Here is a 142,771-nt window from a genome sequence, read left to right as displayed (position 1 = left end):
GAGGCTAACTGTCCTGATGCTGTCATCTCCCCAGCCTGGTGATAGGCAGGTGAACAGAACAGCCTCTGTCCAGCCTCAGGAGTCCATCTTCAACATGGCGGCAGCTTGGTCTCAGTGCAGGTCTGCAGAAGCCTCTGGTGCACCGAGCGCTTCCTGTCCCAGCCTGCGGCCCCCAACCGCTGGCAGCGCGGTTTCCGGCAGGGCTGCGGCCGGGGCCTGCACTATCAGCTCGGCACCAGACACCCGGTCAGGATACTTGTGGTGAAACTGTGAGGGCGACTGGGCCTTCGGGGTTTTCTCCATGTCAGCCTCCAAGACAAATGGAGGCAGCTCAGAACCCGCAGACCTTCCCTGGCCTGTGCTGTGTGCTCTGAGCCAAGACAGGGTTGTCCAGGGCTGGGCCCACCTGCCATGTGGCCTTGGGACATAGGGCTGAGGCGGTGGACTGGTTCCAGAGCCATCTGCCATGCCTGGATTCAAAGTGAGGCTGTGCATCGCCCAAGGGTCCAAACCTGGTGAGATGTGAGGCCAGGTCTCCTCCACTCCTCTCTGACTCCCAAGAGAGAAACCGAGGCTTTTCTTGCTACTGGGGAAACTAAGGTGCAGGCTAGCAAGGGGCTGTAATGGCCTGATGTTCTGGGTACCAGAGCAGCAAGAATGGAGACAAGGAGACAGCAGAAAACAGGATGCATTTGCTGTGCCAGCCCAGGGATATTAGAGCGCCACCGCTAGGCCACCAGCAAAACAATGCCCTTTGCCTTCGGCTTCCTGAAGCAGGACTACGTAAATCCCAGGCATGGTAATATTGAAACCAGGACATATAAGGGAACCCCTTCGAGCAGGTGGTTTTGGGAAAGGCCGAACAGAACCAGGCCTTTAAACCAGGAGAGGCGCACGCATGCGCGGCGGCGTTCGAAGCCAGACACCAACTGCGCTTGCGCATCGCAGAATTGACACCTCCCTTTTGAGGCGGTGCCAGTGTGCTTGCTCAGCCTTTCCCTCTCTGAGCCACCAGGGGACGTCTGGAGCTCACGCAAAAATAGACCTGGCGTGGCTGCTGCTTTGTAATGCTCCAGCATACTGACAAAAGACAGAAGCCTGGGCTTCTGTGGGGCCTGGCGCTGATCTGGGCACCTGCACAACAGGCAATTCACGAAGTGAGAGCACCATCACCTTGAGAACACCAGCTCGAGCCTCAGCCCCTCGGAAGACCAGCAACCTAGAGACTTGGCTCCAGAGCGCATAGCTGTGTAGGGGCAGTTCCTTAAGCCACTGTCAACCAATTAAGCTCCATCTTAAACAAACTCTTGGGTGAGGCCAGAGAAGCAAGATTGGATTTCACTATCCTTAGGTCTCCTGATCGTCCCCCTTAAACTCACCACGCACCCCTCCCCTCACTTTTTGTTGTCCGTGAAAATGGACCTCATTATGTAGTCCAGGCTTACCTTGAAGGCCTTATGCACCACCCCCCACCTCCCAAGCGCTTAGTCCTGCGACAGCCACCATACCCAGTCCTCAAAGTTTCACAGTAGATCTCTGTACCCAACTCAACAGCTGATGGCTGGCCTGGCCCACTCCTAAATCCCAGGTATTGCTGGTCTGCTGTCTTGACCTCTGTGCAATGTTTGCAGTGTTCCATGATAGCTCTTGCCTGTCTTGTAGTTTTTCATTTGCTTTCCCAACACTAGTCCTGGTATCTTCTCTCCCTGTAAAGTATTTGTCTACCCTAGTGGCAACTAATTCTTGGGAATCTACTGCTGTTAAGATCCTCTGTCTTGATTTTGTTTCAATGATTTCTGCTCAGTACCACATGATGGACATATTTTTTTCTAACAAGCATACTTTTTTGTATATTCATCCTTGAATAAAGTGAGCTCACTGTTGGCTTGCAGATATTAAAAAGTATTTTGATTCAATAAATGCTTTCTTTAAAAAAAAAAAAAATGGTCTCACCACATTGCTCTAACTGATCTCAAATTTCTTTGCTCAAGTGACCCTCCTGCCTCAGCCTTCTAAGTAGCAGGCAATATAGACATATCCTGCCACATAGGTATCTTCTAATTCTACATCATGAGCGCACCTACCCACCACAATCTCCATCCCATTTCCCTAAACTAACTTGGTGCTGAACAAACCATGTGACATCCCAAACCACATCTCCCCTTGTCAGGTTCTGGGCTGTCCGTAGACATCCTATTTGGAGCTCTTAGGCACCTTGCCATATCTGAAACAAGTTCATCCACTCATTTGTCAAAACTGGCCTATAGTCTCTGTGCTCAATGGGTGGTAGCAACACATCAGCCAGCACCACCAACTTAAGATGTACATAAGCCAGCCAGCCAGTAACCATCTACTACTGTGTGTGCACACCTGTTAACATGAAGGCGAGCTTCTCAACAAACTCCCCATCTGTCTGCTGGCCCAGAGGTCACATCACAACAGTAGCCTATGATGTGCAGGAGGTCCACGACAGGCTGACTCAGCCGGGTGATGAACATACAAAGGTCCGCCTTTGTATGTTATTTGACAGAGCAGGAACTACTGTGAAGATGGGGATGTTCCCCAGGCAGGTGCCTCCTAGCATGTTCTCAACCACCCAACGCCAACCCCCTCATCTATGTATCATCTTTGACCTGGATTACAATATGATCCTGGCTTTCTCATACCAAACTCTGGCTGTTCTCAACCAAAACAACACTGGCCCAGTTTTCAGTGCTCAGTCTGCCCTAACATAAAGTAAGCCAAAGCCTTACAGACCTATGAAGCTCTCTTGTTCTGGACTTGACCGCTGCAGCCCTGTCATACCATGTACTACCCACTCAATTACAGGCCATCTGTGGGACCCCCAACACCAGGGCCCTTCACACACAACACCCACTGCCTGGAACACTGGCCATCCTGTCACCTGCACTGTTCTTAAGGCTCAGCTCTGGACTACCCTCCCTTCCCACAAACACACATCCAGACTAAGCCCAGTGTTCTCATGACTTCTTCAGTGTGGTCAATTTGAGATTATGAATTTGAGAAATATCTGCCTGTCATTCTCCCATGAACCATCTCTCTGCTCTGATCATCAGTTTCCAACGCTCAGCATGTGTGGCAAATTTAAGGAATACAAACGCCTACTCCACCACTGTTGTGTGACCTCTGTGCCTCCCTGGGCCTCCTGAGACTTCTATCAGTGTTCTGACACTTGCCCTGAACACACTACAAGAAAACCCATGGTGATAAAACTATTGTCCCTGAACTTCAGAATTACATGAGAGATTTCAGCACAGCAAAAGCCAATGTTCACAGTCCCTCCTTTATTTTCATTTGGTCATACACACTTTTAAAAAACCATGCATACGCCCACAAAAGAACCAAACATTAGGAATCAGAAAATCATAAAACAGGACTTACAGACAGAAAAAAATTCCCAGGTATCAAAACAAAACACCACCAATCAACTACTGAAAATGCCTTTGCTCAAAACACAACCAAGTTTGTCTTTTAAACAGGATTTTTGTTTAGGTTTTTATTTTTTTAAAAAAGGGAACCATTCAAAAAGAAGGGACAAGCATCTTACACTGCCTATAGATGGGCCTCAGCCTTTGTTCTTGAGGCCTTAGGCCAATCACAACCTCCTCCTCTACCTATCCACTGGCATCTGAAGCGTAGGGAACCCCGGCCTGCTCTGGAGACAAGCGCTACAGAGCGTCCAAAATGTGATCGATCTTGGTGACCAGCTCCTGGCGTTTTCCTGAGCTGAGCTTCTCATTCTCAATATATGTATCCTTCTTGAGCTTGCCAGCCACCAGCCTCTCTGCCTCCACCGCCGACTTCAGGACCAGCTCCTTGACCTGTGCGTCCAGCTTCTGCATTTCGCTCACCTGGCGGAGAAAAGAACAGGACAAGGTTGGGAGCTGTCCTTTCATTTCACTCAACAAGCCCCACTGCCTCCCAGGCCTACAGATCCAGGGTGACACAAGAAGAGTCAAAATTCAGCAAAAAGTACTGCCTATGGCAGAGGGCTGGCAAGCAGGCAAACAACCCTGGCTCCAAACAGTAGCTTCATCATTTACACATCATGTTCTTTTCAAATGACAAGCAAGCTGCTTTCCACCCTGACAACTGAGGCTGAAAACCATAAAACCATGGAACTCCATCATTGTGCCTGGAACACAGCAGGCTCCATGAGTGTCTCTTCTCTCTACTGGGGCCACACATCCGTTAGGACAAAGACCAATATGCATTGTGGAGGGTGATGACCAGATTACTTCTACTGTCCAAAGTGCGTCAGGGTTCAGAAAGTAGTAAAGGATAAAGTGTTCTTTCCACCCTCAAGGAGCTGACACATAAAACCCTCTAAGCACATGAAGACTTGCTCCATGGTGGGTGACAGAAAGGAACTAAAGGGCAAGTATGAGATTCAAGGTGGGGGAGGAAGAGATAACAGGGAGCCTAAGAACTCTGAGGAAAACCTTCCTTTACTGGTAACTAGCTCGAACAGCACATGACTTCAGGACTCTAAACACTGACATGATCCACCTCTCAGGTGCTGACAGAGACTACTGACTGCCCATTATCCATAAGGAAAAGGAATCAGAGAAATTAGGTAATCTGCCTACATTGAGAGCACTGAGAGGCTAGATTTAGCCTGGGATTTATGGCTGGGTGCCTTTTTTTTCCCCTCTCTTTTTAAGACAAGGTCTTACCTTTGGCCAGGACTCACCTTGATCTCATTATGTGGCCTGGGTGGATGTCATCTGAAAATACACACTCCTACACATATATACACACTTCCAGAGTGCTGGGGTTACAGGCATGGCCACCTAGAGCGGAAGACTGGCATCTGGGAGGAGAAGCACTGCCCTCACTCACTGCCAGCCACACGGACACAGAGCTGCAGAGGCTGCAGAACTTCCCCAAGCTGGCCTGCAGACACCACAAAGCTTTCTGTCCCACCAGGAGCACTGGCAGCACTTGATGAACCTGAGCTTCTGCACATGTGAGGATGGGAGAGCCACTGAAGCTTGCCTAGCTCAAGGAGTGGGAGGATGCTGCTTTCACCCAGAAACAGTCCCTGATGTGCGGCGTGGAGGCCATAGACAAGTGAGTCACAACAATAACACTTACCCTGTCACACAGGTCAGAGCCCTCCGTCTTCAGCCTGGACTGCAGCACAGCAATCTCACTGGTCACAGCCTTGTGCTCTGTCTCTAGGCTCTTCTTGCCACTATTGAGGGTAGAGATATCCCGGGATTGCTTGTATCTATTGACAGTCTCATCGAAGTGACGGTAGAGGCCTAACCTCTTGTTGACCAGGGTTAAGACCTGCTCTGTGATACAGGCCACTTTCATCCTGGCTTCTGCAGCTGGATCCTGGAAGGTAGAGAGAGACACCATGTCTGTCAACAAGCTCACTCTGACCTACCTGCCATAGGATGCCTACTGCCACCAGCCAACAGAGGCCACCTCAGAAAGCCAAGAGTCAACCCCTTCTGACACTTAATGAGGACTAGGCTCAACAACAAGGACTGGAGAAGACATCGAGGTGAAGAAGCATCACTCTCAGTTCCCCAGGCACATGGAAGTGACCAGGACAATAATGGTAGACTGAGGTATGAAACTGGCACAAGAGTTCAGCCCCAGTCCTGGAAGACTTCAGAGAGACCATCATGTGTCACTCCTTCAAAGGTTCTCAAGGACTTCAGGAACTATCATGGACTGACTCTTCCTGCCATTAACATCCCTTAGAGGCCCCACCCCTACAGATCCTCGCACTATTCGTTCTCTGGCAAGGCCTGTGCAACAACTCAGAGGCTGGCTTAGGTCTGGTGGACACAATAAATCCTTATAACGTTAGATGAATAGGACGCTTCTGGTGCCCACAACAGGGCTTCAGGCTCCCTTAACAAACAGTACTATTGCTAATACTGAGAAAGAATGGAGCTGAAGGAAAGGAAAGGAAAGAGACAAAGATGACCTGACGACACTTCTGTGCCCCCAGCCCCAGGAAAGGTGGCCCTCAGCCAGCCAGCAGTACTCCAAAGAAGCAAAGAAGGTGGTGGGCTACCCCATGTCAGTGGGATCTGAACTCTGATATTATCTTCCCACAAGGAGCTACCACAGGGGAAGGGGCGGAAGGTATTGCTGACATGACCAAGAGGGCACTCCACCCCATGTTCAGAAGAGAACAAGGAGCAAAACAGCAGACTAACCACCACCCATCACTCCACGCTTTTCTGACCTTACCTAGTGTCCAGGTTGCTTCTACAACCAAAACAATGCAGGAAGCAGGGGCCTAACATGATCACATTCTCAGAGGTACAAGGTCCTGTGTAGCTTACGGTAGAGTTGTGTGTGTGACACATCATGAGGGCACTAGGACACCTGACACAGAGGAAGAGAGCAGAGTACCTTGGTGATGGAAAAGTCCAGACGGACGTAGATGATGACGGTGAAGAAGAGAATGTAGAAGGCAGCCACGACCAGCAGAGGCTCCTGCAGCATGAGTACCTTGTTGAACGTGTAGTGCACCTGTGAGCCGGAGAAAGGTGTCAGAAAAGACCAGCTCAAGTCTACAACCCAAAGCCACTGCCAACAACCCCAACAGCACACAGCAGAGCCACTCACCACGATGTCCTGAATGTGCTGCTCGACTAGATTCTTCTTGTAAGCGACAATCACTGGGCGGCCGAACGTGTCTAGGTAGGTGTAGTGCAGTTCATCTGGGGCACGGCTGATGTCGTAGGGACTGTCTACCTGGATATTCCTGAACACACACACAACAGTCACAGCCAAGCAGGGGCACGGCTGATGTCATAGGGACTGTCTACCTGGATATTCCTGAACACACACACAACAGTCACAGCCAAGCAGGGGCACGGCTGATGTCATAGGGACTGTCTACCTGGATATTCCTGAACACACACACAACAGTCAGAGCCGAGCTGGGGCACGGCTGACGTCGTAGGGACTGTCTACCTGGATGTTCCTGGAACACACACAACAGTCAGAGCCGAGCTGGGGCACGGCTGATGTCGTAGGGACTGTCTACCTGGATATTCCTAGAACACGCACACAACAGTCACAGCCTCGACAACCCACACCGACAGATGAGGGTACGGGCTGCAGAATTCTAAGACTAAGGGCCTGCAAGAGGCTAAACTCCCATGCCTACTGCAGGCATCTGGCAGTCCTTCCCCCTGCTGCTGACTCACTCTCAGCCCAGGACCGACAGCTCCCTCCAATGCTCACGAGCATAGTGTGCAGCTTCCCAGTACAGTCCACCGGAGGATCCTCCCAGAACCCCAAGAGTGCCTTGGGAGTTATTCAAAATGCTCTTTCCTCATACAAATCACAATCTCTCCCAGGACTAGGGCACGTATATTACTTTCTGGTCAGGCCTAAAGTCCCCATGACAATAGTAACACAGTAGTTTAGGTTGAAGGAACAATCCCTCCCCGTGAACAAAGCACATGTCATCCTGCTAATCAGAGAAGACATATGAACCGACAGGGACAGACACTAGATAGAGTGACACGAAAGCATAAGCAGCTCGCACTAAGGACAGGAGCCCTGTGGGTTCCTCCAGATGCCCACGCTCCTTCCTCATCAGGGGTTCTCCTCTGAGCACACACACCAGCAGTCTGGGCCCTGAACCAAAGCCTCACGAAAAGTCTAGCAGGCACTCTACCACTGACTACATGCACAGCTCCAGTCTGCCTTCATACCTTCGTTCCCAAAACCTAGCTCTTTAAGTTAAACTCTCATTTTATCAGACTCCTCTTACCCAAACTGCTCAAACTGACCAAAAATGATTCCTCCTGTTTGTTACAAAGACTCTGAGATAGGAAAGAATGGAGCCACAGCTGAACCATTCACTGTTAACACAGCACAGAGTATACCTTTAAAAAAAAAAAAAAAAAAAAGACAAGCACTTGCTACCTGTAGCAAAGACAGTGCTGGAACTACGTAGCCCAGGCTGGGTTCCAACTTGAGACCCTCTGGGCTCATCTCCACGTCCGTCCCTGGCATTAGACTCAAGCCATTACTCTGCATTACTGTACACCTCTGGCTTCTGCTCCAGGCAGACACTGTGTTTGGAAAGTTTCCTAAATAAATCTTGTGCCCTCTAGCTTTTCTTTCCTAGCTTTAGTCAGAAGGTTCCATAGAAAGGTTTCTCAGTCAAAGCTATTTAATGAGCACTTACACTATACCTCTAGAACACAGGCCCCTTGTGAGGCATCGGGATGATACTGTCAGAGAAATGGCGTACAGAGGAAAGAAACAGTGACTTACTTGGCTCCCTCAGGCAAGATGATCTTCACTGTCAGAGAATCTATCACTTGCTCATCAAACACGTGGTCCACAAACCTCATCTTCAGTGCATACTGGTCACCTGAGAATCATCAACAACGCAATGATGTGAGCAGAGAACAAGATAGCAGATAGAACATTGTAAGATATGAACTTTCTCCTCTTACACGAGGGGAGAGATGTTATCAACAGTTGGTGGACAAAAGCCAGTGGAGTGAGAGCTCCACAGAAGGCAGAACAGCTAGGCAACGACAAAACCCAAGGACCATTAAAACACAGCACCCTGCATTCTCTTCAGCTCAGTTCAGTGGTGCTCATTTGCAAAACATCACCCATCACAGCTGGGTTTGCAGGCGGCATACATTACCTCACAGGAGGGGGGTGATGGGACCCTCACTTGAGCAACCACACCTCTAAGACATTTGTATAAAATTATGCCCTAAGTATAGAGCAGCCTCAGAGCCTCCCAGGGAGGGACTAGAATAGGTTTTTGAGAAAAAATTAGGGGAGAGGGGTTCTCTATTTATAGCTATGGGAAGCCATCATCCATGCTGACTTTCCAGCATAGCTACTTTAGGGTCACCCACACTCCTGCCAGTAGCCCCTCACCTAGATTCTCTAAGCCCAGTAAACACTGGTTCCCCAAGGTAGAATCTAACGTTGCTTTGTCATTGGGACTTTATAGGGGAGGGGGCAGTAGACACGGCCTGGTCCTCTCCATCCCAGAGAAAACATTCTCACAACACATCAACAGCCACAAGACCTGCAGGCGAGCAGTGTCTGTGGTGGACAGAGCGGGGAGAAGGTACACAGCAACTGAGGGACCAAAGAGAGAAGAACTACAACAGCTAAGTCGCTCCAGAGAGCCAGCCAAGCAGGTGACCAGACAAATCCCAAAGATATGTCCCTGGCTCAGCAGGAGAGAGACAGGCCTGCAGAGACCCCCCACGTCCTAGCTGTCTAGCCCCTAAAAAGCTCACAAGGCTACCAGAGTAGCCCGTCAGAAAAGGAATACAAACTGTAAAATGTAGAATAGCCAAGTGAGCAGTTTCTTCCACACCGTCCCCAGACAGTCCTGGGAACTGACCCACACGTGCTGGGGAAGCGCTCTGCCACTGAGCTCCAGCCTCAGAGGCCAAGAAAGCTCAGAAGGCAAGCCGGACATCACTGGATGCCACGCTAGAGTAACAAAGAACTCAACCATGCAAAGGATGTCCTACTAAACCTACTTCAAGTTCACCCCAGAAACCAACATTAGAAAAGGTAAAGATGCAGGTTGTACAGACAGCTCAGCAGGTTAAGGGCACTTGCCACCAAACCTGATGACCTGAGTTCAATCTCACCATATGAAAGGAAATAATGACTTCCATAAATTCATCTGTGGCCTTCAAATAAATGCTGTGGCAAAGGTGTACACACACACACACACACACACACACACACACACACACACAACATATAAATAATGCAATATTTATTTATTTTTGTTTTTGTTTCTCTGCATAACAGCCCTTACTATCCTGGAACTCTCTGTAGACCAGGCTGGCCTCAAACTCACAGAAATCTGCCTGCCTCTGCCTCTTGAGGTGCTAGGATTAAAAGTATATGCCCCCATGTCCAGCAAATAACGTATTGGAAAGTGAGTGAGAGAGAGAGAGAGAGAGAGAGAGAGAGAGAGAGAGAGAGAGAGAGAGACAGAAGACAATATGCCTATAATTCCAGCACTGAGTAAGAAGCTGAGGCAGGAGGATCTTAAGCTCTAGATCCACTTAGGCTACACAATAAAAAAGACACCATCTCAAAAATTAACGAACTACGAGAGAAAATTAATGACTGGCTACAGAACTCTGTAACCCTACAATCCTGTCATATCCTGTGCTCTTCAGAACCAAGGTTTTCCCTGTGGAATTAGATATGAAATATAAAAGCAAATGCACTGTAGATGCTTAATGTTTTACAGAGATAAAATATACATTAAGTTCCACAACAGAAAGGGATAGACTATGACAAGCTCAGAGCAACTAACACCCCTAGTTCTCACATTACAGACTTAAATACCATTTTTACTAGAGCAAACCAAGTTTTCTTGGAAACATAGCTGACATAAGACCTGGAGCAGAAACTACACAAGCTAGTCTTTTTATAAGACAGCGAAGATGCTAAAAGAGATTAGGGCCATGTCAAAAATTCAGGAGTTTAATTTGAAGAGGTACTTAAGCACTAAAGGGAGATGAATATACATACACATCAACTAGAATACTAGCAAAGGAATAAATGAATCCTGCATACTGTTTAAATTTCTAATTACAGAATGACTTAGAAACTGAAGCTGGGGGCTGGAGAGATGGCTCAGCAGTTACGAGCACTGACTGCTCTTCCAGAGGTCCTAAGTTCAATTCCCAGCAACCACATGGTGGCTCACAACCATCTGTAATGGGATCTGATGCCCTCTTCTGGTATGTCTGAAGAGAGCAACAGTGTATTCACATAAATAAAATAAATTAGAAAAGAAAAAGAAAGAAAGAAAAATCTGGAGCTGGAATGACTCAGTGGTACAACTCTTGCCCAGGACTCAATCCCAGCACAAAGAGAGAAAAAAAAGAAAGGAAGGAAGGGACACAGAATACAGACAATCAGTCATGAATCCCACACTGACTCTCACTTTCTCTATGGCAGTGCATGAACCAAGAAAAGTAAATCCTTATAAATCCTATTCAGCTAACAAAAGGGAACAGTAGAATTAAAGCAAAGGGTTATCCAAGCATCACAAAGAAAGAGAGCACACTAGATGCTTCCTAAGGAATGGGCACCTGGGCCCTCAGTCAGGCCACACCTCGCTCAGAGCAAGGGGCAGCTGTCAATTTTCACAAACAGGACAGACAGAGGGTACTCTGTGTACTGACTTAGCAGTCAGAACTCTAGACGGCAGGCTGCAGAGCAAAAGCCTCAAAGAGAAATGGTAAGGAAACGGGGAAGAAATCTATAAACCAAGATACTAAGAAAAAAACAGTATTTCTAAAAGGGCAAAAGCTAACAAGTAGTATCTCAAACTATATAAGCAGTAATTTAAACAGACACACACGCAGAGAGAGAGAGAGAGAGAGAGAGAGAGAGAGAGAGAGAGAGAGAGAGAGAGAGAAGCTTTTACTCTCAGTACTCAGGAGACAGAAGACAGTGGGAGGTAGATTTCTGTGAGTTCGAGTATAGCTTGGTCCTCACAGCCAGCTCAAGGACAGCCAAAGTTACAAAGAACCTGGCCTAGAAAAATAAAAAAAAAAAAAAAAAAAAAAAAAAAAAAAAGAAAATATGACAGAATGTTTATAATCATGGGCTCTGCTTTTAGAGACAGGGTCTCACTAGCACTGGCTGGCCCAGAAGCACTATGTAGACCAGGCTGGCCTGTAACAGATTAGCCTGCTTCCATCTTCCTCTGCCTCCCAAGTACTAGGATTAAAGGTGTGTGACACCAAGCCTGGCATTAAAACTTTTCTTTATTCCTCTTATTTCTGGGCTTTTTAAGATGGATGGATGGATGGATGGATGGATAGATATCTCTAAGAGCTAGGTGTGCCTCAGTGGCATTTACTTGGATATGTGGGGCCCCCTGAGTTCAGTCTAACACCACACAAAAAGTAAAGATGGTCAAAGAGCAGTGAACTGGCCAGTTAGATGGCTCAGCAGGTAAAGGTGCTAGCTACCAGTGCTGGCAAGCTGAGTTCCACACCTAAAAACCAAATAGGAGAGAACCAACTCCATTAAAGTGTTCTCTGACATCCACAGATGTGCTATGGCATGTACACACCCACAAATAAATAAATGTAAAATAATTGAGAGAAAAAAAAAGTTCAAAAACTACCTTAAAAATGTAAACAGCTGTGCTCAACAGCAGACAGTATAAATCTGAACTGACAGCATGTGTGGGCACTGCACTCACAACTGCAATTTACCCCAACTCACAAAGGCACTGACACCTCACCCTTCTAAGAGTAATAAGAGAATACACTCCTTGCATACAAGCATTGGCGAAGTTAAAGGAAAAGTCAGCCCTTTGTAATCCTATTCTTAATGTGTGCAACACTCACCCAGATTATAGAGGTATTCATAGCTTGGGAGGTTGTAACCAACGATGTAGTGTGTCTTCCACCCTCCAAAGAGAGGAAATCGAGGCCGGATTTCCATTTCCACAGAGTCATCCAAAATAAGGAGGTGGCTGGTGGAAACATTACCAATCTCATCTCGGTAATACACATCCTGGGCAGCAGCAGGAAGGATGGTCTGCAGGAGAGAGGAAATGCCTTCTAAAAACTCTAGGAACCTCTGCAGAAATACAGCCTGCACCAGACTTTGGACTGTAAACTTTCAAGATCCTTAACTTTCCCCAAGGTTTCAGAAGGTCTAGATAGATGGCACATCTATTTCTCTGGTTGGTTTTTTGTTGTTGTTGTTGTTGTTTTGGGTTTTGGGTTTTTGTTTTGTTTTGTTTTGTTTTTTTGGTTTTCCAAGACAGGGCTTCTCTGTGTAGTCCTGGCTGTCCTGGAACTCACTCTGTAGACCAGGCCGGCCTCAAACTCAGAAATCCACCTGCCTCTGCCTCCCAGGTGCCGGGATTAAAGGCGTGCGCCACCACCACCCGGCTTGCACATCTATTTCTCAATCAAGGATGCTAAGTAGATAAATCTTCTCAACAGCAAACGAGATATTTACAAATCCCCTCGTTAATAGTGAAGTTATAAAAAGAAACTATATCAAATTACTAGTGGGTGAGTAACAAAGTCCTTCATCTAATATGCTTACACATCCAATGTGCTGACAACCACTTGTTCATAGTGAGCATTTCAGAAATATGTAAATAAACAAAAGTATTTATAACATTTCACTCATAAGACAGAGGCTCATTCAATCTATTAATCTTCTTAATCGTACCTACGCTTCTCAGTTATGTCTTTCCAGATGAAAGGTTCTTTCACTCTCTTAGCCTCAAATTAAAATCTGTATTACATACACACCACACCCAAGCACACAACAGGAAGTTAATAAATGTAAGTTTTAAAGTCTTTTAATAAACCTCAAGTCTGCTTCATTATTTAAAAAAAAAAAAAAGCCTGCAACATGGTAGTATACCCCTGCACTTGAGAGGTAGCACCAAGGGGCTCACGGCCACCCTCTGATACATGCTACGTTAGCGGCCAGCCTGGTTACACAGCACCCCACCTTAAAACACAAACAGCAGGGATGGAAAGATGGCTGAGCAATTACAAGCACTTGCTACTCAATCATGAGGACCAGAGTTCGGACCCCAGCACCCTCATCAGACAGTTCCCAAATGCCTTGAACTGCAGCTTCAAGGGATCCAACAGTTTTCCAGCCTCTTCCGGTAGGTCACACACACTCACACAAGACACATACACAGAATTAATCTTTAAAACAACAAGGAAATGTTTAGGTGATGATTTTAGAATTTAGAATATGAATATTTTTTTTCTTTATTGAAATCTTCTAAAAAACAAACAAACAAACAAAAAAAAAAACAGTCTAGGTCAGAGGGTTCTTAACCTATGAATCATAACCCATTTGCGGGGTTAAACACCCCTTTCACGGTGGTTACCTAAGATCATCTGAAAACACAGATTTTATAATTTTTAAAAGCAGTAAAATTAATTTTATGGTTGGGGTCACCACTACACAAGGACCTGTATTACAAGGTCGCACACAATCTTAGGAAAGCTGAGAAGCACTGCAATGAGAGCAGGCCACAGTGGCACATGTCTGTAATCCCAACACTTAGGAGTTCAAGACCAGTCTAAGTTATACAGGGAGTTCCAGACTAACCTTGCTGCAGAGAGAAAAAAGAAAAGCACTATTTATATAAATACAGGAACTTTTTTCCTTAAAGACCCTTCTGAGTAACAGTGATATTCAACATCACCATTAATCCCTCAAAACTAAAAAGCAAAAGAAAGGACACACTGATAAAGTCACAGTTCCCACAATGAACAAGCTGGCCACTCATACCTTAAAAGAACGAATGGAGGAAATCCCACTGTCAGACTGCCTCTGGTAATCATAGCGGGAGAAGGGCCCCTTCAGCACCGCACCCGTGTGCTTCAAATCCACGTTCTCCTCCACAGCTATGTTGCCCCAGTGAGAAACCTCGATGACCCGGGTCATACTGGTGATGGTCAGGAAAGGGCTATTGTTCTCATAATGTACTTTGAAAGTATCCTAGATGGGAAGGAAACAAACAGTTCATAGCTGTGGTAACAGAGAAACCCACACTAGTTTAAAAGAAATTAACTAGAGCAAGCCTATGAACCATCACAGAACAGTCACCAAGCATCAACACATGGAGTGGTTTTTTAGACTTATTTCTATGTATGTATGCGTCTGTATGTGCACCATGTGTGTGTGGACACCCTGGATCTTGCATTACAGAAGGCTGTGAGTAACCAGATATGGGTTCTGGGAAATAAACTCAGGTCCTCTGGAGGAGTAGTAGCACATCCTCCTAACACCTTTTTTCCTTGTTCGCTCTCAAAGTCACCTCCCTGACACTGACTGGCTAATGTTAGCAGCATAGGCCTGCAGCAGCCACTCCCACCTTTTTTTGTTGTCATTTTTGCCTGTAATTCCAAAACACAACAGGCCTGAGGCACAGGGAACACCATGAGTTCAGGGCCAGCCTAGGAAGTAGAGACTCTGTTTCAAAGAGAAAGGAAGGAAGGAGGGAGGGGAGGGAGGGCAGGAGGGGAGGGAGGGCAGGAGGGGAGGGAGGGCAGGCGGGCGGGCGGGCAGACAAATACCTGGCTGGTGTGTGTGACACACACTTTATTTGTATGGGCATTAGTGTTTTGCCGGCATGAATGGCTGTGTGAGGGTGCCAGATCCTCTGAAACTTATGAGTTACAGACAGTTGTGAGCTGGGTGCTGGGAACTGAACCCAGACCCTCTGGAAGAGCAGCCAGTGCTCTTAACTACTGAACCATCTCTCCAGCCCAGGTAGCACACACTTTTCATCCCAACACTTGGAGGCAGAAGCAGATGGATCTCTGTAGGGCAGCCTATTTACAGAAGGAATTCCAGGATACCCAGAGAAAACCTGTCTCAAAAAAAAAAAACCAACAACAAAAACAAAAAGCAAAAAACAAAAAAACAAAACCTAAAAAATAAAATAGGCAGAGGTTCAGCAGTCTCCATAGCCTTGGCTCTAGATGATAAACATAAGAAACAATACAAAGTCTTCAGTGTGTGATAATCCTGCCTCCAAGTATCAGTATAATTTAAGTATATCGTCTCCCAGTAACATTCAACACAATCCACATCTATATTTTCAGAATTCCTCAAGTGCTCTGCCAATCTTCCCATGGGCTAGTTTTGTTTTGATTTAATCTCTAGTAGAAATAGCAAGATGGCTCAGCAAGTACGGGCACTTGCTGCTGCATTTAATCTCTGATAGTGGAAGAGAGCTGACTCTCAAGAGCTGCCCTCTGGTCTCCAGGCATGTGCTACGGTACTCACACCAACATACATCACACATAAACACACACATACACATTAAATAAATAAAAGTTTAAAAATCTCTCCGGGGTTGGGAATATATATACACACACACACATATACATACATATACACACACATATATACATATATGTATTTATATATATGTTAATGGCCCAACATCCAATGGGGTGTAGGTTGCTGTCTCTCTGGTCACTGAGTAATCCAATGCCCTTTTATGAATGTGCCCATAACTACAGAAAGATGAGAGTATAAAATTAAGAGTTAAGAAAATATCCTTCTTTCCGAATCCCATGAAATGGGTAAACAGGTATTTTGTTGCTTATAGCCGCTTCTTTTAAGACTCAATTCAGAATCCTATTTAACACCATGCAGAACCAGTACTGTCAGCATGGTAGCTTCAGACTGCTGGAGTCACAGGTGCAGCTCACTGAGAGAACCCAACCATAGCATGCCCAAGTCCCTGGGTTCAACCCCAGATGCACAAACATGTGAGCAAACTCAAACACACATGCCCACACACAGTTACACACAAACTTATTTCTATTTTTTCAATGTTCTTGGCTTTTCTTATATTTTTGGAACATGGAACATGTAGCCTGGCTGACCTCAAACAATCCTGTCATATCTGCCTGGAGTATTGGTTTTTATAAGCAACTGTCATCATTCCCAATCTAAAATGTTTATGTTTGAGCTAGGAATGGGAACACACAGCTGTAATTCCACTTGTCTAGGGACAGGGGAAGGACTGGCATATTTTCAAGGCATAGTAACAAGGGGGCGGGGAATGTTCATGCTTTGATTTTTTTTTTTTTTTTTAACTTGAGAAAATTTATTTCTAGGACTAAAGAGAGAGTAACAGCTAGAGAGCCCCCTACTGGTTGGCAGTTCACAATCACCTGGTTCCAGGAATCAGACACCTTCACACACACACACACACACACACACACACACACATCTCTTTCTCTCTCTCTCTCTCTCTCTCTCTTTTTCTCTATTTTGTTTTGATCTTTCGAGACAGGGTTTCTCTGTGTAGCCCTGGCTTGGCTGTCCTGGAACTTACTCTGTAGACCAGGCTGGCCTCGAACTCAGAGATCTACCTGCCTCTGTGTCCCAAATACTGGCTACCACCACCTGGCTAAGAGAAAAAGAATCTTAAAAATATATATATACTATTTCTAAGCCCAGCATATTAGTGTATACCTATAATACCAGAACTTGGAAGGTAAAGGCAGGATCAGAATTTTGAGTCATCCTCAACTACATAGGTAGTTTCCTAGACTACATGAGACCCCGTCTGTCCCCTCCCAGAATCTATTACTGAGAATATATGCAAAGAAATGTTCATTATGGTGTTAAATAGGGAACAAAAAACCCAAAATCCTAGCCATTCATCTATGACAAGATGATAAATAATACAAAGCAAAATGGCTACAAGAAAACGGTTTACAATGTAGTTATTAAGAAAAAGAATGATGCAATATCCTTACTAATATCCTCTCCAGCCGAGCACAGTACTATACATCTACAATCCCAGTGCTCCAGAGGCTGGTGCAAGAGCCTGTGCTACAAAAAGCCAAGAACAGCGTGAATTCCATGGAGCCAGTGCTTAGCTCAGTGGTAGCGTATTGCCTAGCATAAGTGAAGTCCTGGGTGTAATCCCCAACTCGGTAAGAAAGTGAGAGTGAGCTGCAGCAAGACTGCCACAAATTTGAGGAAGCAAGTCTACATAGCAAGCACCAAGCCAGGAAGAACTGCACAAGACCCTGTTTCCAAAAACCTTACCAAAATAATTTTAAAAGAAAAAAATCTTAAAGAAAAAAAGGGAGGAGCAAAGACCACCACAGGAGGAGGTTGGCAAGCCGGTTAAGAGCTAGCACGACCAAACCAGAACAGTGTCCTCGAGATGTGATGGGAGAGCCGCACTCCTGAACTCCTAGCAGCTGTGGCTGCCTGCATCAGAACTGCACAAGGTCACAGCAGGCAGCCTCTAGCATGAGAGGGAGTTTATGAGCTCCCAATCCTAACCAAAGACCTATGGCTCTTGGTAGACTGACCATACTCCAGTCAATGGCCCCACCCCCAAGTGTATGAACAGCAAACCGGAATCAACAGATTATAAAACAAAAACAAAAGGCCTGAAGCTAGGGGACAGGGAGGTGGGGACAGGGAGGTGGGGACAGGGAGGTAGGAACAGGGAGGTGGGGACAGGGAGGTGGGGACAGGGAGGTAGGGGACAGGGAGGTAGGGGACAGGGAGGTGGGGACAGGGAGGTGGGGACAGGGAGGTGGGGACAGGGAGGTAGGGGACAGGGAGGTGGGGACAGGGAGGTGGGGACAGGGAGGTGGGGACAGGGAGGTGGGGACAGGGAGGTGGGGACAGGGAGGTGGGGACAGGGAGGTGGGGACAGGGAGGTAGGGGACAGGGAGGTGGGGACAGGGAGGTGGGAACAGGGAGGTGGGGACAGGGAGGTGGGGACAGGGAGGTAGGAACAGGGAGGTGGGGACAGGGAGGTGGGGACAGGGAGGTAGGGGACAGGGAGGTGGGGACAGGGAGGTAGGGACAGGGAGGTGGGGACAGGGAGGTGGGGACAGGGAGGTGGGGACAGGGAGGTGGGGACAGGGAGGTGGGGATGGCTCTGGGAAGAGTTAAGGAGAGGAACAGAAGGTGAATATGATCACAATATATTGTATGAAATTCTTAAATAACATTATTTATTTTCCTTAACTAAAAAAAAAAGAGAGCAAAAAGGGAGAGCAGAGGAACAAGGGAAAAGCAGCTAAGGAAGAGATCAAATGTAATGAAACACTGGGAGAGGGGAGATGGCTCAGCAGGTAAGGCGCTGGTCATTACACCAAACAACCTGAGTTCAGTCACCAAAACCACAAGGTGGAAGGAGAGAAGTGACACTAGCACATTGTCCTCTGATCCCCAGGTAGACATAACAAAGCAATCATCATCAAAACTGAAAACAGGAGGGAGGGAGGAGCACTGGCAGCTGGACTCTGGAAGCAGCTGACAAGCAAGCGGCTCTTCAAGAGTCAGTTCTCCACTTGGACATTTTTGAGATTTTCCACAGTAATTTTTTACTTTATGTGTATACCTGCATTTATGCCTATGTGGTCCCCAAGGAAGCCAAAAGATGGCATCATATCCTACAAAATTAGAGTTAGCTGTGAGCTGCCACGTGGGCCTGGAAGCCAGCCAAGTCCTCTCAAAGAGCAGCAGCCAGTGCTCGGAACTGCCGAGCTGTCTGTTGTTTTCTTTTTTGACACAGGGTCTCACTGTGTATTCCTGGCTAACTTGGTACTCTATGTAGACCAGGCTGGCCTCAAACTTGAGAGAATTCCCCTGCCTCTGTCTCCAGAGCACTGGGAATGAAGGCATATACTACCTTGCCTCACAACAAAATCTTAATCATGAACTGCTTTCTCTTCCAGCCCCAATCCCGAGGTTCTTGCCTTAGCCTCTGGTGCACAGACACCCCAGTGTCTCTCTTGTCCATCACTACCCTATCCAGAATACCTCCCTGCCTTCTCCCATGATGCTTACTTGCCAGCCTCTAAACTCAGTTCTCAAAAAGTTAATAGGACTAAGAGTCACTTTAAGATAGGTTCAGAACAGTTTCAGAATGCTACTTAGCACATCCCATCCAAGCATGGCAGTGACATGGTCTCCGACACCTACCTGACTGTAGGCAGGGATGTCTTTAAAAGGCCCATAATCCAGGATGTCTTCAGATCGTGAGGGGTTCCCCAGCTTGGTATAGCTTTCCACATTTCGGGAGGCAAGTTTCACTCGCATGGTCTGGGTCTTTGTTGGATAGGGAGAGTAGAAATAATGGTTGCCCTCAAACACCACAAACTGTTTCTCTGACTGAGTTATCTGAGTCGGGTATGGATGAAGTACATGGGTGTAGACAGTTTCCACCACGACTGAGAGCTTGGACCCAGGATCAAGAGCAACTGGGAGTCTGACCATGAAAAATCTCCCACTGAAGGAAGAAAGAGAGAGAATTAAAATTAAAAACACTGGCTAGGCATGGTGGCACACACCTTTAACCTTAGTACTCAAAACGCAGAGGCAAGCAGATCTCTGTGAGTTCTAGGCCAGCATGGTCTATACTGCAAGCTCTAGACCAGCCAAGGCTACACAGACCGTCTCAAAAAAACAACAACAACAAAAAAAAAAATAATTAAAGATACTGAAAACAGAGATAGTTAAAGTCACAGTAAACTCTATACTCAAGATAAAAGCTATCACCTTTAATATATTAATGTAAGCCTTTAAAGACAGATGTCCAAATGTTTACCTTAGGTTTGTTTTAATAGCAAGAATGTAGAAAATACCAGACAGTCAAGTGACAGACTTCTAATCCCAGCCCTTGAAAGATGAAGGCTTCAAGAGCTAGAATTCAAGGTCCTCCTTAGTGACAGAGGGAGGAGAAGGTCAGCCAGAGGTACATTATGATTGTCTCAAGAAACTGAGAGACCAGAAAGATGGTTTGGCAATGTGAGTACTGGCTGCCAGATTTGATTCCCAGCACCCAGAAAGCAGCACACAACTACAATTCCAGTTCCAAGGGGATATGATGCCCTCTTCTGGTCTGCAAGGGCACTGCATGCAAGAGGTGCACCACCATCTATTCGTCCAAAGCACCCCCCCCCCACCCCCCCCCCACCCCCCCCCCCCCGCACACACAAAATCAACTAATTAATTTTTAAAAAGAGATCCTGTCTCAAAAAACAAAAGTTTAAAAAAAAATAATGCTTAGGGCAGGGAGATGTATCAGTGGGTAAAAGTCCTGCTGTCAAGTCAGACTACCTGAGTTCAATCCCCAAGACTCACATGGTAGGCGAGAACCACTTCTACAAGCTGTCCCCTAACCTCCACACACCAGCTGTAGCATGCATACAAGTGAACAAATAGACATAGCCTGTAGACTAATGAATCTGAATTTTCTAAACCATGGAATGTATTTTTGTTAGACCTAGTAAATCATTAGTAAAACTTTGAAGGCTTTTACAAATGTTCCAGGAACTTTATTCTCAGAGATTAGAACACGGACGATTTCACACAGAACTCACAGCACGGCACTCGTACTGCTATGTAATATTCACAACTGAAACAACATTTCAAGCTCTCCATCTTCTCCTAGGACAATGCTATCCCCTTGGCTTCAAGTATCAGCTCTGCTTCTCTTCTTAGTGCTGGTCCAAGTAAGCAGCGCTCACCTTTCCCCGTCACCTCTGCTGACGACCCAGTCAATTCGACATATGGGGACTGATCCCAACAAGATTCCCTCCTCCAGTGTAGCCAACTCTGAGCTAGATAGACAACTAGGGAATATTCTGATATCTCAATCCACCCTATCCCAAATATCTGGTTAACTCACCTTAGAAACACCTTGGTTAGCTTACCTTTTCCCTTTAATTTTGGTTTCTCGTACTTCTAGGTTGTTATCTTCCTCATCTTCTCCCTTTATCTATAACAGGGGGGAAAATAATAGTTTATTCTTTTTTATGTTTGCAGTTCTAAATTTTAAGCCAACTATTAGCCAATTATGGCTTGAATGGGAATGCCCCACAAAGGTTTATGCTTAAACACTTGGTCCCCAAATGATGGAACTACTTGAGAGGGACTTGGAAGTTTGACTTCATGTGTGTCTACGACATGGGTGAGTTTTGAGCTTTCAAAAAAACTCCAGCCATTCCCAGTGTGCTCTATGCCTCCTGCCTGTGGATCAAGATGTGTTCTAGCTACTGGCCACCTGCTACCTGCTATAATGGACTCTGTCTGAAACAGTAAGGGCCAAGTAAACCTCTCCATAAGTTGCTTTGGTCTTGATGTTTTATCACAGCAGTAAAGAAACTATTATACCAACTATCTTACAATATTTCCATTAATGTAACTTTTCAAAATTTCTTTCTTTTTTGTTACTGTGGAATGTGTGCATATGTACGTTTTGTTACTGTGGGATGTGTGCGTATGTATGTTTGCCATAGCACGTGTGTGAAGGTAAGAGGACAACTGTCAGAAGCCGTTCTCTTCCACCTTGTTTTTGAGACAGGATCTCTCCCACTGTTTCTGCCATAATGGCTACTCCAAGCTTACTGGTCTGCAAGTTTCCAGGTGATTCTTTTGTCTCTGTTTTCCATCTGAAGGTACCAGTGTATTACAGATGTGGACCACTGCATCAGGCAAACTCCAATCATCAATAGTCTTGTACTGTAAGTGCTTCTACTCCCTGTAGTGCTGGGGATGGATCCCAGTGCTTATCCAAGCCAATTAAACCTCTGAATTTTAATTTTAATACCTTTATCAGTGAACCACATCCCAATCCCAACATTTTTTTTTTCTCTGAAACACCATCAAAGAGTTACTGGTACACAGAATAAGTTTTATAAACATCTTATAAACCCTTTCCTGAACAATCAAATACACATAAAGACCTTATCTCTACATTCACTTCCTAAATGGCCCAAAGACTTCTTTCTGAATATTTTCTTTTTTATATTTGAATATCTGTATGCACAAAACATAAGGAAACAGCAGAAGTCCTATAAGTAACCAAAATTGTTGTTCCCCGAGTGGGCGCAGTGGCAAAGGCCTCAGGGGAAAGGGCCCTGATGGCCACTATGGCAGACTCCTGTACGCTTACCCTCCACTGCCGACAGCCGTGTAACCAGGTTAACTTCAAGAGACTGCTGAGGCTTCCTGAGGGGCTATCTGGAATGACAGACTGTGGGTAGTCTGTAGAAAGCATACGCATTCCACTGACGCTTGGCTAGCCTAACCTAATGCCCACCAAAATGAAACAAAACAAAAAACTACTTTCTAGGACTGAAGCAATAATTATTCCCAACAGAGAACATAATACTACAAAGAATAATTTTCTGTGTTCTTCTCAGACCTGCACTCAAAGCCTGGTGCAGCTTAGCATGTGCTTTACCACTGCACCACACACCAACCCAAGAAATCGTTTTCTTTTGAGACAGGGTCCCAAGTAGCACAAGCTAACCTCAAACTCCCTTTAAGATGACCGTAAACTATTGACCCTCCTGCTAACTCCTGGAATTATTCTTTTTCTTTAAAAATATACTATTTGTTTACTTTTTATAATAAATATATTATTTATTTACAAGAAGAGTGCATCAGATCCCATTACAGATGGTTGTGAGCCACCATGTGGTTGCTGGGACCTCTGGAAGAGTAGTCAGTACTCTTAACCGCTGAGCCATCTCTCCAGCCCAAATACTGGAATTATATAGGCAATTATTACTATATCCCAACTCCAAGAGTAATTTTTAAAATATTATCTTTCTATTTCAGTATCTTAGTATTTAGTTACATACTCATCCTCAATGATATTAGACTGAAAAATGCTTTAAACTGCCATTACTTTGACTAGACTCTTACTACAGGACAACATTCTAGTACCCTCTTGCTCATTCAGAACTCTTTACTGTAGTCTCAGTACATGGAACAGAGAACCAAGATGATCAGCATTCTGGAGGCTGAGACAGGAGGATTCCAGGTTCCAAAACAGTCTAAGGGCTACATAGCAATACCCTGTCTCAAAACAGTGAAAGAAGAAAAGATGGTTTAAACTATATAATCCTACTGTCCTACTGGCTCCTTAAAAGGTTCCTGTATCCATCCACCCACGTCTCCAAGGCAATGTGTGCTCTTTCTTATATGCGTCATCCAGTAGCTTCTCACCCAGGTTAGGAGTATAAACTGGTCTTCCTCCAAAATTAACACAACTGTGAATAAGTCAGTAACATGACTGCAGAGCTGAAACACAAGTCTTAATTTCATGTCAAGGCCAGAAAGCAAGGTAGCAATAATGCAGGAACACCCAAGGGTACGGAACAAATCAGACCTTCATTTGGGGGCTTAATAAGCTCCAAAGCCAGATACTTCCACAGCCATGTAAGAATACCTATGCCTCAAAGGTTGCTAGAGGGTGAAGAATGTTCTTAAAATACCTGCCACAGCCTTTTCTTTTCCTGATCTTTTCTTTTTAATGTACATAGATGTTTTGTTTGCACGTATGTCTGTGCACCTTGAAACTGGAGTTACAGATGGCTGTGGAATTGAACTTGGAGGCTCTGAGCCATGTGGAGGGACCCAACTTGTATTCATTTTCAACAAGGACAGCAGGCTGGCAAGCACCTGCTGTGATCTGATTATACTGTGACTTCATAAGTCATGACTGGTTTTCACAAAACAGGACTGAACATCCAAAACATTCAGAGGTGGAACTGCAAATTAAATGAAGTCATGAATGTCTTTCCAGAAATATTTGAGGAAAGCTGTGCTTCAGCATGAACAAGGCTTCAATGTTAAAGGGAAAAGGAGTCACTTCATAGCTCCACACAGTGTGCTTAGAAATGTGATACTGTAATGACTAGCCTCCTCCTAGTAAATTGGGAAATCACTTAATGAATATAGTTAATGTGAACAGCAATAAAAAGTAACCGGTGTGGACATTCCCTCTCTTCCCAAAGCCCACGATTTCTTTCCTTGAAAGGTGTAAAAGTGTGTACATTGAAAAGCACAGAAGGCTAAACGCTGAGGTGCTCCAATGAGAGGCGGAGGGGAGGAAGAAACCCGGGCTTCACCTTTCTTCTGTACAGCATAGGGGGTTGACTCTTCAAACTACCTTCAAGAAGTCTGAACATTAAGAAAGCGTTAAGCAGCAGCTTTCAGAGGGGTGGTACATTAACCGGGTGTGAGGAATGACAAACTCTGATACCAGAAACCTGCAGTGTTTCTGAACGCTGCTGTCTAGAGAGAACAGACTACACCAGTCAACTGCATTCAGGAAATAAATTTGTCTTAACTCACTGATAGTCCTCCACCAGACGAGCATGTCCAGGGGACAAAAAAGAAGCTAGGTACCCGAAGTACCTCACTCGGTCACAGCCAAGACCCTTCTGAGGTATGGAAGGAGGTCGCCAGGAGACCAAGGGGTCGCCTCGGGCTCCAGAGCAGCCACGTGGGCGGCGCCCCACGCTCGGGAGCTTGTGCTGACGTGTACGAGAGGACACGCGGACAACAGGGACGGCGGACCCCGACTTCTCCGCTGTCCTCTCCACACCTGCCTTTCAGACAACCAAACGTCTAGTGGATCCCTAACGCCCTCAACTTCCCCGCCCCGCCCTGGCCTCCCCAGGAATCCCCGATCGCCTCAGGCATCCCGCGTGAGGCCTCACTGGCTCTCCCGCCGCTCACCTGCACACCTAGGTGCGCAAGCCGCGACTCCAATTCAGGCTCCAGGGCCAGAAGGAAAGAGCTGGCTCGTGATGTGGAGCCGCCGCCCGGGTGCGCCAGGACCACCTCAGCCGTCACCTTGGCTAGGTGGCTGCTCAGGTCCACCGTGCGCTTCACCTCCTCGATGACCAGCGGCGGAGCCTCGGAGGAGGCGCTGCCGGGCGTCGGAGCCAAGGCCCCGAGACATAGCAGCAGCAGCAAGCCGACCGGTGCCTCCATGACCGCGAGCTGAGCGCCACCGACACGCGCCCCGCCCCCCCGCCACGGCGCAACCGCTGATTGGCCAACAGCACCACAAGATGGCTGGGCCCGTTCAGAAAGGACCCCGTCTCCAGGGCAACTGGGCGACCGTGGGGCGCCTGATTGAAAATCTTAAAGCGCCTGCGTGCGTCTTGAGGAGCTTGTTAGCCGTGTTCACCCTTGATTTCCTTATCTACTGTCTGTTTCCTTCATATGCAAAAAAAAAAAAAAAAAAAAACCCGCCGGCCTCTCAGCTCAGAAACAGTATACTACCTTAAGAAAATAAGTTTGCCTTCTCTATATTGACACTAAGACTAAGTGGGCAAAAGTTTTTTAAAAAACGGGAAATTTCCAGAGACTCAAGTTTCTCCCCTAATATTTAGTTCAATCTTTAATGTGAGTGATGGCAGAAACCTTAAGCAACTAACCAAGGTTGATGATATTAACATCAGGTACCTGTTGACACTTATTACAATTGTAAGTGTCCAAGGCCAAGTCAGTCACTGTCAGGACTAGCTGTCTGGTGAGGGCTGCTCCTTACTGCCAATATGGCATTTTGACATTGCATTGTCTAAGGAAGGAATTGACATATGACAGAAGGGCAGGAAAGGGTCTCTCTGCGGCAAGCCCTCTTACAAAGGCATCTTGCAGATGGATTCCTCTAGTGCCACCATCTCCCAAAGTCGCACTGAAGAATTAATGACTTAAAACATTGAACCTCAAGCTAGTGGAGAAACTCTAAAACCTGACAAGAAAGCCAGGATAGCAATGAGAGCAACCACTAGCATTATTGGGCCCTGAAACCATTTAAAATAATAATAATAATAATAATAATAATAATAATAATAATAATAATAATAATAATAATAAATCTACTGATAAAACTTTGCTCTTCTAAAGTTTCCTTTTCCACCTTATAAAATCTCCATGCCCCCTGCATGATGGCAGTGTACAGTCTCAACTCCCAAAAAGAGACTGCTGCCCCTTCATTTGCTCTGACTTAAGGACAGTTAAGGCCTTGGGAAAGATCTGTCTCCTCTTTCATTTCCATGTTGCCTATATCGATTCTGATCATATGAACACATCCCAATATTGTTGCTTGGAGGATGTAATTTAAAGGTAAATTTTTGGAGGAGATGGAAATATTCAAACATTGACGCCAGCTAATGAGAAGAGAGAATGGAGGGAAGGACATGCTCCTTCCTACAGAGCATAAGTCAGGAAATTAGCACCTGCAGGCCAACACTCCGTCTCTGTCTATAAAGTTTTATTGGAACATAGCCACATTCATTTGCCTGTAGCTTATGGTTGCTTTTGCACTGCAACAGGAACAGTAGTGTAGTTGCAAAACAGACTGTATGGCCCACAAAACAAACTCCTGTTTGTACACTGGTACATACATTATGTATAGAGAGAAGGCTCAGTGGTTAGGAGAACTTGTTGCTCTCCCACAGGACCTGAGTTGTTCCAGTTCCAGTCTCACAACAGACAGCTCACAACAGCTTGTCACTCAAGGACCAGGACAAGATGTCCTCTTCTGACCTCCACAAGCATCCACACACAGATGTTCTTTCTGTTCCTCTGTCTCTGTCTTTGTCTGTCTCTCTGTCTCTCTGTCTGTCTCTCTCTGACTCTGTCTCTCTCACACACATACATAAACACAAATTTAAAAATAAATCTTTTTTTTAATGCTACCTGGTTGTAGTGGTACATGCCTGTAATCCTCCAGTACTCAGGAGGCTAAGGAAAGAATGGAACACATCAAACAGAAGACTTACACCCAAAACAATAGAAAACTATAAAATAATAAGAAAGAAATAGACTATACAGTAGAAAAATAACCAGAAGAATCTGAATAGGCATGCCTAAAAGAGTATGCGAGACATAGCTCAGTGAGATAACATTTGTCTCATATATATACAAGGCCGAAGTTCCATCCCAACATGGATGTAAATAAATAAATAAGGCCAGTGCAGCTTATATGATAAAGTTTGTGTGACTCACAGGTTTCACAGGTTTCATGATTGGCTATCCTTTCACTTTGACTTTGTGGCAATCCATTATACTGCAGCAAAACTGATACTTTTTTGTACCTTCCCCCCACCATGAGCAAGCCTGAGAGACCTTGTTTACCACAACAAGGTCAAGTGACAGGATCTAGGTGGAGTTACCCACCTTGGCTGCCTAAAACACAGAAGCAGAACTGCCCCTGGGCTTGCCTTGAGACATCTCCGGCCGTGACCTGGAACGGACTATGGATTATCCCACCCATCTGAAACCAGGAGGGGTTGTGGGTTGGGTCTTCCCCTTTAAATTGAGAGCTGAACATTAAAGCTTGGAGCCTTGATCAGAGAACTTTGTCTTGGCCTCATCTCTTCTTGCCCTCCTTCCCCTTTCATTCCCAGCCCCCCTTTTCAGGTGAACCCAGTTGACTTGTGGCTACGGGCGGCTATACTTTTTATTATAGTCAGGAAAGAAGAGAAAAGAGAAGGGGCTGGGGCTCCAGCATTGCCTTTGAGGGTATCTTCTCCATGCCCTTAAGAATGCCCCCCTCTGCCGGGCGGTGGTGGCGCACGCCTTTAATCCCAGCACTTGGGAGGCAGAGGCAGGCGGATTTCTGAGTTCGAGGCCAGCCTGGTCTACAGAGTGAGTGCCAGGACAGCCAGGGTTACACAGAGAAATCCTGTCTTGAAAAACCAAGAAAAAAAAAAAATGCCCCCTCTCACATTTCCACTGCCTACCAATAGTGCCAAGATGGAGGTTGTGTGCTGGCTATTTTTTTGTCAATTTGACACAAACTAAAGTTACCTGGGAAAACGGAGCCTCAGTTGATGAATTGTTCCCATCAGACTGGTCTGTTGGCATGTATGTTGGGTAGTTCCCCATTACTAGGCATGATTTCCCTCCTGTTGGTTGAGCCAGTTGAGCAGTTGTTGGTTACTGCCAAGATAGAGGTACCATGATTGCACCACTAGGAATATTTTGACATGCTTTGTTTGGGGGATGGAGGGCGGCAGAGACAGTCCTGTGTAAATGAAGTCATGATGAATGCGTGCAGCCAACATGGGCATGGATATGTTAAGGACCCCATAGCCTCAGATCCAGACAGATGGCAAAGCCTCCCTCAGGCGACCGAGCGCTAGAGTTACCATTGTGTGCAGAAAATGTTCATGATAGCCTTCTCCCCCTGGACACATATAGCCTGAAGACTGCTCCCCTACAGAGACTGTCTCCACCAAGTTCAGCTAAACCTATCCCCTTGATCCAGCTGTGGACCATAAACCCTGCTTCTGATTCCTTGGTTCTCTGTATATAATACCCCCACCTCCTAATTCAGCTGTATGAAATAACCCCGCCTCTCTGTTCAACTCTATATAATAAATGGGCTGAGCTTCCAAGATGCTGTAGTTTCTTCATCAAAAATGCCCGTCTGCCCAACCCCAGCTTTCCTGTGCCCATGTGTCCAGCCACCCATATTTTCTTCATTCCTTCACTGCCCCAGTCAAGCCCATCCCTGAGGTCATATTGGCTGTGACACATGATGGTCATTGTTATGGTTCCTAGACATCACAGCTGGTAGGGTTATTGATTGGTTCCTCCATTGGAAGCTTGCATAGCAACTTATAGTACTATGAAAGCTAGTCCCCAGGGAATATTTTCATATTAATAACTGACAATGGAAAGCCCAGCTCACTATGAGCAGGGCCACCCCTGAGAAGATGGTCCTGGGCTATATAAGAAAGCAGGGTGAGCAAGCTATGGAGAGCAAGCCAATGGACAGCACTCCTCCATGGGCTCTGCCTCAGTTCCTGCCTCCAGGTTCCTGCCTTGAGCTCCTGTTCTAACTTCCTTCAGTGATGGACTGTGATGTGGACATAGAAGCCAAATAAATATTTTCCAACAGAAAGCAAATTGTAGCACTTTTATGTATTTACTCATGTTTTATTTTGTGTTACATGTCACTGTATAGCCCAGACTAATCTTGAACTCAGTAATTCTCCCACCTCAGAGTGCATGTACCAACTTGTCTGTCTTTGGGAGTATTCTGAGTTTCCTTATTCCAACCTCTTTATCTCTAGAACCCTGGCTGCAAAATAAGACAAAAGCAACCATGCTGGAAAGTCACCTGGAATCCTTTAGAGGGGAGAGAGTGGAGTGTCAGCTCTTCTAAAGCTCAATCTCTGTCACTGTTTAACCCACCAATGGTTCCATGGGAAGTCCCACTGAGAAGGCTTGTCTCCAGCTTTACCCCAGAAACATTTGTGGGAAACTATGGTAGAGGTTTTTAAGCATCACAGCGACCTGGGGTGATAATAATTGTTGGGGCAAATAATAAGCTGATGAAAGCATCTTCAAGGGGAGACCTGGGCACAATTACAGGAAGTACACAAAGGGCTGTAAGATCTGATCTTTGGCTGACCTTTTGGTTCTGTGCACACTGGAAGGGAAGGATGAGATATAGCTGTAAACTGAAGAGTCTACCTGCACCTTGTTCAGCAGTGGCTTGGTGACAATTGAGTTTATTACACACAGCAAGAGATCAGCCAGTCTCAGTATAAGGTCTCCACATGAGCTGTAAACATCTGGGAGAAAGAAAAAAAAACATCTGGGAGCAGGAAGCAGCAGTCTACACTTCTGTACACTCTGTCAATACTTGCATACAAAACAGAGTGGGCTTTGTCAGCTCCCATCTGTGTGAAGCATCAGTCTTTGTTAACAGTGGACATTGACTCAGGCCTTCATTCACTCCTTACACACCCATTCAGGGTTTCCTCCACTCACCACACAACTGATCAGTAAAGGTAAGTAGGTTTTCATGTGTGCACAGAACAAAGTTTGGAGATTTAACAATTCTCATTGTTTAAAGAAGTCTCTCTCCAGTAACTGTTGGCCATTCAGCTAGCTGTTCAAACTGTTCAAAAATAAATAAATAAAAATGGGGTCTGGGTGTGGTGGTGCACATGTTTAATTTTTAGCACTTTGTGGATAGAGGCAGGTAGATCTTTCTGGGTTCAACAACAGGCTGGTCTACAGAGTGAATTGGAGGACAGCCAGGGCTATGTAGAGATATGCTGTCTCAAAAAAAAAAAAAAAAAAAGAAGCAGCAGGAGAAGGTGGTGAAAGAGGAGGAGGAGGAAAAGGAAGAGGTGTACTCTCCCCCCCATGAGCAGGACTGAGAGACCTTGGTTGCCACAGCAAGGTCAAGTGACAGGATCTAGGTGGAGTTACCCACCTTGGCTCCCCCAACACAGCAGAACTGCCCCTGGGCTTGCCCTGAGACATCTCCGGCCATGACCTGGAACTGACTATGGATTATCCCACCCATCTGAAACCAGGAGGGGTTGTGGGTTGGGTCTTCCCCTTTAAATTGAGAGCTGAACATTAAAGCTTTGGGCCTTGATCAGAGAACTTTGTCTTGGCCTCATCTCTTCTCGCCCTCCTTCCCCTTTCATTCCCAGCCCCCCTTTCAGGTGAATCCAGTTGACTTGTGGCCGCGGGCAGCTACAAAGAGGAGGAGGAAGAAGAAGGAGAGGAGAAAGAGGAAGAGGAAAAGAAAAAACGGTTAACCTTACAGAGAAAGTGGGCAGATAAAAATACAGACAGATGGTTCGGTGGGTAAGAGCCGTGGCTGCACTTGCAGAAGTCCCAGCACCCTCGTAGTGGCTCACAAACATTAGCGATTCCAGCTCAGTTCACTCTTTGAACTTCTGTAAGTATCAGGCATGCCATTAGACATACACACAGGCAAAACATCTCTACACATGCTATATATATTTACATATTTTTAAGTGTAATTTCTTCAGCTGTGGTGGCAAATGTCTGTGAACAAAAGCACTTAATGGGATATAGGCAGTACAGGCCAGAAGAGCAAGTGCTGAAATCCAGCCTGAGCACATGACAATCTGTCTTGCAAACAGAAAAGGTATCGCTTCAGTATGTTGTACCAGGTCAAGTGGATAACCATAGGACAAATCTTTTTTGTTTGCTGCTGCTTCCTCCTCCTCTTCCTCTTCTTCCTCCTCTTTGTTTGTTTATTTGTTTGTTTGTTTGTTGAGACAAGGTTTCTTTGTGTAGCCCTACACTGACTGTCCTAGAACTCACTCTGTAAACCAGGCTGACCTCAAGCTCACAGAGATCTAACTACCTCTGCCTCCTGAATGCTGAGATTAAAGGCATGCGTCAACACTGCTTGACTCTTTTATTATTCTTTCTTTTTTTCTTTGGTTTTTCGAGACAGGGTTTCTCTGTATAGCCCTGGCTGTCCTGGAACTCACTCTGAAGACCAGGCTGGCCTCAAACTCAGAAATCCACCTGCCTCTGCCTCCCAAGTGCTGGGATTAAAGGCATGCACCACCACTGCCTGGCTTCTTTTATTATTCTTATTTTTCTTTTTTAAACTATGTTTTTTTTTCTCTTTTTTTTTTTGAGGGGGGACATATATCTATTAATTTGAACTTAGAAGCTTTATTCTACAGCTTGAGAGACAATACCTTTGCTTCTCCACAAACTTTTAAATTGTTATTAAGCTGGAGAGGTGACTCAGTGGTTAAGAGAACTGGCTGCTCTTTCAGAGGGCCAGGGGTTCAATTCCCAGCACCCACATGACAGCTCACAACTGTCTGTAACTCCAGTTTTAGGGGATCTGACAGCAGGGACCCTCACACCAATGCACATAAACTAAACCATTAAATTGCTATCACCCCAAGATTCATGGCAACCTTTATTATGATCTTAATGTTTGTTTTTGGTTGTTTTTTCTCTCTCTCTCTGTGTGTGTGTGTGTCTCTCTCTCTCTCTCTGTGTATACATATTTGTTTGCATGAATGCAGGCAAGCACATGTGTATGGATCAGAGTACAATATCAGTCATTGGTCCTCACCTTCCTCCTGGTCTGATCAGGGTCTTTGTTGGTTTCTGCTGCATATGCCAGACTAGCTGGGCCTCAGGTTTCTAGGAATTCTTTTGTCTCTCCCTCTATTTCCCTGTAGGAGTGTTGTGACTACAAAGTCTTGTCTAGCTTTTATGTGGGCTCTGGACATGCAAACTCAGGTCCTCATGTTTATGTGGCAAGTGTTTTCACCCACTGACTCATCTTTTGTTTGTGTATTCTAGACAGCATCCCACTGTTGAAACATGAGAGAGAGAACAGGCAAAGGAATCTGAAAGAGTCCAAAGCAGAGAGAGAAAGTACACTAAAGATGGTCAGAAGACTGACCTGGTTGTGAGAATAGTAAGAGTGTTGTGTGTTGGAAGAGACAAAAAGGGGAGATAGTGAAAATGCATATGGGAGGGAGAGAGAGAGAGAAAGAGGAGGAGGAAGAAGAGAAAGAGGAAGAGGAGGAAGAAGAAGAGGAGGAAGAGGAGGAAGAGAAAGAGAAGGAGGAAGAAGAGGAGGAGGAAGAGGAGAAGGAGAAGGAGAAGAAGAAGAAGAAGAAGAAGAAGAAGAAGAAGAAGAAGAAGAAGAAGAAGAAAAGAAGAAGAAGAAGAAGAAGAAGAAGAAGAAGAAGAAGAAGAAGAAGAAAAGAAGAAGAAGAAGAAGAAGAAGAAGAAGAAGAAGAAGAAGAAGAAGAAGAAGAAGAAGAAGAAGAAGAAGAGCATAGTTGAAACAGCAGGATTATAAGGAGAGTGAGTAGCTTGAAGAGAGGAAATCCTGAGAGTTGGGAACGTTTAGTGTAGGGAGGAGGTGAGAAGGGCAAAGGTGCCAACATAGCCTCTGAAATGTGTGACAGGTACTGGTGACAAGGAGGGAGGCTGGAGGCCAGCATGTGCTCTGCTATGCTAATAGGAACCACAGACAATCGTTTTTTCTCTTCTGCTTTTCAGAATTTAGGGAAATGGAATTTCCTTTGGACCTGGCAGCCTTGTGCTTTTTTTGTTTTGTTTTGTTTTGTTTTGTTTTGTTTTGTTTTTGTCAAGACAGGGTCTCACTATGTACCTCTGGCTGTCCTGGAACTTATTATGTAGACCAGGCTGGCCTCAAACTCACAGCCATCCCCTGCATCTGTCCCCTAAATGGTAAAATTAAAGGGGTACATCACTACACCCAGTATTGTGTGGATTTCAAAAGATAATATAATCTGAAACAGTTTAAGTTTTCTTCCCTTAAACTCACAGACACAATGGCAGGACTTATGGAGATAATTATTTTGGAATTTTTCATCAACCTTTTTTTCTGTTAAACTTCTTCACTAAACATTTTTATTGTCCTGGTGACATCTTAATTTCGTGGTGCACACGGCATTCTTATACTTCTGCACCTTCCTTGGCAACTCAAATACATTGTCCAAAACGTTTCCTCTAGGCTGAACTTCAGTCTTCTCCAGTCTCAAACACCTAACATCGAAATGTTCAGACTTTCTTTTTCCGATCTCTCAGGATTTCTTCATTTTTCTCCTTCCTCCTGTACTACATTAAGCTAGGGGATCTTATCTCTTATTTTGGTCCCCTAGACGGAAATAAAAACATTCTGAATCATAACTGGATATAACTGTTTCCCTCTTGTAATCCTAGCACATAAGGGACTTAAACAGGAGAATAACTATGAGTTGAAGGCCACACTGGGCTCCAGTGAGGTCCATGGCCCATAAGCAATCTCTAGAGATCCTATTTCAAAACAAAAAACCAATAACAAACACTTCTTCTGACCTTTGTGGGCCCCAGGCACACCATATGGTATATATATATATATATATATATATATATATATATATATATATATATATATGTACACATGCAGGCAAAACAGTCATACATACACATAAAATTTAAATGTCTTATAAAAAAAAAAAAAAAAACTATCTGGCACTGTAACGAACAGATCATTAACTCTCACAATGATGAATGCAAAGGCCTCCAATTCTACCTCTACCAGGGCTTAGCTAAGTGCGTGAGGAGGAAGTGATTCAGTTTCTTCCCCGGAAAACTTAAGCAACGTTCTCAGCTCCTGGCCTCCATCTCCAGCTCATCCGGCTTCGCCCCGCCAGGCCCCGCCCCCAGGCTGTCCGCTGAGTAAATTCAGAGTAGTTAAGGGAACTCCAGGCTCTCTCCTCCTTGTTGGCGTCAATGGTCCAGGCTGACCCGGAAGCAGAATTCCCAACAAGTCAAAGACCACGTATCCGACAAAGCACCGCCGCCGCTAGGTGGTGTGGAAACCGCCGTGATGTCCTGCGACTTCTCTTAAACCAGCCTGCGCCTCCGGAAATGAAGGCTTGCAGTACTGGTTCTCGCCGCTTCCTGCCTGTTGTGCTAGTGTGAAGAGGCATCCTTGCTTAGAAGCAAGCGCTGAGATCTCACATTCAGGGCTACGACTGCGGAGTTCCTGTAGTTGTGGGAGGCAACCCATAGGAGAAGCTGGCGAAGCCGCGGGTGCCCCAAGGCTGAGGGAGTGAAGCCTGGTCTCCTAGCCATTCTGCTTGGGTGGCAGGAGACCGAAGGTGCTACTCCATGTGGTGTTATGGCAATGTTTCCTTGCCAGTGTTCCTGAGGGGTTTCCAAGAGTCACACAAAACATGACTTCAGACAGTCTCTCTTTTCCAGTTTTCAGCAACAATTTGAAACCTGGCATAGTGAAACCCTCTCCGCGGAAATCTCTAATCCCTAACAGTGCAGAACAGTGATTTGTGGAGCTGAGGCAGTTTAGAAAGCCAGGGAAAATTAAGGGGCCATGGGAGAGAAAGGGACCCTAGGAGAGAAAATTGTGATAAAACAGAATTCTCTGCGAACGTTGCCTTCACAGACTATTTTTATTAAATAGGAATATTTCAAAGAATGTAACAATAGCTGGGTTTGTAGCACACCCACAGTCCCATTGCCATTGGATGCTGAAGCAGGAGGACTCCCGTGAGTTTGAGACTAGCCTGAGCTTCAGAGGGTGGTCTTGCCTCAATCCAAAAGGAAGAACTCAAGGTCTTAGACTATTTAGCCTTAAAGTATGATTCAGACTTTTTAATTTATTTATTTTGAAAGATTACATGTAGCACAGGCTAGCCCCAATTCTATATAGCTAATGATGCTCTTGACTTTCCTATCCCCTACCTCTTCCTCCTGAGTGCTGGGAATAAGGTGCCCTGCCACACCTAGCTTTATTTGGTTTTACTTTTTGAGGCAGAGTCTCATACTAGCCCAGGCTGGCTCCAACTGACTGGTGTCTGTCTCATGCCTCAGCCACCCCAGTGCTAGGATCCACTGAAGACCCCCATACTCAGGAGACCCTTCCTCAAGTCTTAGGAAATCACGACCACCCAAAGATCACAAGAAACCATACCTGGATGCAATCAGCAGAGGCTTTATTAGGGAAATTGGCCGGCGGTCAAACCACAAGCTCTCTCTCTGAAGAGCAAGGTTTGGCCCAGAGTGATGGATTAAGGGGTCTCATGTTCTTACATAAGATCTATCAACGGGATCTGGCGTGGGCCTTTGGGTGTCCCTTACCTTCTGTCACATGAAGGTCTCAGTCACATCTGGTCCGAATTAACCCGCTCTGGATCATGGCCTGATCAATGGATGGGGTCCCCATGTCTCCATGTCTGAGGGAACATTCTTTCAGTGTCCTCTCTTGTTCTTCACTCCTGAAGACCAGAACCTACAAGGGTCTTGTGGAAAAAAGGCTTTTATCGGGGGAAAGAGTATTCCTCCACTAGATTTATCTAGTGACTATATTGGGCACTAGATCTAGGTGTCTGAGGGATCCTGGCCTATCTATTGCTTTAATTACTAACTTACTTTTTACTATAAATTTGTATCTGTACCAAAATGGAGGCCTATTCTTTTGGTTCTCTGACACAGGACAGTCTGTAACTTCTTGTAGCAGGCAACCTGTCTGACCTGTCTGACCTGTCTGCAGGCAGGTTTATTGGTTCAGTGTTTCTAAGCGCTACTTATTTACTTTTCCCTTTTTTTCAAAATCTCAGCACTATTCACTCACTACTTTAAAAAAAAAATAACACCTAGAGATACACCTTTGATAAACTTAGGATACTTTTAAGTATCCTAAGCTGTAACTTGTAGCTTTCCGAAGATCTTAAAAGATTACTAGCCTTATTTGCTAGTCAAAACGTGGTTTCACATCATTGTTAACCACTATAGTAAAGATGTGCTTGACACTTCAACACTTCAACCTGTGCTTTTGTTATGTCAGCCTATTAGCCAGTCCAACCCACCTCAGAAAACACGCTATGATCACACTTAAAAAAAAAAAAAGACAAGGGAACAAAATTCTTCAGAACACTCTGAATAGCGTGCCTTCAAAAGTCACCCCAAACATGTACATGCCCAATATTAAGACACTTAAATGCAGCTGTGTGTTGAAAAACCTATACCTAGCCGGGCAGTGGTGGCACACACCTTTAATCCCAGCACTTGGGAGGCAGAGGCAGATGGATTTCTTTGTTCGAGGTCAGCCTGGTCTACAGAGTGAGTTCCAGAACAGCCAGAGTGATACTGAGAAACCCTGTCTCAAAAGAAGAAAAAAAAAGAGAGAGAGAGAAACCCATACCTACACTTGGATAGTTAATGTACTCCTAAGCATCTTTCTCTTTAAATGTCTAAGTTTAAATGTATGTTAAAAACCTCTTCTTCTTCTTCTTTTTTTTTTTTTCAGGATATGGTCTCACTATGTATCATCGGTTGGCCCGGAACTCACCCTGTAGACCAGGTTGGCCTCAAGCACATAGATCCTCTGCCTACTACCACCATGCCCAATCTAAAACATTTTCATGATAAACTCCAACCCTGCTTTGTACCAAATCATCCTGAACTTCTCTCTGCAGCAGGTCAAGAATCCCAGCTTTTTGGAGGCTAGCAATGTGGATTTCTGTAATGTAAAGTTCTGTCAGATGTCCAAGCAGAATTCCTCCACTGCATAAACCAGGAGAGTGCACATTTGTGATCCCAGCTCTCACGAGGGTCAGGAGTTCAGGTCATTATCAGCCGAATTGCAAATTCAAGCCAATCTGGGCTACATGAGACTCTGACTCAAAAACAAAATTTTATCATTAGGGTCTGGAGATGTAGTTCAGATGGTGGAGTACTTGCCTAACATCTATGAAAACCTAAGTTTTATCCCCAGTAACACATAAACCAGACAGAGTGGCATAAACTTGTAATCCCAACACTTGAGACTAGAGGCAAGTAGCAAGTTTGAGATCAACCTGGAGAATGTGAGACAATTTACAAAAAAAAAAAAAAAAGAAAGAAAGAAAGAAAGAAAGAAAAGAAAGGAAAGAAAGAAAGAAAGAAAGAAAGAAAGAAAGAAAGAAAGGAAAGAAAGAAAGAAAGAAAAAAAAGTCCTGGCCAGGAATTGGGCCTCAAAACTTTTAACCCAGTACTCTGGAGCCAGAAGGCAGGTTGTTTAGCTCCGTAAGGCCAGGTTGGTCAACATAGTAAGTTTCAGACCAGCCTAGATTACACAGTGAGATCCCGACTCCAAAAACAAAGATAAAAGCAAAACTAACAAACAAATCCTGACTCCAGATGAGTCTCTGGAAAGGATTTAAGTCTCTGTTTTTAATAGGGTGGAGCTGGATCTCCCTCTCTTCTCTGCTATTGACAGAACCAACTCCAAACTGTATGACATCAAATCACAGAAGAAAGTAGAGAGAGAGGCTATTGTTTTTAGACAAAAACATGCACTCAGGTGAAGACAGACGAACTTGTGTAGCACTGATTGTCTCATCCAGAAATAACCAACTGGCAACTGTCCAACAACAGGAGAGTTGAAGGGATGGTAGGAAATAGTTTTCATCTAAGATCAAATCTTCTGAGGTTTATAAATTATGATTTTTAAGCTTCTGTTTAAACACACACACACACACACACACTCCTGAATGCACACACCCATGAGTGGAGGTGAATGGACTGCTTGTCGGAGTTGTTCTCCCACCTAGTGTGTGGAGATCTAACTCAAGTCCTCAGACACAATGAACCATGTCAATAAGTTACAATTTAGGGGACACAAGTTATGAGACAGTGCATGGGGAAATACCGTAAATCCTCACCTGGAACTGATGGAGGTTCCAGTTCTTAACCTGGGTCCTTTTGCCTCCCTCCGACCTGTCCTTTAGTGAGTTGCTGTTTACCTTAAATTTCAGGATCACAGATCTGACAGATAAACATCCTGTGAGGCGAGTGGACATTGCCCCCTGAGGCAGCAGTTTCCTTCACAGCAAAGGAAACTTCCCTCAGCACCAGGCTGGTTGTAGACACACATTCGGCTCCCTCCCCCAGCAACAGCAACCTCACTGACTGTGCTATGCAAAGTCCTTCAACTCTGGCCTTTGTTCTTCCTCAGTAGCCCAAGAAACAGGCACACTGAAGGTCAGGGTCCGTTTCCTGTTTCACCCCTTTGCCTGCCTGTTTTTCAGACTGAGTAGCAACTGAGTAGTCCGTTAGGATCCCCCGAGTCTATCTTTTCTTCTGGGGTTCTAGACATAGACCCAACACATCTGAAAAGATTAATAAGATACAGTTTGCAAGGATAAAACTTTCAATGTTAGTAAGTAGTACTTGCTACCAGGAATACAAATCCAAGTGGTACCCTGAGCCCTCTTGGAAGTTACATGTGGTTATTTGGGGAGATGGAGAGAGAACAGGGGATGAAGCTTATCTACTTGTCATCTACATCCATGACTTTCTGCTGTACACACCACAGTGGCTATTCAGTTGATATGTCCTTTGGGATTAGTATTACAGAAAGCGGTAGCATTAAGTTTAAGTCCAAGCCCAGGGCAGACTTAAAATCATTTGTAAAGTTGTTTTCAGTGCTTAAAAAAATTAAGTAGTGCTGGATGGTGGTGCTCACCTCTAGTCCCAGCACTTGGGAGACTGGGGTGGGTGGATCTCTATGAGTTCCAGGCCAGCTTGGTGTATAGAACGAGTTCCCTATCTTGAAAACCCAATAGACAAACAAACAAACAAACAAACAAATAAATAGCAACCAGAGTGAGAGCTCGTGCTTCTTTTCTTAGCACTTGTAGGCTGAGGCAGGAGAATTATGAGCTTGAGGTCAGCCTGGGCTGCAGTGAAATTCCTGTCTGAAAAAAAAAAAAAAAAGAAAAGAAAAGAAAAGAAACATAATAAAGTAGCGGACTGAGAACTGGCGTTCATCTTGTACATCACATTTACTGTGAAAGAGGAATCAGTCCCATGTCCTGAAGGACCCAACCCTCTGACCACATTGCCTATGGGCGGAGCCCTTGACAAGCCTTTTAAACCAGGCTGTCTGTCATGCAAAGGCTGCCAGTCTTCAACTCCTAATTCTCTTACCTCCGCCCACCCAAATGCTGGGATTTCTGGCTCACACCAACTCTGAAAAGAGTGCTTACCTGGTGCACTCTCCAGTCAGGTGATTCCACACACCACTTGAGGATCTCGGAAGTGTTAATATGACAATATGCTGATTCCTCATCCACAGACATGTGATGGGTCATGCTGCTCAAGCTGCCACAGAGCCTCAGCTGTCAGGCCTCCCCACCATGACCCTGAGTCAAATTAAACCCCTCCTTCCACAAAAAAACAAAAAATGTTAGCCAACCACTTACCTTCACCAAATGCTTGGTAAATACCAGCTATGTACTGTCCAAGAGCTAAACTTCACTTTGTAGCTCATGACAGTGCAGCTGAGCCTTTGAGTTTCCTGGGGGCTTTAGAAACTTGTTAGCTCTATAGGCATCTTAGAGGCCACATGTGACACTGGAAGAATACAGTGTTATCCTGTGTATCCTTTAATAAGCTATTCAACCTTTTTGGCCTTCAGCCCCATCCTAAGGTAAAAATTGCAAACTTCTTTTAAGGAAAACTGTGAAAATTATTAGAAGTGATTTATGCAAAGCCAGGCATGAGGATTCACATCTGTAATCCCAGCCCTAAGGTCATTGAGTCAGGAAGAGTTCAAGTTTGAAGCCAGCCAGGGTTACATCATGAGATACTGCCTCAACCAAAACAGCAAAACACAAACCAAAAGCCCCCTGGGCAGTCACCACAGCACTGCCTACGTTCACAGTCCGTGAGCTCCCGCGTTTCTGTGGCTCACCTTCATCCTTTTCTTTTTCTTTCCTTTCTCTCTTTCTTTTTTCCTCTTTTCTTTTCTTTTCTTTTCTTTCTTTCTTTCTTTCTTTCTTTCTTTCTTTCTTTCTTTCTTTCTTTCTAGTCAGGGTTTCTCTGTGGAGACTTGGCTGTCCTGAAACTCACTCTGTAGACCAGGCTGGCCTCAAACAACTCTGAACTCTTGATCTTCCTGTTCCTGTAGTGCTGGGAATGCAGTCATGCACCACCTCATCTGGCGCTCATCTTCACACTTCAGTATGAATCAGTCTTGGATACATTTTAAAATATATTTAATTATCGAAAAATACACACATAACACAAAACTCAGCATCTTGCCCTTCTTAGGTGTGTAGACCAATAAAGTACTCTCAGAGTATTTCCTAAGCCACCACTAGGACTCTCTTCATCTTGCATAACTGAACTGAAAGTCTGCCACGAAGCAGCAGTTCCTCATTTTGCTTCAACCCCAAGCTCTGGCAATCAACATGTACTTTTGTCTCTCTACTATTCTGTATAGCTCATTTTAGTGGAACCATACAATATTTGTGTAAGGGGAGGTATATCTGGTTTGTTTAATTCATCCCAGGGTTTTCTACAGTTAAGTATGTGTTCAGGACATATCAGAACTTCATTACTCTTTATTGATGAAGAATCAATTGTATGCATATAGCACATTTCTCCATTTATCTGTAAATGAACTTCGGGGTTACTTCCACTACTCAGCTATTACCATAAAGTTGCTATAGATATGGATTGCATATATACTTAATATGAGCAAAATACCTGAAAGGACCAGAGACAGTAGATTACATTTTATATTTGACCATGTAATTCTGCTATTATAAAAAGCTGCTATCTTCCTGGTAGTGGTAGTATATGCCTTTGATTCCAGTACTTGGGAGGCAGGGGCAGGCAGATCTCTATGAGTTCAAGTCTAGCCTGAACTAGTGAATTCCAAGACAGCTACACAGAGAAACACTGTTTTAAAAAAACAAAACAAACAAACAAAAAAAGATGATACACTAAACTGGACAAGGAGTCATACTGTCATACCAGTGATTGCAGCTATGCAGGAAGCTGAGGCAGGAGAATGCTGTTAAAAGTCATCTTAGACAACATAGTGGGAATCTCTCAAGATCAAGTTAATAAATAAGTATGGAGGGGAGCTTGGCATGTAATACAATTCAGTGGTAGAGCATTGCCTAGCATGAGACCCTTGGTTTAATCTCTAGTGCCACTACCAAACCCCAAAAAAGGCAGGAAGCAGGAAAGAGCTGGGAATTGTGGACCAGACCAAGATTTTAGTGCTTAGGAGAATACGGAGTTCAAGGGCAGTTTGAGCTACATGGTGAGCTAGAGGCAAGGCTGACCTGTCAAGGAAGGAAGGAAGGAAGGAAGGAAGGAAGGAAGGAAGGAAGGAAAAGGAAGAAGGAAGGAAGGGAAATAAAATAGCAATAAGCAGATCTCTGTGAATCGAAGACTAGCCTGATCTATATAGCAAGTGGCCAGCCAGAGCTATATAGTGGGACCCCGTCAAAAAAAAAAAAAAAAAAAAAAAAAAAAAGAAAAAAGAAAAAAGAAAAAAAAAACTCAAACAAAAAGATTTAAAACACACATGATGACATGCCCCTGCTTTCAGCACTCAAGAAGCAAAAGCAGGCAGATCTCTGTGAGTTCCAGGCCAGCTTAGTTTATATATTGAGTTTAAGGACAACCAGGGCTGCATAGCAAGATTCTGTTTTAAAAAGGAGGAGAGGGGAAGGGAGGGAGGAGGAAAAGGAGGTGGAAAGAAAAGAAAAAAATAAGAAAAAAAAAAGAAACACAGAGGGGGAGAGAGAGCACATTAGACAGGCATAGGGACAACATTTGGGCAACGAAGGAGGAGCTAATATTCAAGATCTTTCTTTCTCAGTCACATATTAAGTTTGAGGTCAGACTGAGCTGCATGAAGTTCTGTCTTAAAAATACTCACAAAATTAAAGCACAACCAAAGCCATGTAAAATAGAACACAACTTCCCAAAGCATGAGCTCTTGCCAAGTACACACAAGGCTCTGGGTTCATGTCCAGCATCACAGACTCACACCATAGTTCCTCAGTCAGGCACACATTTCTTCTTTCTCACTAACTGAGAAGTCACCATGGAGCTGCCTGGAACCAATGTCCCTTTTATGCTCAGTCTTCCTTATCCTGTGGTTCTCACCTTCAAACTGTCCCCTCAAGACCAAAGATGACTATGACACTTCCCCATCACTGCCCAGTTTCAGACAGGATGAAGGGGGACATGAAGCCACCAACTGTACTTTCTAGTTTAGTCAGGCTTCCTTTCTGAACATGTCAGGGAAGCCTAGCCTACAGCTTGTACTTCCACCTCCTTGCCTACAACCCTGTCACCTGGTCACTTGCTTCCAACAGGGAACACTGACAGATGTAGTTTTATCAGTAGTAGTAGTCGTAGTAGTATTGTGTGTGTGTGTGTGTGTGTGTGTGTGTGTGTGTGTATGTGTATGTGTGTTGCTGGTGTGTATGCCTGTGCACAGCATCTGTGCTGTTGCCCATAGAGGAATAAAGAAGCCATCAGAACTGGAGTTACAGATAGTAGTGTGTGCTGAGAATTGTGGTCCAGTCCTCTTGAAAAGCAATCAGTGCTATTAAGCAATCTGTATCTCTGCAGCCCCAAGATGTAGTTCTTTTGTTAAGACATGACTTCATGTAGCCCAGGCTGTCTCTGCCTCTGGAATGGTGGCATTACAGGTGTGTGCCACCTTCCTCAGTTTTAATGACCTCTTATAATTTTAGGCCTCCTCAAGGCCTTGAAAATTCCAGTGTACAGATTGGGTGTGGTGGCACAGACCTGTAGTTTCAACATTCTGGAAGCTGAGGCAGAGGATTTCCTAGGCTACATAGTGAACGCTGGTCTGCTTTAGATTATATAGAGTGAGACCCCACGTCAAAACAAATAAATAACTAGGTGAATAAGTAAATAAATAGAATTGCAGCATTTGTTGGGAATCTCTATGGAAAGTCAAAGCTGCAGCCATGGTCCACACGTTTCAGGAAACAGATTAAGCCTAAGAACTAACCCCCCTTACATTTTAAATTTTTTAAAATATATTTTATTTTAGGTGAGAGAGAGAGACAGAGACAGAGAGAGAGAGAGGAGAGAGAGAGAGAGACAGACAGACAGACAGACAGAGACAGAGAGAGAGAGAGAGAGAGAGAGAGAGAGAGAGAGAGAGAGAGATCTGAGTGATCAAGAGGACAGGCTGCTCTTGCAGAAGACCCAGGTTTGCTTGTGAGCACCCACATGTTGGCTCACAACTGACTGTAACTCCAGTCCCTGGGGATCCAATGGCCTCTTCTAGCCTCCACTGGCACCATGCACATGTGGTACACAGACATATGTGCAGACAAAACACCTATACATATAAAAAATAAGTAGATAAATAATTCTGTCAAATAAATTCTGGTTGCCCTTATATTCCATTCTAGACAATGGAAAGAGAAGAGAGAGAAGAAGAGTGTGCACACATTCCTTTCTTAGTACTGGGATCAAATCCAGACATATGTTCATGTCAGGTAAGTGCTCAGCCACCGAGCCACACCCAACACATTTTTTCCCTCAAATACTTGTACAAACGGTATAGAACACCAGCCATCTTCAAATGGTGGTGGAGATGGAGTCACAGCAGTCTGTCTTAGTCCATTGGTAGGTAGAGGCCTTTACTGTATGACCATCACAGGGGCCTGAACATCTTTAGGAGTCTGAGTTGGAGTTAAAGCAAGAACAGGAACTGAAGCCTGGACTTAGGCCAGGGCTCCAGCTTCCGTTTTGGTTTGGGCTTTGTTCTTTGGTTGGCAAAGCCACAAATCAGCTTCCTATGCTTGGTGAGAGCCAGGAAAGCAAGTTGGTAGAGCATGCAGTTAAGACTCTGGAATCCTGGGCTTAGCCTCCTTAAGGCTTCAGAGCGGCCTCAAAGGCTTTAGCTGTGCAGTTGCTGCCTTCCCGGAGTTTGAGGTGTTGTGTCTTCCACAGGCTTCTGTGCTTCTTGGTAAAGGACATTTCCTCAGGAACTTGAAGTCAATGTCCTTTAGAGAATCCTATTGTTCTTACCTGGGTCTCCTGATGCCACTTCTGTGCTATTTCAGGGGTGGGCTTATGGGGCTTGATCTCATTAAAGATCCTGAGGTCAAGAAAGTGTTTGAGAGATAGACAATAGAGAGTGACAAATTTATGTTCTGTTGTTGTTGTTGTTGTTACTCATTCACGTTACATCTTACTCACTGCCCTGGTCAAATCAATGTTCTTAAAAAGTATACCTTTCACTCCTTTTCAAGATTGTGACCTATAAGTCGCTTGATAAGCCAGAACCCACATTTCAGATAAAAACTGAAGTTTTGAGGGCCAGAAAGAGGGTTCGGTTGGTGAAGCATCTGCCATGAAAGCAGAAGGACCTGTTCTAGTTTGTTCTCCTGTTGCTGTAGTAAACACTATGACCAAAACCAACTTATGGAAATGGTTTGTTTCACATTACATTTCTAGATCACAATCCATCATCCGGGAGGGAAGTCAGGGCAGGAACTCAAGGTGGGAACCCGGAGCAGAAACCACAGAGGAAGGTGGTTTATGGCTCCCACTCAGCTAGTTTTCTCATGCAGCTCAGGCTGCCTGCCTAAGGGAGGTGCTTCCCACAGTAGGCTGGGCCTCCCCATCAACCATCAACTATGATGATCTCTCACAGGGCCATGCTTCACTTGAAGGTCCCTGTCCACAGGTGATTACAGGTTGGAACTTTTGGTGTCAAGTTGGTACTAAAAGCTAACCAGGACAGGACCAGAGTTTGGATTTCTAGCATGCATGGTAAAAGCAAGACATGGCAGTTAACAGCTATAACCTTAACTCATAGAGGAGATGGGAGGGAAAAGCGTTAACAGGCCCCAGACCATAGCACAACTGAATCCATGATGGAAATACCATTTGGGTCATAAAATTCAGCACATAGACCTGCCAAAATGAAAATAAATACCTAATCCATCAAAGTTCATAGTTCTGGGAAAGTCCCTAAATGTGCTGACTTTGCTTTTTGACTTCTGTAGTTTTGCTTCTGGCTACCTGTTCTTGCTAACTGAAGTATGTCAATTCAAGATATGCTTTTTTTGTGTGATTAAAGGCTCACCTTGAAGAAGGCTCAGGGTTACACTGGGATCCTGAACACTCAGTGTTGTCACCAGCTGGCTAATAAAGACTTTCTATTCACTCAAACCCATGTTTGAGTGGTATCTTTTGGTGGCAACCTCACAACACAGAGACAGGCAGCTCCCTGGAGCTTGACAACCTGAGTCCAATCCCCAGAGTCCACACAGTGGAAAAAAAATGGACTCCATAAGTTGTCCTTTGACCTCCATGCCATATGCCATGGCATGTGCATGCCTCCTCCTACACACATAAATAGATGTTAGAGAAGATGCCCAAAGTTGTATTCTGTCCTCTATATGAACAGGGACACACATGTATGTTTATCAGCATATATATGTGCACACACATCCACCACACATACACATGCGTGACCACGTGTGTGTGTGCATGTGCACACACACACACACACATTGACAGCTTTGGTGCTAATGTGTGTTTACCATGTGTGAGATCCAATGTTTGATATACAACGCTACCAGGATTAATTGAGGGGCTCACTTTAATGTAAATGACCAAGACGTTTCCTTCTATCTTTACACATTTCCCCATCTCTGTATAAAATGAATAATTTATCCAGAATAGAGAGTTGACTTATAATTCTGGAGACTGGGAAGTCCAGGAGCTTGGTGCATATATGGTAAGTGCCTTTATGCTGTGTGATCCAGTGGCAGAAAACAGAAGGACAAGAGAGGTCCCAGCCTACTTTGGTAGCCAGCAAATTCACTCTCAGTAACTAACTTACTCTGTGGCACTCATCAGTCGGTTTGTAGGGCAGAGGCCTTGTGACCCTAACCTCTGTAGACCCATATAAGACCTTGTTGCTTCAGGATTAAGTCTCCAACCCCTGAGCTCTAGGATCGCATTCAAACTCTAGCATTTTCCTAGAGTGTATGTTCTCCTGAGGTGGTGCAGTGAGCTAACAGTGATAATTAGAAGTTGTAGATCTTAAGAAGAGCAAAGTAGCATGATTGTGGGTGATGGAGGTGATCTCATTGGGATGGTCAGATTATTGGGAGCCTGAAGAGATGCTCCTGGCTTGAGGGACACCGAGTACTCGTTCCCTGACGTGGAATGTGCTTGGCATGTTTGAGGAACAGCATGTTATGGCCAGGTGCCTGGAACTGGGTGAAATCAGAGAAGGGGTGTAAGGTAGACCAAGTTGAGTCCCGTGGGATGGGGCAAGGGATTGAAGCATTTAAGAACTGTGACATTTAAGAGCTGAGAAGTCTATACAGACTTCGGAGCAGAATGATGATTCTCAAATACTGTTCTAATTCAATAGGTTATAACATCCATCAGAGCCCTAAACAGAAAGAACTAAAACCGTCAGACTTGAAAAAGAAAACTTGCAAAACCCAGGCAAGCATTTGTTGTTGCCCATTTGTTATTTTAGAGCATACTATAGAGAGTACTATTAGAGAGCTATGTGCAGGAGAGCATGGAGTGCAGTGTGGAGAGGGGCTCAGAGCTTCCTCAGCATCTCCTAGCAGGTGTGCAACCCCCCAGGAGCTCCTGCACATTCCGCCGCTGGGAGCTGCCTAACCCCAATTTTTGGGCTTTTTGAAGCAGCTGATGATCATCACCATCTTCATCTTCTGCAAGAATTATTAGATCATAAGATGCTCATATCAATCAGCCATGCTGGTGCACACTTTCAATCCCAGCTCTCTAGAAGGAGAGGCAGGCGGAGCTCTGTGAATTCGAGGCCAGACTGGTCTACAGATCGAGTTCCAGGACAGCTGAGGCTATACAGAGAAACTCCGTTTTTAAATTAAAAAAAAAAAAAAATGCTCATATAACCCAGGAAGTTTCAAAGGATTGAAGAGCCCTGGCGTCAGTTACGGCTAAAATCAAACATGAGGACAAAACATCCTACAAGCCCTCCTATTGCTCAGGAAATGAAAGAGGTTCCCAGAATCCTAAGCCAGGTTTGGAAGCAGGAAGCAATTGTGTATAATTCTTTAATTTTTTCAATTAACTTTATTTTATATGTATGAGTGTTTTGCTGCATGCATGTCTGTGTGCCACTTGGCATTGCGATGCACTCAGAGGCCAGCTTGGAACTGGAGCTACATATGGTTCTAAGCCACCAGCTGGATGCTGGGAACAGAATCCAGGTCCTCTAGAAGAGCAGCCATGTTCACTCATTGAGCCATCTTTTGAGCCCGCAATATGTATATTTCTTATATTGCAAGCTGCTGTTGAACAGCACAGTTTAAAACGACACTTCAACAACACAGAACTCTATTATGAAGCACTACACAAAATATGTCAAATAGAAAATTTTTGGTTTTTATACTATATATCTTGATTTGGGTTTTGTTGTTGTTGTTGTTGTTCCAGTTTCCTGATTTGTTTTAAGATGTCTCCTGACTCCCAAGCATCCCCAGTTCTCCTGGCCCTCTTGCTTGCATCTCACGAGTGCTGAGATCACAGGGCAAGGCGACCCACCACCACCACTACCAGGCTCAGGTTGTTTCCTTATAAATTAACAAACAAACTAAACCAAACCAAGAATGAGTGTGCTTGTTTTGTGTAACTGTGATAAGTGCCCAGGAAAAGCCAACTTAAAGGAGGAAAGACTGACGTGGTCAAGGCTTCAGTCTGTACTGGCTTTACTCACCAGCGTGGGCTGTGCTGAGGTGAACATAACGACAGGGAACATGTGGTGATGTGCAGGAAGTGGTCATGTGGCCAGGAAGCAGAAGAAGGGGAAAGAGCCAGGGACCAGATAGTCCTCAACAACACACTGGAAGTATTTTCGTCAATCAGGCCTCACCTTTGAAATGCCCATCCAGTGTGAGCCCATCCGTGGGCTAATCCATGATGAAACTAGCACTGTCAGGATCCATCCTTTCCAAAGTACCTCCATCTGCGAACCAAGCTCTAGTGTGTGAGCCTCGGGTAGGGAATACTTCATACACAACTTACGACAGTGAGCAAAAGATTTAAATAAGGATTTCTACCCTGGAGAGCCAGTAAATACATGAAATAATATTCAATATTGCTAGAATGAGAGAAACAAAAGCCAAACTGCAATAGGACCATATCACACTCATTAGAATAAGTATTACTAAAGCAAACAAAAATGACAGCTAAAAAGAAATTCAAAGTAAGTGTCTGGAGGGTGATAGGAGGAGAAGGTACTGTAGCTGGTTTGGAAAACAGGAACCTAAGTAGAATCATCATAAACATAAGTATGTATGTATGTATGTATGTATGTATGTATGTATGTACATGTGCATATATACATATATGTAATATCTGTTATATGCCTTAAATATGTGCAACTTTTGCAGGGGAGAATCTTTTGTTTTGTTTTGTTTTGTTTTGAGACAAGGTCTCTCTATGTAGTTGTATGGCAATCCTGGAACTTGATAAATCGACCAGGCTTGCCCTGAATTCACAGAGACCATCCTGCCTCTTCCTCCCAAGAGCTGGGCTTAAAGGTGGGCACTACCTACCACATCTGGCTGATGTGTAACTTTTCTTTATCAATTATATCTCACTAAATCTGGGATGTATCATCACATAGTATTGCCATCCCAAGTCTGTGTCATTCTCAAAGAATTAAAACTTACTTGAAGAAACAACTGGCCGAAGTGCAGAGACCATCAGTGAGGTGCCCAAACACAAACAGAGCATCTACAGGACTATCTTGACTGAAAGACTGGAAAGATCTTCAGAGCCAGAGGGCATGAAGGTCCAGAGAGAATCAGTGTCTTCTAGACCTGACTGAACTGCTGCACACATGAAGGCACCGCACCTGTGGTTGTTCCCCCCCCCCCAACAAAAGATGAAGACAATTAACATTCCAGCATGGAGGCAGAGGGGCTTGTGAACTCCTGTTCCTAACTGAGGAGCTATTGAAGGTTGGTGGCTTTTCAGGGAAGGAGAGACAGTTTTCTTCAAGAGTGTGACCCCAACCCTGTCTCGAAAAACCAAAAAAAAAAAAAAAAAAAAGAGTGTGACCCCTTGTAGGTAACCACAATTCAGGGGATAACCCCAAGCATATAGGTATGTGGACAGCACGAGTTGAACTCAGTGGATTATTTAAAGGGGAAGGGGCTGGAGAGATGGTCCCATGATTGAGAGTTCTTGTTGTTCTTGCAGAGGACCCAGTTTGGATTCCCAGCACCCACTTTGATTTATAACCATCTGTGACTTTAGTTCTAGGACCCTGATTCCCTCTCCTGATCTCCACGGCAGCTTCTTCAGAGGTGTGCCAGAAATGTACCTGGTGCGCATACAGATATGTTGGCAAAACACTCATACACTTAAAATATATACATCTAAAAAAGTAAATCAATAAATTAAAAAATTAAAGATCATTTTAACAAGAAAAGTCAAACTAAATTGAGAAGAACAATGTGCTTGAGAGCTGGGGCTTCAACTCAGTGATGAACATTTACTCAGCACGTACCAGGCTCTGAGACTAACCCAGCACACACATTGTTTTCAAAGTACAACTATGATTTGAAAAGATACTTGTAAAGGCATATTCAGTCAGCATTATTCATAGTAGCCAAAAGATAAAAGCCAAACGTCCACCAGTGGATGAAGAGCTAAACAAAGCATCATATTTATCTACCATGAGAAAGTGGAGAGTGGAAGATAATTCCACTTATAATTCCAGCACATAGGAGGCTAGGTGGTGCAGGATGGTCACCACAAGTTGGAGGCTAGCCTGGTCTACCTTAGTGAATTCAAGTCTAGCAAAGACCGTAAGAAATTCTGTTTCATTTTCCAGCCCGAGAGAGAGAGAGAGAGAGAGAGAGAGAGAGAGAGAGAGAGACAGAGACAGAGACAGAGACAGAGACAGAGACAGAGACAGAGACAGAGACAGAGAGACAGAGTTTTTTGAAGGAAGGAAGTTTTGGGGTACTCAGTTTGTAGAGTGACTACCTACATGCCCAGGGCCTGAGTTCAGCCCCAGCACTGCATACTCTGCTTGGTGCCATACACTTCTAATCTCAGTACTGGAGAGATACAGGCAGGAAGATCAGGAGTTCAAGGTCACTCTTGATTACATAATGAGTTCAAGACCAGCATGGACTACATGAAACCATATCCAAAAACAAACAAACAAAGCAGGCATGAGGGCACATGTGTTTAATCTCAGAACTCAAGAAGCAGAGGCAGGAGAATCTTTCTGAGTTCCAGGCCAGCCAGAGCTACATAAGAACTCATGCTATGGTGTGAAGACAAACACAGCATGGCTCCATTTTTAAGAGGTCAAACTAGTGAAGAGTTGATTTCTTTTCTTTCCTTTCCTTTGGGTTTTCAAGACAGGGTTTTTCTATGTAACCCTGACTGTGCTGGGACTTGCTCCTGTAGACCAGGCAAACCTAGAAATCTGTCTGCCTTTGCCTCCTGAGTGTTGGGATCAAAGGCATGTGCCACCTCTCACCCCACCACCACCCCTTCCAACTCCTATCTGAATAGTTGGTTTCTTAAAGAATGAGGTAAAACTGAAGTAATGGGGGCTAGGGAGGTTTGAGCGACATGAGAATGGAGTTACTGTTCAAGGGCATAGTGTCTGTAAGGTATTAGGTATTGTACTCACTGTTTTTCATCTCTGTGATGTATTAGTTTCTTCTCCTTTGCTGTGCATATTCTAACAATGACCTTAATCAAGTTTATGGAATAAAGAATTTATTTTGGGGCTGGAGAGATGGTTCGCTGGTTAAGAGCACTGACTGCTGTTTCAGAGGTCCTGAGTTCAATTCCCAGCAACCACATGGTGGCTCACAACCGGCTGTAATGGGATCTGATGCCCTTTTCTGGTGTGTCTGAAGAGAGCGACAGTATACTCATAAACATAAAAAATATTTTTTTTAAAAAAATTTATTTTGGTTTACAGATCCAGAGAGAGACTCATGATGGGGAGTGGTAGAGACTTATGCCAGCAGATGTCCAGAGCAGGAAGCTGAAAGATTACATCCCGTCCACAGGAAGGAAGCAGGGCGGACGAACTGGAAGTGGGCGGAGACTATAAATTCTCAAAGCCTACCCCAGTTATACACTGTATTTGGCAAGGCTCCATCTCCTAAAGGTTCCACAACCCCCCCTAAATAACACTACCAATCAGCACCAAGTGGTCAGATACATGAGCCTGCGACTGGTGAAGTAAAGAGAGATTTAGTGAGTTCATGTTTTGAAGCTTCTGGGTACAAGATCAGATGGCTCCATCGGTTTGGCTTCTGACAAGAAATGAATCATGGTGGAAGTGTCCGGTAGGCACAAGCAAAGACAGAGGAGAGAGAAACAGAGATCCAGGGCTTCATAATCTCCTTCCTAGGCATGATTCCAGTGACCCATGCATCACCCACATCTTAGAACCTCTGTCAGAACCATGCTCTGGTGAACTCCCTTTCATTAGCTTTCAACTCTTGGTCCCCAGCCCCCAGAAGACACTTGGAAGTGAGGTCTAGCATTAGGGTTTGCCTTGGAGGAGACAGAGGGGTAGGAAAGAGGTGAGAATAACAGAGAGAGACTTTGGGTCTAAGACTTTTCCTACATCTTTCGGTTCACACTAATCAGCACACCTAATTCTCATGCTTTGGGTTATCATGTTCTGAAACACCCCTCTCTCCCTCCTCCATCAATGAAAGGGAAAGAAGTATCTGGGATAGCCATGCTTACAAAACTGGGGGGCTCACACTATCTGAAGCTGACTGGCATAACACGAAAAGACTCAAATTACAAGGACAAACTCTCACTGGAAAATGGTGAGGGAAAAGTACAGGTGAATTAAATTCACACACAGAGAACAGGAAACCAATGTAAATTTGATGTGTCCAGAAACAGCAGAAAGTGCACATTGTTCAGAGTTGTAAAAGTAACTATCTGGGCAACCAGCAACAAAAACAAAACAGCCCCAAGAGTGGCTGCCGGCCTCAGTGAGGTGGGGTGGTGCATGGCTAATTCTCCAATGCTTGGAAAGTACCAGGAGTTCAAGACCATCCTTTGCTACATAGCAAGTTTGAGACCAGCCTGGACAACTCGAGTTCCTGTCTCAAAAAAAAAAAACAAAAAAAAACAAAAAAAAAAAAACAAAACAAAACAACAACAGAGTGACAGCTGCATATAGCAATTCCAGGACAGAAAGGGGTGGGACAGACATCTGTACTAAAACAATTTAGTGCTATTCTGGGTTTATTTTGTTTGGTTTTGTTCACCATTTGCATGTACTTTGGTTTTAAAAAGTAAATTAATGCACTGGAGAGCTGGCTCAGCAGCTAAAAGTGTGTACTGCTCTCCCAGAGGACCTGGAATACCCACACACAGATACACACATATACACATGCTTACAAAATAAAATCTTTTTAAAGAGTGATTGATCTTGTTGTGACGCTGCACACCAGTGAGATGTGCTGAAGAGGCTGAGGCAGGAGGATCAAGGCCAGCCTGCATATACCTTTGGGCTGTCAAGACAGCTCAGTTAGGCAAGCCCAATAACTGAGCTGGGTTCCCAGGACCCAACGATGAGAGGAGGGACCGGACTCCTACGAGCGAGTTGTTCTCTGACCCCCACGTGCACTAGCTGTCATTCACACCCTCCCCTCCCCCACTACATGAATTTATGGTTGTTTTTTATCTTAAATAAGTAAATAAAACTTGTAGAAACAAAAGTACTTGCCTAGCATGCCCAAAGCTCTGAGTTGCAGCCTTGACAACACAAATTAAAATAGACTAGATTTAAAACTTTTAAAGTTATTTTAAAAATCAAATTGCAAGGCTGGGAGTGGTGGTATACGCTGTACATCCTGACAAATCAGAGCAGCCCTCTTCCTTGATATGCTGGGATTAGAGTTAAGCAGTTGGAGAATTGTTCAGGTTAACAGGAGGCCTTTTTTATACATATCCTTTCAGATTTGTGTGTGTGTGTGTGTGTGTGTGTGTGTGTGTGTGTGTGTGTGTGTGTACATGTAGGCGCACATGTGTGTATGAGAAGGTCGTAGGAAAATCTCAGTTTAATTTTTCAGGCCCCAGCCTGTCTTTGAAATAGTCAGGTAGGCTCCAGTAAACTGTCTGCCCAATGAGTCTGCTTCTGACTCCTCAGGGGAGAAGATCATGGCAGATGTGAAAAAGCTTTGCTTTTAAAAATTTTTTTAAAGTAAGGGTCTCATTTTGTGTAGTGATGGTAGTTTGGGGGATTGTTGACACAGTCTCTCTATGTACTCTGGGATGTCCTGGAACTTGCTATGTAGGCCAGGTTTGCCTCAACTCAAAAAGATTCTGCTGCCTCTGCTTCCCAGATGCTGGGATTAAAGGTATGTGTCACCATGCCTGGCGAAAGTCTCACTTTATAACCCAGACTGGCCTCAGACTTGTGCTTCAGTCTGGGATTACAAGCATGAGCCACCACACACAGCCTGGCTTGAATACTACTTCTGTACCCCTCACCCTCATCCTTCATGCATGTATGCATGCGTGTTCCCATGTAAGCACACGCCTGTGGAGGACAGAGGTTAATGTCCAGAGTACTCCTAAGTCTCTCCCAGAATCCAGAGCCCTCTGATTTGGTTAATCTAATTAGCTGAAGGGTTTTTGTTTTGCAGCGACAGATAACTGATACAAAGATTTGGACCATTGTCCTCCTGGAACAATGGTTGGAAAGTCTGGGTTCTATCCTCCCAGAGGTGGCTAGCATGCAGAATCCCCTCAAGTCTCCATCCCCTACCCATACACTGCCTTGCTCTTCTTCTCAGCTCTTAGAAAACAGAGGACCAGACCAAATTATGCCCTGCCTCCTTATAGGCTGCCTGAGGAAACAAGACACCTGTGATTCTGGCTGTGTCATGTCTCAGGCCTTAAAAGCATGTCTCTTAGGACCCCTTTTGGCAATGGTGGAGGAGAACCCATAAGCCAGAACACCACAGCAGTCAATGGTTTGTATGGAGTCCCTCCCTCACCTTTCCTAGCTGCTCACTGGGTGTGTTGAGGGAGGGAACTGCAGTGGTCCAACTCTGTCACTTGCTAGTGAACTCCCAGAACCTGTTTTTCTCCATTCTTAACAGATTTTCTGAATTCCCCCTAACATGTGAGGTCCACTTTACTCTGCCTTCAATTATGGCTTCCAATTGCCAATACCAGGAAAATGGGAAAAGTCCCCCATCCAGATCTGAGCCACCATAGTTTGCTCTCTGCCTAGATTCCTTTGTCTGGTTTCCTGTTCTCTGACGGTGTAGCTGAGCAATGAACCCATCAACAGTTTCCAGGATGAGTTACGACACCCTGTCTCCATACCTCACATATGCTTGTCTCTCTGCTGACAATAACCTTCCTCTTTCTTTACTGGCTGAATAGGTTTTGCCTTCTTGAGTCACCTGACAGTTGCCACCTCTGGGAAGTCCTCGAGTGTCCCATCTCTCCAATGACATTAAGTGCTTCTCCAGGGTCACTCCAGCTTCTCTGCTTTCTTCAGATAGCATTTATTCTGTTGGACTAATGGCAGAGACAAAAGTTGTCTACCAACTGTTATTCCCTTGCACAGCATATGCCTGTTGCTGGAAAACAGCTGTCCAAACTGGAACCCCAGGTCACAGCTTCCCTGGCTCGTGGGAGTGGTCATACAAGTTGCTCCTGCCACAGGTATGTGAGCAGAGTGGTGTGTCACTAAGTGGGTGTGCCTCTTGACACACTTGTCCCGTGATCAGCTGTATTTAGACAATGACAAGCCCCTTTGGAATGGTACTGTGGAATGGTACCTTGGATCTGTTGATGGAAGGAAGACATCTGCTTTTGTTTTGTTTGAAATGGAATTTCTGTGGAGATGTATTTGTCTCACATCCAAGTGCTAAGCAGCCTTAAGTCCTTAGCTTCCAAGATTAGGTAAGTTTGGGTGCATCAAGGGTGGTATGGCCATAGGCCAGATATATTGCATAGCATCCAGGGTTTTCTTTCTTAGAACATACCTTAATGTGCTATGTACTTGCTGGACTGCCTCTTTGCTAAACTGCTCTTAAAGAAAAATGGGAACTTTTTTTTTTTAACTAAAGGGAAGGGGACACGGGAGCATTGAGCATGTATACAATGCTGTGGATGTCTCAGAGAGCCAGGGAGTTCCTGCTCCAAACATGGATGCTCTACCACTGAATGAAACCAGACAAGGACACGTGTTTTAGAGGGGAAGAATCACTGGCCATGTGAACCCTTCAGTGTAGAGTTCTTTCCAAATGCTGTTGGGGGAAAGGCAGCATGAGGTAAGGATGGACTAGGTAGCTGCTTCATTTCTGCTTCCTTGTTTGACTGATTCTACCACACTCACCATGGTCTAACATATGACACATTTCCCTTGCTCACCTGACTCCAGTTTGATTTTTATTTTGCACTCCTGGAAATTGAACTCGGCCCCAAGCGTGTTAGGCAGAGCTTTATATGTGCAAGGTCATTCCATGTTGGAAGCAGAAAGCCACAGCCTCACCAAACACTGACTATGCTGATGCCTTGAACTTGGACTTCCCAACCTCCCAAGCCTCAAGAAATAAACTACTGTTCTTAGACATTTCCCTGTGTAAGGTGTTTCATTTGTGGGTGTAGTTTTGTTTGTTGCTGTTTTAAAGACAGGGTCTTCTTCGGGACAGGCTACCTTTGAATTCTCTACATGGCTGAGGATGAAGATAGCTTTGAACTTTAGATACTCCTGCCTCCTCCACCTCCTGAATCCTGGAATTACAGGTCACCACACTTGGCTATAGTGATCATTTAAAATATCAAAACCAGAGCTGGAGGAGAGATAGCTTTGTGATTAAGAACACTTGTTGCTCTTCCAGAAGATCTCAGTTCAATTTCCAGCACCCACATGACAGCTTACACCAGTAATTGTAACTCCAGTTCTAGGATTTCTGATACTCTCATACAGACATACGTGCGGGCAAAACACCAATGAACATAAAAATTATATAAAGATATACAATAGCAAAATCAAGGACTGGAGACTAGCTCAGTTTATGTGGTGCTGAGGACCAAACCCTGGACCTCATTTCCTCGACCCTGGACCTCATTTCCTCGACGTGTCTCCCAACTTAACAGCCTCCTTTATTTGTTTGTTGTTTAATATTTAACCCATGTGTCCAGTTAGTGCAGGCTCCTATATGCATGGGGGCCATCTACTGCACCATGGTCAGATTAGTAGCTTTTAAGTGATTGGATGAGCTAACCTTCATTTCCTTAGCACCTAGCAAACAATTGTCTTAAGCTACTGCCCACAGTTTCCCTTGCCTGGCAACTGCTAAGCTTCAGTCACCCATGTTATCGAATGGAGTGTGTTCATCATATTCTTCACACACAATCTCCCACAGTGAGGTGAGGCTTATTATCCACCACTTTGTACAAGCTAAATGATCGCACAGAAGCTCAAGAGAGCTCAGAGTTGCTGTAAAAACAGAGTTGGCATGGAAGTTGGAGGAGGGGTGTGGTAACCAAAGATAGAAGAGGAGGGGGCAACTGGGCAAGTGCACACAGCCTGCCAGAGACCAATAAGAACTTTCTAGGGAAGAATCTTGGGCAAAAATGGCTATAATATACAACAATTCTCTCTCTCCTCTGATTATTGTGAACCTATTTATTTATTTATTTGAGACAGGTTTTTGCTGTTCTGGCTGTCCTGGAACTTACTCTTATAAACCAGGTTGGCCTAAAATTCACAGATCTGCTGGTCTCTGCCTGTATTTAAAACCATCTGTAACCTCAGGTTTTTCCACCTGTTCACTTTGTTCTCAGAAATAACAACTCAGACTTTTTATATATGAATAAATGCTGAGGCCAATTGCTTGACTCTGTTCTCCAGCTAACTCATATCTTAATTACCCATTTATTTTATTCTAAGACATGCCACATGGCTGGTTACCTGGTCCTCAGTTTCAGTTTCATACAACTGTCTTCTGTGTCTGCTGGGAATCTCCCATGCCTGATTATTTCCCAGAATCCTCTTTCTGTACTAGAACTTCCTCCTCCCTATTTTCTACCCAAGCTAATAGACCAACAGCATTTTATTTACAGGGCATGTTTCCATACAGTACAAGAGATTCTCTCTACATCTGCCTTCTGAGTGCTGGGCTTATAGGTATGTTTCAGCATTCTTGGCTGATGGTGTTCTGTTGTGTTTCATTTTTGTAGGATATCACTATGCAGGCTGGCTCAGAGTTCAAGGCTAGCCTGGTTTACGAAGGGAACTCCAGGATATCAAGGACTACATAGAGAGACCCTGTCTCTCTGCCAAAATAAATAAATAAACAAACAAACAAATAAATACATACATACATACATACATACATACATACATAAAAAACCATAATCAGGGGCTAGGGTATAGCTCTGTTGATAGCTTGCCTGCATGCAATGACAGCACTGATAAAACAGATGTGACACATCCAAGTAGAGGAAAGCAGGAGGAGCCCCAGTTCACACAACATCAGACATTAAGTTGGGTCATGAGGCAGTGTCAAGAGCTTTCCATGGCCGTGAGGATCTTTCAAGGTAAGGAGAGGAGAGGGTGGTGCCCAGGACAGGCTCTGCTGTTCAAGTGACCTATGCAGGCAGCTCTTGCGCTCTCTCTCTCTCTCTCTCTCTCTCTCTCTCTCTCTCTCTCTTTCTCTCTCTCTCCCTCCCTCCCTCTCCCCTCTCTCTTACACACACACACACACACACACACACACACACACACACACACACACGCCTCTTCAGGGCCTCTTTTCACATAGGGTATAAAGGTCATGACTCAGAAGCCACTGTAGTATCTGGCTCTACCTCTCTCTCCCAATTTCTTCCCCTCACTCACCTGCTCTGCTTTAACCACACTGGTGGCTGTTGTTCTCTGAACACGATGCTTCTTCTGTACAAAACTTTTACTCTGTTGTTATGGTTACATGCAGTGCTTTCTGTTCATGTCGGCTGCGTGTGTCAACTTGTCCTGCTCAAATGCTGCCACCTCAGCCATGACTTTCGGGACACCCATGCCTGGTATCATCCATTTTCCATCACTATTCCTTAGCATTTTACTTGTTTATTGAGGTAGGCTGTCTATATGTAGCCCAGACTGGCTCCCATCTCTTGGTGATCCTCTGGTTTCAGTTTCCTGATTGCTAGGATTATAGGCTAGGCTTACCATTTCTTCCTGCATGACACCATTTTATAATCTGTATTGTACTAACTACTGAGTGGATTTAACTGTTTATTTTCCTTACTCTCATGTATGGGTGGGTGGGTGGTGCATGTTTGTGCACATATAGGGAGGACCAAGTTTAATGTCAGTGCCTTCTTCAGTTACTTTTCACAAACCCAATACCTGTGGATGGTAGTGGCACATACCTTTAATCCCAGTACTCAGGACTACACAGAGAAACCCTGTCTCTCAAAAACCAAAAACAAATAGGTGGGGTTTGTTTGTTTGTTTGTTTTGAGACAGGGTCTCTCTAAGTCGCCCTGGCTGTCCTTGAACTCACTTTGTTGACTAGACTGGCCTCACACTCACAGAGATCTACCAGCCTCTGCCTGTTGAGTGCTAGGATTAAAGTGCCTCCCAAGCAATAGAATTAAAGGTGTGAGCCACCACGCCACACCTAGCCCCTTTCTACCTAGTTTTTACCCCTCCCCCTTTTACATATATGAGTGTTTTACCCCTCCCCCCTTTCTTACGTATATGGTGTTTTGTCTGAGTGTGTGTGAGGGCAACATGTGCATGCAGTGCTCATGGAAGTTAGAAGAGGGTATTGGCTCCTCTGTCAGAGGAGATGAAAAACAGACACAGTTCCTGTTGGGCCTCAAGGTCGCTTCCCACTGTCCTCCTTGGGTCAAGTGTATCACTGCTCTTAGCCACATCCAGCTTTGCTTCTGGACTGCTGGTCTAACTGCCATGTGGAGGTTGATGCTATTTCCAACATGACATAGAGAGACAGGGTCTGAATCAACTTCCTGCATCCCTATAACCGTGGAAAGTCTGACCTTACCACCAGATTCATAAGGGTTCTACTTTCCGGTCAAATTTTAATAAATAACCCAGATAACTACTTTTACTAGTTGCTGAAATTTGTGCTTAGCAAGTATTTTTTTCCCCAACAAGAACCAAGAACTGTCACATATATATTTTTGCGCCCTGCTTTGTCACTTAATATTTCTTGAAGACTTCAGTTTGCATATGAATATACAGACTTTCTTTGTTCGTTATCTTAGTTTAAAAATATTTAGTTGAATGGCCAAGTAATAGTTAACTAATGATTGAAACTGAGCAAACTTCTCTCTATGTATCTCAGATGTATTTAAACACTGTCTGTTATATCAAATGGTGAGGATCTTGGCAGAAAGGTCTTGTTTTTCTCTATTCCTTAGGACCTACAAAAGTTCCCTATTCCCTAAACCTACGTGCTAGGGCATGTACTAGTGTTGTGGGGTATTCACCAGAGAGGACTGTTCAGACATAGGTTTAAGCTAATAGAAGGCGACTGGCTATTGTACTGGGTGTTCAATAATTCCCCAGTATAATCTGAGCCTTTCTCCGGGTGAGCTTTTAAGCACAAAAACAAAACAAAACATGTTCTATGTTGACATACTTCAGTTAAGAACTGTTAGCCATAAGTGGAACTACAGAAACTAAAAAGTAAGGCTAGTACATTTTGAGACTTTCCCAGAACTATGTGGACTTCGATGGATTAGGCCTTTGTTTTAGTTTTAGTGGGTGTGATTTTCTTTCATGCCTGTAAAATCAGCCTCGCCTCTCTTCAGATCAGCAACTTCTTAGCTCTTTTTCCATTTTCCTGGATCATCTACCCTGCACAGGTATTCAGTAGCTTCTAGTTCATCTCTGGGTTTCCATCTCTGAGGACACTGTAACTGATCATTTCCATCCACATTAGAGATGGTACCCAGTGGACTCAGAAGACCCTGGACTACACCCTGCCTGACACATGGCTGATTGACTAGCATGTTCCACTCTCCCTCCTTAAGCGCTCTTTATGGGAATGGAGGTGGGGAAACCACTGCATTATCAGTACTTGGACCAATATGGTGCGCTCCAGCTTCTGCACGACCTTTAAAGATGGCAGCCCCCATATAGAAACCGCCATATTTACCCCACCAGACGCCAGGCTAGGACCTGACGCGACCGGAACGTGACGCAAGGTGGAGGCGGGGCTCCTCCCTCCAACCCTGGCGTCGGGCGTCTCGTGACAGACACTTCCGCTCGGGGCGGCGGCGGTGGCGGAAGTGGGAGCAAGGCCGGAGCTTTGACCATAAAGCCCAAGGCGGCGGCGTTGGCGACGGTGTTTGGGGCTGGGCAGCTCCGAGGAGCCTGCTGGAGCCGGAGTCGGACCTCTCTGTCGCGGCCTGCGTTGTGTCTCCTCCTCCGTTGACCCTGCGGTGAGCAGCGGGCCCGGGCCGCCCTTCCCCCGCCGCGGCTTGGGCCTCCGGGCCTGGCGTCCTCGGCGAGCGCTCAGCTGGGCCGGGCCGGGCGGGGCGGCGCCCGGCGGGCGGAGGTCGGAGGGCGCAGGGCGATCCGCGGGCGGCGGATACGGGGGATCTTCGGGCTGGGTGCGTCCCCGCCGCCAACCTGCCGGGTGGGAAGAGGTACCGGCCGGCCCCGGAGGCAGCGCTGCCAGGCGCGTCACATGCCCCGGCCCACCGCCGGCACTGGGAGACAGGAGCTTTCATGGTCCTGCAGGGTAAATCCTATTTCCGAAGTTCCAGGAGGAAGGACCTCCCGAGCGTCTTTCCTATGGCCTGGTGTCCTCCTGGCTCATAATTGTGCGGACGTAGAGAGTAACGTTGTGAAGATTTGAGAGGTTTCTGGTTTGCTGGGCTGCGTGGCAAGACCGCACAGATTGCCCTGTTCTCCCAACAGCCCTCCGAAGCACCGAGGCAGTGCCCACTTAAAGAGAAAGAGAAGAACAGAGAGGTTAAGTCACTCGACCAAGGTCACAGCGCCGATAAGTTTAAGAGTGAGAAATTGAAGCATAGGCAGTCAGACTACTAAGCACTCTACTGGCCTCTGGCCTCTTCTACTCGAGATGTTCCCAAAGCTTGCCACCTGTTATCTGTCCATCAGCACCCTCCTCCACCTCCTGTCTAGTGATGTCATTTGAGAACCTCTTGGTCCTACCTTAAAACCATACTGTATTTGCAGTTGTGACTTACAAGGCATATTACAGTAGTGTAGTGTCATTGAACCAGAAGATCTTGAATTCTGGCAAGGTATGTATTGGATTTGAATAGGTTTCTGATCCAGCTGTTTTCTTTGAGTCAGGTCTGGCATGCCTACCGTGTGTGTACCTTTCTACAAGAATTTCTGCAACAACCTAGCTTGTTGACGCTTCACTGTTGAAAATATCCTGTTTTTGGCTTCCCAAAGAATAAACTCTTGTCTCTTTCTTGTGACTTCAGCAGCTGATACCCACATGATTGGGTTAGTAAAATCTGTTGGTATGTTTCTCTTCAATCTTGGAAATATTGGTTCAGAATTGAGTGTAAGAGCTGGAAAGTGATTTGTAACTACTTCTGAAGCTGGCCAAACTAAAGTTTGGTGTCCTTGGTTGTCTGTAGTTTACCTCGTTACCCGGCCTGGTATACTTACAGGCTGTAAACCTATGTAATGTATGTGTTTACTAGTGACTGGCACCTTCATTTAGGAAATGTTTTTCTTCCATATGTGTGTCAGGCATTACTCGGTCCTGACTCAGGGACACAGGCATGGATGGGTCTTGTCCTCAAGGAATTGTAAAATGGTGAGTCTCAGAGCCAGGAACTGTTTGGGAATGACTCGGCTTTAGAAAGAATCTGGGGCTTCTGCAAAAAGTAGTTTTTATTTTATATTTTTTTATTCCTTCAGGCCAATCAGATATCCAAATGTGCATTGTTCTGGCTAACAGTTTGAAATATTTGCCAACTTTTTGTGTGTGATATATGCACATGTCCATCTGTGTAGGCCTGAGATGGGTATTGGGTATCTTACTTAATTGCTCAACTGTTCTATTTTTATTTTTTTGAAGACAGGGTCTCTTCCCTGACCCTGGAGTTTATCCACTCCTACCAGGCTAGCCAGTGAGTGAGCTCCTAGACACACACACACACACACACACACACACACACACACACAGAGAGAGAGAGAGAGAGAGAGAGAGAGAGAGAGAGAGGTGTTACAGATGCCTCTACACCTCCCCTTTTTTTTCTTGATTTAAATGTGGGTCCTGAACTCAGGTCCTCAACGATTGTCTGTCCAACAACTCAGCCAACCTCAGCACCCATCTTTGTCAGAGTCAGGAACAACAGTATTTGTATGGTTTGCTACTGAAAGAGAGGCTTGTGTTCCGGTGCATGACTGATCACTTCTTTTGAAGAGTAACCATCAACACTAAACTTGATTCTCTTTTTGTTTTAAATGATATTTTTGTCCTCCCTCTAGGGGAAATAGATGCCACTTAGAACAGTGCACTGGAATGTGTGAGCAAAGGCTGGATTTTCCTTTGTAGCTGACAAGAAAGCTAATGTAGCCCCTGCTAGACTTAGTGATGCATGCTGGAGAAGACCTGTGTCTTCCGTTTTCCATGGCTCTCTGGTTCCCTCCTTTCCAGGACCCAGATTTTACACTGAAGGTGGACACACTTGAGTAAAAGGAGGGTGGAACTGACAGGCACTCTAAAAATAACTTTATTAGTGTAATCTTCCAGGTGATTGCTGGCAACCACATGGTGACTTTTCTGGTTGTCTTTTTTTGGTGTCAGTTGTGTCTCATATTCAGAGGTCCTAACCCTGTAAGAGCAGTCCTTGTAAGAAGGGAGTTGTGAATCAGTTTCTGGCTGCTCCACCAAGTGAAGCAAGAAAGTTTGGGCATTGGATGTGCTGTTACTCTGTCTTTAAAGAGATCTGCACTAATAATCCTTTTACCATACATTTGTCAGTAACTTTCCTACGTGGTGTGAACTCAGACTCTTAAGATTTAGTTGTCACCTTCTGTGTATATCCTTCCTCGGGTCTGGCATCAATCTTTTGATTTTTTTCAATGATAAATCATCTAAGTTCCATCCAAGTTGGCAAGTGTGGCTGAGATAGATGAGTTTCCCTGGGGAACTAACTAGGAGGTGGCCTCTTAGTCCGGGCTGACCAGCAGCTTCTCTTTAGAAGGGTTCTGAAACTCCCTCAAGTTTTGGGTCCTTTCTGCACCTCTTGGGTTGCTCTTCTCATTGTTACCAAGACCCTTACCTGTGCTGGGCTGTGCTCTGCTCTGTGGTCTGGGTGCTACACTGTCTGCAGTTGCTGCAGACATTTTGCAGAGTGTTTTCTTGCTTGTTATTTATATTCACATTGTTCACCTTTTAGAGAACATTAAAGACTGGAGATCGTTTGCATCTTTGTTTTAAAGTTTAAATAAAAAAACTGAAGCCTGACTTTAAGTAGTGGTTGTGAGCAGTGATTGTGACCCAAAGGTGACCGTGATGTGACAGGTTAGATCAGAACCATCTTGAGGACTCTCCCTGACCAGTTTCTGTTTTAGTAATGCAGACTGATTCCAACACCAAATTTAGAACAGTTACTTGCAAAATGTCCCCTTAAGGAAAGAAGAAAGCTTGGGAGGTGACTCCAGTGGCTGTGTTCATGCACTGTCGCCTGTTCATCTGCTTAAGATGCAGGAGTTGGTGCACAGGGCAGGAGTTTAGCTAGAGGTCTGCTTTGGTGATGGCATCACTGCTTTGGAGATGTGGTTGATTCTGTTATCCGTTTCCTGGTCTTCTAGTGTTGCCTGTGTTGGCACAGAGCAGATATTAGGGATCGAGCAGTCTGAGGACCTGAGCACCCTGTAGGGATCGCACAGCCTGGCCTGCTTTTCCTGCTGCTGCTGCCAGGCAGAGGGAAGGAGGGTCTTCCTGCTTTCCAGCGTTAGGTGACAGTAGCCTCTTCGGGGAGGAACCGTATGACAGCTACTGTGCACGAACAGTATGCACTCTATATATGTGTGATAATGTCATAAATATATGCCAATAAATTTAAAAGTGAACACATTTATTCTACTCTCATATCAGTGTAATTTTTAAAGTTATTTCAATTTAGTTTTGAATTGACCACACAATAACAAAACTACTATGAACTTATCTTTAAATACTTCAGTCTGCACTTTATGAAAAATAGTGGGCCTTCACACACAAATACATGCACGCGCATGCATGTTGAAGTAGGGTCTTTGTAGTTCAGGCTGCCAAAAATTCTCTGTGCACTTACAGACTTTGGGTCCTTGAGGAAGCTCTAGGTCATCTTTGCAGTCCCTAGTAGAACTGTTTTTAGGGTGTGGTGGCATACACCTTTTGACACCTTGCCTTAAAAAAAAAAAAAAGCAGTCTGGATATGTTGGCACACACCTTTAGTTTTAGTCTTAGCAGTTGGATCTCTGTGAGTGAGGCCAGCCTGGTCTACATAGTTCCAGGACAGCCAGAGCGAGAGCGAGAGCGGGAGGCGGAGGGGGAGGGGGAGGGGGAGAGAGGAAGAGAGAGAGAGGAGAGAGGAGAGAGAGAAGAGAGAGAGACTGAATCAAAAAACCAAAAACCAAAAAAGCACAAAGAAAAAACAAATGCTTTGGCCTGTTGGCCTGTGTAAGTCAGTCAGTGACTGCAGGAAGAGCATTACAACTATCTTGTATAAACCCCCTACCCAGCATTTCCTATAAGTGCCTTTTAGTATTTGTGTGCTACTTCCAGGTTCCAAGGAATGTAATTTTCTGCCCACTTGTTGTTACTTGTGTTACTTGTTCAGATATTCCTGACTAGTTGGGTGCCCCAGCTGGAGTAGAGTGTCATCCTGCCTTTTCTTTCGGTTTTCCTGGAGGTCTCAGGTGTTTATTCCTTATGCAAATATGTCTTTCTTCCATTGACTTATTTAAAGTCATGTCTTTTTTGCTGATTATTGAACTAATCAGAACCTTAAAAGAGGTAGAGAGGAAGTAGAAAGAAGTGATTCCACACCAACTAATTTTTTCTTCAAGCATATACCTTAATTTTATTTGTTTCTTTTTTTCTTTCTTTCTTCCTTTCTTTCTTTCTTTCTTCCTTCCTTCCTTCCTTCCTTCCTTCCTTTTTTTTTTTTTTTTTTTTTTGGTTTGTTTCTTGAGATAGGGTATCTCTGTGTAGCCCTGGCTGTCCTGGAACTCACTCTGTAGACCAGGCTGGCCTCAAACTCAGAAATCCGCCTACCTCTGCCTCCCAAGTGCTGGGATTAAAGGCGTGCGCCACCACGTATGCTCCACTTCTTAAATAGGCGCATATCTATATGGAAATAAATATACAAATAGATGAACAGTTTAAAGAATTTTCACAAACTTAAAGACTCCTTGTGCCTCTTTTAATCTATTGTCTCCTTACTGCTGTTAACTTGAGTGTAGTTCTTTTTCATCTTTGTAAAACTATTTATTGAACATCTTCTCCAGCCCTGGTCCCATCCCACTCCCACGTTCAGGACGTGAAGCCAGCTGCAACTGACTTCTAACACAGTGACTCATTTTCCTTGGTTTGGATTCCTTTATGTAAATGCAATTATCTACTGTGTAGTCATTCCTCAGTATCTGGTTTCCATGACTTTTCTGAAACCTGTTTCATGTGCGGGTTTTAATTCCATTTTCATTGCACCATAATATTTCGTTGGTGCTGTGGTGTACATCTGAAGTCTTGTTACTCTGGAAGCTTATACAGGACCATCTCTTGAGCCTAGGAGCTCAAGATCATCCTGGGTGACATACGAAGGAAGACCTCTGTTTCAAAATATAAATGAATGAATGAAAAAGTGGAAAGGTAAGGTTTTAGTCTCTGTGTCTGCTTGTGTTCCGTGAACCCAGTAGTTTAAGCAGCAGTGGTGTGTTCCTTACAGTTCTAGGGGTTATGCACCTGAGCTGCAGATGACACAGGGGGCTTTTGAAACCTCTTCTTTGCCCTTCACATCATCATCCTCATTTGTGTGTGTCCTGACTGCCTCTTTTTAGTCATGCTCACTAAGGGCCAACCCTAATGACCTCACCTAACCTGTAACCCCTTTAAAGATCAGTAAGTCCCATTCTGAATTGGGGCCCAGGTTGGAATGCATGAATGACCAAGGGTGGAGGGTTGGGGTGGCTCATAATTTAACTATCTCTTTCACTTTAATGGACAGGGCTACTGCTCACAGAAGCTGACCTTTTGTGGTCTCCTTTTCCCCTACCTGCAGGGAGACCTGGAGTGGGCAAGACATAGTTCCTAGAACAGTGTGCCCTAGTTTGAGACTACTAACAGTGATGCTTAACTGGGTTAGAGGAGGAGGCTGAAGAGTGCTTGATCAGCATGTGCGTGGACCTGGACTTGATCCCTTAGTGCCTCAGAAAGGAAAACAAGTAATGTAGTGATGACTGTTCTGAGCGTTCTGAGAAAACCAGAATGACTCAGTATGGTTCATGGCCATCCCTGTGGTGTCTTTGCTTTTATGATCTTTGATCTTGACCCATCTCTCATGGGCTTGACCCAAAGAGTCAGCTGAGGAGTCAACAGCTCACCATAGCAGAGGGTGCTTGAATTCAGAATCTGTTGATCTGACATTGCATCCTTAAAGTGCTGGAGTTCCTCATGCACATGTTAGAAGCTGGCTTCTTGCTGCTCTTATTGGTGTTCAGGTTGGTATTTGCTGGCATCAGACTACCATTTTGGCTGACAAAGATCATTTTGGCTGAATGATCTTGAACTTTGAAAAGCAGATCTTAGTTTGAAGTATTATATGGCTTTGCTTCTTCCCACACATACATCTCAGCCTCATTTAAAGCTTTAAAATTCTGCACCTGTAATTCTCCAGTGTAACTTAGCTTTTAGTAGCATGTGAGTAGTTTCCAGACCAGTAGTTACTTTGCTAGATTTCTATTATCCCATGGGGAATGAAAAGTTAAGAGTCTCGATGATTCAGGAATAATTGTAGAATCCAGGAAGGTGAAGACTCTAAAAATAGCTTAAAGAAAATGTTAAAGTTCCATGACTAAAGTGGGAGAGGGGACCTTAGTGGATTTTGGGATAAGATTGTCATGGAAATGTGACTTAGTGGGAAGGCAGGCATTGCAGCTAAGAGGTGCCACTATTAATACTGTACGGGGTAGACATTTCTCTGTTAAACCTTATGACTGCTGAGGAGGCTGGATATACCCCAATTCTGGAAGAGGAATGACTTTGTTATGCTAATTCATTGTTACAGTTGGCCCAGGCCTCACAGGAGCTGTGCAGTCACTCTACTGCTAAGCTATGAGCTGTGCTTCTACTCCGGAATCGCCTTTAACAGTAGTTAAGAACGGGAGGAGTAGGGCTAGAAGAACAGACCCTTTAACAGTAGCAGAGAGTGGGAGGAGTAGGGCTAGAAGAAGCCACTTAATTTCATTTTCTTCTTCAACAAGCTGGCTGTGTAGGTTTCTCTGAGAAGCTTATGGCCAGGCTATAACTGATTGAAGTGTCTATGATATCTGGAGTTGGAATCAAAACTTGTGGAGCTGTCGAAATATTTCTTACGTAACTGCCTGTGTGGCTAGCTATCGCCTGCCTGCCTGCCTGCCTGCCTGCCTGCCTGCCTGCCTGCCTGCCTGCCTAAACAAAAAAGCAAATAAAAAGGCACCATCACCCTTGCCTCTTAATCCAGCTCCTCCCTTCCCTGCGCAAACCCCACCCCTACCACCAAAAAACAAAAATGTTTTCCAAGGAACTTGCTTTTTGAAAGTTGCTTTTTTTTTTCTCCCTCTGGGAACATGTTACCTGGAACAGTCTGTACATAGCATCACTTCACATATTCAAATGAAACTTCTTGATGTGTCACTTTCTTCCAGGTAAGGAAGCAAGGAGACCCTCAGTATTGTGAAGTACTACATAAAGGGCTGGGACTAGCACCTCGTGTCTTAAGTTGACAGAGTTCTGTGACCCTAATGTGAGAATAGCATCTTCTGTGAGGATGTGGCATCTTTAATTTCATCCTTTGTGTTTTCAGCATTATTTAAGAGTCGGATATACTTGCAGTTCTGTATCTATGATGTGAAAATAATCAGGTAATGATCTTTGAAGCATTAGCAGACATAGCAGGTGAGGCAGTTGTTTATAACTACCTCTGAATGGACACAGTAGCACAAGGTTCTTGGCTTGCTGCTGGACTTTCTGTTTTATTTGGTTTTGAGAGAAGTCTTTTTTGCCTTTAGCTCAAGCTAGCCTTGAGAAAATTTGTTCTTTAGGTAGAACCCAGAGGTTTGTGCATACTCAGCAAATGTTCCACAGTGAGCTAATCTGTGGGCCTGCATCCTTCCTACTCATGCAGGAGCATTCTGGATGTGCAAAGGAAAAAACAAACTAACTTGCTCAGTAGACCAGGCTGGTCTTGAATTCAGAGATCTGCCTGCCTCAGCCTCCCAAGTGCTGGAATTAAAGGAGTGTTGCCCCTCCTCTGCTTGTAGCCCTTCTTTGGCCCATGTGTAATGTTTTGTTTTGGCCAGGATCTTTCTCCAGCTGTCTGTTGTTTAGTGTCTTGTCTGGTCCTCATTCTCAAGATACTGCCTTATTACATGAATTCCTGTCTCTGCCTCACCCCCACACATACACCCCTTCCTGGACTCCTCCCTCTCTGCTCCAGTCTTTCCCTCTGTCTCTGGGGCTGTTTCCTTCTGCTTTGTGTTGTGTTTTGGTAAGCTAGGCAGTTCTGTGTCCTTTCTAGAACTCCATTGAAGTTGCTTCAAATACTTGTCATTTGTTCTAGTCCTTTAATCAGTGTGACAGTAGACTCAGTCATCTAGAGTCTGCTGGTTAGAGAGGAAGCTTTTCCTAGGGTGTCCACAAGAGAGTGAAGAAGCTAAGTACTTGCCCTGTTAGTGTATCTGGTACAGATCCTGGGTTCTGTCCACTAGTTACCGCTGTAGAATGGTAGATCTGGTTTTGACTCCTGAGGGCCCTGGGTTTGTTGGGGCAGAGTAATGGAGTAATGGATTACCGTTGAAGAAGCAAGTGTTAGATTTATTTTAAACTATGCTCATGGCTCCTGAGCATTTCCTACTATGCCTTCTCCAGCTTTTACCTGTAGTATTTGAGAACAGTCTCGGGAGGTGTCTCAGTCTGTAAAGTGCTTGCTGTGCAAACTGGAGGACCTGAGCTTGGATCAGTACCTACAGAAAAGCTGGGTATGGTGGCACACTCTGTGACTCCAGCATAGGCAGGGAGGTAAAGATAGATCTCAGGGACTTGTTGGTCCGCAAGTGTCCTGAAATGGTGAGCTGCAGGTCCAGCGAGAGACTACGTTTCCAAATCCAAGTTGGAGAGCAGTAGGTGAAGATACCTAATGTCAGCTTCTGGCTTACACACCTCCTCACACACCCCCACATGGGAGCATGCACTTGCACCAATCAGTAACAAGAACAAAAAGTTCACAGCTACAATTACTTCATAATCTACATTGCAGATGAATTACTGTTTGTTAATTGTTGTCTTTGAACTGGATTTCTTTTATCATTCCTGTGGAGAGTTGTTAATGGTGGATTTTCTGTTTTATTAGTTGAAAAAAAATTTATTTTACATGTTTGGATATTTTGCCTGTATGACAGGCAGCACTCCTGTGCCTGATTACTCGAGGGGTCCTGAACAAGGTATCTGATTCACTGGAATTGGAGTTACGGATGACTGTAAGCCACCATGTGGGTGCTGGGATTCAAACTTAGGTCCTTTGGAAGAGCAATCTTTGCCCTTAATTGCTGAGCCACCTCTTATTTTGACAGATCAAGAGACAGTTAGTTTTCACAGAGTAGACCATTGGGCCAGTTTTTCTTTTCAGAACTTTTAGCTGTCTAAATTGAGGGAAGTGATTGCCTTCTAAACAAGAGTTCATGGGTCAGTCAGTTCTTCTCTTTTTTCATTACTATGGCTGAGCTGATAGTCTGTCCATGTCATATGAAGTCTGTCTCTCTGCACCTACTCCTGCCGAATGGACATCTTTGTGGCTTGCAGACCTGTGAACTCATGAAGTTGTCTGAAGTTATAGAGGACCTACTATCTGCTTGTTGTCTCTGAAGGATGGAGCCTTCTGGTCAAGGTTTTTAAAAGCCAAGTAGGGTTTTAAAGCAGGCCTAGTTCATATGGTTATTGTGTATAGTTAGAATGAGTGTGTATGTGATGGGCAGATGGCATGTAGAGTTAATTAGTAACTTCACCTGTTCAAACAGTGCTGGTTAGAAACTGAGCAGTGTGTTAGTTGGCTTTTCTATTTCTCATTGCTGCTGCAGAGAACACTGAGTTCTGTCCTCAGGATTCAGGGGAAGTGAAAGTGTAGTCAGCACGCAGGCAGCCTCAGGATGCACGATGCTGAGCTGCTGAGCGTGGTGCTGTGCTCAGAAAGGCCTGTGGGGGAGCAGGTTTTCTGCACTAAATAACTTAAGTACATAAATTAAACATTAATAAGGAAGGGCCATCAGCAAAAGAGGATAGTATGAAGGAAGATATTGCATGCTATACTCAAAGTTAAGATTTCAGTGGCTTTAGTATATTGTTAGTGGCCTTTTGTATAATTTTGTTGTTTGGGGCTGCTGAACCCAGGGCTCTGTGCAAGGCAATCAACCATCTACCGTTGAGACACAACTCCAGCTCCACTTCCATGAACAGACAATAGGTTTTTTGTTATTCTTTTGTGACACGGGGTTTCTGTGTAGTCCTGGATGTCCTAGAACTCACTCTGTAGACCAGGCTGTCCCCAAACTCACATAGATCCTCCTCTGCCTCCCAAGGCTTGTGCCACAATGCCTGAACAATGGTTATTTTTATAGATCTAGTTGTACAAAAAGAATTCTCTCATCCCCACAGAATACAAGGGATTTATTCAGAAATAAAAGTTTAAGATAGATACAGTACAGGGTATCAGTGAATACAGGCAGGATTGCCTAAATGTCTTGGTTTGTTTGAGGCGTGTGTGTGTGTGTGTGTGTGTGTGTGTGTGTTTGACACCATGTTTCTCTGTAACAGAACCCTGGCTGTCCTTGGCTCACTTTGTAGACTAGACTGGCCTTGAACTCTGATACTGGACTTCCTCTGCCTCCTGAATGTTAAAGTCACAGTTCTATACATCAATCATCTCAAAAGGAAGTTAATTAAATAATTTTATTTGTAAAGGTATAGAAAATAATTAACCAGGTTTAGATGAAACAAAAATCACAAAATATTGATGAAAAATACTGAAGTGCCAGAGAGATGGCTAAATGACCAAAAGTGGCAGCTGCACAAGTGTCTCAGTCACTTAGTCACTGTTCTACTGTGAAGAGACATCATGACCATGACAACTCTTACAAGAGAAAGCATTTAATTGGGGCTGGCTTACGGTTTCAGAGGCTTAGTCCATTATCGTCGTAGCAGAGAGCATGGTACCCATGGTACTGGGGAGGTAGCTGAGGGCTACATGCTGATCTACAGGCTAACAGAGACACTGGCATAGGCCCTTGGCTTTTGAAACTGCAAAATCCACCCCCCAGTGACACACTTCATCACCTGGGCCACACCTCCTAAGCCTTTTCATCCTATCAAGGACTTCTACTTCTTGGTGACTGTATGAGCCTATGGGGGCCATTTTCTTTAAACCACCACAAGTGGGATGACCCAAGTCAATCCTTAGCACCTACATAGAAAGCCAGATGCAGGCGGGGCAGTGGTGGCGCACACCTTTAATCCCAGCACTTGGGAGGCAGAAGCAGGCAGATTTCCGAGTTCAAGGCCAGCCTTGTCTACAGAGTGAGTTTCAGGACGGCCAAGGCTAAACAGAGAACCCCTGTATCAAACAAAACAAAACAAGCCAAAAAAAAAAAAAAAAAAAAAAACCAACCAAACAAAACAAGAAAGCCAGATGCAGCAGTGTGCATCTTAATCCCATCACTTCTAGGGTGAGAAGAGAAGCAGAAAATGCCATGAAGCTTGTGGGCTAGCTAGTTTGAGTGCTGCAGTGTGGTCACACACACACACACACACACACACTCTACATTTTAAAGATTTCTTTAATGTATGTAAGTGTTTGCTACATGTGTGTATGTGTAGCACGTGTGTGCCTGGTGCTTGAGAAGGTCTGAAGAGGGCTTTGGATCACCAGAAAATGGTCATGAGCTAGCATGTGGGTGCTGGGAATCAGATCTCTGCCTTCCCTCTGCAAGAGCAGCAAAAGCTGTTAGCCTCTGAGCCATAGCTCCAGACTTTGAAGAGGGCTTGATCAACTGCCTGAGAAGAATCAAATTAAAGGGAAAAGTGTTTGTTTTGGTTTGCAGTTTGAAAAAGGACAGCCTATTATAGTGGGGAAACATAGCAGCAGGAGTATAAAGTGGTGATCACTTGTATCCCTGACATCAGGAAACAGAAAGATGCATACTGGTGGTCAGCTTCTCTTCTGTTTTTCAGACCCTGACTCCAGCCTGAGTTTGCTCTCATTTAAGGTGAGTCTTCCCTGTTCAGTTAAAAGGCAGCAAATGCTAGCCAAAGTACTAGCCTGCCCTAGTGATAAGTGCCTTTCATTTCAGCAGATCAGGCAGACTTCTGTGAATTTGAGGCCAGCCTGATCTACATAGAGAGTTCCATGACAGCTAGGGCTATGTGTCTGTCTCAAAATCCATCATCACCTGTCCTTGCACACCTGTGTCCACTTTAACGAAGCATTCCTTTACCTGTTTGCCCCAGCAAACACCATCCAACTGACTTTCCAAAGAACCCTTACGTTTCCATTTAAATATCCCTGATTTTTTTGTTTTTGTTTTTCAAGACAGGGTTTTTCTGTATAGTCCTTGGCTATCCTGGAACTCATTCTGTAGTCCAGGATAGCCTCAAACTCATAGGGATCTGCCTACCTCTGCCTCCTGAGTGCTGGAATTAAAGGTATGTGCTCCCACAGCCTGACAGAACATTCCCAGTTTGAATTATCTGCCTTTTCTGGGTATTGCGGCACACACCTGTAACTTCAGCTAATTTAGCTAGCAAAGGCAGGAGAATCAAGATTTTAAGGCCAGCCTGGTATTATAACATAGTATTGTTTCAAAAAGTAAACAAAATTATAACCTACTCAAAATTTATGTTCTACTTCATGGATTTCTGAATGTCCAAGTTGTCTTGACTTCTCAGAACTAGGTTGTGATAAAGTCACAGTTGATGATTTCATATTTTACATCAGAGCAAGCCAGGCATCACAGAAAATCACACCTGAAATTCCAGCTCTCTGGAGGCTGGGGCAGGCAGATGACAAGTTCCAGACCAAGCCTTACTTCTCTTAAACATAGTGCAGCTTCCCCAAAGAAAGCTGCTCAGTCACAGCAGCCTGGTACTGGCACAAGGTTTCGGTTTGTAGTCTTTTCCTCCTAGGTTTAGTATCCATTTGATAATAGTAACAACGTAACAGCAAACACATACCTGTCATTTTTTTTTTAATTAATTTTTATTGTGATACAGTGTATGTGGTGTAAAATTGTCTGTTTTTTTTTTGGGGGGGGGGGCTCTGTCTCCTAAGTGCTAGGATTAAAGGCATGCGCTACCCCCCCCCCCGGGCTTTTTTTTTTTTTTTTTCCCCGAGACAGGGTTTCTCTGTGTAGTCCTGGCTATCCTGGAACTCACTCTGTAGACCAGGCTGGCCTCGAACTCAGAAATCCGCCTGCCTCTGCCTCTCAAGTGCTGGGATTAAAGGCGTGTGCCACTACCGCTCGGCAAATTGGCCATTTTTAATCTTCTTGATTATTTTATGTTGTTGAAGGCACATTTTTGGTTTGTGTATATGTGTATGGGGTGTGTGTGTATGTGTGTGTGCGCTGTTCTGGGCCAGAGATTATGTTGACTACCTTCTGTTATTGTTCACTATACATATTGAGAGGTTGGGTCTCAAGAGTTTGTGCTGGTTCAGCTAGTCTAGGTTGCCAGCTTGCTCCAGGGTCTCTTGCGTCTGTTTCCTGCCTGCTGGAATTACTGGCAGGCCATCATGTATAGCTGGTGTTTACATGAGTGCTAGCACCAGGAGGAATGTGGCAAGTGGATGGATATCTTGGGGTTACTAACAGAGAAGTAGACAAAATAGCATAGAGTTGATATCTTCCCAGTTCTAATGCCTTAAGGCTTATTATAAAGGTTATATGTCTTTAACTTGGGAACTAAATGCTCAAGATTGGGTAGAAACCCCCAAATTATATTTACCCCAACATTTTTGCATCCCACATTGGGTGCCAGTTGTAAATGGAATTAATTGTTCTATCTAGCCTGTAAAAAAGACACAATCTAGGTATTTTATTTCCAAGCCATGAGCCTAGATGGAAAAGATTTAGAGTTAGTCTGACTTATGTCCCTGACAGTAGTGTCCCTTGTTACCTGCTGATTTTCCTGGCCACATGCTCATGGTCCATCTCTTCTTATGGTGGGCTCTTTACCTCCATGTTCTTTCTTCTCTCTTTCCTACAACCCCCTCACTCCATCCTCAATCCCACCTTTCTCCCTCTATTGTCCAATTACACCACACAAAAAAGAGAAGATCTTAAGTGCCACAGCACCCCATCTTACTTGAAACCACAAATGGGTCCTTGATTAGGTTTCAAGTCTGTCTAGGTATAACAGTGTGTGTCGACTTGATTAGACCTTGGATGCCCACGTCCTTACCTCAGAATTGTTTTGGCTTTGTCTCTGAGGGTGCTTACGAGGGAAGCATTTGAGTGGGTCACTTGAGGAAGTCAGATAGAGGCTTGTGTTGACCAGAAGGCAGAGGGTAAAAATATTCTCTGTGTATATCTTTTCAAGTACACATTCCGACTGTATGTTCCTGTGGCCTGTTATCCTCCACAATTCTTGGACTGCCGCTATCATCAGCTAGTAGAGTGCTTGTCTAGAATGAAGAGTGGCCCTACCCCAGTGTTGCTGGTGACAACATTCTGATGTCCAGTGGCTTTCTCCTAGTTCTTTGTTTCTTGTGAAGTAGGGTCCTGTGATAGAGCAATAAATGCTCTTAACTGCTGAGTCATCTCTCCAGCTCCCTCAGCTTTTGATTTTAGTCTTTTTTTTAACCTCACAACCCACCTCTTATGACCTACTCCCTCCAGTATTATTTATTTATTTTATGTATGTGAGTACACTCTTGCTTCCTTCAGACACACCAGAAGAGGGCATCAGATACAATTACAGATGGTTGTGAGCCTCCATGTGCTTGCTGGGAATTGAACTCAGGGCTTCTGGAAGATCAGTCAGTGAGTGCCATCTCTCCAGCCCTGAGATAATACTAGTTTTAAACTGAATTCATGTCACAGGTACACAGAAGGGCTCCTTCATTAACCTTCATGACCTTTTTCAATAGACGACGATCAGAAGAGTGAACAGTGGGGAAGAAGAATAAAGAAGCCAGCCAATAAAAGTAGGTTAAGAGAGCTGTGCACGTGTCTCAAGTTGGCCAGCCGCGCAGCACCGAAGGACTTTTCATCCCTATCTGCCTCTTTGGCCTTTGCAGCCTTCTTTCTGCTCCTGTGAGTGAGGAGCCAGTGCTAATTGATTGTTTTAAAAAACCTGAATTTAAGAAAGCTCATTTCTCATAGTTTTCTTCATGGAAAAATATCCAAGTACAAATGGTGTTTTTTTTGTTTTTTTTTTTAATTGTTGTGTGCAGGGTGGGATTGGATTGGTTTTGTTTGTATAGACCTTTCTGTCCTGATAGTGGGAAGCTTCCTCTCCTTCCAGGCATGCGGCACTATGCCATGCTTCTGCTGTTGCTGCTGCCCTGGTTTTTGTACAGCTAACACAAGTGATTTTTAAAGTTGTTTATTTATTTGAGTTATGTGTGTGAATGTTTTTCCTCAATGTTGGGACTTTGGGGGTCCTGCTTCAGGTTTAATAATAAAGAAGTGGAAATACCTGTATAGTAGAAGCCATGGGCCTGTTTGCTGTGCAGTTTCTCAGCTAACCCATGTAATTTAACTTGACTTCTCCACCACCATCTCTCTCCACATGGCTGTCTCTGCTCTGCCTCCCTGCTCTGTTCCTGTTCTCTTCCTTTCTTTCTGCCCCAGCGTTGCCCAGCACTTTATTGCTCAAACGCCACACTTTCTCCTACAAAAAAGCTATTAGCATGGTGGGAGAGATTCCTCCCCAGGGCAGTTTGCCTTTCTTTTGGGAGGTGAGGAATTACTGGCACAGCAATTAACAATTGAGAGTACAGGGACAAACCTTCATAGCCAGTTGACACAATGTGTGTGGGGTGACTTATCCCAACAGACATTCCTCAGTGTATGGGTATATACACTGTGTGGAGGCCTAGTTCTACAAAGGCAGAGCAAGACATCCTAACTCCTGGAATTGGAATTACAGATTCCATGTGTGTGATGGGAGTCAAACCCAGGTCCTCTGCAAGAACAAGAGTGTTAAACTACTCTCCAGCCTCCAAGTTAAAAAAAAAAAAAATGTTTTTGAGAGGCAGCAACTTACTAAGAAAAGAAAGGAAAGCTCTGATGCTGTTTTCTCTCTCTCTCTCTCTCTATCTCTCTCTCTCTCTCTCTCTCTTTCTTTCTCTCTTTCTCTCTCCCTCTCTCTCTCTTTTTCTTTCTTTCTTTTTGTTTTGTTTTTCGAGACAGGGTTTCTCTGTGTAGTCCTGGCTGTCCTGGAACTCACTCTGTAGACCAGGCTGGCCTTGAACTCAGAAATCCGCCTGCCTCTGCCTCCCAAGTGCTGGGATTAAAGGCGTGCGCCACCATTGCCCATGTTGCTGTTTTCTTAATTCAGAGAGAAATGCCTTCAGTTAGTGGCACTCACCTGTAATCCTCAGCACTGGGAGATAGAAGCAGGACAGGTGAGTTGTTGGAAATTCAAGGCCAGCTTGGCTATTTAGGTGTGTCTGTAGACACATGGTGGTCCCTTAGAGCCTGTAGAGTGCTACCCTGGGATTTAGGAAGTAGCTGCTGTGCTTGCCAGTCAGGAAGCACTACTTTAAAGGTGACATACCATAGATGTATGTTTGTTTATAGTTCCATGGGAGTTCACAAATAAAACAACATACATCTTGTATATATAGATTTAGAAATTCCATGTTAGGCCATGAAGGCTGAATTTCTTAGCCTCTTCTTACACAGAATAACACATTTCAGAGCTTTGGTTTGAGCCTGGGACACTCAGATCGTAAGTCCTTGATGAGTTTGTTCTAACAGAGGCCTTCGGACATCCTCGTGAACTTAAGGTATACACTTAAGGGTTACACTTTAGGTATAACTTGCTAATGTGCTTTAGGGGTTGGAGATGTGTGTGTTCATTTAGGTACTGGGGTCAGACTCAGAGCCTCACAGATAGTAGCCACATTCCCACTTTGATATTTAAAACTGACATCCTTGGAAATTTTTTCTACTTTGAACCTCTGCTGAAGGTGTTGGCCGTATCATGTGACCTTCAGGCCTTTGACAAATGGTCATACTTGCTGTGTAGTATTTTCTTGTTTGTTTATTTTGGTTTTTCAAGACAGGATCTCTGTTATAGCCTTGCTGTCCTTAAACTTCTGTAGACAAGGCTGGACTTGAACTCAGATCCTCCTACCTCCACCTCTCAAGTGCTGGCTTAAAGTGATTAAAGGTGTGCACCACCACCGCCCATCTTATTATTTTTATTTTACGTGCCTGCAGTGCATGTGTATCATATGTATGACTGGTGCCTGTGGAGACTTTGCATCATTTAATACATTCATACTTTTTTTTTTGAGCTTTTTTGTTTTTTATTTTGAGATAGGCTCACTCATCTATCCTGGATTGTCCTCAGATTTGCTCTGTAGCTGAGGCTGGCTTTGAACTCTTAATCCTTCTCCACCTGCCTAGAGGATGTGTGCTACCACACTCAGTCCTGATTTGGGAACAAGTGTGAATAAAATTACCATTTACCTGGCTGCTTTTACTTTCCTTTGGGATTCTGTTGAAGTGAACAGGAATCTGTTTGGTATAAGAGATGTAACTACATGAAACACCTTAGTTTTAAATTCATGGTGTACATGTTTTTGTATATAATACATTATGGAATAACCACATCAGGTGATTTAATGTACTCCTGTTTTCTGTGGCGAGAACACTTTAATATGTACTCTGTAGTTTTCCAGTATACAGTATATTGTTATCAACTAGTCACTGTAGTGTATAACCATTCCTTTTCCTCCATGCCTGGCCACTGGTGACTGCCACCTGCCATCCAGGCTTCTTTGGGTTTGAGATCAAGCTGAATGGATCTTCCTGTATCTGGCTTTTTATTTTATGTAACATAGTATTCTCTGATTTAGCTGTGTTTCTTCAGAGTACAGAATTTCTTTTAAGGACTAATAGTATTCTGTTGCAAATGTAAACCACATCTGTATTTTTTTCACCTGTTGAGGAATACTTGGTTTAATTTCCATATCTTGCTTAGTCCCACAAGGCTAGTAGATTCCAACAGATGTGCTGGCAAGTAAGTGCAAGCAGGCGAAGAAGGGCAATAGGCCTTCTTCCAATGCCCTTATAGAGGTCTCCAGCAGAAGGTGTGGCCCAGATTAAAGGTGTGTACCACCTCATCTGGATCTGGGACTTGTTTTGTCTCAGGCTGGCCTTGAACTCAGAGATCTCCTTGCTTTAGTCTCCTAGGATTCTTCTATAAGGACATTGGAAGAAGGCCAGTTGCTCTTCTTCGCATGCTTGCATTTACTTGCCAGCACATCTGTTGGAATCTACTAGCCTTGTGGGACTGAGCAACTACTAAATCATTGGACTTCCCATTCATAGCTGGCCATTGTTGGGGAGTTGGATTACAGACTAAGTCATCATAACAAAGTCCCTTACTATATAGAGACTATCCACAGGTTCTGTGACTCTAGAGCCCCGACTAATAAGAGTTGAACTTAGGGAAAAAAAAAAAAAGAGTTGAACTTAGGTCAGCAACGCTGAGCCATCTCACAGGCCCCTCTTCTGGTGTGTGTTTATTTTAGTTTTTGAGGCAGTCTTATGTCAAACTCACTGTGTAGCTGAGAATGACCTCAAACTCCTGCTCCTCCCAGGTGCTAGGATTATAGGTCTCTCTGCCATGGCTGCGCTATACCCCATTTAATCCATTTATCCCTCGGTGGTATCTTGGTGGACATGGTTTCATGTCCCATCTTAGTGCCATAATGAACATGGGTATTCAGGTGCCCTTTTGGTGTACGGCTGTAGTGGTATCTTCTTTTGAGAAAGGTTTGTTAGGTCACTTTTTTTTAAGAAATGAATTTTATGTATGAGTACACTGTAGCTGTCTTCAGACACACCAGAAGAGGGCATCAGATCCCAGATGGTTGTGAGCCACCATGTGGTTGCTGGGAATTGAACTCAGGACCTCTGGAAGAGTAGTCAGAGCTCTTAACTGCTGAGCCATCTCTACCCCCTCTTCTGCTCACTTTTACAAAAATAAAATTTTATTATTTCCGTGTGTGCATGCATGTACACATGTGTAGGTAAGTGCAGGTGCTTACAGGGGCAGAAGGTGTCAGGTCCTCTGGATTGTAATTAGATGTGGTTGTGAACTACCTGATGGGAGTACTGGGAATTGAACACCAGTCCTCTGGATGAGCAGTGTGTGCTCTTAAACTGATGATCTGTCTCTTCACCTATCCTTTGATTGGGTTGTTTTCATCCTATGAGCTGCTCTTACTGAGGCCTAATGTCATGATAGTTAGATAGATAGATAGAAGTCTCTAGAAGGCAGCTCTTTCCATCAGTTTCTTATATATTGCATTGTATATTTGAGGAATGCTAGTGTTTCCAATTTAGCATAAGGTGGTAAAATCCCAGCACAAACAAGCTTCCCTTTGGGTGAAATTTAAGTCCCAAATAACCACATTTCTTTATTTTATTTTGAGACAAGATCTTACAATACTACTGTTGTGGGAAATAATGAAAAAGTGGCACCATCCTGTGCTATACCCAGCTACTCTCTTCCCACAGGCTCTCCGCCTCTATGCTAGCCCCATGCAGCGACTGATCGATTGCCGGGTCTTCCCAACTCAGGTTCACTTGCCTCAGAGTCACTGGTTCCTTCTCAGCCATCTACCCCAGTGGTTAGTTACCACAAATCCCTTTAACCCAGTAAATCAAAACTCTAGAAGCTTATAAATAATCAGTCCGATTTATCTATCAATAAATTTTCAATTCACAAGATGCCCATACAATAATTTCAGAGCCAATTGATAATGATACAAGCTGCCCACCTAGATTAGACAAGTTATCCAAATTATTCTATCCTTTATGATATTCATAGCTACCTGTGGCTATTTAAAGCCACGGGTAATCTGGATCGTATTCCTCTTGTTCCATCTTCTCTGTCTCCAAAACTCTTAGCTTGCCTCCCCTTTCCCTGTCCAATCACAGGCTTCTTGTATTAATATTTAAGTTGATTGGACAGGGAAAATTCTGCTATATGCTACAGCCTATGCAGCCTTGACCTTACCATGTATCCAGGCTGGCCTCAAACTCAGGATCCTCTTGTTGCACCTTCTGTGTTTTATCTGCCAGCTTTCTAGCTGAATCCTCCACTTCTTGAGCTCTTCCTGTCTAGCTTGCTCACAATCAGGGCCCCGCCTAAATCTCTTTTGCCCCTGGATATTGTTTCCTCCCAGCGTCACCCCCATGCTAGTGCTATCATCTCTTGCCTGCACAGCTGCAGCATTCACTGCTGCATTGGGCTTTAGGACCTTTCGTTTCAGGACTTTGTCATGGCTTCCAGGACCCATATGATGAGGCTCATAGGCTGCCTGATTCTGAGGACTGCACATGCTGTTCTCTGCCTGAAACTGATTGCTATCTTTTTCTACTTTAGGCCCAGGCTCGCCTGGTTCTTCTACAGGAATTGTTCCCCAGTTCTTGAAGCTGTCATAACTGCCTTCAACATAGTATATTTCTATGTATGAAAGTGTTTTGCCTGTGTGGATATGTCTACCATGTGGAAGCTCTACTGTGTGATTCCTGAATCATGCCACCGACGGAACTGTTCAGTCCAGGACAATTGATCAGTGCCAGAATAATCTTCCTACATTCACTAACAAATATCAAAGCAAAAATTAATTAGCAACAGGCTACATGCAGAGACCATACCAAACACAAGAAGTAAAATTCTGTAGGGTGGGAAGGAGACACAAACAAAACAGTGTAGAGAAACGTCAACATGAAACATGTTCATTTGTATGCTGACTGTGTTCATGTGTAGAATGCTAAAATCAAACGCTTCCAACATCCACAGGACAGACAACAGGACTGAAAATAGAAGACATGGGGCTGCAGAGATGGCTCAGAGTTTGAGTTCTTGATGCTTTTTCCTCTAGAGGACCCAGGTTTGATTCCCAGCATCCATACAGTGGCTCAGAAGTGTCTTACGATTTCAGTTGCAGGAGATCCAACATCCTTTTTGACCTCTGCAGGCATCTGACACAATTTGGTCACAGATTTATGTAAGAAAACACTCATATATATATCAAATATATATAGAAATATAGGAAAAGAGCAAGACGTTTGAGCAACTCTGTGTTGCCCTAGGTGGTTTTGACTTTATCATTTCCTCCTAGACTCACTCAAGGTTTCATTTTGTTTTGTTTTTAACAGTTTCTAGTTGCATTTTCCTCTTGAATTTCTTTAGAGGTGGTAGTTCTAAATTAAACTACAAATACATAAAATTCCTGAAACATACAAATTAGGCATGGTCGTTAAGCTGTGGTCTTAATACAGTTTAGCATCTCAAAAACAAGTGGAAAAAAAACTCATGCAGGTGGAAACAATGGCTTTATTAAGAAGATGGTGATTTGGTAGCTGTTCCACTAGGAATGGCAGCATGGCTGGCTTTCAGGTGGACTCTTGGAGTTTTGGACTGTTCCACCTCCCCTCTCAAGCTAGCAAATGCCACAGATCATATGTGGCACCTCAGTTGCCCAGGTAGTGCAGGAAGAGCCCTGGAGGATTGGAGATTCCCCAAGGTTGGGCTTTTTAGACATCTCAGAATTGTCAGATATCTGGGAAGGCAGTTTGACCTGAAGGAAAACTACAGACAGGCCTCGGCACCCTGGGAACATGGAACCTGGACTTGGAGTTCGTGGCTAAATTCCCAAGAACACTTTTGCTGCACAGTCAGAGAGAGGTACATAAATTCAGTGTGACTGGTTCCTGAATTCTGCCTTCAAAGGTCTCCTCACAAAAGGACTTCATTATTTTTACAGCAGCGACCTGGCCAAAGCCACCCACTCATCCCCTTTCTTTTTCCTCACCTGGCTGGTAGAATTTTCATTCTTGCCCTCTCAGAATTAGCTGTCACTCTGTCTCTCAGTTTTTCTGGGCACTCCAGAAAGTATAGCTGAGCCACTACTTCTGTCTTCTCTCTCCACTGTGTTAGAGGACACCAGCATTTGTCCTGTCTGACCTGGGGGGTTCCAGCCTTTCCAATTGGTCTTTCTTGTTTTAATCAGTGAAGTTTTGCTGCCATCTCCAGTTCTGTTCAACTTCAGTCCCTTAGCTTCATGTTGTTTAAGGTAAATAATAGTGTATTTCTGAGCTCTCTGCTTTAGAAACTTTATTTCATTTATATTGTCTGGAGTGCATTTTGGGGCTGGTGTTTGTGTGACTTGAGGTGCTTGTGGAGGTCATGGGACAGTCTGGGCAGGTTGGTTCACTCCTGTGGGTCTCAGGCACTGATTTCAGATTGCCAGATTCGACAGCAAGAACATTTACCCACTGAGCCATCTTGCTAGTCAGAGTCTGCTATTCTGTTCCTTTCATCTCCTGTGTGCAGTTTTTCTGTGTGTAAGTTTATTTTACATAAGTAGTTGAACAACAAATTTAAGAAAGTAGACAGAATTGAAAGTGGTCTCACTGTCCTGAAGGAAGGTGTGCTTGGTGTGGAAGGGTCACCGATTCAGGACTCTGAGACTTTGGGGTCATGAAATAGTACCTGTTCTCTAGACATGATGCTTTTGGTCTCCTTAACTCCACAGCTAGGTCTTTTAAGATTCACAAAAACAACTGGAAAATGGAAGTGTATGGCCTTCTTTCAGCTTCTGGGTAGACTTCTTTCACTATAGTTCTTTCAAAATTGCATCTTTCTAAATGTAGATCTGCAGCTCTCTTGAGGGCAGCAGGCATATTTCTGAGGGAGAACATTTGTTGACAGTGGGGACCATTACTGGTGGTAAATATTTAGAGTAGCAATGGGCATGCCTTCTCCACACTGATTGACTTCTTAGGCTCTTTCTTAATTTCCTCCTGGGCAATGATCAGTGCCACTGTCCTTCCTTGCCCAACCCTTCTGCAAGCATGAGGAGGGAGCCTGACTGAATGTTCTTTTATTTTTAAAAAAACATTTGTGTGTTTTATGTCTATGAATTCTCTGTCTTCATGTACATTTGCATGCCAGAAGGAGACATTGGATCTCATTATAGACAGTTGTAAGCCACTGTGTGGGTGCTGGAACTGAACTCAGGACCTCTGGAAGAGCAGCCCATGCTCCTAACTGTTAATCCACCTATCCAGCCCCAATTAACTGGGTTTTCTTAACCCTTGAGTTATTATTCAAAGTAGGTATTCTCCATTCCCACCCTAAAAGGACCAGTTGGCGTTCGTCCCGAAGTTGTCCTACACATCATGCTTTCCAGACTATGTGATAGAAATTCTTTTTTTCAATATGATGTATGTATTATATACATGAGTGTGCTGTCTGCAAGTATGCCTACATGCCAGAAGAGGACATCATATTACAGATGGTTGTGAGCCACCGTGTGGTTGCTGGAAATTGAACTCAGGACTTCTGGAAGAGCAGTCAGTGCTGTGAACTGCTGAGCCATCTCTCCAGTCTCCAAACTCCATTTTTTGTTGTTGTTGTTGTTTTTAAAGGAAAGAGTTGCACATACATCAGACACACACAGAAAGACCCTCTGTGAAGCAGAGGTGGGACTCGGAAAGCCAAAGAATTCCAGAAATAAGTTCTTAACCTGAAAACAAAAGCATTTGGTCTAAGGGCTCACACACAGGTGGTTTGTTGAGCTCAGGGGCTTGCTGAGAGTATCTCCCTCTTGCATTTGATTTCTCCCCCCATGGGCTATTAGTCTTTCATCTTAAGCTCCTCAGAATTAAAAGTCCAAAGTTATATTTTCTCTTTCCCCTGTTTGTTCACAAACTGATCTTAGAAACAGTCTAATTTTTATCAAAACCATAGCAAGTTTTCACTTAGACATCTTTTTACATAGTGTATGCTAGGTGTTTTGCTGGGAGCCAATAAAGGCTGGTGTCACCTGTGGCTCCTGAGCTGCATTGGTAAAAGCAAAATATACCCTGATGTAGGATGTTGAAGCCTACCGTGGGCCCCTTGAGGGCACAGTAACTTGTACTGTACGTGTCCTTTATGGAGGAGCCTGAGCAGCCGGAAGGGAACTTTCCCTTGAGAGAATAAATATTCTCTGCTAAGAGGGACTCTTGTCGGAATGCCCACTGTTGATGCCTGCTGCCCTGCCTCCTGCTTGTTCATGTAAAAGCTGTGCGTCTGAAAGATCTCTCCGTCCCCAAATCCTCCTTCAGCTCCTGCTGCCTCTCGAGGAAGGGTGTCCCACAGACAGAATTCAGAGACACATACTTCTTTCTCTTCCCCCTCTCCTTTTCTCTTTCATTTCCTCTCTCCCTCTCCTTTTGGTGCTGAGGATCCGACCTAGGGCCTTGCATGGGCTAGACGTGCCCTCTGATCACAGAGCTGACCACAGAGCGGTCCTTAGCCCCATTCACAACCTTCTCCTTTCCACATGTATCATAATAACCAAAGTATATGCTCAAAACACCATCTGCTGTTGTGTGAATTCAATGACTTTGGGGCAACAACCCTGTGTAGTTTCCAGAGTTGGAAGCTGGAGAAAGTGACTCAAAGGTGTCTCACTTCACTGCAGCAGAGTAGGCATGTTAGGTGCTCTGTGGGCGCTGCCAGTGGGCGGAGACACACTGGGAAGGAAACATATTTGATCAGTATGCAAGAGCAAAGCCCGAGTATGGTACTTCCTTTCTGATACTCAAAAAGGCTACGAAGAAATCAAGCTGTGGCCAAGCCATATGGTGCATGCATTTAATCCTAGCAGTCAGCAGGCAGAGGCAGTAGGAGGTCTCTGAGTTCTAGATATATATATATCTAGATGTATGTATGTGTATGTGTGTGTGTGTGTGTATATATATATATATATATATATATATATATATATATATATAAAATGAGACCTTGTCTAACCCCTCCCCCCATAGAAAGGAAAAGAAATTTTTACCAAACATATCCACTGATATGGTGTAATCCATCTCAAATAGTGATACCAGCCAGGCAGTGGTGGTGCATACCTTTAATCTTAGGATTAAAGTACTTGGGAGGCAGAGGCAGGCAGATCTCTTAAGGTTGAGGACAGCCAGGGCGACATGGAGAAACCCTGTCTTGAAAAACAAAACAACAAAAGAAGTGATACTAGACCTTTGCTGAGTCCACACAGTCTCTGGAGAGATGAGGGGAAATAAGGCTCCATATGTAATGTATGGTTTAGAAAACTCTAGGATTGACGCGTGGCTGAAGGAAACAGTTTCTGAGGGTTCAGCTTCCTCACACAACCCATACCTGCCCTGGCAGGTGTTTTTCTTACCACTGTCACTGAGCTTAGTGTTTCTTCAGCTCACCTGTGCTTTCTTGTTCCTACAGCTTCAAGGATGACCTCTAGGAAGAAAGTGTTGCTGAAGGTCATCATCCTGGGGGACTCTGGGTAAGTGTCTCTCATGAGCTAGGCTTGGCGCTTCATCTTCACTGATCTCAAGACAGCTCCACATTCTACTCTGGGCCTGCCCTCTATCCTTTACTATTGGGATTTAATAGAAATTTGAATATTCCTTTGATGTGTATTTTTGCTCCTTTTTTTTTTTTTTAATTTTAGTATGTGTGTGTGTGAGTGTGTGTATGTGTGAATGCCTTGTGTCGTTGTGTTTCCATGAAATATAACCCAGGGCAGGTTAGGCATGGAGTCTACTACTGCTTTATCACTATGTCTTTCAACATGTTTGGGCTTAAATTTCTTTTGAGGGGAGAGGGGGCTCCAGTAAATGTTAGTCATTTCTTTCCTTTCCTTAACAGCCATGGATTTTCTGTCTGTTTTGGCCAACTTGAATTGCTTAAACAAGTATTTTCTTGTTTCTGAAATTGTATTCCAGTGGGGTAGAGTATAGGAGCAGTGTCTCCTGCTCAGTTCTGTCAGAAATGACACACTGTCCTTAGATGTGTGTTGCCCAGACTTGTCTGGAAAGGAGTCTCAAGGCCTTTGAGGATTACAGATGTCACTGCTACTTCTCTGTAAACTCCAGTTGTGCTGCAGTACTGGAGACAGAACCCATGGCTTCACATCTTAGGCCAGAGCAGCCATTGAGCTACACCCTTGAGAAGCATTGCCGCCTTAGGCTGTGTATTTCCAAGTCATCTGAATATGAATTGGATTCTTTGTGGAAAGCCTTGGACAAGCTTTATCTCTCTCTTTAGGTTGCATTACCTTTACCCTATCCTTACCTTACTGAACACTTACTTGGTGAATTTTCTTGATGAAAAAATTCCTTGGGAGGAACATTGTTTGAAGTTTTATAAATTGCATTGAATTTTTTATTATGCCTGCATATGCATGAGGCTGTGAAGGTCAGAAGACAGTGCACAAGAACTGTCTTTCCTTCTGCTGTGGAGCCCTGAGGGTTGAATCTAGGTTATTGGGCTTTTAGCCGTCATACAGGCCCTGTTTTGTGTTTCGTTTGGGCTTATTTTAAGACAAAAAATAATGTGGCACAATGCCCTTGAACTCACTGTGCAGTCCAGTCCAGCCTCAGTCTCTCAAGTGCTGGGTTCCAGGCATGTGCTGCTGCCCCTGTCTTGGAACATTCTTTTCTGGCTGTGTACTGAAGAAAGCCTGCTGAGGTGAGTGGTTTCCTCCTGGTGTTACATGATGACACTTAGTGATGCATAAATGCCTGAGATTATAGTGCTGATGGGAGTGACAGAGTGATCTTTTCAAAGTTCCTTTTAGGAGTTGTATGAAAGAGTTGTACTAGTGTCTACCACCTGAGCTGCCTATACTGAAGCTTATAAATGGGGTCCTGTGTGTATGATGGATGTCTTCACTGTGCGCTTTCTCAGTTTGTGCTTTTGTTTTGTACTGCTGTGTTGGAATTGAGGGAACTTTGCCACAGAGCTAATCTCCCCTTCCCCCTGTATTTTTTTTAAATTACATGTATTTATTTTGTGTGCGCATATGTGTGTGTGTGTGTGTGTGTGTGTCTATGTGTGTATTTATTTTGTGTTTGTTTATGTCTGTGGACTCTTGCAAATGCTTGGTGCATGTGTGGATGTCAGTATAATTTGCAGGAATCCTTACCACCCCCACCCCCATCCCCATTGCTCACCTCAGTGGATCCTGGGGATTGAACTCCTATCACTAGGCTTGGCAGTGCCTTTACCCACTATCTTAGTTACTTTTCTGCTGCTGTGATAAGACACAATGTCGAAGGCAACATACAGAAGAGCTTATTATCGGCTTACATACAGTTTGGGGGGGGGGGAGGGTCTGACCAGCATGGCAGCATGGCACTGGAAAAGTTTCTAAGAGCTTATGTCTTGATTCACAACCACTAGGCAGAGAGAAAGTAGAGAGAATAGAGCATGGAAGCAAGTACACAAACACTGTAAATGGAGAAGAATCTTTTGAAACCTTAAAGCCCACCCCCAGTGACACCCTCTCAGCAAGAGCTTATGAGCCTGGGGGGGAGGGGGTTTCTTACTCAGACTGCCACACCTGCCAAGCTATCTCCTGCCTGCCCCTTCCTCTGCACTATTCCAGGAAAGTACACACCTAGTAAGTGGTGCTAGGGTGATTGTTGGTGCTACCCTGAGAGGGAGAAGTCTCTCAGTCATGACAGGCACATTCCTTTAATCAAATGCTTTGTTTTGTTTTTAAACTGTTGCAGTACTGGGAATTAAATCCAGGCCTTGTGTGTGCCAGGCAAACACTATACCAACTAAACTCTCTTCCTAGCCCAGATAGATTGCTTTGAAAACTGTAAACACAAATTGCTGTCAGTCCCTTATTTGACTTAGACATGTGAGTTTTGTCCGATTGCAGTGTTGGGAAGACGTCTCTCATGAACCAGTATGTGAACAAGAAGTTCAGTAACCAGTACAAAGCCACGATAGGGGCCGACTTTCTCACCAAGGAGGTGATGGTGGATGACAGACTTGTTACCATGCAGGTAAGCCACTGCTCAGCCAGGAGCCAGACTGCTTGCTTACTGAATAAAGTGTGCATGTTTGCCCGTGTGCACGTGTCCTAGGGATTGAACACAGGTCATGCAGCTTATATGTCAAGCGCTTTACCTGCTGAACTCTCTGTAGGCCCAGCTTATTGTATCTAAACTGTGTCACATCTCTCTGCTTTTCAAACTTAGCATTATATTTGTGGATATGGATAATTGGCTACAGTTAGGGCTGTTGGGTAAAATTGAAGGCAACCAGTAAACCATGGTTGGGAGCGTGGTGGAGATGGAGCCTCATACAGACTGAGTGCGCATGCTCCGCTTCCGCCACTAAGCTACACCCCCATCCTCACGTTGACATTTACATTACAAGACAACTAGGAATTTTTGTAAAATTTAGTTTAACTAGATTTATTCTCCTCCTCCCCCCCTTTTCTAAACTTAGCAACTTACAAGTCCCTTCTGTGTTCTAAAATGTCTTCATTAGTCTGTCTTTCTTTGGGAGGCATTGGTGTCGGTATCCACGACCTGTATCCATGACTTCCTCATAAAGATGCACTGGGATGCTGGGGTTAAAGTCATGAGGTGTCCTGTTGCTTATCTTACTGGTTCTGTCCAGTGCTTCAGCTCAGAAATCTTTCTGCAGATAGTAAGGTAGTAGTTAATTATTTAATTGTTGGCCATCCTAAATTGATGGCTCAGTGATTAAAAGCACTGGCTGCTCTTTACAGAGGACCAGGTTAGTTCTCAGCACTCTTGTCTATAACTTCACTTCTAAGGGATCTGATGCCCTCTTCTGTTCTCTAGGCAATTTGGTGCACAAGTTCAGGCAAACACATAGAGTTCTGTTAAGCTGATCTAGTGTTTCCATGTGTCTGTTCACCTCGTGCCCCATGTGTATTAGTATACACTGTTGTTGAGGCATTTTATATAGTGTATACACAGGCTTGTGCACAAACACTTCTTGAAAAAGAATCCCAATATTGTTTGCCTTGTCTTCTGGTCCATGATCTCACTGAGGTAGTTGGTACAGCAACAACAAACTAAAGAGACAGGAGCATTTCTTTGAGTTTTACATTAAAACTGAGGTCAGTCACCACATATTTTAAATTGTTTATGGTGTGTGTGTGTGCGTGTGTGTGCGTACACACACACACACACCATCTTAACCAGCTTCCACCTTGTTTTGAGACAGGGTCTCTGTTCTTGTTTTTCTACTACATATATAAAGCATAGCTAAAACAACAAAAACAAATGTGGGGCTGGAGACATGGCTCCATGGATGAAGAAAGCCCTCACTATGCAAAATGTGAGGATCCATGCGCAAATCCCCAGATCCCATGTAAAACTAGATACACAAGGGGATCATCTATTCGGCCAGCACTGCAGTAGGGAGATAGATAGGCGACAGGTGACAGACGGGTGGGCGGTCACTGGAAGGTGAGAACTCTGAATGGGCTCCTGTTTAGGGTGGAGGTCATGTGAGTCAGCCTTTCCCAGCCCCCCTACACATATGCACAGAGATCTCAAGATATTCAGAATACCCAAGTGAAAGTTAAGGACACCGGATTTGAGAAAAGGAAATGTCTGGGAAGAAAAAAGAGAGGGGGGGGGTGGGGAAAGTAAAATTGTTATAGGCTCAGAGGCTCCTGCCATGGGATGGGATGATTTTTAAGTTTTAGCTTTGAAAGGACTGGAGATGTAAGGTACTGCCCATGTGTGGTGTCAGACCTGAGAAACACTCCCTACTCCCCATTCCTACCCGGCAGACACACTACACACCGCCTGTCCAGTCCCCACAAAGATTGTAAAAGTAGGACGGGGGACAGGCCAAAGATGTGGCAATACTTTTGGGACTCAGGGGTTTGAGATTGCCCCGTTGTCCACCTGTCCACATGTGTGGTGATTACTTTGGTGTGCTTTTGGGGATGGAGAACTTGGAATTGAACCTACTATGTTCTCTTAAGTGCTAGTAGACAAATGCTCTGCTGTTGGGCTTTGTCCCCAGACCTTTTAAAACTAGTATCTTGTATCTGATGCCAGGCATTGACCTTGGACTTACAAATCTCTTGTGTCAGCCTCCCCGGGGGCTGACATTAAAGGTTTGTGTACCCAGATTCAACTTCTTGTGTGTAGAATTTAACAGAAATACATGACATTCATGATAAAAACTAAGATTACTCTGTGGGACACTTAAAATTGGAGTGAGAGGATATGCTCTTGGCCATTTGAAGAAACCATGTCACAAGTTACCTTCACAGTGACTGCTGGCTTTTAAAACAGAAATAAAAACCAAAATGGAAAAAGCTGTTATAAAAAATGAGGATGTGAACATTTTAGAACTTAAAAAAATAATACATCAAAGTAAGTGAAAGGCACTGTTAAACTCTAACATGGGTAAGCTGCAGGAGTTGGCAAGGGTCAGAAAGAACCTGAGCCTGGCTAGGTGTCTTGTCACATGCCATTAATTCCAATATTTGGGAGGCAGAGGCAGAGACAAGTGGACCTCTGTTAGTTCTGTGGACCTCTGAGGCTAGCCTGGTCCACATAGGAAATATCCAGAGCTGCATAGTAAGACAATGTCGTGGAAAAACAACAAAACAAACAAAGAAATTAAACAAAAGAAACCCAAGACTGCAGGAAAACAAACAATAGCCCCAAGAGCCCCCAGAAAGAACATGTGACTTGGAGGAAGGGTGGCCAGGCTGGTGTTCTTCACAGCAGTCGAGGGAACAGGCGCTGATAAAATGCAGGAGCTGCATAGACCTGCACCATCTGTGCACCCGGCACAGGGTTGAGTACTGAGATCCAGCCACACTCACTGCTGCAGTGTATCCCCACAGACAGCGCCAAGTGAGCCACACTGGAGACCCATGAGACAGAAGGACCTAGGAGAGAGTGGGATGAGGTAGCAGTTTCTGAATGATGGGGTGGTCTGGGGTGAGCCTCACATACTTTTCAAGAGTTTTAGCAGCTTGTAGTAAAAGTAAATAAGAAAAGGAAGATACCACACAAAGAACCCAGTGGTGACCTCCTTGGTCTTTGAGAGTGCTTTTTATACTTACAAAGGAGCCAGGTCCAATTTCACAGCTAGTATAGGGTCATCCACAGCAGTTGATTTATTTTTACAGGTGGAGATTCACTCTATGTAGACCAGGCAGGCTACTCTCAAACTCTTCCAGTTCTTTTACCTATGTTTTCCAAAGTGCTGGTAATGCAGGCATGAACTATCAGCCCCAGTCAACACATTAGAACTCCTCCATTCTTTTCAGGGTGGGCAGTGTTAGGGCCCGAGCCTAGAGTCCCTACAAGATAGGTGTTGTACCACAGACCTCTGACTGCAGCTCTGTACAGTGGTTTTAATTTAAAAGAAGAGAGAAAGACCCTTACATCTGCAGAGAATAAATGGGCAATATAGATTTAAGGAGAAAAGAATTAAAACTTTGGAAATTTCAGTTAACAGTAGATTGGACATAGTAGAGAGGAATAAATTAAAAATGAACATGAATAACAGAGATACCCACCTTCAAAAGACTAAAGAGAAACCAGTGCCAGCGTGGCCATGGGAGCCAAGGAAGCAGCAGCCGTGTGCTTGCCAGCTATCCATAGCGGCAGAGCACCAGGGCAGTGTTCAAAAGGTGTAGTTAGCAGGCTCTTTTAGAGTTAGAACTCTGATAATAAAAAGCACAGGGGTTTTTTTTTCCCCCTCTTGGCCTCCACAAGCACCCACCACAAAGATAAATAAGAATAAAGTAAGCCTAAGTGCAAAGGGCTAGAGGAGGCAGCTGAGATAAAATGCTTGCTATGATGTATGAGGCCCTGGGTCCCACCTCCATGACTAAAACTGAATGTGGTGGTGCATGCCTGTAATCCCAGCAGTATTTGGGGGCTGTAGGCAGGAGGATCCGAATTGTTTTAAGGCTACCTTCAGCTACAGAATGAGTTCGAGGTCAGTATGGGCTACATTAGATCTCATCTTAAAAGGGTGAAAGTAAGGGCTGCAGAGATGACTCAGGTTAAGAGCACTGGCTAGTCTTTTCCTTCCAGAGGACATTGATTTGAATTCCAGCGTGCACAGTGGGACTTAAAACCATCTGTAACTACAGTCCCAGGGAATCCAACACCCTTTACTGGCCTCCTGGCCTCCTTGGACACCAGGCATGCAAGTTGTGCACAGACAGACATGCAGGCAAAAACACTCATAGAATAAAACAACAATTAAAAACAAATTTTATAAATAAAATTGATTTGTTCTTTTTTGGGGGTGGGGTGTGGGGTGTAGGGGTTGGTTTTTTGAAACAGGGTTTCTCTGTGTAGCCCTTGCTGTCCTGGAACTCACTCTGTAGACCAAACTGGCCTCAAACTCAGAAATCCACCTGCCTCTGCCTCCCAAATGCTGGGATTAAAGGTGTGCGCCACCACTGCCCTGCTAAAATTGATTTGTTATGTCTATAGAATGTAAGGACATCCCCCTGTATAAAACTTTAAATGTATTTTGTAGTTACTTATAATACCTAATCCTATGGTAGTAGCTTTTAGACTGTCTAGGAATAATGATACAGAGGGAAATCCATAAGTGCTTACTAAAGTCATAGCCTGCTGTCAGTTGAGTCCTCAGGTGTGGCTCTTACATTGGGTCCTACCATAAGGAAACCAGGACTGGAGTTACACATTGTAAGGTCCAGTGGAATAGTGACGTCTGTTTTACCATTCATGTTTCTGATACTGTTGAAGAAAAAGCTACAAGTCAGAGTGCAATACTGGGTACAGCCAAGTAGGTGTGCACGAATACTCCAGACTTGTTAAGCCATGGTATCATTGAAGCAATGGTATTAGCATAGATACACAGAAGGCCCATGGGATAGGACACAGGCAACAGGGTCCTTGCTAGGAACTCTTAAGGGACACAGGCCGTACTTGGCTGGACCAAGACCTTGAAGTGCAGTAGCCAAAACCTTCAGGATCTGAGGTGGAAAATGTGCACATGGAAAGTAGAGGAGTAAAAACAAGTCATAAGAGGTGAAGATTGAACGAGAGCACATTAATCTAACCCTGAGTGACATCACTCTCAATACAGTAGTCCCTGAGCAGGAGCTTGTGCTCACAGGAAGCTGGTGGTTAAGTGGGCAGAGTACAGACAAACCTTAATATCCTGGAAGCCAGAGTTCAGGGAATTTGAGTCGTGTAGAGGTGGAGGTAGGCGGGCAGGCATTGTGCTCTTCTGTAGTGCAGTCTACAGCATAGAGGTTTCTTGTGTTTCCACTCCTCGATCCTGCATCCATAACAGCATGATCACGGCAATCACAACCTGTGGCCTAAGAGGGGAATTGAGGAGGGAATGGCTGGGGGTCGATGGAGACCTCAGGTGGCAAGTGAGCATGGCAAGAACAAACTCTCAGTAGACAGCCTTCAGCAAGATAGCTCCTTTAACTGGGATAGGGTGGAGGTGGAATCCTATTCCTGCTGATCTCAGGATGAGATTTTTGGGCATGTCTTGACCCCATTCTTGTTCCGGACCAGCTCTTTCTAGTCCCAGTTTCTGCTACAGTCTATGGTTTACACCTCATTTTAACCTTTGGCACAAGGAGAGAAGTGTAAGAGTAATCATTGTAACCCTACATGTGAGGATGAATGGCCATGGAGGAAAGTATGAGGAGGCAATGGGATGCTGGTAGTTTTGGATATGAGAAAAAGTGAGTTGGAAGATTTACAGCACAGCACTATTGGTGTAAGACATTTTCTTCAGGTACCATTTACTTTTGGAGAGTTCAGAAAAGTGTCATGGAGGTAATGTTTTATGTGCTTGTATATGCCACATTCTGCCTGGGGCACACAGGCCGCAGAAAGCCTCTAATCTGGAATTTAAGATTATGAGCTGCTATGGGGATGCTGGGAATCAGACTTGCTTAGTTAGAAGAGCAGCAGTGGACTTAACTGCTGAGCCATCTCTCTGGCCATAGGTTTACTCTGAAAGAAAGAGAGAGAGAGAGAGAAAGAGAGACAGAGACAGAGAGACAGAGAGAGATACAGTGGCAATATTAAGACTTATCACATTAGTTCCATCTGTAGCATCTGCCCAAATTATATCAGTAGTGGGTAACTAAATATATGAATATAGGGCTAGAGAGATGGCTCTTTCAGAGGCCCTGAGTTCAATTCCCAGCAACCACATGGTGGCTCACAACCATCTGTAATGTGATCTGATGCTCTCTTCTGGTGTGTCTGAAGGGAGTGGCAGAGTTCTCATATATATGAAATAATTCTTTAAAAAAATATGGATATAATTTTGGTAATAAAGAAGAAAATAGTTCATTTGGGAGTCTGTATAGATGAGCAGTAGGGCCTGTTCAGAGTTTACAGTGCCCTGGATTCTGTTCCCACCATCAACTTCCAGAAAACCCTAGAAAATTTAAAAGGACCATTAGACATAGGGCTGTATTTTTTTTTTTTTTTTTTTTGTAAGTATGAAGGGAAGATAATTTTCAAAACTTGCTGGGAATATGATATAATTTTCTTGAGTTTTTTTCCTTCATTTTTATGTCTGTTCTGTCTTTGTATTTCCTATACCATCTGTCCCTAAGTCGAACATGGTGCTGTAGGATAGTGTCTGTGCTTAGCCACTGGACGACCTACTGCTAACTTCAACTCTAGGTATTTTTGTCAATTTTGGTTTTAAGTTATAAACAAGAACCACTTTTTGATTAAAGAAATGACGTTGTTAAAAAATCTATAGATACATGAACTTTAGCACATGTACACACATACACAGTGCTCAGCGTCTCCTAAAGACCAAATATTTTGTGTCTTGCAGATCTGGGACACAGCTGGTCAAGAACGGTTCCAGTCTCTTGGTGTGGCCTTCTATAGAGGTGCAGATTGCTGTGTTCTGGTGTTTGATGTGACTGCCCCCAACACATTCAAAACCCTTGACAGCTGGAGAGACGAGTTTCTCATCCAGGCTAGCCCCCGGGATCCCGAGAACTTCCCTTTTGTTGTGCTGGGAAACAAGATTGACCTGGAAAACAGACAAGTAAGTTGCAACTGCAGTTACTATCACTGGCCATGCTCCCCTGGGCCCTGGAGTTCAGAGGGTCTTCTACTGGGCTCAGAATAACATGGGAAAGTGCAGGTGGGAGTGCTTATCACCTAGTCCCCCAGCTGACCCAGCCAGCTTTGGCATGGGGCAGGCTTTGCTCTCAGAGCCTCGTTTCCCCTTCTGTACCTTAAAGGAAGGAATTGCTTTTCTCGTTTTTGGGGGTCAGAGGAAGGAAGGAATTGCTTTTCTAGTTTTTGGGGGTCAGAGGAAGGAAGGAATTGCTTTTCTCGTTTTATGGGGGTCGGAGGAGTGCTGTGGACGTGAGTCACGGCGCTCTGCCGTAACTGTACACAGCACTTTCGTTGGAACATAGCTTTGTTAAATATAGCTCAGCTTATTTTGGACATCTCTTTCCTTTCCAGATTTTGTCTGTTGCTTCTTGGCTGGGGCAGGAAAGATCTAAGGGGGTGAACACTGCAAAGACTATGCCACCTGCCACCTCTGGTGGCCCTAGATGAGTGAGGGAAAACGGGATTCATATCAGAGATGAGCTGTGGACCCCAGGAGGATCAGTCTCCTTTGGCTAAGGGCTACGTGATCTGGCTATGGACAGAGAGAGCTTGAGTTTGGATCCCTCATATGAGCAGCAGAGTGAGCTGACCTGCAGGTCTATAGGCCACATTCTTCCTCCTTCGCAGATGTGTTCTCACCTATGTACTTGTCCTGGGGAGGACTGAGTCATTGTCTGCTGTTTGTGTCATTAGTGTCCTTCTCCCTCCTTTAGGTGGCCACAAAGAGGGCACAGGCTTGGTGCTACAGCAAAAACAACATTCCTTACTTCGAGACTAGTGCCAAGGAGGCCATTAATGTGGAGCAGGCCTTCCAGACAATTGCTCGGAATGCCCTTAAACAGGTGGGTCTCCAGGGCCCTCAAGCTTCTTGGTGCCCTCTGGTGAGGTCTCATGTTCTTTCCTAGATGCCTTTTCCCTAGCTGCATCTGGGAAAAACTAAGGTGCTTCTCTGAATGGCTAGGTCATGAGAGATTCCGCCTCAGCTCCTGTGAGACACACAGCTTTATTAGTCATCTGAAAGACATGGGGCAGAGCTGGGGTATGGCTTGGTGGTAGTGCACATACCTAAAATACAGAGCATTTCAAGGCTGCCTGTTCCACGAATAGTGAGGTCCAGACAGAGCAAAATCGAACAGAACAGGGACCTCCTTGTGAAGGAGATGAGCTCTCTTGTGCTTGGGTTGATTTGTTTTCCTGTGCATTTTAGCCCACTTAAAGGTCTCTCACCAAATCCCCGTTTCTGTTTAATGAGATAAACTTGAGTCACATCCCTGCTGCTGTTCAGTCATTCATGTCTGAGCTTCTGCCCCTCATGCAGAACCAACACCAGCTTTAGAGGGCGATTGTGATTACCCAACAACTCTCAGTCCTAGGAACTTGCTTTTCCTAAGAGTAGTTATATACATACACACACAAGTAAGGGATACAAGAAAACAGCATCAAGGAACCCAGAGCACTGTGAGCTAAGGCAGGATAGAGGCCTATAATTTCAACTATTGGGGAAGCCAAGGTAGGATTGCAAGTTCGAGAACACCTAAGGCAACATAGTAGGGTTGGAAGTGTAGCTCAGTGTGGAGTGTTTGCCCAGCATATTGCAAGGTCCTGGGTTTGTTACAGTTTTGGGGAGAGTTTAATTAAAAATAAAGTGTGGCCTTGGAGCTCTAACCAGCAAGCTATGGGTTCAGCTTCGGACGCTCAGTTGCCATTTAAAGCACTGTCCCTTTGAGCTTCTCCTTCTAGGCTCGCTACTGTGAATGGCCAGCATATTCTCAAGAAGCATCTTAGTATTTCATCTTTTCTTTTTTAAAGATTCATTTATTGTGTATATAGTATTCTGCCTGCTTATGTACTTGCAGGCCAGAAGAGGGCACCAGATCTCATTATAGATGGCTGTGAGCCACCATGTGGTTGCTGGGAATTAAACTCAGGACCTCTGAAAGAGCAAACAGTGCTCTTAATCTCTGAGCCATCTCTCCAGCCCCTCATCTTTTCTTTACTGGTGTCCTTTCAAATTCTCCAGACCAGGATACCTTTAGAATGGGGCTTTTTAGTTCCCTGACTCACCAAGGGTCCTTATACCAACATGTGGTCCTTTCTGAGGTAGTCCTTGGGAATGTGCCCAGAGTGACCTTAGGAATTCTTGGTGAGTAGACATTACCTTCACCTACCCTCCAATCTCCCCCACCTCCCACTCCCAGTTCTTGTGTAGCTTTGGTCATAGAAAGAAAAGGCCATCTTAGCTGGGTGTTGTGGTATCTGCCTGAGCCAAGGTAAGAAGAAAGGATGACCAGTTCTCGGACAGCTTAAGCTACACAGAAAAAAATCCACCAGATATGCTAGAAAATGCTATAATCCTAGCATTTGGGAGGTGGAGGCTGGAGGATCAGGAGTTCAAGGCCAGTCTCAGCAACCATCCTAGGATATAAAAGACCCTAACAACAAAAATATCTATCAGATACATTTTAAAGATCTGGGTGGAACTCTGCTCTCAGTTCCTTCTCCCTTCAGAGAACTCTGTTTCCAGTGAATGTGTGTGTTGGGAAGTAGCCATTGTCCCCTTGCAGTGTGACCTTTGTTTAAATCATTCATGTTTCTCTTCCAGTGCACACAAACTGCCCTGGCCATGGCTGGGTTCCTATACCTCAGTGCTTCTCAACCTTCCCTTTAATAGGGTTTCTCATGTAGTGACTCCCAAACATAAAATTGTTTCTTCATGACTGTAATTTTGCTAGTTGATACATTGTAATGTAAGTGTCTGATCTGTGACCCCCAAGGTGGTCATGACTCACATGTTGAGATTCACAGTTACCTGGGCCATCTATTTCAGCATCTTTTAAATTTTATTTTATTTATATAAGTACACTGTCTGTGTCTTCAGACACACACACACCAGAAGAGGACATCCAATCCCACTACAGATGGTTGTGAGCCACCATGTGGTTGCTGAAATTGAACTCAGAACCTCTTTAAGAGCAGTCAGTGCTCTTAACTGCTTAGCCATCTCTCCAGCCCTTATTTCAGCATCTAAGATACAGTTTTGCTAACCTGTGGCTATCCTAACCCTCTCCCACCCAAGCTGACAGCTTATTGAGGTTTTTGTTGGAATTGTACTGGCCCAGCCATAACAGAATACCACAGATCAGACAGCTTCTATAGAAACCGTTTTATTTTGTTGTCACAGTTGTACAGTCTGGGACTCTCCTGGTATGTAGATGGCTGACTTCTTGCTGTGTCCACACAGGGCGGCTTTGCTCAGAGAGTAAATGTGATAATATGCCCTCTGGGTTGTCCAAGGAGCACATATACAGTAAGCTCAGTTGGTAATAGAGTACCCTCCTGGCATGCATGAGACCCTGCCACCCATCTCTAGTACCACATAAATCTAGCATGGTAATACATATCATAGACTCCCAGCACTAGGTGAAAGCAGGAGGATTTAGGAGTTCAAGTTCAAATACACAGCAATTTCAAGGCCATCCTGGGAGATGAATATGAATATATGAATATGAGACCCTGTCTGAAAAGGAAAGTTGAAGTCCTGTGAGAGCCGATGCCACAGATAACATTGTCTAGTCTGAAGACTCTAGGCATATGTAGGCATGTTGGGGTGGAGGGTGTGAGGGCTTCAACATACAAACTGAGGTTGACACCCATTCTGTCCAAGATTGTTACTCATATTCTTTGCTTTTTGTTAAATATGTATATTAGTGCTGGCAGGAATATAAATTTATTGCTGTTTATAATAACCAAAAAGTCAAAACAATGCAGATGTTCACAAACTGGTGACTAAACAAAAGGTGGCCCATGTACTCAGACGTCGCTCTGCCAATAGGAGCAGTAGGGCGGAAGCAAGGCAGTAACACAGAGGCCAAAACAAATCCAAGACTGGGCTGGGCTACAGAGTAAGGCCCTGGACTCTAACAATGAGCAGTGTGGCCCATCGGCAGGCAGAGTGTGCTGGCATAGATATGTGAAGCTCTGGCCTCCACCCCTGCATTTGGAGGGAAGGAGGAAAAGCCTGGTTGCTGGGGAACGAGCGGCTGCTCAGTACTGGGTTTCCTTTTGGAGTGATGAGCATTCTGATGTGGTGGTGGCCCAGCTTTGTGAGCACACCAAGACCAGTGTGTTACACACTTGGTGTTTTGGGCCCTAGTAAACCTCCTACTGTATATTTTTTTAGCTATTGTGAATAAAATAAAAATAACACTATTAGGAAAGTTTTTCCCCTTCTTGGGTACAGTGCTATGGGGTGGGCCCTAGGGCTTGGTGTGTAGGCACTCAGTTACTCCACAGGAGAACACCCCAGTGACTCAAGTCCTTATCTGTTCATGCAGCAGGGGCGCTGATGGCATCACCTGCAGCTCTGCCCCTTTGGCTGCAATACGTAGGAAACAAACACTGGGAAGAAATCAGCTCTTAGGCAACAGCTCAGAAATTGAGTGGGAGGTGGCAGCAAGGGGTCCAGGATGCTCACCCTGGAACCATAGAGCCTTGAGCAGGGCCCTAGCTGACAGTTAAGAACTGGCAATGATGTGAACCCTGTGACAGAATGACAGAAATCCAGCACCTCAGCTGTGTGTGGTCCACATTGGTCAGAACTTGAGTTGGAACGTTTCTGGCTGCTTGGCGTAGCTTGTGGCTATTGCTGATTGAATCTCCTCCAAAGTCTACCACCCTTTCGTGTGTGTATGCAGTCAGGATCTGTCCCTGTGACCCCAGTCATCACCCTCTCTCTTCTCCCCCTATCTAGGAAACAGAAGTGGAGCTGTACAATGAATTCCCTGAACCCATCAAACTGGACAAGAATGACCGGGCCAAGGCCTCCGCAGAGAGCTGCAGTTGTTGAAGGGGCAGTGAGCACAGAGCAGAGTCCTTCACAGACCAAGAACACACACGTAGGCCTTCGATATGCGTCCCTCCTCCTCTAAACAGACCAGACGTGAGCTCTCACATCCAGCTGCCAAAAGAAACTCCACCAAACAGTTATCCAACACACACACACACACACACACACACACACACACACACACACACACACACCGCAAGCAAACTCCAGCCTGTGCCTGTCAGGGCTCCTGGGCAGCTGCCTACCATCAGCCCTGTGTATGGCACATGGCGGAGACCCTGGGTGCTCTGGGGTGCAGTGGGCATGGCAAGCTTACTCTTTTTGTCCACTGGAGAGTGAGAGAACTGTTCACAGTTCATCTGTGTCTAATTATCTGATTTTTTTTTTAACGGTCTTGTGGTCTTTTACTCCTACCCTCCTTGAAGGTCCTGTGGGAAGGCTGGTGCCCAGGCTCCGTTCTGAGCAGGCTGTTTTGTATGTATCTGTTAATGCTTGTTACTTTTAACTAATCAGATCTTTTTACAGTATCCATTTATTATGTAATGCTTCTTAGAAAAGAATCTTATAGTACATGTTAATATATGCAACCAATTAAAATGTATAAATTAGTGTAAGGAATTCCTGGATTGTGTGTTTAAGTCTTCTAACGCAGGCGTGCAAGGTGGAGGGTTGAACCCTGTCTGGATTACAGAGTGTTAGAGACTCAAATTTGGAAGTCCAGCTAGTGGCAGTATTCTGTACAGTAGACACAAGAATTATGTACGCCTTTTATCACAGACTTAAGAGCCAAAAAGCTTTTCATCTCTCCAGAGGGAAACTGAACTAGACAGTTCCCATCTATGTCTAAATTTTCCAAAAGGTTGATTTGCATAATACAGTAGTGTATACAATGGATAAATTGCTGTTACTTCAGAAATTAAAATTCTCATTTTCTCCCCCCCTCTATTTTTTCCTTCTTCTATTCAACACTTTATAATGCCCTTAGATTACTATCCTACTCAAAGAGGAAAGGAAAACCCACTAGACCTGTCCCAGTGACTCTACCTTTGTTCTAGAAGGCTCTCCTTTCAGGGTTGTGGTACCTGTAGGTTAGCAGACCCTCCTTCTTTCCCACCCACCCAAGTGTGGCCCAGCACTAACCCACCGTCTCTTGGGTTAAGCCCTGGCAGTTCTGTCCCCTCCCGAGGCCCTGCCCTGCATCATGGCTTGCTTCCCGGAGCACTTCCCCTCCAGAGGTCTACATTCTAGGGTGTAGGCTGAGTTCTTCTGTAAAGAGACGAACGTGATGCCAATAAAATTTAACAAGAACAAACAACAGCTGCTCTGTCTGTCTGCTTTTCTCTCGAAGACTTGAGCTGTGTGGGGACCTTCTCTGTGTTCACCAAACTCTCGGTGGTGCTCCGAGGCAAGGGTGCCTTTCAGCTTATCCCTAGACTATCTGCCCTAGTATGGATCTTAGCACAGTGTTGGGAAAAGTGGGACATAGAATAGAGAACACGTATCCTCAGAGCAGCAGCCCCTAACTGCTGGTGAGCTTTCAGATGACACAGCTCCACCTAAAAACAACGTATCTAAAATTAACAGGAAGGCAAAAAGATTGCTCACTGGAAACATGATGGCTAAGGCGACATATGGTAAGTCATGACCTTGTCACAGCCTCTGGGCCTAGAAGACTTTTCACCATTTCAAAGCCAGTCAGGGCTAAAGTAAGACACTGGCTCAAAAACTTTAAAATTCTCAGAAATAAAAGTAAATGGGCAGAATAGTTTCCACCCATAATCCCAGAACTGGGGAAATGGAGAAGGGCTGGAAGCCTTGGCTCCATAGAACATCCTGACAGCAGGCCTACCTTCAGAGTAGCTGGTCCAAGTATCGGTGCGCTGGAGGACCTGGCGTTCCTGCACGTGTAGGGCAGCCATTCCCACAGCCATGGCTAGTAAACCCCAGGATCTGCTTTCAGCTATCGGAGTGGAGAGAGTCACCGAGGTCCCTCTCAGGTGGCTTCTAGAGAGAGCCAGAGAGAAGAAATTTATAATTTTGATTTTTCTTTTTTCTATTTTTTTTTTTAAGGCCTGCCTCTTTTGGCTGAAGGTAGGTGCTGCAGTGTTGAATTGGGGACATCAGGCAAGGTCATGATGCCCTATCATGTCAACATTTTTCTCAGCAAGAAGAAAATCACTAGAAACCATGTAAATATCCTATACTGATTATACGGATTTAAGCTTATTGTGCAAGGAGTGTGATGATACCCTTAAACCAGTGGTTGTGAACATAGGAAAACATGTATTTCTGATGTTCCCCGGAACCCCTAATCATTTTTGTTGCTACTTAATAACTATAACTTTGCTACTGAGCAGTGTCTCAGTTCCTGTGACCTTCAGAAATATGTGTTTGTTCAATGGTCAGGACCCAAAGGTTGAGAACTGCTGCCTTAAATTGTTAAAAGCATGCCAACCATCCTACTTGTTGGCTGTGTTTTCAAGGCCATAGATGTGGCCATAATTAATCGTGGTTTTGGTTTATTTTTACTGCCAAGGCCATTTTAGGATCTGGTCCTCGGGTCACAGGCTGGTTGGGAACCTCTGGCCCTGCTAGGCCTCCCTTTACAGCTGTTCCTTCTGTGTTAGGGGCCTGGTTAACCGTGGCCTTGCTTGAAAACATGGAGGATACTTTTCCTCACTGTTGACTGTCCTCTTTGTAGATTGCATAGGGCCGAGCTCACCATGTAGGGTCTGGCCCTGAACAAAGGAATAGGAGACCCATCACAGTTATTAACATTTTGAGAGATGCCCTACAGTCCCCCAAAACTTAGTTGGCTTTAGAGGGCAAGGGTAGAAATAGTCTACCTTTATATCCCTCTGAGCACATTAGTATAGCCTGAATATGGTTACTGAGCACCCAAGAGGTACCTGTCTGGTACTGTAACTACTATGAAATATTTGTACAAAAGCCAAAAGAACACTTTCATTAGAACTTTCATTAGATGTGTATTTTTGTTCTATAAGTCAATTCTTGCAATTATTATGGAGAATAGACCAGTAACTCCCTTGATTTAAGCAGAGGTTTGACATCAGTGTATTGAACTCTAACCTATATACCTTATGTGACTTGCTCAAGCCCTTGTTACTTTACATATAATCTTTTTCACTTGGGAAACACACTGAGCCATCTCACAGAACTTAACAGCATCAACACCACCTTAATAAAATAATGCTGACCCCAAACTACATACAGAATGAGTTACCATTACCTGTGCACACTGAGCTAGGGGTTAGCGATGAACATAAGACTTACTGTGAGTTCAGTAATGACTGGCTGTACCCAAAGTCCCTGTCTCCCCCTTCTTGTCCTGATGAATCTTACCTACTGTGTCATGCATTGTGAAGTCTCCAAACTCGGCCAGCTCATGAGCGTCCATGGTCACAAAGGATCAAACTGCCATAGTATCTGTCTTTACCAAAGTCTAGACTATGGCTAGACCTGGGTGACCAAGTGACTGAAAGTCTGTTATACCCTGTGATGTCTTGAGACTCTGCTAACAAGAAGGCTCTGTGAATATAAGTAGGATAGATACTGAGGCCATGTCTCCTGACAAAAGGAAAAGGAACTCAGAACAATGTTGGCATCACTTTCTCAGATAAAAAAAAGACAACTCTAGCTTTTGCCTGCAGACTGGGCACAAGAAGCCACAGCCAGACTGCCCCCACGTTCTCAGCTTAGCTATTATTCACAGCCCAATTAAAGAGCCCAAGAGCCAGGGGTGACATTAGACAGCTCTACTGACAAAGGAGGCATCTTCCCCTTTCCTGTGAACCTTTCCCAGGTTCGCAGATTCCCAGTGGGGAGTCTGTCCTCTCCCGCACCATTCTCTTTGGGAAAACTATCTTATCTGTTCCTTGTCCTGTTTCTTGAGGTCTAGTTTGTATCCTGCCATAAAAGTTCAGAACACACACCCCATCAGAGCCGAGCCTCTTCTCCTTCTTCATCTGGTAGAGTTGGGGGCTTACTGAGGTCTCCCCATGGAAGCTGTAGTCATTGTGTCCCCTTGCTCAGAAGGGGCCCTCAGAGTACTGGGTGGCTCACAGCCACCTTGGGGTCCTTTTCCCAGATTTTAAGTCGGGCATACGACCTTGTAGATCTTCCCAAAGTAAACCCCCAAGAAGTGTGATGGGTGAAGTCACCTGTCTAGAGGGTTGCTGAATTCATTCTGCCATAAACACAGAATTGAACTGGGAAAGACAGAAGAGACCCTGAAAAAAAAAAGTAGCAACTTCACATAGCCAGAGTGGTAGAAGTACAAGGCTGGAAGCTGTTTGTCACACTGACACTGCCTTAGGTATATTTTTAAGGGCCTCCCCTTACCACTGTCAGTCCACTCTAGATACCCTCTGACTGCCATGCTTCAGCGGGGAGTAGCTGGAGTCTCAGCTCATCATCCCATCTGTGCAACCCAGAGCTGTCTTCAGTTTTGCTTAAATCTAAGGGGTTTGTTTGCAAACAGGGCCTTAGTGTGCTGAGTATTGGGATGACAACAGACATGTACTATCAAGCTGGGTGAAAACTAGCGTTTTTAAGAGTATGATTGCACTGGCTGCTCACAGCCTGTAACTCCAGCTCCAGGCACTCTAGTGCCCTCTTCTGGCACACCCGTCTCCCAGTAAAGTATGACTTCAAAAAACACAAAACAAACAAGAAAGGCCATAAAACCACACCCAATGGACTACTCAGTATGCCATGCGTCCTAGGGTCTACATGAGGCTTGACACAGCAGCAGGGCCTTGGCCCCTCCAGTTCTAACCCCCATGAATGCTTGGTTCACCTGTACTTTCTCCCTGGCCCAAGTCCGAGCAGCCCTGAGAGATTTGACCAGCTCTCTGTGTGTTTGTTTTGTTTTGTTTTAAAGATTTATTTTATGTATATGAGTACACTGTTGCTGTCTTCAGACACACCAGAAGAGGAAATCAGATCCCATTACAGATGGTTGTGAGCCACTATGTGGTTGCTGGGAATTGAACTCAGGACCTCTGGAAGAGCAGCCAGTGCTCTTAACTGCTGAGCCATCTCTCCAGCCCCAGCTGTGTTTTGTTTGGTTTTTGTTTGTTTGTTTGGTTGGTTGGTTGGTTGGTTTGTTGTTTAGGTGTTTTATCGGCTTGTTTTTTTATTTCCTGGAACAAAAGGAAATTAAATAAAAAGACAAGAGCTGCGGTGGTATGTGCTGTTTATATGTCACCCTTTGGATCTTGTACTGGGGTGCTCTCTCCTTCCTCCCTCTCTCTCTCTCCTCCTCCTCCTCCTCCTCCTCCTCCTCCTCCTTCTCCTTCTTCTTCCTCTCTCTCTCTCTCTCTCTCTTTCTCTCTCTCTCGCTCTCTCTCTCCTCTTATCTCTCTCTCTCTCCCCCCCTCTTCTCTCTCCTCTCTTCTCTTCTCTCTCCTCTCTCCTCTCTCCTCTCTCCCCTCTCTCTCTCTCTCTCTCTCTCTCTCTCTCTCTCTCTCTCTCTCTCTCTCTCTCTCCCTCTTTCTTTCTCTCCTCCCTCCCTCCCTCCCTCCCTCCCTCCCTCCCTCCCTCCCTCCCTCCCTCCAGCCTTTCTGACAGGAATCAGCATGGCCTGGTCCGGGATAGATGATAAGAAGAGGTCCTGTAAATGTTCTCTCAGCTTTCTGGGCAAACAGTAAAGCGGAGGCACCATAACCTGATGTGTGGGAGGGACACAGTCCCCAAAGCAACGATGGTCCATGGGGAAACCCCTGGGCCCTCCCTCCCTGGCTCCTGCTGGGAAACCTGTCACCAGATCCTTTGTAGAAGGGCATAGCTACAGAAAACACTAGTGCAGGGTGTCCATGGGCACCAAACACATGGTCAAGACCCCCACACCTTCCCTAATTCTACAGGCAAAGGGTCAGTGAGAAGGCATTGTGACTGCAGCACAGGAGCGGCGCTCCCACCTCCCCCCCTTCCCCCGCCCACTTCTCCCTCCCGCCTCTGCCTCTGCGACTGGTGGGCGGGGAAAGTGTGGATCTCCATGGAGATAGGATGGGGAGGCGGGGGATGGGCACTCGCAACGCTTACCCAACGGCTAACTGCTGAACTGAAAGGCAGTGGGACAGTTGCAGCAAGGCCTGCAGGGCCCTCAGAACCAGTGAGCCAGCTGTGTCTTTCTAGGAGCTGGGCCATCCTCCATGGGCCAAGACCATGTCAGCAGCAAACTTTCTTCATTCCTGTTAATCTGAGTTGGGCAACAGCCTTGTGGGTTGCCTGAGGCACTCTGGATGGGGCTAGCTATCCTGTACCCCCCAGCCCCCCATCCCGCACCAGGCCTGAGGCCCTTCCTAGCTCACTTAAGCAAGTGAACATTTGTGAGCATAAGGGCCAGTTACACAGGACTTGGTTACGTAGACTGGCTGCTGGGACTAGGAGAGAGGCTAGCACAGAAATGCACAGAACTTGAAGTGCCCTGGAGGAAAGACGTGTAAACGTCACAGTAATGGCACTGGGCAACCCTACTTCAGATGGGGTGTTTGGAGAGGGCCTTTCTGTGGAGAGTAACAGGGCATGAGGAGGTGTTTGTGGAGATTCGTGTAAAGCTGAAATCATAGCAGGGCCCCAGATAGAAAAAGTCCAGGTCCTTGGTACTTGGTAACAGAAGACCAACCTGGATGGATAAGGACAGAAACTCCTAGATCAATGCGTCTGTGGACCTAGATGATTCCCGGGAATCTGATCATCCCTTTGGGGTTCTTTGAGATAGGGTCTCTGCATAGCCCTGGCTATCCTGGAACTCACTATATAGACCAGGATATCTCTAACTCAGAGATCCTATCTCTGCCTCCCCAGCGCTGAGACTAAAGGCGTGTGTCCCCTGATTCTTGAAGTTTTATCGGGCAGGTTTACAAAAGTGCTCAAAGCCCTGGCCCATGGTGGTTGATCCTGGCCTGGGCCACCCTGTAATGAAAGGAACCACACCACCCGAACCCAGTCCCTGGCTTTCTGTGTCCTGATGTCTACCTTAGCTATGGCACAGGAACATTAAAAAGCAACAGAACCAAAAGCCACCTCTTAATTCAAAGGCTAGGAGTGAGGAGGCAGGACTGGTGTGTGGAAGAGTGAAAAGCGTGTCCTGTACTGCCTAAAAGTAGGGAGTCACTACTCATTGTGCAATTTACCCCAGACAAGAACTTTGACCCTTGCTTCCAGATGAATAGCTAACGCTACTCTGAAACCACAAGCTAAATGCATAGAGTCGCAGAGACAGGCAAGCTCCAGCCCCTCATGCTGCACTCTGGTCTGGTCAGTTAAGGGCTCCTCAGTCTGCTGGTCTAAGGGACTAGGTCACCCCACAGCCAGCCATGGCTCTCTGGCCAGTGTAGTTGCTTTTCATGAGGGCCTTTTCCTGAACTTTCTCTTAAGTCTAATTTGAAAACTTCTGAGGGAGAAAAACTAAGTCTGCTAATTATGGTGCTGATAAAAGAATAGTAAACTTTTTCCTTTTTTGGTGGCAGGATGGAACCTAGGCCCTCTAGACTACTAAGCAAGCGATCAGTGTCGAGCCATCTCAGCCTCCTTTGAGTAAAGAGAATATAAAATGCAGTTTTTAGAGTAAAAAGTATAGCTAGGTTACAGAACTGAAAATTCCTTTGTCTAGGTCAGGGCCTGAAACTTCTTGGGGACAGAGGGACACAGGAATTCAAACTTTTTGAAACATGAACATTTCCACCAAACGTCGTTCACTCCTTCTATGGCACACACTGAGAAAAGGACAGACGGCCTTTTTTGCTTCTCATGGTGGAAATGTCTCAAAATACTTGCTAGGTTTGATTGGGGCAATCTTTACATAGAGAAGAATCCTTATATAGAGAAGACCCAGAGTCTAGAATTATCAGAAAAATTAATTTGTTTCTTCTGTTATGTCAATAATTACAAACAGGAGTCTTTCAGCCTTTTTAACATTCACAGTGCAGGCAGTGCAGAGAAGTTGGGGGTCAGGATGCTGCTGAAACAACAAACAGCAGTTATCCCTTCCCTCGGCAGGCCTCCCTAAGGCTAGAGTCAGTTTCCAGAACTATTGCTAGTGAAACACATGCAGAGCCCCTTTGGCACACCTGATGGTTGTCTTTGAGCAGAGTCCCAGGAGGCTGAGTGAACTCACTAACTCACTCTGCATTCCTTGTGGCTTCTCATCCCTCATGATGTGACCGACCAGGTGCCCCTGTGATCCCTGATAGGTGGACAGTTACAAGGACAAGAGCAGGAGCGGGGAGTCTGCTTGAACTATATTCCAGACATGCCTCCCGGGCCTACCTCTTTGCTGGACCTCAGCTTCTTCATGTAAGATAGAGGCTGGGACAAGGCACAGATGTATTAAGGGCCCTGACCCCCTCCTAATAGATGACAGGCTGTTTGTTTTTTTTTTTTTTTTTAAATTTTCATATATATAAGTCCCAAGGTAGATTGTCATTTCTAGATTTCTATCACCCAGTGTTGTCAAGACCAAGTCTCTGACAAGGAGATTGATATTGTAATTAATAAAAGATAATTTAGCCTGAAGAGGAATTTGGATAGCCTGTTAAAGAATGGCAAAGGAGGGGCACGGGGACAGGAAGGGGCGTGACAAGAGATAAAGCTGAAGAGGTCAGCAGGGGCCAGGATCCAGGAGCCCTGGGATCCAGGCAGAGCTGCAGTGGCACAGACCCACAGGCACAGATGCAGCTGAGTACCAAGGCTGTGACACAGCCTGGGCTGTGGCTGTAATGGCTGTAATGAAGGACAGAGGGGCCCCAGCAGCTGCTGACTGGCTCCTGAGTCAGGGAGCTCAGGATCCATAAGATCTGACAAGGAACTCTCTGTATTAAAAGGAAGTTCTATGCCCCTCACAGAGACATAAGTCGCTTTTACTAGGGTCTGAGGTCCACACCTGCCCTGACAGGTGGCCTAGACCCCATGAAGCTCTCGGAGCTGGGTCCTCTGTGGAGATGATGACATGAAAGATTCAAAGACACCCAAAACCTAGTCTTGGTTTTGAATCCCATCTCATTTATTCAACAAATATTTATTGAGGGCCTACTATGTGCCGGGCTATGTAGCAGTGAACTACAGGGTCTTCCTCTGACTAATGACAGGATCCCAGAAAGTGGTGGGCATGCGAGAAGGCTGCTTAAATGGATCCAACAGTGAAGATTTGCTATCGGACACTAGCCAGTCTCTCAAGCCTTAGTCCTCTCCCAGCTACCTCATGCTGCTCCCCAAAACCCCTGCCAGGGCCTGCCCTGCTGTCTGAGGTTGAGGTTTTTGTCTCCTCCCCCTTACTCATGTGAGACCAGAGGCCCAGCAAGATGGGAGCCTCGTGGACAGATGTTGTCGTTCTGATACCTAGGCCCCATCCACTAGATCCCCATCATCTCATCCCAGCTCCTTAGGGGCCAATCCTTCAGGGACAGAAGCAAGACGCAATTGGAGGGGACCGAGGAGCTCATTGCAAGAGTTCAAGCGAGGCCAACAGCCTCCCACCGAGGCTATAAACGGGAATCAAGTGAAGAGGTGAAGAGGGACCCTTGTCCCCAAAGCAACTGGATATCCCAAAGCTTGGGAGCCTGCAGCCCTGACACAGAGTACAGGCTTACCTAGGGTGATGCCTAGGAACGTTTATTTATTAAACACACCCCAGATGAACCCCTTTTTGAACCAGAATACAGAAAACAATTCCAAACTAAGAGTCATGGGGCAGGTAGCAGGGCCCAGGGGAGACAGCAGGCGCATAAAGCAGGAACAGGCAAGAAACCAGGGCTTCTAGTGAGAACATAAAACAGAAAATGAAATTACATGGGGGCGGTGGGGCAGCCAGCAGCGGTGGCCACCAGGCTGGTCTTCCCCAAGAGCCTGAAGAGGCTGGCAAACTATGATGTTGTACCAGCAAAGTAGGAATACAGAAAAAGATGCGTTGAGACCGACATGTATAAAAGTCAGTTAGCAAAGAAAACTAGAAACCTTTCTGTACCTGGGCATGCTAGAGACAAGCCTACAGTATCCAAGTGCAGGAGGCAGTTGCTATGTCAATAACGTATGAAAGGTTAGAACTCTGTGGTGCCAGCTGGCTTTTTCCCAGCTCATTGGCCTACTTCCACACTCAGGGGTGCCCTTTTCTTTCTTAATAAACTGCCTCTGTTTCTATCACTATCTGTGTGTCTCTTGTTAGGTCTCAAATACTGGACTAACGGCTGAGGCACCTAGTAACATATCAGAGCTGGCCAGCTCCCTCCCCCAGCATCTCTCATTACATGGGGTTCCTCCTAGCACTTCTTGCCCTGCTCCTACCCTAAGCCCCTCCCTTCCCTTCCCCCTAGCCTCTGGTGCCTTATAACTCAGCCATTTTGGCTACGCCTATCTCTTGGTCTCCAGGCCTTGGCCACCTCTTTTGTTGTCCCTCCCCCTCGTTATTCCCATGGTCCATGTAGTCTGCCGGCCATGCTCAGCCTGGCCTCCTCCCTCTGCCTGCTTTCTCCCCTGTATCTACAATAACTATCTTCTCCTTACTTAGCCATGTCCTCCTTTTATTTCATTTTTTCATTCATCTGGTGCTGAAACTCAGCATGAATGAAATGAATGAATGGTATGGATGAGCTCCTTCTTCCTAAGGGACTCAGCCTCCAAACCAAGCTGCTGATCTAATGACATGGATGACATGATCAAGCTCCTTCTTCCTAAGGGACTCAGCCTCCAAACCAAGCTGCTGATCTGACTCTCCTAAGTTGTGGGCAAGATTGTACCAAACTTGACTGCAGAGTCCGATTGGTCTGCGGCTGCTTCTGCCTGTCCTAACTTTTCAGTCTCTCCCTCTCTATTCTGTAAGCTCAGTTCACACGTCAAAAGACAACAGAAATCCTGGAAATCTGAGCTGGGCAGTAGTGGTGCACGCCTTTAATCCTAGTGTTAGATGTTAGCGTTAGACTTCTGCGCACAGCTTAGAACAGATCAGACCAAATGGTTGGGGGGATGGGGAGAAGAGGTTTATTCAGGAGATAGGGCAAAGGTGGGGGGAAGAAGATGGAAGAAGAGAGCAAGGTCAGGGGGTTCTGCCTGTTTTATATGGGCGGTGATGTAGCCTCTCCCAGGTAAAGGTGAGGTAGCAAGATGGATCTTGGGAATGTATGGCGGTTGCCTTGGCAATGATGTGGGGGTCACCTAGATATGATGTCACTGGGTTCAGAGCCTGATACCAACATACCTCCCTTTTTTTTTTTATAAAGAGAAGGAAAAAAGGGGAGGAGAAGCTGATGGTGAAAGGGGAGTCAGGGCGCAGTGTCTCTTAAACTACTTCCTGCTGTGTAGGGGCGTAATCGGGATCCACTTGGTGGATGTGTGTATCAGGTTCCTCTGTGGACAGCCGCTGGTAATCCCGTAACAGGAACTGATCACTAGTTTGGTTAGAAATAATAACACCAGGATGATGACTAAAAAAGGTGTTACAAAACAGAGTATCTGCTTTTATATGGGTTTTTTAAAAATCTCAGAACTGGAAGTTTCACATTCCTTAAAAACGGCATTCTTGGGAGGCAGAGGCAGGCAGATTTCTGAGTTCGAAGCCAGCCTAGTCTAGAGAGTGAGTTCCAGGACATCCAGGGCTATACAGAGAAACCCTGTCTCGAAAAACCAAAAAAAAAAAAAAAGGCATTCTTCTTGGAGGAACCGGCAAAGACCATCTTCTTTAGCTGTCAGGACATCTGGCCCCGTCAGTTCTGAAGCACCACAGCTGGAATCCCATGGGTCTTGTATGTAGAAAAGAGTGTCTTGTGGTGTTGGTAGAAGTGGTGGTTGGTCCGTGATCCTAGCATATGTATCTGACAAGATCAACATGGGCAGCCCCCATAATCGTCTGGCCAGTTTCTACAATAATCTTCTCTGGTCAAAGAGAAAGCAAGTGTAGAGGACATAATATTTAGATAGGACAACAGATATAGGGATGGTAGCAATTTGCATTGGTCCTTGGCATCTTGCTATGGAGCAGTTTCCTGACCCTGTTTGGAAAGACTGTTTGCTATCTGTGGGGGGTCTCTTGAACCTGGAACCTCCAGATGTAAGGGCTGACCTAGATAGAAACAAGCAGCAGGGGGAGGATGAGAAACCCATGTCTTAGTCCAGTGAGGTTGAGCTTGGCTGCCGGAGTGGAGTCTCACTTTCTGGGATTGAGGACAAGACAAGGTGGGGGATTTTGAGGTAAAAGTTTTACCTAGTCAAGATGAAGTTCCTGTGATAGCTTGACAAGAGTGGTTTTTAAAGAGCGGTTAGTTCTTTCTACCTTACCTGAAGATTGAGGGTGACAGGGAATGTGAAAATGCCAGGGGATGTCTAGGGCCTTAGAATTTGAGAAACCTGGGAAGTAAATTTAGGACCATTGTCTGGCTGGAGGGAGACTGGGACACCAAATCTGTGGATAATCTCTCAGAGGAGGAGATCAGAGACTGACTGAGCCCTTTTGTTAGTTGTGGGAAAAGCCTCTACCCAGCCTGAGGTGTCCACCAAGACCAGGAGGTACTTTGTAGCCACCTGTAGCTATGTGAACCGGGTTCACCTGAAAGGAAGGCTGGGAATGAAAGGGGAATGGAGGGCGAGAGAAAACATGGGGCCAAGACAACGTATTCTGATCAAGGCCCGAAATGTAATATTTTGTTTTCACATATAAAGGGGAAGCTCCACCCCCAGAGTCTATTCTCGTTTCAGCCCAGTGGCTGGGTGAGGGGATAGCAGCCCAGAGGTGTCAAGGCAAGCTCAGCAGGCAGTCCATTCTTCTTAGCTCTTGTAGTAGACTGTGGGTTCCCAAGGCTGCTGGCAATGCCTCCTAGGTCCTATTGTTTTGGTCTACTGTGGTAAATGACCCATTCAGGCCTGCTCAAGGCTGGGGGGAGGGCATAGTTCCCGCCTTAATTTTTTAAGATGGTAATGTCAATATCTGGACGGGTCATAAAATTTCATCTCGTCTAGGGTCTCAAGTGGCCGGGTGACCGTGCCTGGCTTAGGCCGGTGTCTCTATTACTTTTATATTATCTGCCTTAGTGGAAAACATATATAGCATATTGATGTATGTCTCTGTCTTAGGTTTATAGGAACTCAAGAACATTCTTACCCGTCTTTGACTAACCGCCCATCATTGGCACACTCTTTAGACCAAGACCACATTCAGACCAAAGGACCTGTGGGCATGTACTAGATGCAATTTTTCACAGCGATGTGTAACTGTCTGGATGAATAGCTGAGCTTGCTGAAAGCGATCTTGTGTGAGGGCAATCAATTTGTTTAAAATACAAGGTTCAAAGGGTAAAAGCAACATGATGATTAAGCAATGTAGAAAATAAGGTTGAGAGCAGAAATGTTCCAGTATCTAATCTAACTGTTAATTAGCAGGGATCAGACACAAGTCTAGCTACCAGGTATATAGTGGATGGCTTTAAGTAATAATAAAAAACACTTTCTAGTAAGAGCAGAAATTATATGTCAAGTTAAATCAGCTGGCTGATAAAGATTTTGAGCCATCTTCATCATTAGAATCATAATTATTAGGCTCAAGATCTGTGTCCACTTGATGGACCAGTCTTTTAAGCAGCCATCTGGCTCCATTCTCTTTTTCTGAAAAATGTAGATTGATCCATGACCCCAAGTTAAAATAGGATCGGGACCACACCAAGTATTAGTTAAGGGGTCTCTATAAGACCCTGGCAAATGAGCTGGAAGTGACCCGATGCCAGTGGCAATCCGACGCAGACGATCTTTAGCATCAGTTTGTAGAAAATTTAAAACATAAGACAAAAGCAAGGCATGCTTTTGGTGACTTTGGGGGATATAATTCTCCCTTTCTAGTTTAAAAAGCCAATTTTTTAGAGTTTCTTGTAAAACCAGGGAAGAAGTACCATTAGTTGTTTTTCCCATATTCAGAGAGTTATAAAGATATTATTTTAAAGTTTCATAATCTCTCTTTCACAATTTCTTGTCCTTGAGGATAATAAGGAATCTCAGTAATATTCAACAAAACATCTCAAATGTTTGACTGTAGTCAAATAACTGTAATAGCTAGTTCCATTACCTATGTTAGTCTGATATGGAACACCAATTATAGGAAAATAATATAGGCAATAACTAATTATATTTTTAGTTGTTTCTCTTGTTAAAGTAGTTGTAACTAGAAAGCCTAAAAAGTGTCAAGTCACATATACATATTTTGATTTTTTTAAACTCAAAAATGAGTAATATCTATTTGTCAAAATTGATTATGTATAAGTCTTCAAGGCTTAACACCATTATGAAAGAATTGAAGATATTGAGAACAAATTTTTGTAATTTAACTTGTACACTTTCTAAAACTGTCAAATTATTGTTTCAAGTTATTTTGATGTTGTAAATAAGATTGTATGGCCAATTATTTTTGAAAGGCCTATAATCTGTCTAGTATATAAATTTGTTCTGACATTGTCCTGGGGTTCAGACAATCTAATATGAGCTTTTAAATGTCTTATAAAGTTAAGAAACAGTACATGTTTCTTAAATTAAGTTGTATTTCTATAAATAACTATAAAATTTGAGAATTAGTCATATCTAAAAAAAAAAAGGAACAATTTTAAGCAATTATAAATCATGAGCCATATATTGGCTATGAGTATATAAATTGAAAGCTTGATTTTTCAGCATTTCAAACAGTGGCTACAACACATAATTTAATTTAATTATTTGTGTTGAAGCAGGGGAAATTCAAGAAAATAAACATGTGATCTAATTATATATACTGTCTTCTCAATAGACGAGGCATCTGTAAATATAGTAAATATAGCAAACATCTTTTCTGTGGGCTGCATGTGTAGTAAATTTCAGGAAATATGAAAGCATGTATAGAGAAAAACTGTAACAACTTGTCTTTTGAATAATGATTATCAAATTTGTCTAAAAAGTTTGTCATGTAATAGGCCAAATATCATTATTTTTCAATAACCAATTTGTTATTTGGAATAAGAAATAAACCTTTTATCTAAAATGTTTTTAGGACTCTATCTTATAATCTTGTATTAACATAATAATTTTATAATAGGATGTTCAAACTTTATTTGTAGATGAAGAAAGATAAATCCACATTAATGGCTTCTTTTGTCAAAGGGCTGCTGAGAACATATTAGTAGCAATAATGCAAACAGCCAACACTTTTTCATAGTCTATATAATTTATTTGTTGATAACTAACAGCTTACCCTACTTTCAGCAAAGCTATCTCTCCTTTGTTAGTTAATTGTCAAGGGGAATTAGGACTTGCAGTACTTGGCACATTTGACATCGGGCATGTGGATAAAGTCAAGATGCCTGTCAGTTCCAGGAAAAGAACCTCTAGCCTGATGGGTAGGAAAAGGGATGCTACGATACCTTGAGTTGGGATCTGACATCTGACAGATTTTGCAAGAAGCAGTGATAGATTTTAAGAAACTTAAGTCCTCAGGAGTGGGCTGTAGGTGGGTTTTAACAAAATAAGACAACACTTGGCTGTTAGGATGAAAGAGTTGAAGATAGGACAGAGTTTGACGAGTGTCAGGGGGTGTAGGTGGGGATGTGGGTTGTAGTGTAAGAATGTCCTAAGGAGGGTGAGATGAGTCTAGGCCCCTAAGGGGCACAGTTCTAGCTGCCTCGTCAGCTTGGTTGTTTCCCTTGGAGACAATAGAGTCATCCATCTGGTGGGCTCTGCATTAGACAATCCCAATAGCTGTGGGGAGATGGGAGGCCTTTAGCATGGCCATAATTTGGTTTGCATTAGTTACTGATCCTCCTTTTGTGGTAAGTAACCCGCGCTCCTTCCAGATAGCAGCGTGGGACAGGAGGATATGGAAAGCATATTTGGAATCTGTGTAGATGTTGGAGGGATTGTCCCTGTGCCAGTTGGAAGGCACGAGTAAGGGCTATTAGTTCAGCCTGTTAGTTGGTGGTATGAGCAGGAAGGGCCTGTGCCTCCACCACCTCAGTGTCTGACACTATGGCATAGACAGCTTTTCTGGCCCCTTCATGTAGAAAGGAGCTTCCATCTGTATACCAGGTATAGATGGCTTGAGGCAATGTGCCCCCTCCTGTATGTGTCTAAAGTTTCTGTGCAGGAGTGAGACAGGGAGTGGTTAGTATTAGGTCGAGGAAGAAGATTGGAAATATTAAGAGGTGGGCATGATTGGAAGGTGAGGGCAGAGTCTTCTAATAGAGCTACCTGGAGAGAAAGAACCCTGGAGGGAGGTAGAGTCTGTAAGTCTTTATAAGTTAGGAGCTGTGACAGGTTGTAAGAAGAAAGGACAGTTATAGGCGACCCCAAGGTTAGTTTCTTTGAATAAGGAGTTCAGCAGCTGCTAAGGTATGATACAAGGTGCCTATCCCTGGATGGTTAGATCTAGTCCTTTTTTTTTTTTTTTCTTTTCTTTTCTTTTGTTTTTTGGTTTTTCGAGACAGGGTTTCTCTGTGTAGCTCTGGCTGGAACTCACTCTGTAGACCAGGCTGGCCTTGAACTCAGAAATCTGCCTGCCTCTGCCTCCCAAGTGCTGGGATTAAAGGCATGCACCACCACTGCCCGCCAGATCTAGTCTTTCTGACAAGTATGCTACAGGTGCAAAAGAAACCCTGGAAATCTGAGCAGGTGCCCTCCAAATTCAGATCTGTTGGTTATTACAGCAACAGAGATGGAAGTGAGGCTCAAGGCACTTCAGCAAACCTGAAGGTGATGAAAAAGGAATCTGAGACCTAGACTAGGCTAGTGCCATGACTCTGTCCAAGACACCAAGCACACCAAGCCAGCGCCTCCATTCCCATCCTTGAGTCTCTGCATGGCCCTGCACAGCTTCTATGCAGGGCAGGGGGCGGGTCACCTCCTTGTTGCAGCAGTGGCTCAGGTATGGCTATGATCAATGCAGCAGGTGTCTCAGGCCCAGAATCCTAGAATGAGAAGTGTTCGTACCTAGGGTTCAAGCTCTCCAGTGAAGAAGCCTGGTCTGCTGGCTCTCAGTCCTTCCCACAAGGGTCTCCTTATGACATGCTTGCTCAAAACATCAAAGCCAAGAGGTCTGCAGCTAAGGTCTGCACCTATCTGGAGCCTCTCTGCTCACCTCCAGTAGATACTTCACTCTGGCCTGGGTACTCCAGGTTCCACTGACCAGCCCCCTGGTAGCTCACTGCCTATGGGAAGGTAGGGCCAAAAACCAGGTCCCAGTCAAATAACACCCCATTCTGGCTTCGCAATACTCATTCCATCTTAGAGGCACCATCTTAAAGGTGGCTAAGACTGTTTCTCTGTGCTCCCTTCCAGGCTTAAAGCCATTTGATGTCCCTAAAAGGGAGAACATCCCTCCCTCACCCCATTCCAGAAGGTAGGGGCACAACCTCCAGGCTCTGCCCATGGCTTTAGGACACCACAGGCCCTCCATTTTCAGGACCTGGAGGTCACCTGGCTGGAGGCCTAGGAGAGACTCCAAACCAGATTGTTGCTCAGCCATCACACCTGCAAGCCCTCCTGTCTCAGGTCCTGACAGGCACCCCACTGAGGGCTCGGTCTGTGAATCTCTAGCTAACAGACTCCAAGTGCCCAGATTTCTCACTTGAAGAACTAGCTATTGATGGCTACTGTGGCCACACATCCCAGTCCTCTCCCCTTCTCTGCTGCAGGATGAGAGAGCCTGGCTGTGAAACCTCCTCCTGCCACAGGTCTGAAGAGACCCAGACTCTGTCTGCAGACAACCTGTCCTCAGGCCATGCTGCTGTCTGTCCATGGCATTAATACCTCTTCTAATAAACTCCTTGCTCCCATGATCCACCTCAGTGTCCCCTCTGAGCCCCACCATTCAAGACCTTTCAGCTTGCAGGGTACAGGTGTTAGTCCTGGTCCTTCTCCCCCTCCTCCCCCCGAGGCTACGTGTGCAACTTCAGCCAGGCTGTACCTTGGTTCCCGTCAATCATTTCCTGAAGCTACCTTCTCCACATGATATGAAACTGGTACAGAAGCGGTTAGGAGCAGGGGCTGGGCCCTAGCAGCAGCCCAAACTCGGCTACCAATCCTCAACAGGTCAAACAGTCAACAGAGGAAAAAAGATTGAGTGGCCACAGGAACAGAGACCCAGCACCACCCCCAACAGCATCCTGCCTACCTCCTCCAACAAGGTGCTCAGACAAGCTGTCAGAACCCTGTGAAATCTCTTTCCAGGAAACAAGCCCCAGCTCTGCCCTCAGCTTTTTCCTTTCCCTCACTGGAGATTCTTAGGAACATTCATCCAATGTACTGAAATGTGTTGAAAGCCAACAGGCTTTCAACATAGAAACAGAACAACAGTTCTCAACCTGGGGGTCACCACACCTTTCTGTGGAGGCAGAAGGACCCTTTCAACAGGGGTCACCATTGGAAAACAGATATTTACATTACGATTCATAACAGCAAAATTACAGTTATGACGTAGCAACAAAAATCATTTTATGGTGGGGTGGGGGTCACCACAGTGTGAGGAACTGTATTAAAGTCACGGCATTAGGAAAGTTGGGGATGTCTGCATTCTTGCTAGAGCAACAGCATTAGGTTTCTGACGAGGAGCTATCATAATCAGGATTATCTATCATAATCAGGATGTCAGAGTGAGGCAGAGCTTGGTGAGTTTCAACATTCAGTAAGAAAAGTGAGGCAGAAGAGACAGAGGGGAAAGAAAGGCCATGAGAAGAGGAAGCCCCTCCCCCAGGAATCTGGTTCAAGCCTCTCACCAGCAGAGAAACAAGAATTCCAATCCGGTTCTGGTTAATGCCTGTCTCTTTCTCTAGCCATAAACCTACAGTTTTCTAGGAACCTCATTTACAGGGAAAGGACTCACACTGAACCCCTTCTGCAGGCCTGGCAGTGCCTGGTGCGGCTAATCAGATGATTCTATCCAAGACACCTCTGGCGCCACCCAGGCTTCTCACCTATCAAAAAGAGAAGGCCCAGTGGGTAAAGTGCTTCTTGATGTGAAAAACAGGAGGATTTGAGTTCCAATTCCTAGCACCGGCAGAAAAGCCCAGCAAGACGGCATGCCTCTAAAATCCCAATAATGGGAGTGGGAACCTGGAATGTCATTGGCCAGCCGGTTTAGCACAATAGCTCTAGGTTCAGTGAGAAACCATGTCTCAAAACACAAGGGACTGGGAATGGAGAGGTGGCTCAGTGGTTAAAAGAACTCAGTTAGGTTCTTGCAGAGAACCCCAATTCAGTTCCTAATACACACGTGGTGGCTCGAAACCATCTGTAACTCCAGTTCCTGGAGATCCAATGTTTTCTCCTAACCCCTGCACACTCTTGGTGCACAGACATACCTGCAGGCAAAACACTCATAGCCACAAAATAAAATATCTTTGAAAAATAAGGTGAAGAGGGGGAGAGGAAGATACCCCATTTCTTCCTCTGTACATACACGGCTGAATATAGTCTCCTGCTCTTCATGAACAGAGAAAGGGAAAAGAGAAGGGTCTCTTAGCACTCTTTGGAGGTGTAACCTGAGAACCACCAAATGGTACACACGGCTAACACTAAGAGAACTTATCTTGACTCCATTACCGAAGCCCACACCCACGGTCCTGGGTGTGCTTTCCTTCTCTTGAGCATCCTCCTAAGGAAGTCTCCAGCTCTGCTTCACACTGGCTAGTCCTGAAATTCTTTTCTGCATCAAAGCAGCAAATTAGTTTTGCCTGAATGGAGGTCCCTAAAAAATCATGGGAACTCTTGAGTGTGACAGTGTGGAGCTGTGTCTGTGTCCCTTCACTACTGACAAAAGGATAGATAGTACACAGTTCCAAGACATGGGCATGTGTGGGGAAGGAGAAGCGGGACAAAGAAAGAGGGGGAGGAAGTGGGGGACTGATATGAGTGGGTGAGGTGCCTGCTGCTCCAGCAGGAGTATCTGAGGACCAATCCCTGGTACCCAGCTGGGTTTGTCTATGAACATCGATAATTCTAGTGCTGCCAAGGCAGTCACAGGCAGATTCCTGGTGCTTGCTGGCCACCCAGGCTAGCTGAATTGGGGAGCTGCAGTTTCAATGGGAGACCCAGCCTGGGAAAATAAGGTGCAGAGTGACTAAGGACACCCAAGCCCCACGGCAACAAGTGCTCTACGTGTGGCCAGTGCCCGAACACGCAGAAGTCACACTCTTTACAGCTTTTTTTTTTTTTTTTTTTTTTTTTGGTTTTGGTTTTGATTTTGGTTTTTCTAGACAGGGTTTCTCTGTGTAGCCCCCCTTGGCTGTCCTGGAACTCACTCTGTAGACCAGGCTGGCCTCGAACTCAGAAATCCACCTGCCTCTGCCTCCCAAGTGCTGGGATTAAAGGCGTGCGCCAGCACCGCCCGGCACACTCTTTACATCTTTACAGTGACTTTGCAAGTTATATTCCTCGGAGAATATAATTTACAATACAGTTTCAAGATTAAGCAAAGCTTAAATAATAACTTTAATTTTTTTCAAACACCTATTTTTTAATGATAGTCAAACACTTTAACCCCCTTGAAGCCCACCACCCACCAGAGATAGTGAGAAAGAAAGGATACAGGGAAGTGCACCTGTTTAGAAAGTTCTTTGGAGCAACTCCAGTCTGTGTTGACTGGAAATCGGCAGTTCAGTTCACAGGTCTGCAGCAGCAGCTCGATCCACTCGCAAACACTTCACAGATACACCAGCAGTCCAGTTCGGTAGAGCTGGGATAGGATAGCAAACACAAATCAGCAGCAGTGGCATTACCTAGCAGAGACAGCCAGGCCTCAACCTCAGCTGGAGTCTGCAGGAGGAAACAGGGAGAAATGGCCAGGAAGTTCTCTCTCAGGGAAGCAAAGACCAAGTCGGCCTCTGTCCCTGTCCACAGGAGTCCTAGGTATATCCTATTCACACCCTCCAAACATCACATCTCATCCACGGGGCTTGTCTCAGCATCTGTCTCAACCGACATCACTCTGCCAATCAGCCCGAGTCTTCAGAAGTGGCAAGAAAATGCAGCACACCACCAGAAGTTTTTTGGTGTGTTTCTTTCTATGGAGTCCCAGCAAATGAAGCTCAACTACACAATGTAATGCTGACCAATATATGCGTGTTGTTAGCAAAGAATTCTTCATCACGTGTCCTTTCATGTGCTTGCTTTAGCAGAACATCCTTTCTCCTGTGTCTGCTTCAGCTAAATGTTCCTTCACGTTTGACCCAGCAAAACACCATCCAACCGACTTTCCAAAGAACTCTTAAGTTTCCACTTCATTAAAGTGCAAGCAAAGTTTAAAAGTTTAGTAAAAATATATGCACTAGCTCATTTTTTGAAATCTTAATTTTCCTTTTGTGAATGAAATAAGGTGTTTATGAGATGCATTCTTAGATGTTAGAGATTAGAGAAGTACTGATAAGGTGGTAACTCAATGCTGCAAGCATTCTTGCCTAATTATTTGATGGTTAGATGCCTCTGTGGGCAATTTTGGGTTTATCCATTGTATTGAAGTTTCCTGACTCTTAGCAAGAAAGACAAACTAAATACAAGAGGGACTATTCTCATGTTGCCTTGTCTATCTTACCTCAGATTGATAGGACCAATAGACTGACTGGTGAAAGACATCAGTCCTGACTGAAGCTTCCACCTGAGCCTGTGGCCAGCATCCCAGAGCACAGGGCATGAAGCAGTGGGCTCCTGGTTGCCTGGAGATAGGACCGAGTGTCAGCAGCCCATGGATGGCGTTTACAGAAAGAGGGGGTAGTGAGTCCAGGAGAGCCTGCACCCTATCCCCCTATCCCTTAAAGCTCAACAGGCCCGTAGGCCCTCCTCCTCATGACGATGGGGGTCACAAAAGGATGACTAGGGCTCTGGTCTCTGCTAAACCCTGGCCACTTCCTGATGATCCTCACCACCCTCCTTTGATGGGGACGGAGGCGGGAGGCGGAGGAGCCAGGTACACCCAGGAGTACTGAGTTTGAAAGGCATCTCTGATGGCCGAGAATCTGGGCCTTCTTGATCTACAGTCAGTCGCTCACTCTCTTCACCCAAGAGGCCAGGAAGCTGCTTGACACCTATCAGAACAAAGCTGGCCTGGACCATTTTAAGCGGTATCTACTATGCCCTCCACAGGCTGGCCACTGCCTGAACATCCCTTTCTCCACCGTTGGCCTACTTCCCAGGCTTTCAGGTCCTTTCCTGTACCTCCACCTCCTTCAAGCCTTCCCTCAACAAGTGTTGCATTAAAGCTGGTCCCCTGCCACACTTTTTTAGGGAGGTGCCTCAGGGGGTTACTTTACATTTGCCCATCCTGGAGCCCCAATCTAATTCTTAAGGGACCAGGGACAGCTACTTAAGCATCACAAACTGGGGTACTTAGGGCCAGAGTGTGGTGAGGAAGTGTCTGGAGAGAGAGGCCTCTGTGGTCCGGCCAGCACTACTGACTCATCCTTGAGATGCCAGGCGTCCAAAGCCCAAGATTCCAGACGTGCAATCTCAGGGCAGTTCCCTTCTGTTGTTCCCCTTAGGATCCAGGAGACCCCCGCCCCAGCACCCTCTCTGTCTTTGCGATGCTCCTTTCGGCCGCGTGAGGGCGTACCCTGTGTTAGTTGGGACAAATTAATGCCCTTCCTGCGGATAGGGCTGTGGTCCCCTGGGCCCAGAACTACCTCAGGTGCCTGAGGAGCACTCTTGTCTGCCGCCTGCAAAGTTCTGGGTCTTGGGGTCTCGCCCGGGGCCCGCACTAATCCTTTCCAAACCGAGCGCCCCCCTCCTCCACGCTCCTGTAGCCTGGGGTACACACCTCTGTGCCCCTCCGCTGAGCCCTTCCTAGGCGCAGGCCGCCTCTGCGCTGCGCAGCGGGCTCGGACCCTGGCCAGGGCACACTGCTGAGGGTGCATCCGCGTCCGGGAGCCGCGGGCGAGGGAGCCAGTGGCCGGGGAAGGCGCTCCAAGAAGCACAAGTTGGCGCTGGCCTGGGCCCAGGCTGTTGTTGTTCTCAACGTGGTCCGCCACGGGGAAATAAAAGCGGAGCGGGGCGCGCTCTCCGCCAGAGCGCAGCGCGCACGCCCAGAGCTTCGGAGCCGGCGCAGCCCCGCCGCGCTCCCTGCAGGCTCTCCGCATCTCACTCCCTAAGCCCCGCCGCGGCCGGCCCGGCCCCCGCCCGCGCCTCCGCCCTGCCGCCCGGTCCCAGGCCCGGCCGCGGCCGCTCCCGCCTGGAGCCGCCGCGCGCCCCTAGTCCCCCGGCGCCGCCGCGGCCCCTCGCCTTCCTCTTCCCGGCGCGGCCCCCCGGCTACCGCGCGCCGCCTGCCACCAACCCGCTGGCCACCATGTCGGTGGAGCTTGAGGAGGCCCTGCCGCCGACGAGCGCCGACGGGACGGCCCGAAAGACGGCCAAGGCCAGCGGCTCTGCGACGCCCACGCAGCCCAAGAGAAGGAAGAACCGCAAGAAGAACCAGCCGGGCAAGTACAGCCAGCTAGTGGTGGAGACCATCCGCAGGCTGGGTGAGCGCGGCGGCTCGTCCCTGGCGCGCATCTACGCCGAGGCCCGGAAGGTGGCATGGTTCGACCAGCAGAACGGGCGCACCTACCTCAAGTACTCTATCCGGGCGCTGGTGCAGAACGACACGCTGCTGCAGGTGAAGGGCACCGGAGCCAACGGGTCCTTCAAGCTGAACCGCAAGAAGCTGGAGGGCGTCGCGGAGCGGCGTGGAGCTTCGGCGGCCAGCAGCCCCGCGCGCACGGCGGCAGCGGCGGCGGACAGAACGCCCGCCAGGCCGCAGCCCGAGCGGCGCGCGCACAAGAGCAAGAAGGCGGCGGCGGCGGCGGCTGCCAGCACGAAGAAGGTGAAGAAGGCAGCCAAACCCAGCGTGCCTAAGGTGCCCAAGGGCCGCAAGTGACGCCCCTGGTGTCTGGCGACATTGTCGAGTTTTCTATCCCCCCCCCATCCCCACCCCCTGGTGCACCGGTTCGGTAGGGTTCGGCCTGGCCCAGGTCCCTGATCCCTGTCCCCTCCCCCGCCCCTCCCCCAGCGATGCTGCGTTCTGTTTGCTTTAGGTTTTTTGAAACGGCCCTGGCGACGCCTCCATTGGCTCTCACCCTTGGCAACGGCCGTCGTCATGGTTACCGGCCCGGCGGCGCCAATGGCCTGACGGCGCCTGCCTACCGTGCCCGCCGATGGCCACCGCGCGCTTGGGTTGCGCGGCGCCTTGCTCTGCCCGCGGCCTTCCTTAGGCGCAATAAACGGTTCCAACCTTGACCATTGTCGTCGTCTTGTGGGCGCTGGAGGCTGCTTGGGGTCCCTGCAGGGGAGTCGAGGGTCATTGAGACCAGCTAGACAACTAGCAAGTTGTGCTGGCAGAGGTGGGACATGTGTGCCCTGGCAGTAGAGAACTCTTGTAGAAGTGGGTTCCCACCCGAGGGTCACTCTAGTGTCCATTACATAAAGGATAGGAGGCCTCTACATGTTGGGAATTAAGCCTCAGGATCTAGTGCAACGTAATTACGGACAATTTTGCCAAATGGAAGACTAAGAAGGTTCTGGAAAAGAAGGTTCTGGAATAGTATGTACACATACAAGGTGGAGTGAGCTGGAACCAGAGTTAGATGAGGTTTACAGGGTGCTCTTTCCCTGTATCACATTTAAAAAAAAAAATAGAGAAGGGCCTTGCCAGTGGCTGAGGGTGGATAGGGACCAGTGTTTCTTGGCATGTGTGATCATGAAGCAGACTGAGCTGCCCTAAGTGGTCAATTCACTGCCTCTTGAAGTCTGGAACTGGCTGAAGTTTCCCTGCCAAGAGCATAGCCAGGTATCATGTTGAATTGGACTGGGCCATCCACAAGCTGGTCAGTTGGTCAGTGAGGCAATGACTTCCAGATGACTCAGTCCACAGGGTCATGACAACTGGGCCTAGGAAACAGCCTTAGCCTGCTCCATGGATATTTTTGAGGTTTCCTGAAGGCTAAGGGTTGGCTCTGGCTCTGTGCCTCTTCTCCAAGTCCTGGTGAAACCCCTAACCTGACTCTTGCCCTGCTAACCCACTGGAGACATTTCATAAGCTACTGGGTGCCTTTCAGGTTGTCATTATTCCTCATTGTCTTTCCATAATCCCCAATTCTACACCTGCCTTCCAGTGGCTTACCCCTCACATGCTGCTCTATGGTCCATCCCTTCCTGTCACCCATCTCCCATTGGCTTCTGGCTTCCACCCCAGGCCTAGGCCCTCCTAGACACTGAAGGATCCAGGATACTCCTCATAGTTAGATTTCTATTGCTGTGATAAAACACCATGATTAAAGCAACTTGGGGAGGACAGGATTTATTTGGCTTCCGTATCCTAAGTCACAGTCCATTGATGGAAGGAAGGAACCTGGAGGCGGGAACTGATGCAGAGGTCATGGAGGGGTGTTGCTTATTGGCTTGCTCCTCAGGGCTTGCTCAGCCTGCTTTCTTAGAGAACCCAGGACCACCAGTGCAGGGGTGGCACCACACATAATAGGCTGGAACTTCCCCCCGCCAATCACTAAAAGTGTCTCTTTTTTTTGGAGACAGGGTTTCTCTGTGTAGCCCTGGCTGTCCTGGAATTCACTCTGTAGACCAGGTTGGCCTTGAACGAAGAGATTCACCTTCCGGGATTAAAGACATTAGCTACCACTCTCCTGCCACAGCAGGTTCTTAGAGAGGCATTTTCTCTTGAGGCTCCCTCCTCTCAAATGATTCTAGCTTGTGTCAAATTGACATAAAACTAGCCAGCACAGTAGTGCAGGACCCCTGCCCATTGTAATTGTCCTTTTGGGGACCCAGCCCACCCCAATGTCAGGTTACAGGAAGAATACTGAACCTCTCCAGCCCCAGGGGTGGTTATGTGACCTAAGACCTGGCCAGTGAGTACTTAAGTCAATTGTTAGCTTCAGTGTGGGGCTGGAGAGATGGCTCAGTGAGCCAGATAGGTTCTTGCTGGCAGAGCATTCAATGCCAAGTGACTGGAGGACTTCTAAGGTGGCCACTGAGAAACAGCTGTTTTTTCCTCAGGATGGCAAATGGTAAGGATGTAAGCGCAGAGTTGCTAGTGGGAAAGGCTGCCTGAAAAGGAACCAAGACTGGGAAGTTGGAGGCAGGAAATGGACACATGTCAAAAGACTTCTGAATGGAGCTCATGGGCCTGACCCCCCTAGGGCTGCTATACTGCTCTGTAGATCAGCCTGTTTGAATTGGGTTGCGTCAATTGCATCCTGGCCTCCAAACTCTTGAATTACCTTCTTACTCCACATTCCTGGACTTTGTCATTTCTTCGAATGGTTGTTCTTCTAAATTTTCTGCTCAGGGTCCCCAAGCCCTCCCCTACCTGCTCAAACAGACTCATTCATGCCTTGGGGTGCTTACTGAGTTTGTTACCTCCTTGCTGAGTTGACTTGTCTGAGAAACATAAGTTAAAGCTATATGACCCTAGTCAGCCACTCCTATTTCCCATTAGCCAGAGATTGAGGCTAGGAAAAGCACTATACACAGCCTTGGTCTCCAACTCCAAGAGCAATGTGTGCAAAAGGTTTACTTTACCAATGCAACTGCTGAGTCCCTAAGATGAGACACAGCCAGCCAGTGGACAGGTTGGAACCTTTGTGCCTCCTGACATTATGTTCTCATGTTCCAGATGCATTTCCTCACTATGTCCTGGTCTTGATCCCAATGGCCCTGGATTCCAGTCAAGCACAAATGCCATCTGGCTAAGGAAAAGGTTTTTGGGAGTGGTATCCTGATACAGCCAAGAGGCTGAGGACTTCTGCCTCGCAGTCCAGGCCCGAGTGCCGCCTCTCTGCAGCCACTGATGGGAAGGGCTGGGTGGAGGCTGAGGGTCAAGATGCTGGACCTGGCTTCATGGAGCTTTTGACTGGGGAACCAAGATTGCTCTCTCTGAGCCAGAGTTTCCTTACTTATAAGTAGAGTCAAGACCAATTTACTTGTGATTACACGCCTATAAACATGCTACTACCTCCTAGTGAGCCCCCCCAGATCTCAGGTCTGCTTTGGGGATACCCACATCTGCCTTCTTCCTAGCCTCTGGACATCCCTGGAGAAACTACTAAGCCCCTGTTCTGAGCACAGAAGCCAGAGTGACCACAGGCTGAGGTCCCCATTTTGCAAGAACCTGGCCTGGACTTGTCCCTCTGCCAGGTCTGGCTCATAACTGAGCATGGGCTTTGGAAGGGGTGATGCTGGAGGACCTTTATCACCTGCTTGGGACATCAGATTTTATATATAGGGCAGTACACATTAGGCATTCTGGCTATGCCACCACTCCTGAGGCAGCAGTGTATGGCTCTAATTCTTAGTTGCTGTTGTTCACATTATTTTAATTGAGAATTTCATATCACACTCACTTTTCACCTCCACCCCCAGAAGGAGGAGGAGGAGGGGGAGGGGAGGAGAAAGGGGAGGGGGGAGGAGGAGGAGGAGGAGGAAGAGGAGAAGAAGAAGAGGAGGAGGAGGAGGAGGAGGAGGAGGAGGAGGAGGAAGAGGAGGAGGAGGAGGAGGAGGAGGAGGAGGAGGAGGAGGAGGAGGAGGAGGAAATGACACACAAGCCCATTGTGTTGCCTATATATTTTATAGATGGCTCTGATTCCTAACAGCAACTGCCATTTTGGCCACTTGGCCTAAAGATGGAGGCTCCATCACTGGTGTAGGTGCTGAAGAAGGAAATGAGGTGTCACATGTCAAGAGCCTCATCTAAAGTCCTCCTGTTAACACTTATTGGACAGTCCTGCTAGACAGTGTCAGCCTGGGGACAGAACAGAGAAGCCTGGAGACTGGGGACTAGCATAGGCCCTGATGTCTGGAAGATGCTTCAGGGGAATGGAAAAGCTTGTCAGGAACAGTAGAGGTCAGCAGAACTCAAGCTCCTGGGTCACCCAGAGCTCAAGGGGTCAGAAGCTGAGGGAACACAGGAGTCTGACATGTGTGCACATTCTGTAAGATTGTCTTCATGACCGTTGGGAACCAAGACCACAGCAGGCAAGAACCCTACTAGCTGAGACGGCTCACTAGGACAGACTGAAACCTGTCTTGTCTTGTTGCCTCCAGGCATGACAATGTGAACATCCTGTAGAAATGGAGACCTGGTTCGCCATTCCTAGCATCAGAAAGGCTGGGAGAACAGTGCCAGGCTCTGGACCTGAGACAAATCAGCAGATATGCAACTGACATGGCTACTTCCTTCCAAATCTGGCAGGAATCTGCCCAGTAGCCCACCCACACAGGAAATAGGCAAACAAGGTTGTTCTAAGGACTGAAAATGGAGTGTGTGGGATGAAGGGAAGGAGAGTGTATTAGTCAGGATTCCCTAGAGGAACAGACTTATAAAATGAATCTCTAATAAATCCCATATGTATACACACACACACATCTCTCCCATATATATGTACAGGTATGTGTATATGGATGGATATACATACATATGAGATTTATTAGAATGGCTTACAGGCTGTGGTTTGACTAACCCACCAATGGATGTCTATAAATGGAAGGTCCAAGGATCTGATAGTTGTTCCATCCACAAGGCTTGATGTCTTAGCTGATCTTCAGTATATGCTAGAATCCCAAAGTAGGCTTTCTAATACCCGTAAAGAAATGGACTTGCAGCAGAGAGCTAGCAGGCCATAAGAGCAAGCTTTCTTTTTACTTACTAATCCGTTGTATAGGCTGCCAGCAGAAGGTGTGGCTCGGATTAAAGATGCATCTTCCCACCTCAAAAATCCAGATGAGAAATGGGTATTCCCACTTCAAATGATCTAATTAAGAAAAAAAAAATCCCTCCCTGGGCAGTGGTGGCATATAACTTTAATCCCAAGGGCAGAGGTAGGAGGATCTCTGAGTTTGAGACCAGTCTGGTCTACAAAGCAAATTCAAGGACATCCAAGGTTGTTACACAGAGAAACCCTGTCTTGAAAAGGAGGAGGAGGAAGAAGAGAAGAAGAAAAGTCCTTATAGATGTGTCTAGCCATTTGATTTTAGTGAATTCCAGATGTAGTCAAGTTGACAACCAAGAATAGCCATCAGAGGCAGTCTCCACAGGCAGTGAGCCAAATAGTGCAACCAAGCCAGCTTATGCTAGAGGCACTGACACAGTCCGGCTCCCCAGCTCATGCTGAGCTACACCCCACCCCAGATACAGTGTTACTATATAGCCCTGACTTGTCTAGAAGCCATGTAGACCAGGTTGGCTTCAAACTGAAAGCAAGCCTCCTGCCTCAGCCTTAGTGCTCAGATTACAGTTGTGGCAACTTTTTGAAAAAAGCATATTAGAAACATATTCTGAAAAGGTCTTGGTCTTCCTCTATTTAGGGTTCCTGAGGTAAGGGACAGTTATCTGGGGGATCTAATGAGTTAATTCCATAGGACAAAGTATTGGATATCTAAGAAAGTCAGAAGACCGAGCTGTGAAAGGAGTTGGATGTCTTAGTAGTCCCAGGCTGGCACTGGAGGTTCCCTGGAGACCTGCTGGTCTTCAGTCTCTGTTCAAACCCCAGAGAGTGGTTCTAATACAGCATGAGCAGGAAGGGCAGACTTGCCAGCGTGTGAGAGTCCTCAGACAGATGCAGACACCTTCCGTGCACGAGAGATCAGTGAGGCTAACTGTATCGCTAGGGATCCCCTCCTAGCAGAAAATGCCACCTCGAATGTATCAGACATAATCCTTGATGGGAATGGGCATCAGAAGCCATGCCTGGGCAAAGTCAGGATCCCATTCTCACTGGAGAGAGTCAAATGCCATTCTCTAACTTATAGTCTATGAGGAAAACAAAATCCCCTTGGGTTTTATTTTGTATAATTGCCCAGAGATATCCCATGGCCACAGTGTGCATGCCAGCTAATTTTGATATGTCTTGACTAGCTCAATGGTTGGGCACTTCTAAACCTCCCTGCAGCTAGCACATGCCCCCCGCCCCTGGTATTCCTGAGTTAATATCTTTTAAAATCTATATTTTCATCTCTGCTACTCCAGAGACAATTGGGGGAGTGGCCCCTAGGGTCACTTTCCTGGATTCTTACATGGCAGTGGGCCTTTAAGTCTGTTCTCCTTGCTCCCCCTCCCACCCACCCCCACCAAGCCCCCCCTCCTGCCTCATGGTGATTGTCATTGTGCATCCCCTCTCCCTCTGTCCCTTACCTGAGCCTCCCTGCCCAGCCATTGACTGTAGGGCAATTCTTTATTACCAATCAAAGCTAGCTGAGGGCAGTAACCCTCAGGTCTGGAAGTGCTGCTTTGGGAGCTGAATTAAGACAAAGCATTAGAACTAATTCCCAACAAGAAACGCACCAAAAGTCGGGCAGTGGTGGCGCACACCTTTAATCCCAGCACTTGGGAGGCAGAGGCAGGCGGATTTCTGAGTTCGAGGCCAGCCTGGTCTACAGAGTGAGTTCCAGGACAGCCAGGGCTACACAGAGAAACCCTGTCTGGAAAAACAAAAACAGACAGAATCATGATTAAAATTAGGATTTCGACCACACAGAATCCTAAGCCCAGTTTCAAGGTTACATATGAGAGAGCCACTAATAAATAGAAAACCTTGGGAAAAGCTTTTCAATTCCCTGAGAGGTATTCTGGACTCCTCAGAGGAACCCACTAACAATGGGTCACTGATGAGTGACAGCCTTGACTTGGGGAGGATAAGTCTGGAGCTGAGTCTGTCCCTGCGACACCTGGCCAGAGGAGATAACAAGACCAGAAACTGAGCTGGTTTCCGAACTTCTTCAAGGTCTCACTGAATATAATGAAACTAACATAGCAGACAATCAAAACTGTACTAATGTCATAGCTCTGCCCTCTTCCAATCATATCAGAGGGTACATAATTCTTCTGGAAAATTCCCCTAGCCCAACATGAAAGGGGACTGTGAGTTCCTCTGGTGATCACCATTTTGAGGAATGGTTGACCCCTGCATATCAGTTATTTCTGCAGAAAAAACCATTCTTTGCCTTTGCACTATTTGAGCCTGGTGTTTTCCTTCAGCAATTCTTAGACCCTAACACATGTACTTTGAATAGAGTTTTGTAGGCTTAGATTTTTTAATAGTCGACAGGGGTCTGCAGGAATGACCAGAACCAGCATGGATGCCAGAAGTTCTCTGCCGTGCCACTCTCAACAAAGTGAAGATCAGTGAAGATAAGAGACCAATAATGTGCTCCAAAGTTCGCTACTCTATGCACGCTGTCACTGTCAGTTGAGTCCTGCTTATATTCCCTCCAATCATGTCCTCCCACTGGTCCTGCCTCAGCAATACACTGATTAGTCTGACTTATCAAAACTTCATGTGACTCTGTGTCATCTGGCATCACTTTGTGAATTGGCCCAAGTCCTTGGAAGCAGCAAGAAGCTACCAGAACACCACCAGGAGCTGTTTGCTGTGTTTCTTTCTGTGAAGTCATAACCATTGCAGGCCATACCAGCACCAGCCAGTGCCATCCACTGTCTGTTGGGTCCTTAATATCATGTGGGGTTCGATTTAGCAAAACATCCTTTTACCTCTGTCTGCTTTAGGAAAACACTCCTTCATGTGTCTGCCCCAGTAAAATACCAACACAATTGATTTTCCAAAGATGTTGGGGGCCGACTTTTAGCAGAAAGTGGCTATCAGCTTTGCAGCCATCTTGAGCCATATACCCTGACATGAGACTTGGATTACAATAGCCTACAACAGCTGAGCACACTCTGATAATCTTGGTTTAGATACCTTGGGGGTGTAAGATTAAAGGTGTGTGACTTAAGAGTGTGACCTAGAGATCAGATTTAGAGACAAGACCTAAGGGCATGATTAAAGGCATGACCTGAAGTCATGGCTTAGAAGTGAGACATATAAAAGGCTAGAGGCAGACAGAGAACAGATTACTCGACATTAGGTAGAAGACACTTGGCTCTAGAGAGAACAATTTGGAGTATGAGAGAATCAGACACTTTAGAGAGTAGAGAACAATTTGGAGTAACAGAGATTCAGACACTAGGAGTAGGAGAAGACATTAGACACTCGGAAGAGAACAACAGGAGTACAACTAGGAACTAGGAACTCAAGACTTGGGACTTGGACTAGGAAGAGAGACTGAAGAATAAACGGGATTGAATCACACTCTGTCTGGTCTCCATTCTTCGAGTCCGTCCTCACTCACTCTCTTGCTGAACCCTGACCCGCAGACCGCAGACCGGAGCGGCAGCTTGGGCCAGAAAACAGTGGCCGCCAAGCGTGGAGTGGAGAGGGCCACAACATTTTTGGCGCCCGAACAGGGACAGCTCCGGTTTCAACACAAAGAGACTAGAAGTTTCCACTTCAAGGTTTGATATAGAATCTTGGAACTTCTGGAATAAGGGTGGGAATCAGAGGTCAAGGGGGAAAAAAAGATAGGTGGGGTTGGAAAGGAGACCTAACCTTTAAGGGAAAGAGACTTGTCCTGCTGACAACATCCAGCAAAAATGCATTGGTTGGCCTTCCTTGACTAATTGAGGGCAGTCCCAGAGAGAGAGAAATTATGCATATAGGACACCTTTAACTGTTTTTCTTCTCTTTTTGTAAAATAGATCTAGTTGCAAGAAAGCATAATTGAGCTCCCCCTGGGAGGCCATTCTCACTCCCCTTTAGGAAATATTGGGACCCAGCTTCCTGGCAGAAAAGACCACTTCAGGTTTTGGAGTCAGGTGGGCAATAGTGGTGTATGCATTTAATCCCAGCACTCTGGAGGCAGAGGCAGGCAGATCTTTGGATTCAAGGCCAGCCTGATCTACATAGTGAGTTCCAGGACAGCTATGCCTACACAGTGAAACTCTGTCTCATTAAAAAAAAAAAAAAAAAAAAAAAAAAAAAAAAAAGGAAAGTTTTGGGGGTCTAGTTCTGCCCAGGAGGCAGCTGACTGACTGTACTGTGGGGACTGGTTGGGACCTGCAAAGAAGTGGAGAAGGAAAAATGTTAGGTGGGGTTGCCCTTCCCTCATGTGCTTTCCTGTGGTGGTTTGTCTGAGAATGATCCCCATAGGCTCATATATGCAAATGCTTGATCCCCAGTTGGTGAGCTATTCTGAAAAGATTTAGAGGTGTGGCTTTATTGGAGGAGGTGTGTCACTGGGAGTGGGCTTTGAGGATACAAAAGCTCAAACACTTCCCAGTTCTCTCCCTCTTCATCTCTCCCTCCCTTCCCTCCCTCTCCCCCCCTCCTTTCTCTCTGCTGCCACCTGAAGATCAGGACCCTGTAAGGACCTAGGCCCTGGTTTTTGATAGTTCCTCTTATAGTCCAAATGTATTTGGTAGTGCCACTTGTGGTGGTTTGAATGAGAATGGCCCCCCATAGGTTCATATATTTGAATCCTTGTTTGGGAAGGATTAAGGGGTTTGGCCTTGTTAAAGGAAGTGTATCACTGGGATGGGCTCTGAGGTTTTGAAATCCCACACGGTTCCCAGTTAGCACTCCCTCCCTGTGCATGTAGATCACTACATGGAAGGAAGCCAGGTCAAGAAGACACTTGAAAGCATGGGCTGATGCAGAGGCCATGGAGGAGTGCTGCTTACTGGCTTGCTCTCTTGCTCTTCATAGCTTGTTCAGCCTGCTTTCTTATAGAATTTAGTGTGTAAAAGTAACTTTTATTTAACAGATGCAATTGTTATCTTGGAGGCTGTAGTGAACACGTAAGGTGGCAGCTGTAGAGACAGCTGACAACCAGGCTAGAAGAGATAAAAACCAGCCGAAAGCCAAGGAGATAACCAGCTGACGAGCCATGCACATAGATTAAGAAGTGTGACATTTGCAGTAAAGTGTTAAAGATGGATAAGAGTAGGATAGAGCATAAGAACCCTGACCAGAGAAGGAAAGTCAGTCCAAAATGACCTGCCTGTGAACTCCACACCGGTCTGGACTCCACTCAGCCCGACGAGTGAATGAACGAGACACAAACCACCAACTGATCATCCGTGGGCCCAGAGAACTGGCCCACGCCAGCGGAGCAAGACTCGCTGAATGCAAAGAGGTGATCCCGAGACATCTGAGCCCGAGCCTGGGACGCGCCGGTCAGGTCGTGTAATGACATGTTACCAATCCTTCTGTTAGGAATATTAGCTACAGCAGTTACATTCCTTTGTCTGTGTATGACAGTGGAAGAGGAGGTCCGCTCCTCAACCACAACAATTGTGTGTGACCCCGAGTGTGGAATTAAACATTAGAAAACCAGTCTGACGGCTGCTCGTTGCATTATTGTCTACCCCAAGGGCACCTCCTGTCAGAACCAACTGGCAGCCTGGGGAATAAGTGCTCACGACAGAGGCTTACTTCTGAATAAACTCACCTGCTCTAATTCTTTCTGAACTCTGGCTGGCTGGTTCACCTCAGCTGTTCTGGCTCAAACACCTCTTTAAGCTGGCCGATTCAATCTGGCTTCTCTCAGCTTCTCACTCAATTGCTCTGATTGGCTTCAAACTACCTCTGTTTCCTTCTTATTCTCTGGCTTCAGGGGTCTCTGTTGACCTGCACTGAACTGCAGGAACTCACACACGAACTGCACTCACTGCACTGCCTCCCTGCTGACTCAGCTAAACTCTCTCTCTCTCTCTCTCTCTTCACTGCTCTTAAATGGCTTTTCTCCTGAGAATTAAGCATATCTTATCCTGAACTGCTCTGTCAAATCTTTCTCTGATTCTTCACCTTGTCTACCCCTCAATTAGACATCATTGCTTGGAATTAAAGGAAAGTACTAAAGGTTTCCAGCCAGAAGGATTGAAGATGTATACTAAGGATGTGTCTATATTCCAGCCAGGTCACACCGAGCTAGAAGGGCTTTTAATGTGATCAGAAAATCATGTTGCTGGATTGAAATTCCTCTACACTAGTGTAAATTGCGGGCCTCTGGCTCCATAGCTAGGAGCCAGTTATTGAATCTGTTGTTGAAGAAATCTAGACAAGTTTATAATACAGGGTGTAATAGTAAGATTAAGGAAGGGAGAAAGGGCTTAAGAAGAGCAGCATCTAATTCCATACTAGACTGTTAATGATCCACTGTCCAGGGGCATTGAACTGTTTCTTACATTTTTGGAGATCTGTATGAAGTTGTTGGATCTTATCTTTTATTATACCCAATTGGTTAACATAGAAGCAACATTCCTCCATGATGAAGAGACAAAGACCATCTTTCTCTGCTGGAAGAGAAGGAGGAGGGGACTGGCCTGGGAGCCTAGATTCAAGGGTGGGGCTGGGATCAAGTAGGGGAGGGACAAAGGAAGTAGAGGCTCTAACTTTGGCTAAGAGGTCCTTCCCAACAAGGGGGCAGGACAGGTTGGTACTACTAGGAAGGATTAGGTAAGGTTAAAGACCCCTAAAGGTGAAGCTGAGTGTTGGGGTTTGGTAAGGCTGGCAAGGCTGTCCCCTTATCCTGACAGTAAGGGAACAAGGAGAGATAGGTCCTGTAAACTCCACTGAGTAAGTAGCCTTAGTGTCCAGAAGTAAGGAGATGGGTCGTCCTGATACTGTGATGACTACCCAAGCCTCCCTGTTGAAGATGGCAATGGTTGAGCCAAGGGAGCCCAGCCCCCTCAGTTTTTTATGCCCAGACCTGGGATATTGGCTTGAGGATGATCTAGCTTTGATGTTCCCATGCTGTGAGGGCCACAGGCACAATCAGCAGCCCAATGTCATCCTTTCTTCTTCTTTTTTAATTTATAGCATTGGTTCACTTTTTCATGGTAAATCCAGTAACACCAACAACCCTTGAGAACAGCCTGGACCCCAGGACTCATTTCTCCACCTATTCCCTGTCTTATTTGATGCTCTCAAGCCCGGTGTAGTGAAGGTTCTGTCAAAGGCTGGATCACAGGTGCCTTGGATGCCATCATCACTGCACGCTCACCCTTACTCCAGAAAAGTGCTGCTGCGGACAGATTTGGGAACTCTCTTGGAGCAAGCTTGATGGTATCATTTTGTGGAAGAGTGCCCATAAACTTGAACCATTCACCTGTGTGTGGGCTTTTTGAGATTCTTCTCCACAGTCAGGAAGGTTGGTATTTCAAAAGCAGCTTGTGGTAAGGCAATTGTTCCATCCATGCACTGTTCCAAGTACTGCTTAATCAGCACATACGTTGTCATTTGGGTGGATGATGCTGCCATTCAGATCTGGTCCATGACCTCTTTCCCAGGTGACCAGAATCTAGTTGAGAGGAATTCAAACAGTAAAGATCCCAACCAGGGCTGAGAGTTGAGGCAATCAATAGCTAGTGGATAGGTATTGAAATATGTAGCTGTCTCCACATGCCCAGACTCCCCTAGGGTAACCATGAGGGTCTTCATTCTGTTTAATCTGTTCCAACCCACTGCAAATTTTCTCAGATGATCCAATCACAAGTCCATTCATGAGTGTGCAGCAGTGGCTAACTATGGAGGACATTTCAAGGGCTGTGAGAGGCCTCTCCTTCACCCTTTTATGTAGAACAGATGTCTCATAAGCAGGGCCATTCTTACCTTGCATTGGTGTCGAGAGATAGGATCACTCGGACACATCAGCTGCACCAAGTGACTCCCACATCCCTGGAAACATATAACACATGAGGATCAAACTTCCAGTGGCTGGATGGAACCTAGCTCTGTGCTCATGATTCAGCATTTTATATTTTATTGACCTCAATGTCCTTCTTTTTATCAATCCCTGCATGAGGGCCAGTTGCATCTTTGGGGTACTTGAGGCAGTTGCTGCCTAAATTGAATTCAAATGAGACTCCAAGGTCAATTGGCTCTGTTTCTTTAGGTTCAGTGTCATCCTCTAAAGAAGGTGGCTCAACTGGGTCTGGCTTTCTCCTTTTACTGGGTTCTGACATCTTGGGATGTTCCCAGTGTTGTTCTTGATGACACCTTAGACATGGTTGGTGGAGGTTTGCAAGCATTTAGGCTGACTTGGGCTCAGTGGTCCTCCTGACCACATTTGAGACAGGGATCCGAAGGTTCTCAGGCTTTGGGAAGCCAGGGATCCCAGGCAATTGCTATAGCTGGCTGAAAAGTCTTAGCCAACCTTAGGTATTTTTTGTTGTTTTGAAGCGTTTTCAATCTCTTCTACACCACACTTTAAAGACCACCACTAAGACTTCTTCCTGTGGAGTTAGGAGCACCCTCTTTAGATGTTTATTTGGCCCTAATATCAGAGAAAAGAAATGCTTTTAGGACAGGCTTGGAGAAAGAGACAGCCAGGAGTCCCCATGCTATCCGGTCTTGATCTGCATGTGCTCTAGCCTGGTCCCCGTCTCACCTGTGCTTCTCAGGGCCAAGGTTGTTGAGAATATAAATACCCTGGAAAGTAAGGTTGTAAGGTTAGGTAATAACTGAAACTCTTTAAGAAAGGTGGACGGATCTGCAGTATAGGATCCCAATCCTTTGGTTTGTGAATGTTCACTTAACATGTAGGGGACAAGTCCCCTGGTGAAGCTGTCTACCCTGGCAACAGCTCACAAAAAAGAACCATGGCTGCTTTAGGCTGCTTAGGGGTTGGGGTGGGATATTGGGATCCCACGGCAGAGCGGGAGCAAACAGCAGGAGGACTAGGGGTCCTGTGGGCTGAAGATGGGCGCCCAAGAGGGTTAACTGGTGGCCTCTCAATGAGGAGGGAGAAATAGAAACTGAAGAGGCCAGAGAGGGAAAGAAGGGACTGGCTTGTTAGGATGCTCAAAACTAGTGCAGAAATCATCTGGTTTGGACTTTATAGCTAAAAGGAGTTTTTTTTTTTTTTCTTCTTCTCCTCTCCCTTGGTTGGCTTAAAATTAATGTGGTCACTTTTAATCAAGATGGGAGTGAAGTGACAGCAAGAATTCATCCTTTTCAACCCTAGCAAAGAAGCTGTCAGCCATGTGGGTACTAAGGTCAAATTCAATAGCAAAGGTGAACAAGTTTAGGGTTCTTCAGGTGAGGTGCCAAGTGTAGAGGCTGGAGATTTTCTATGGGGCATCCCAAGGGGGCACAGGAGGATATGAGAAGACACCATTCCCATGGATGAGAGAAGGGGCAGGGAGGGAAAATGTCACTGCCGCCTGTAATTGAGAGCATCCCCAGGATTCAGGGAGGGCCAGAGGAAGGCACAAGCCACTTAGTGGGGCATCACTATATTTAATGGGGGTCAGGGGCTTAGCCTGGCTAAGCCAGAGGAGAGACTCAGCATCTGGTACCAGGTCTTTTGTGCAGGCCAGAAGGTGAGGAGGCCAGAAGGCAAGGACAAAACGCAAGCTGTAGGAGAGACTCTCATCCATGGGAAAGGGTTGGATGTAAAAGTAACTTTTATCCTCTGCTAATTGTCATCTTGGTGGGCTCTCTGAGATCCCATTTTGTTTCTGTCTCCATGTGCTAATCTAGGCCTAGTCCTGGAAGCTTCTAGCCTCCATACAATCTAATCTAGGCCTAGAATATTTTCAGCTTCTGAGACTTGCTGCTGAATAAGCTCACTCTTTCCTACTTCTTTCTGATCTCTGGTTAGCTGAGCTGTTCTGGCTCAAACTCCTCTCCAAGGTGACTGATTCAGTCTTGTTTCTTTTTTGCCTTTCCTGAATTAGTCTACTTGGTTTCAGACTAACTCTGGCAATCTGTTCTAATCTTCTGGCTCCCCCTCCTCACTTCCTGACTCATTATATCTTCATCTATATCTACCATGTTTTCTGTAGTGAGACTGGTCTAATGTTGCTGGTATTATGGGTTTTTTTTGTTTGTTTGTTTGTTTGTTTTTTTTTTTTTTAAGACAGGGTTTCTCTGTGTAGCCCTGGCTGTCCTGGAACTCACTCTGTAAACCAGGCTGGCCTCGAACTCAGAAATCCACCTGCCTCTGCCTCCCAAGTGCTGGGATTAAAGGCATGAGTCACCACCGCCCGGCAATTGCTGGTATTATGTTAATTTGGATCCTCCAAATTACACAAGAATCTACACATCTGAACTTAGAACACTGAGGGACCCTGCCTCCAACTGGTTTTGATTGATAAATAAAGTTGTCAGCAGCCAATAGTTGGACAGGGCAGAAAGAGGTGGGACTGTTAGGATTCCTGGGATAGGAACAGAGAGGAAGGAGGAAAGGGAGCTCTGCCATGCCAGGAGAGGCGGAGGAAAGGAGACGCCATGCCCAAGCGTTTGCAGAACAGAGAGCATCAGAGAGCACAGCCATCATGTAGGAGCCAGGGGAGAACGGCCCCAAGAGGGCTGCCTGACTGGGTCCAGGACAACAAAGATAAAATATAGATTTTAGTAAGTAATAATTTGGGAATATCAGAGAGAGGTAGATTAGCCACATGGAGGTTAGGAAGTGGCCCAGCCATTGAGTTATTTTAGGCATATCAAAATATAAAGGTTGTGTGCATGTGTCTTCATTCAAGAACCCAGAACATCATTAGGGTGGGTAGTGAGGAATGCTGCTGGGATCAATTTGAGTATTTAATTGAGTACTGCTACAGTTTTCTCTCTGTAAAACTCTCCCGGTAAAACTGCCTCCTCTCTATTTCTCTCTCTCTCTCTCTCTCTCTCTCTCTCTCTCTCTCTCTCTCTCTCTCTCTCATAGTTTCTCTTTTCTCTCTCTTCTGGTGAGAACTGGGCATATCCTATTCTGTAAAATCTTTCTCTGATTCACCACTTTGCCACTCAAGTAGACGTCACTTTCAAACGTGGTGCTTCTTTTTACAAACTAACTTTACCGTCATCATTTGGAATTAAAGGTATTCTAACAAGAGGGATTAAACTGTGTGCTAAGGCTGAGTGAAGCATACCACAACTAGAAACAGGTTTTTCATTAAACAACACAATCTTGAGGGTTCACAGTGTGATCAAATATCCTGCCACTGTTGGGAATAAGGTTTCAAAGGCTACATGGGCCTAGAGGAGCTGTGGGATTTACGCGCAGCTCTGATGTCAGGGTGGGAGAAGAGAGCAGGAAGGGGTGCGACAGGCCAGTGGGGCCTAAAGAAACCGCAGGATTGTAGCCCTAAGGTTGGTGGGATGGCGGCAGGTGAAGGGGGCCAGCCACAGCCTTCAAGACCGTGGCTGGAGGTCACCTCTGCCTCCAAGAGTACTAGAGGGGTGCAGAACACCCAGTGGTCACTTCGTCGGACTCAGGGAAATGTTTACACCAAATAAAGGGAAAGCTTACCTGACTGCAGCTGGTGGATGGTGCTGAGCTATAGGTGAGCTGGAAGGTGAATCTGTTGTGGACTGGAGATGCGGGGTAGGGTCCCAGTGCGGCTCTGACCACTAGGGGGAGCAAGGCACCAGGAGAATCTATCCAAGTCCTGGGACAAATGAAAGTGTTACAGCTCAGAGGGGAACTGCATCCTGGCAGTCAAGAGCCAAGGAATACCAAAGACATAGTGAACAACACATCTCCCAAAAGAGATTTATTGGGAGGGAAAACCACAGGAGGGTGACTTACCTCTGCCCAGGAGAGAAGCATCAGAGAACTGAGCAGGAGGCAGGCTTTTTCTGGGAATCTGGGGGAATGTGGGGCATAGGGGGATGGAGTTTTCCAGGATGGCCTAATGTTGAAAGGATTATGTGTTCTCATCTTGGTGCAAGCTCTGGGGCACTACAATAGTCTGGAGGTGGAGCTGGCCCCTTGATGGCCTCGGGGGATTTACACCTAGTACTACCAGCACATCGGTGGTGCCTCCGAGGATAACCTGGGCCCTCCCACATCACAGCCCAGTCTTATGGAGGCATTTTCTCAGTTAAGGTTCCCTCCTCTCTGATGATTCTCTCTTGTGTCAAGTTAACATTAAACTAGGCAGGACACTGAGTAAGCCAGGGGGGAGAGCTAGCAAGAAGTGTTCCTCCATAACCTTTACTTCAGTTCCTGCCTTTAGTTTCCTTCTTGAGTTCTTGTCCTGACTTCCTTCAGTATGGACTGCGATGTGGAAGTGAAAGCCAAATAAACCCTTTCCTCTCCAAGTTGCCTTTGGTTATGATATGTATCACAGCAACTAAAAGCAAAGCAGGACAGAAGGCAAAAGTAGGACAGAGCATTTTACCACATTCTAAAAAGACTTTACGGAGCTGAAGAGCTGCCTCAGCACTTACGAGCACCAGATGCTCCTCCAGAGGACTCAGGTCATTCCTAGCAACCAGATGGCAGCTGGAAACCACCTATAATTCCAGTTCCAGGGAATCTAACTCTTTTCTGACCTCCACAGGCACCAGGCATGCACAGAACACACAGACATGCTTGCAGGCAAAACATCCATACAAATCAATAAAAAACAAACAAAACACTATGGGCCAAGCATACAGTGTGAGCTGAATGTGTCTTGCAGTTTGCAGTTCACAAACTCCATTTTTGTTTGTTTTGTTTTTCAAGACAGCGTTTCTCTGCATAGTCCTGGCTGTTCTGGAGTTCTCCAGCGACCAAAGTTCTAGCATTTCGATCCCTTGCCCCATCCTCTGAACAGAGGAAGGATGTGTAAGCCAGAGGAGAGAAAGCAAGCCCTGTAACCTCAAGTGAGCCTTTTGGCAAGATCTAGGAACCCAGTGCAAGAGCTGTTGAGAAACAAGCTGCTGGTGGCCTCCACTGTTCATCCCAGCACTCCAGAGGCAGAGGGAAGTCCATCACTGAGAGGTGTGCCAAGTCAGCTTGGTCTACATGGAGTTTCAAGACATCCAGGGCTACAAAGTGAGACCATGTCTCAAAAGCATGACAAGAACAAAACCAACCAAACAAAACAATAAAGCATAATTTTAGTCATTCATACATACACAGTGATGATTCTTGTAACAGTGACACCTGAAGAAATACGCATGATGCTTTTATACTTTTGCATAACACATTTCTGAAAGACCTGAGCCTGTGGCTATCAGCAGCCTGTGATTCCTTGACTACAGGGGTCAATTACAGGGATGTTATAAAGAGACCTGTGAGAGAGTGATACAGAAGTTCATAAGAGGTAAGGATTACTTTTAAAATGTGTTTATTCAAGGCCATTACAACCCTAGTTCCCAGGCTTGGGTGATCGAGAGTGTTTTCTGGCCTGAGCACATACTCCCAAGAGAATCTTTGTCTTTCTGAGTGTAGGAAAGAACAGATCAAATGGTGTTTTCTTA

General features: G+C 45.5%; 4 protein-coding genes and 1 long non-coding RNA gene across 11 annotated transcripts; 2 read left to right on the top strand and 3 right to left on the bottom strand.

Annotated features, from left to right (window-relative positions):
• Window positions 1–3,285: 3,285 nt before the first annotated feature.
• Rpn1 (ribophorin I) lies at window positions 3,286–25,363 on the bottom strand. Its single transcript, XM_034511790.2, has 10 exons — window positions 25,060–25,363; window positions 21,240–21,304; window positions 19,507–19,813; window positions 14,317–14,526; window positions 12,387–12,579; window positions 8,287–8,386; window positions 6,619–6,757; window positions 6,403–6,522; window positions 5,119–5,364; window positions 3,286–3,872 (listed from the first exon to the last, which is right to left on the bottom strand). The coding sequence occupies exons 1-10, from the start codon at window positions 25,315–25,317 to the stop codon at window positions 3,690–3,692; spliced, it is 1,821 nt and encodes a 606-aa protein (XP_034367681.1). The 5' UTR covers window positions 25,318–25,363; the 3' UTR covers window positions 3,286–3,689.
• Window positions 25,364–60,730: 35,367 nt separating this feature from the next.
• On the top strand, window positions 60,731–102,071 carry Rab7a (RAB7A, member RAS oncogene family). 2 transcript variants are annotated; one of them, XM_076940078.1, is made up of 7 exons: window positions 60,743–60,933; window positions 72,948–72,982; window positions 86,223–86,283; window positions 88,672–88,798; window positions 95,613–95,831; window positions 96,622–96,750; window positions 100,659–102,071. In XM_076940078.1, the coding sequence occupies exons 3-7, from the start codon at window positions 86,231–86,233 to the stop codon at window positions 100,752–100,754; spliced, it is 624 nt and encodes a 207-aa protein (XP_076796193.1). In that variant the 5' UTR covers window positions 60,743–60,933; window positions 72,948–72,982; window positions 86,223–86,230; the 3' UTR covers window positions 100,755–102,071. The 2 variants fall into 2 exon arrangements, with proteins under 2 accessions (XP_034367728.1, XP_076796193.1); XM_034511837.2 differs by lacking the exon at window positions 72,948–72,982 and having other exon boundaries at window positions 60,731–60,933.
• On the bottom strand, window positions 101,073–123,835 carry LOC143443477 (uncharacterized). 4 transcript variants are annotated; one of them, XR_013112510.1, is made up of 4 exons: window positions 123,517–123,835; window positions 121,309–121,443; window positions 102,604–102,758; window positions 101,073–102,310 (listed from the first exon to the last, which is right to left on the bottom strand). XR_013112510.1 is itself a non-coding variant. In XM_076940081.1 (2 exons), the coding sequence occupies exons 1-2, from the start codon at window positions 123,833–123,835 to the stop codon at window positions 121,370–121,372; spliced, it is 393 nt and encodes a 130-aa protein (XP_076796196.1). In that variant the 3' UTR covers window positions 110,375–121,369. The 4 variants fall into 4 exon arrangements, 1 of the variants encoding a protein (XP_076796196.1); XR_013112508.1 differs by having other exon boundaries at window positions 101,073–102,758; XR_013112509.1 differs by lacking the exons at window positions 101,073–102,310; window positions 102,604–102,758 and adding an exon at window positions 110,375–112,159 and having other exon boundaries at window positions 121,297–121,443.
• On the top strand, window positions 123,762–124,970 carry H1-10 (H1.10 linker histone). Of its 2 annotated transcripts, XM_076940079.1 has the most exons (2): window positions 123,762–124,557; window positions 124,769–124,970. In XM_076940079.1, the coding sequence occupies exons 1-2, from the start codon at window positions 124,042–124,044 to the stop codon at window positions 124,775–124,777; spliced, it is 525 nt and encodes a 174-aa protein (XP_076796194.1). In that variant the 5' UTR covers window positions 123,762–124,041; the 3' UTR covers window positions 124,778–124,970. The 2 variants fall into 2 exon arrangements, with proteins under 2 accessions (XP_076796194.1, XP_034367764.1); XM_034511873.2 differs by lacking the exon at window positions 124,769–124,970 and having other exon boundaries at window positions 123,768–124,714.
• Window positions 124,971–135,801: 10,831 nt separating this feature from the next.
• Window positions 135,802–142,153, bottom strand: LOC143443476 (uncharacterized). Of its 2 annotated transcripts, XR_013112507.1 has the most exons (4): window positions 140,832–142,153; window positions 137,967–138,007; window positions 137,189–137,254; window positions 135,802–136,877 (listed from the first exon to the last, which is right to left on the bottom strand). It is a non-coding gene; the product is annotated as an uncharacterized LOC143443476 (long non-coding RNA). The 2 variants fall into 2 exon arrangements; XR_013112506.1 differs by lacking the exon at window positions 140,832–142,153 and having other exon boundaries at window positions 137,967–140,747.
• Window positions 142,154–142,771: the final 618 nt, after the last annotated feature.

This window comes from Arvicanthis niloticus, chromosome 9 (genome assembly GCF_011762505.2).
Source record: "Arvicanthis niloticus isolate mArvNil1 chromosome 9, mArvNil1.pat.X, whole genome shotgun sequence".
Classification (NCBI taxonomy): domain Eukaryota; kingdom Metazoa; phylum Chordata; class Mammalia; order Rodentia; family Muridae; genus Arvicanthis; species Arvicanthis niloticus.
Note: the sequence above shows the minus strand (reverse complement) of the source record. Positions and strands in the feature narration are given on the sequence as shown.

Coding starts and splice junctions, on each gene's coding strand:
- Rpn1 (XM_034511790.2), bottom strand. CDS start 25,317: ATGGAGGCACCGGTCGGCTTGCTGCTGCTGCTATGTCTCGGGGCCTTG. Junction 6,758..8,286: donor ATCTTGCCTGAGGGAGCCAA/GTAAGTCACTGT, acceptor GTGTGTGTTCAG/GAATATCCAGGTAGACAGTC. Junction 6,523..6,618: donor AGCACATTCAGGACATCGTG/GTGAGTGGCTCT, acceptor TCCGGCTCACAG/GTGCACTACACGTTCAACAA.
- Rab7a (XM_034511837.2), top strand. CDS start 86,231: ATGACCTCTAGGAAGAAAGTGTTGCTGAAGGTCATCATCCTGGGGGAC. Junction 88,799..95,612: donor ACAGACTTGTTACCATGCAG/GTAAGCCACTGC, acceptor TGTGTCTTGCAG/ATCTGGGACACAGCTGGTCA. Junction 95,832..96,621: donor TTGACCTGGAAAACAGACAA/GTAAGTTGCAAC, acceptor TCCCTCCTTTAG/GTGGCCACAAAGAGGGCACA.
- LOC143443477 (XM_076940081.1), bottom strand. CDS start 123,835: ATGCGGAGAGCCTGCAGGGAGCGCGGCGGGGCTGCGCCGGCTCCGAAG. Junction 121,444..123,516: donor CTCAGCGGAGGGGCACAGAG/GTGTGTACCCCA, acceptor ATCCTATCCCAG/CTCTACCGAACTGGACTGCT.
- H1-10 (XM_034511873.2), top strand. CDS start 124,042: ATGTCGGTGGAGCTTGAGGAGGCCCTGCCGCCGACGAGCGCCGACGGG.